This window comes from Staurois parvus, unplaced genomic scaffold (assembly GCF_062004578.1).
Source record: "Staurois parvus isolate SC_StPar_1 unplaced genomic scaffold, SC_StPar_1.0 ptg000149l, whole genome shotgun sequence".
NCBI lineage: Eukaryota > Metazoa > Chordata > Amphibia > Anura > Ranidae > Staurois > Staurois parvus.
Window position 1 is genome coordinate 2,214,661 of NW_028317945.1, and position 133,056 is coordinate 2,347,716.

At 43.6% G+C, this 133,056-nt stretch overlaps 1 protein-coding gene across 2 annotated transcripts; it reads left to right on the plus strand.

Annotated features, from left to right (window-relative positions):
• Positions 1–57,497: 57,497 nt before the first annotated feature.
• Positions 57,498–121,676, plus strand: GALR3 (galanin receptor 3). Of its 2 annotated transcripts, none has more exons than XM_089674231.1 (3): positions 57,498–57,626; positions 75,479–75,847; positions 117,661–121,676. In XM_089674231.1, exons 2-3 carry the CDS (start codon positions 75,501–75,503, stop codon positions 118,466–118,468), a joined length of 1,155 nt encoding a protein of 384 aa, XP_089530357.1. In that variant the 5' UTR covers positions 57,498–57,626; positions 75,479–75,500; the 3' UTR covers positions 118,469–121,676. The 2 variants fall into 2 exon arrangements, with proteins under 2 accessions (XP_089530357.1, XP_089530356.1); XM_089674230.1 differs by lacking the exon at positions 57,498–57,626 and adding an exon at positions 57,677–57,918.
• The last annotated feature ends 11,380 nt before the right edge of the window (positions 121,677–133,056 follow it).

Sequence of the window (133,056 nt, forward strand, 5' to 3'; positions counted from 1 at the left end):
GATGGTACAGGACCTCCGAGCAGTGAATGAAGCCACTGTCTTAGAGACACCTATCATTCCAAATCCTCACACTTTACTCACAGGGGTACCTCCAACAGCAAAGTATTTCACCGTGGTGGACCTGGCAAATGCATTCTCCAGCGTTCCCTTGTATCCTCCCTGCAGATACGTCTTCGTTTTTATCCATGAGGGGCAGCAATACACCTGGGCAGTTATGCCACAAGGGGGCGCAAAATTCCCTGAGCCAGTTTGCCAAAGCCATGACCACCATACTGGGCACGTGGCAAAAGGAACATTCGGCAGTGGTCCTTCTTCAATATGTGGATGACTTTCTCCTCTGTGCTGATGACCTGCCCATGGCTGAAGAAGCCTCAGAGAGTTTACTATGTTACTTGGCACACCAAGGCTGTAAGGCCTCTAAACCGAAGGTGCAATGGTGCTCTACAACAGTCGTGTTCTTGGGCCACTGCCTCTCACATGGAAAAAGGCATCTTACGGAGGAAAAGAGTTAAGGTCATCCAGAACTTGCCACTGCCGTTAGGCCAGAAGCCACTCCACGCCTTTCTTGGCCTCATATCCTACTGTAGGTCATGGATTCCTGATGTTTCTTGGTTTATGCAACTACTCTATGATGCTCTCAAGTCTGAGCCCTTCCATCTGTCCGAAGAGGCCAACTCCAACTTTTTTTGGCTCTAAAATGCTTACTTTCTTCAGCCCCAGCCCTAGGTCTACCAAACTACGAGAAATTTTTTCAAACTGTTTGTGTCTGAACGCCAAGGCCATGGCACAGGAGTATTGGCCCAGTCCCACGGAGACTGCCTACAACCCGTAGGCTACTACTCATGCCGTTTGGACCCAGTGGCTAGAGGAGCACCCTCGTGTCTGCGTGCAGTTTTCGCTTCTCCAGCTCTGCTGGATAAGACCTCTGATATCGTACTGGGACATGAACTTGTTCTTCTGGCACCGTATGCCATTGCTGCCATTTTAAACCAAGTCCAACCTAAACATTTGTCCACAGCGAGGCATCTTAGACTACAGTGTTCCCTCCAATTTCCTGATAACGTCACTCTCCTACGTTGCCAAACCCTGAATCCGGCCACTCTCCTCCCAATTGCTGAGGGGGGTAATGAAGGTAATGCAGAAAGTGGAGAGGATGATGGAGCCACTGAGCCTCATAATTGTCTTGAATTGATGAAAATGGAAACCTTTCATCTCCCCACAGTGAGTGAAACACCACTGCAGGACCCAGACTTCACCTTTTTTGTTGATGGTTCCAGATATGCAGACAATGGAGGCAAATATTATACAGGATTTGCGGTCACTACTGCAGACACAGTCCTACAGGCAAGAGCCCTATTGCCACCAATATCTGCACAGGGAGCTGAACTTCAAGCACTCACAACAGCATGCCAGATGGCGGAAGGAAAAAGGGCCAATATCTACATAGACTCCAGATATGCCTTTGGGATGGCCCATGACTTTGGACCCATATGGAAGGCAAGAGGCTTTATGACTGCGGCAGGTATGTCCATAAGACATGGATCAGCCATTGGACGACTGCTGGAAGCACTTCTTCTACCCATTCAAGTGGCTATTCTGAAGGTAAAAGCTCATGGGAAATTAAACTCCTCAGAAGCCAAAGGCAATAATCTGGCAGATTAGGCAGCAAAACGAGCGGCCATGGGACTACCAGAAATGGAAGGAGAGGTGACCGGAGAGTGGGAACCAATATTCACCTTACAGACCTTACCTGTGGACAGAAGCTACCTCAAGGAACTCCAAGAAGCAGCAAGTCCAGAAGAAAAAGAAAGCTGGAGACGGAGAGGAGCTATTCTCAAAGACGGTCTGTTTGAGTGCAACAAGAGGCTTTGTTTACCCAAGAATATGTTTCCAGCTGTAGTCCAGTGGGCACACGGAGCAGCCCATCTGTCAAAGAGCCTCATGAACTCTTTTATCAACAAGTACTATATAGCGCCTGGAATCACCACATTGACGAACAATTTTTGCAGAACATGTGCCATCTGTGCAAAATGCAATCCGGGACGCACAGAGAAGACACCACAGAAACACTTGGCCAAACCCCTATACCCTTTTCAAAGGATACAAATTTATCATATCCAGATGCCAAAGAGTGGGCGGGTTGAGTACGCCCTAGTGGTGTTGGACATGTTTTCCAGTTGGCCAGACGCCTTTGCTGTAACTAACATGACTGCTAAAACAACTGCGAAGAAACTCCCCACTGAGGTTGTATGCAGATATGGGCTTCCAGAGGTGATAGAGAGTGACCAGGGCCCCGCCTTCACAGCTTCAGTAACCAAAGGAATATGGGCGGCATTAGGAGTCACTCTGGCGTTCCATACCCCCAAAGTAGTGGAAAAGTAGAAAGAATGAATGGCACTCTGAAAGCCAGAATGCTAAAAATGGCCCAAGAGACTGGCATGAGTTGGCCAGACAGTCTGCTTATTGCCCTATTTAGTGTCAGATACACACCAAGGGGAGAACACTCCCTATCCCCTTATGATATTTTGTTTAGCTCAGCCCCCAGACTTGGTTGTTATTTTGCACAACAGTTGCAATTACAGTCTGATGTGTTAACTGATTATGTGACTGTATTATCACGTGAATTAACCCGTATCCATGTCCAAGTGTTTTCTCCATTCCAGATCCTGAGTCAGATACAGGAACTCACAGCCTATTACCCGGAGATTGGGTATTAGTAAAGAAATTTATGAGGAAACATTCCCTTGAGCCAAGATATGATGGTCCCTTCCAAGTTCTGCTGACCACAGCCCCTTCTGACAAGGTGGCCGGGAAGAACACTTGGATACACGCCTCCCACTGCAAGAAAGTCCTAAACCCTGAGGAAAAGGCATAATCTACACCATGACAACTATGCTGTATATCCTTTTTCTTATAAGTCTGACAGAGGCTCAACAGGTGGATATCACCGAAATAGGTGACACCACTATATTTTGGTACAACTCATCCAACACTCATGTAGCTATTTTCACCTTTGATTTCTGTAGTATAGATCCCATGTGGTGCTATGACCATAATCTATATGATCTTGACACAACGAGCATGTTCCGATAGTAGTGACCAGGTATACATATGTGTCATGGATGATTACTGGAGACCAAAAGATTAGAATCAGATTGGAAGGGATTTGGACTGGTGAGTGTGCCCTTGCAAAGGTCATTATGCCTCTCCACATCCTAGCAGAAAATACCCCTGACCCAACGCCTTGCCGTAGGAGGAAACGAAAAGCTCCTTCTGGCAGTTTTGACCCACATGTGTATATAGATGCTATTGGAGTCCCAAAGGGGGTGCCTAATAAATTTAAAGCCAGAGACCAAGTAAAGCAGGTTTTGAATCCCTGATTCCCATGATAACTGTTAATAAAAATGTAGATTAGATAAATTGCATATACTACAACCAACAGAGGTTTGTGAATTACACCAGGGATGCCCTTCAAGGAATCATTGACCAGCTAGCCCCTACATCCTACATGACATTCCAGAATAGAATGGCTCTGGACGTGATTTTAGCAGAAAAAGGAGGTGTCTGTAAAATGATAGAAGGAACCGGAACATGTTGTACATATATTCCTGACAATACTGGCCCGAATGGTAAGGTTACTCTGTCTATAAAGAAATTGGGAGACCTGTCAGTTGAGTTGAAAAAGAATTCAAGGATCACAGACTTGTGGGATCAATATTTCAGTTGGATGAGTGGGTGGCAAAAGATACTTGCCCAAATAGGGGTAACTGTATTAATAATTCTGATTCTCCTGGCCCTGGTTGTATGCTGTGTTATACCATGTGTGAGGAAATTGATGAGCAAAGCAGTAGACAACAGAACACCTACCTTCCTGAACCATGAGCAAGAGGGTCTCCATATGGCAGATGAAGAAAAACCTTATACCCCATTACGGTCCCTCTCCGCCAATAGTAATTTCACAATTTTGTAGGGATAGCATCTGACTTCCTTATGTACAAAGTCTGTGGCAAGGGGGGTGATGAAATAGTCATCATCTGTCTAACGTACAGCATAAAAGAGTTCCAAGGTACATAAGGACAGATGAGCTAGGTCAGTGGTGGGCAACCTTTTTTTTCAACTGAGCCAAATCTCGCCAAAACCACGATTGAAATTTATTTTAAGAGCCACATTTTTAAAACTGAAAATACATAGGATGGTACACTGTTTTTAGTTTCAATAAGTTTTTATAGTAATTCATCCCCCATATAGTAATTCATCCATCATAGTAATTCATCCCCCATATAGTAATTAATCCCCCATATAGTAATTCATCCCCCATAGTAATTCATCCCCCATAGTAATTCATCCCCCATATAGTAATTCATCCCCCCTATAGTAATTAATCCCCCATATAGTAATTCATCCCCCATAGTAATTCATCCCCCATATAGTAATTCATCCCCCATAGTAATTCATCCCCCCTATAGTAATTCATCCCCCATATAGTAATTCATCCCCCATATTAATTCATCCGTCATATAGTAGCAGTAAGTAAGTAGCAAGTAGTAAGCCAAGTCCCCCGTGTCAATTCACTTACCTTTGCTCCGCGCGTTCTTCTCGCCGTGTTCCCGCGCCGTTCCGGTCTTCAGGGTGGACTGTGAGAGGAGCCTAGCTCCTCTCACGTTCGTCACACTGCCCCGCCTACACACATCCTGACAGCCAATCACTGGCTATCAGGATGTGAGTGGCAGCGAGACTGGCCAATCATTGCATTTGAGCGCACTGCCCTGGCTGTTTTTTTTTTGGATCACGCTCCGCGGGCCGGATTAAAAGGTCCGCCGGGTCGTAGTTTGCCCATTGCTGGGCTAGCTGCAGAGTCCTGACTTTTGGGGCGGCCGCCCGAGAGGAGGGAGGGGAGCGGGCGCCCGGCACACAGAAGAGCCGCATTAAAGTGTGTAAAGAGCCACATGTGGCTCGCGAGCCGCGGCTTGCCGACCACTGAGCTAGGTCTTATAGGGACAGAGGAAAATAGTCATTTTAAGGGGGGACTGTGATGGATTTGGTAAAATGCCTATTTTGTTTCCTATTGAATATATATATATACGCTATTTCTATAAGTTTTATAAATATTTACTTTAATACATATGTTGTGTGAATATTTTCTGCCTGCTGGGCTTTGTGGTACTATAAGAAATCTTTGCTTAAGAAATGTCTGCTCACACACACTGCCCCCCTCCCACCGTGCCAACTTGAAACAAAGGAATGTTGTTTTCCTATAAGATAAGGCCTGGAAGAAGATCATACCTATACCATGACGGAGATTGTTTTCGTGTGGAAATGACCAATCAAAGACTAATATAATGCTTATGCTGTTCTCACATGACTCTTGCATCATTTTGCATATATAAGCTCACTTTCTCATTATAATAAACTAGAAGTATTCATAGACTGAACTTGTGTGTCAGCGTGAGTCTTTTCCAGTGTGCGCACATTCCAAAGCTAGCGTCATAAATTAGGACAGGAACAGATAAGCACTGGACGATTCAGTCCTTGACTAAATCAGCTGATGCCGAAATCCGGGACTCCGGGTCATTAACCTGCAGCCAGCCGACCTGAAAGGGCGTTAGGTGTCAGTCAAACTGGACGGGACGGAGATTGATCACCTCTGGAGCATGGTAATATATATTTTGCTATCTTACCATTGCTTATCCTGTCTTTGTTGTTGATTCATACCTGTGCCTAGTACGGCTGCTAAAGGTCACTAAAGGCAGGTAACTTTGCTTGCCCGGAGTTTATTTCAACCTTACCTACATGTGCTTATCTGTTGACTGGTTCTCTGTTGTGTGTTTGTTTTTATGTGTCAGTCTTGAGGTGGAAGAGGAGTGGACCTACTGAGGGTTTTGACACATAATTTCTCTGGGTGTGTGGTAACCTTGTGTGTTGACCACAAGAGAGGAGGTGTCGGGTACGCGTCACGGTAGTGTGGCAGCGGGGTGCCCTAGCCATGTTTGGGGCTAGGAAGAGTTACTCAGTGATCTGTACTCATAGCCCACCAAGATAGACTGCTATGTTATGTCCTAAATGTGTGTCTGTAAGTTAATGTTTGCCATTCGTAACAGAAGGTTGGGGTTTGTTAAGGGTTAAGGAAAGTTTGGACAGCAGCCTGTGAAGTGTCTTAGATTCCTGTTAGGAAGGACAGAGAAGGGGGGAGGAGATGGGTCAGACGCTGATAAGACCCCTAGAAAGGAATGTTAGCACGTGACCTGGTTGCACAGAGAGTAGAGGAAAAAAAAAAAAAGAGAAGAGAAGAAAAATGTCTTAGTTGACAAATATTTGCTGAAGACAGCAAGAAGCTTGGTATAATGTAGCCAAAGTTATCCACAAAGAGCAGTGGACAGAACAGGTATTGCTACAGGAAAAAAAAAACTGTTTATGTGTACCATTAATGTGTTAAATATTGAAAAGGATTACTGGCATGTCATATTGTGAAGAGGTGTGAAGGAAGTGAAGCAGTTAAAAAGTTATCTAAAGTAGCAAAAGTTTGTAGGCTGAAGGTCAGGACTGGCATAAATCATTGTAGGAACAGAGAGGAATTTTATGTGATAAAGGTTTGCTGAACGTGACAGAAGCTTGGTAAAAAAAAAAAAAAACTGCAAAAGCGTTGCATAAAGAAGGATGGTTGGAAGAAATTCAATAAAATGGCGATTGTATAATGTATGTGTATCATAAAATTGAAAATGGAAGTGTGCTAAAACCACCGCCCTATGATGATAGAATCCAGAACAAAGGAGGCCAGGAACAGTCCTGCCCAGCCCAGTGCACTTCTTGATGGCAGCCATCTTGCTGCATCTGCTTTGTCCCTTCCTGCCCAGCCCAGTACACTTCCTGATGGCAGCCATCTTGCTGCACCTGCTTTGTCCCTGCCTGCCCAGCCCAGTACACTTCCTGGAGGCGACCATATTGGTACACCAAATTAGACAACTGGAAGGCCAACGCCTCGAGTGAGCCGCCTCTACCCAGTGTGTCCGGTCTTACAAGTCAATGGTACATTCTACGTAGCACCGGATGTGCTGAGCAGAATCCCAAGTTGTCTACGGTCCACAGGACCCGAACATATTGGACGTTTAAAAGGTACCCCCAATTATGGTGGAACTGAAGCCTGGAGCTCCCCTACCCAGGAAACCACAGTACCCACTGAAACCAGCGCAATCCAAGGCCATTTCGAAGCAGGTCAAGTCCCTTGTGGCAAATGGTGCACTTATACCTTGTACCTCTCCATGTAATACACTTTTGTTCCCGATAAAAAAAGAAGACACCCAAAGGAGAACCAGAGAAGTACAGGATGGTACAGGACCTCCGAGCAGTGAATGAAGCCACTGTCTTAGAGACACCTATCATTCCAAATCCTCACACTTTACTCACAGGGGTACCTCCAACAGCAAAGTATTTCACCGTGGTGGACCTGGCAAATGCATTCTCCAGCGTTCCCTTGTATCCTCCCTGCAGATACTTCTTCGTTTTTATCCATGAGGGGCAGCAATACACCTGGGCAGTTATGCCACAAGGGGGCGCAAAATTCCCTGAGCCAGTTTGCCAAAGCCATGACCACCATACTGGGCACGTGGCAAAAGGAACATTCGGCAGTGGTCCTTCTTCAATATGTGGATGACTTTCTCCTCTGTGCTGATGACCTGCCCATGGCTGAAGAAGCCTCAGAGAGTTTACTATGTTACTTGGCACACCAAGGCTGTAAGGCCTCTAAACCGAAGGTGCAATGGTGCTCTACAACAGTCGTGTTCTTGGGCCACTGCCTCTCACATGGAAAAAGGCATCTTACGGAGGAAAAGAGTTAAGGTCATCCAGAACTTGCCACTGCCGTTAGGCCAGAAGCCACTCCACGCCTTTCTTGGCCTCATATCCTACTGTAGGTCATGGATTCCTGATGTTTCTTGGTTTATGCAACTACTCTATGATGCTCTCAAGTCTGAGCCCTTCCATCTGTCCGAAGAGGCCAACTCCAACTTTTTTTGGCTCTAAAATGCTTACTTTCTTCAGCCCCAGCCCTAGGTCTACCAAACTACGAGAAATTTTTTCAAACTGTTTGTGTCTGAACGCCAAGGCCATGGCACAGGAGTATTGGCCCAGTCCCACGGAGACTGCCTACAACCCGTAGGCTACTACTCATGCCGTTTGGACCCAGTGGCTAGAGGAGCACCCTCGTGTCTGCGTGCAGTTTTCGCTTCTCCAGCTCTGCTGGATAAGACCTCTGATATCGTACTGGGACATGAACTTGTTCTTCTGGCACCGTATGCCATTGCTGCCATTTTAAACCAAGTCCAACCTAAACATTTGTCCACAGCGAGGCATCTTAGACTACAGTGTTCCCTCCAATTTCCTGATAACGTCACTCTCCTACGTTGCCAAACCCTGAATCCGGCCACTCTCCTCCCAATTGCTGAGGGGGGTAATGAAGGTAATGCAGAAAGTGGAGAGGATGATGGAGCCACTGAGCCTCATAATTGTCTTGAATTGATGAAAATGGAAACCTTCCATCTCCCCACAGTGAGTGAAACACCACTGCAGGACCCAGACTTCACCTTTTTTGTTGATGGTTCCAGATATGCAGACAATGGAGGCAAATATTATACAGGATTTGCGGTCACTACTGCAGACACAGTCCTACAGGCAAGAGCCCTATTGCCACCAATATCTGCACAGGGAGCTGAACTTCAAGCACTCACAACAGCATGCCAGATGGCGGAAGGAAAAAGGGCCAATATCTACATAGACTCCAGATATGCCTTTGGGATGGCCCATGACTTTGGACCCATATGGAAGGCAAGAGGCTTTATGACTGCGGCAGGTATGTCCATAAGACATGGATCAGCCATTGGACGACTGCTGGAAGCACTTCTTCTACCCATTCAAGTGGCTATTCTGAAGGTAAAAGCTCATGGGAAATTAAACTCCTCAGAAGCCAAAGGCAATAATCTGGCAGATTAGGCAGCAAAACGAGCGGCCATGGGACTACCAGAAATGGAAGGAGAGGTGACCGGAGAGTGGGAACCAATATTCACCTTACAGACCTTACCTGTGGACAGAAGCTACCTCAAGGAACTCCAAGAAGCAGCAAGTCCAGAAGAAAAAGAAAGCTGGAGACGGAGAGGAGCTATTCTCAAAGACGGTCTGTTTGAGTGCAACAAGAGGCTTTGTTTACCCAAGAATATGTTTCCAGCTGTAGTCCAGTGGGCACACGGAGCAGCCCATCTGTCAAAGAGCCTCATGAACTCTTTTATCAACAAGTACTATATAGCGCCTGGAATCACCACATTGACGAACAATTTTTGCAGAACATGTGCCATCTGTGCAAAATGCAATCCGGGACGCACAGAGAAGACACCACAGAAACACTTGGCCAAACCCCTATACCCTTTTCAAAGGATACAAATTTATCATATCCAGATGCCAAAGAGTGGGCGGGTTGAGTACGCCCTAGTGGTGTTGGACATGTTTTCCAGTTGGCCAGACGCCTTTGCTGTAACTAACATGACTGCTAAAACAACTGCGAAGAAACTCCCCACTGAGGTTGTATGCAGATATGGGCTTCCAGAGGTGATAGAGAGTGACCAGGGCCCCGCCTTCACAGCTTCAGTAACCAAAGGAATATGGGCGGCATTAGGAGTCACTCTGGCGTTCCATACCCCCAAAGTAGTGGAAAAGTAGAAAGAATGAATGGCACTCTGAAAGCCAGAATGCTAAAAATGGCCCAAGAGACTGGCATGAGTTGGCCAGACAGTCTGCTTATTGCCCTATTTAGTGTCAGATACACACCAAGGGGAGAACACTCCCTATCCCCTTATGATATTTTGTTTAGCTCAGCCCCCAGACTTGGTTGTTATTTTGCACAACAGTTGCAATTACAGTCTGATGTGTTAACTGATTATGTGACTGTATTATCACGTGAATTAACCCGTATCCATGTCCAAGTGTTTTCTCCATTCCAGATCCTGAGTCAGATACAGGAACTCACAGCCTATTACCCGGAGATTGGGTATTAGTAAAGAAATTTATGAGGAAACATTCCCTTGAGCCAAGATATGATGGTCCCTTCCAAGTTCTGCTGACCACAGCCCCTTCTGACAAGGTGGCCGGGAAGAACACTTGGATACACGCCTCCCACTGCAAGAAAGTCCTAAACCCTGAGGAAAAGGCATAATCTACACCATGACAACTATGCTGTATATCCTTTTTCTTATAAGTCTGACAGAGGCTCAACAGGTGGATATCACCGAAATAGGTGACACCACTATATTTTGGTACAACTCATCCAACACTCATGTAGCTATTTTCACCTTTGATTTCTGTAGTATAGATCCCATGTGGTGCTATGACCATAATCTATATGATCTTGACACAACGAGCATGTTCCGATAGTAGTGACCAGGTATACATATGTGTCATGGATGATTACTGGAGACCAAAAGATTAGAATCAGATTGGAAGGGATTTGGACTGGTGAGTGTGCCCTTGCAAAGGTCATTATGCCTCTCCACATCCTAGCAGAAAATACCCCTGACCCAACGCCTTGCCGTAGGAGGAAACGAAAAGCTCCTTCTGGCAGTTTTGACCCACATGTGTATATAGATGCTATTGGAGTCCCAAAGGGGGTGCCTAATAAATTTAAAGCCAGAGACCAAGTAAAGCAGGTTTTGAATCCCTGATTCCCATGATAACTGTTAATAAAAATGTAGATTAGATAAATTGCATATACTACAACCAACAGAGGTTTGTGAATTACACCAGGGATGCCCTTCAAGGAATCGTTGACCAGCTAGCCCCTACATCCTACATGACATTCCAGAATAGAATGGCTCTGGACGTGATTTTAGCAGAAAAAGGAGGTGTCTGTAAAATGATAGAAGGAACCGGAACATGTTGTACATATATTCCTGACAATACTGGCCCGAATGGTAAGGTTACTCTGTCTATAAAGAAATTGGGAGACCTGTCAGTTGAGTTGAAAAAGAATTCAAGGATCACAGACTTGTGGGATCAATATTTCAGTTGGATGAGTGGGTGGCAAAAGATACTTGCCCAAATAGGGGTAACTGTATTAATAATTCTGATTCTCCTGGCCCTGGTTGTATGCTGTGTTATACCATGTGTGAGGAAATTGATGAGCAAAGCAGTAGACAACAGAACACCTACCTTCCTGAACCATGAGCAAGAGGGTCTCCATATGGTAGATGAAGAAAAACCTTATACCCCATTACGGTCCCTCTCCGCCAATAGTAATTTCACAATTTTGTAGGGATAGCATCTGACTTCCTTATGTACAAAGTCTGTGGCAAGGGGGGTGATGAAATAGTCATCATCTGTCTAACGTACAGCATAAAAGAGTTCCAAGGTACATAAGGACAGATGAGCTAGGTCAGTGGTGGGCAACCTTTTTTTTCAACTGAGCCAAATCTCGCCAAAACCACGATTGAAATTTATTTTAAGAGCCACATTTTTAAAACTGAAAATACATAGGATGGTACACTGTTTTTAGTTTCAATAAGTTTTTATAGTAATTCATCCCCCATAGTAATTCATCCCCCATATAGTAATTCATCCATCATAGTAATTCATCCCCCATATAGTAATTAATCCCCCATATAGTAATTCATCCCCCATAGTAATTCATCCCCCATAGTAATTCATCCCCCATATAGTAATTCATCCCCCCTATAGTAATTAATCCCCCATATAGTAATTCATCCCCCATAGTAATTCATCCCCCATATAGTAATTCATCCCCCATAGTAATTCATCCCCCCTATAGTAATTCATCCCCCATATAGTAATTCATCCCCCATATTAATTCATCCGTCATATAGTAGCAGTAAGTAAGTAGCAAGTAGTAAGCCAAGTCCCCCGTGTCAATTCACTTACCTTTGCTCCGCGCGTTCTTCTCGCCGTGTTCCCGCGCCGTTCCGGTCTTCAGGGTGGACTGTGAGAGGAGCCTAGCTCCTCTCACGTTCGTCACACTGCCCCGCCTACACACATCCTGACAGCCAATCACTGGCTATCAGGATGTGAGTGGCAGCGAGACTGGCCAATCATTGCATTTGAGCGCACTGCCCTGGCTGTTTTTTTTTTGGATCACGCTCCGCGGGCCGGATTAAAAGGTCCGCCGGGTCGTAGTTTGCCCATTGCTGGGCTAGCTGCAGAGTCCTGACTTTTGGGGCGGCCGCCCGAGAGGAGGGAGGGGAGCGGGCGCCCGGCACACAGAAGAGCCGCATTAAAGTGTGTAAAGAGCCACATGTGGCTCGCGAGCCGCGGCTTGCCGACCACTGAGCTAGGTCTTATAGGGACAGAGGAAAATAGTCATTTTAAGGGGGGACTGTGATGGATTTGGTAAAATGCCTATTTTGTTTCCTATTGAATATATATATATACGCTATTTCTATAAGTTTTATAAATATTTACTTTAATACATATGTTGTGTGAATATTTTCTGCCTGCTGGGCTTTGTGGTACTATAAGAAATCTTTGCTTAAGAAATGTCTGCTCACACACACTGCCCCCCTCCCACCGTGCCAACTTGAAACAAAGGAATGTTGTTTTCCTATAAGATAAGGCCTGGAAGAAGATCATACCTATACCATGACGGAGATTGTTTTCGTGTGGAAATGACCAATCAAAGACTAATATAATGCTTATGCTGTTCTCACATGACTCTTGCATCATTTTGCATATATAAGCTCACTTTCTCATTATAATAAACTAGAAGTATTCATAGACTGAACTTGTGTGTCAGCGTGAGTCTTTTCCAGTGTGCGCACATTCCAAATCTAGCGTCATAAATTAGGACAGGAACAGATAAGCACTGGACGATTCAGTCCTTGACTAAATCACTGCCAGCTGACCATAGAGCTGATTGGAGACCAGAATGGTGCAATCATCTCTATAGCCTAAGAATTCGGAAGCTACAAGCATTTCATCACTTCATTTTCGCAGGATATAAACAGCACCATTTGTAAATTGGGAAAGCATCTGATCACACCGATTTTGGTTTGATTAGATAATGTAAGGGCAGAGGAGATATCTAGAGCCTGATAGACCCCAGATTTCTCAAAAAAGAATATATGACAATGCCCATTGAAGTTATAAGGGATATTTGCATTCCCTGTTATAGCATTAAAAGTGATAAAAAAAAAACATGAAAGGTACAAATGTAAAAATAATAAAAAAGAATCAAAATAACTAAAAAAAAAAAAAAAAAATCGCCCCTCCCATGCGCGCACACCTGTGTGCACCAGCCTTGACCCTGTGCCGGTATGAAAACAGCGGTTGCACCATGCATGTGAAGTATTGCCGTGAACGTCAGATCAAGGGCAGTAATTCTAACACTAGTCCTCTTCTGTAAATCTAAAATGGTAGCTTTTAAAGGCTTTTAAAGCGTTGCCTATGGATATTAAAAATGTTTGCAGTTTGTTGCCATTGCACGAGGCATGTGCAGTTTTAAAGCATATCATGTTTGGTATCTATTTACTCGGCATACCATTGTCTTTTATATTTTTATGAAATAATTGGCCAATATATTGTGTTTTTGTGCATTAAAAGTAAAAAAAGTGTATTTTTTCAAAAAGATTTGCATTTACAAAATTGCTGCACGAGTACTATCTGCAATACAAAATTGTAGTACCCACCATTTTATTCACTAGGGTGTCTGCTTTAAAAAAATATATAATGTTTGGGGGTTTAAATTAATTTCCTAGCAAAAAATACTGATTTTTTTCATGTGAACAAAAAGTGTCAGAAAAGGCTTGATCTTCAGGTGGTTAGAAGAGTGAGTGATGTGTGGCATAAACTTCTAATGCTGGGCATAAAACACCCCCACCCCCCAAAATGACCCCTTTTTGGAAAGTAGATACCCCAAACTATTTGCTGAGAGGCATGTTGAATCAAGAGAAGAATTTATTTTTTTACCACAAGTTTTTGGAAAATGACAAAAAAAAATATTTTTTTTTACACAAAATTGTCACTTAAATGACTTACTGCTCACACATGGCATGGGTATATGTGGAATTACTCCCCAAAAATACATTCTGCTACTTCTCCCAAGTATGGGGGTACCACATGTGAGAGACGTTTTGACAGTCTAGCCAAGCACAGGACCCCAAAATCCAATAAGCACCTTCAGGCTTTTAAAGGGCTTTATTTCCTCATTACACTTCCTGACTACCTATCACAGTTTTGGAGGCCCTGAAATGCCAGGATAGCACCTAACCCCCCCAAATACTCCTTTTTGGAAAGTAGACACCCCAAGAAATTTGATAAAAAGCACGGTAAGTATTTTTGGAAAATGACAAAAAAAATATATTTTTTTTTTTACACAAAATTGTCACTTAAATGACTTACTGCTCACACATGGCATGGGTATATGTGGAATTACTCCCCAAAATACATTCTGCTACTTCTCCCAAGTATGGGGGTACCACATGTGAGAGACGTTTTGACAGTCTAGCCAAGCACAGGACCCCAAAATCAAATAAGCACCGTCAGGCTTTTAAAGGGCTTTATTTCCTCATTACACTTCCTGACTACCTATCACAGTTTTGGAGGCCCTGAAATGCCAGGATAGCACCTAACCCCTCCAAATACTCCTTTTTGGAAAGTAGACACCCCAAGAAATTTGATAAAAAGCACGGTAAGTATTTTGCAGATCTCATTTGTTGCCACAAGTTTTTGGAAAATGAAGAAAAAAAACAAAAACATATTTTTTCTATTTTTTTTTATATTTCAAAACCTTGTGAGAAAAAATGAGATCTGCAAAATACTCACCATGCCTCTTTTCAAATTCCTTGGGGTGTCTACTTTCCAGAAAGGGGTCATTTGGGGGGGTTTGGTGCTATCCTGGCATGTCAGGGCCTTCGAAACTGTGATAGGTAGTGTGGAAGTGTAATGAGGAAGTTACGCACCTTCAGGCTTTCAAAGTGGTCATTGGATTTCAGGCTCCTGTATGTGGCTAGGCTCCCAAAAAGTCTCACACACGTGGTATCCCCATACTCAGTAGAAGTAGCAGAATGTATTTTGGGCTGTAATTCCACATACTGTATACCCATGGCTTGTGCGAGAAATAAATCATTTAAATGACAACCTCATGTAAAAAAAAAAATGTTTTGTCATTTTCCAGAACCTTGTGGAAAAAAAATAAATCTTCCATGGACTCAATATACCTCTCAGCAGATAGCTTAGGGTGTCTACTTTCTGAAAAGGGATCATTTGAGGGTGTTTGTACTATCCTGGTATTTTAGCACCTCAAGAAATGTGATAAGCAGTCAGAAAGTAAAAGCTGTGTAAATTCCATTAACTATACCATATTTTGTAGACGCTATAACTTTCACACAAATCAATATAAACTTATTGGGAATTGTTTAACCAAAAACATGTAGCAGAATACATTTTGGCCTAAATTTATGCCGAAATTCTAGTTTTTTGGGATATTTTTTATGACCAAAATGAGAAAATATTGTTTTTTTCAAAAAATAATTTTTTCTTCAAAACTTTTTCTGGTTAAAGCGCCAAAAATAAAAAGTGCACAGGTGATCAAATACCACCAAAAGAAAGCACTATTTTTGTGAAAAAAGGCCATAAATTTCATTTATGTACCGTATTGCATGACCGCTCAATTGTCCGTTAAACTAGCACAGCGCTGTATAGCAAAAAAATGGCGTAAATTGCAGTATCTATACCAGAGTTTGTAGACGCTATAACTTTCACACAAAGCAATCAATATACACTTATTGGGATTTTTTTTACTAAAAACATGTAGCAGAATACATTTTGGCCTAAATGTATAACTAACTTTCAGTTTACTATATATTTTTTATAGCTGAAAGTAAAAAATATTGTTTTTCTTCAGAATTTTTGGTCTTTTTTTGTTTATAGCATGAAAAATAAAAAGCGCACAGCTGAACAAATGCCACCGAAAGAAAGCTCTATTTGTGTGAAAAAAGGACGTAAATTTCGTTTGGGTGCAGCATTGCATGACCGCGCAATTATCAGTTGAATTAGTGCAGCGCTGAGTATCAAAAAGAGGCCTGGTCAGGAAGGGGGGTAAATCCTCAGGAGGGCAAGTGGTTAACTGCCAAACATCTGTCAAAGCAATAGCTGCTGTTGCCTACTTAAAAACTGTAGATGCTACAGCACAATGCCACATAAGATTTGTCATGGGCAAAGCAAAACTGGCTCCACACCCTGAGCACACTATATTTAGAATAGAGCTTTGTGCTGAGGTATTAGCTGTTGAGCTAGCCGAACTTACTGCATCAGAAATGGACAGTGACCTTAAAGATGCTGATTTCTACACTGACAGCAGTTGATGAAGTGAGCAAGTGATTCCATGTTTATGTTAACAACAGGGTGCTAAGGATTAGGAGATCCACCTGTGCAACAAAATGGCACCATGCATCTACTGACCATAAACCTGAAGACCATGCAACAAGGTCTCTCACGGCATGTCACCTCAAGGACACATGTGGTTTACAGGACCTGCGTTCTTGCAAAGCAGGATTGATTGATACTGATAGTGGCACAACTAGAGATGAGAAGGCCTGGAAAACAAAAATTGGAGAAAAAAAAATAATTTTTTTTTCAGTTTTCTCCAAAGCCTTTTTTTCCCCAGAAAAACTGGAAAAATTTTTTTAAAAAGTGTGGAATATGTTCTTTTAACCTCCCATTTGGCCCATGTATATAAACGGCTGGACGGTGGCAGTGCAGGGTCAGGTAGCTGTTTATAAACGGCCTCCCCGCACCCTGCTTGCACACGCTTGCGCAGCACCACGGTCCGATGCCCACTGTGTCCTCTGGACACAGTGGAACACCGATCGTTGTACGAAGCCTCTGTGCGAGGTCCCGATCATGTGATCACTGATTGGCCAATCAGTGATCACATGCAGAGTAGTAAGCAAGATGTATGTCACTTGTGACATCATTGTTTACTACGTGTGAAATCTTTGAATGATCACAGAGGTCACATGATACAAGTCTATTCACAACAGCCTTGTACCATGTGATAAGCTGTGACCAATCACAGCTCACACAGTAGTTCCCAATGGCTGCAGGAATGCAGCTAGAGAGAAGGAGAAATGATTGCTTTTACAGGCTTTATGGGTGTAAAAGCAATCCGTGTAAAACAAAAAAAAAATCTTCATTACCCCCCACAAGTAGTACAGTGTCACCATTGTGACACTGTACTGCTAGGGTGACAGTATGTTTTTTTTTACTAAAAAGATAACAAAATAAATTTTGGACAAGATTTATGATGAAATACTATTTATTTGCAAAATTATATAAGAAAAACACTTTTTTTAAAAAATTTATGGACATTTTTGGACAAAAAATGAAAATCCCAGTGGTGAATAAATACCACCAAAATAAAGCTTTATCTGTCTCAAATAAATGCTAAAAAAATCATATGGGTACAGTGTTGCATGACTGCGCAATTGTCATTCAAAGTGTGATAGCACTAAAAGCTGAAAATTGGCCTGGACATGAAGGGGGTAAAAGTGTCCGGACTGGAAGTGGTTAAAATAATAAGTAATATACTGTATCTATGACATGGTATTCAAAGTATATAACTTGAAGATCTTAATGAAAGCTTTCTGAAAAAACCCTAATAATTCCTGGCCATCACCATCACCTCAAAGTTAATCACCAATGACCAAAGGGGCTTTACGAGCTGCTGACTTGTGGATAATTGGAGCTAAAAGATGTGTGAGAGGTGTAATCTTCAATTGTCTTGCGCAAGCTTTGTGGCATGCTACAAACTCAATAGACGGCTAATGTTCCAGCTGATAGACTCAGTCCAGACACTCCTTTTACCAATGTTGACCTTGATGTCTTTGTCTCCTGGTCTGTCACTGCACACCACACTAGAAGCAGTCATGCAAGCAGTAAGCACTGGGAGGTCATATTTACCTGTATGACCATTGGAGCCTTCCATATTGAAGTAATTGAGTTTATGGACACTTCCACCTTTATAAATGCTCTTAGACATTTCATTGCTATCTTATTCCCCGTGAAACACATCCGTTCAGACAGGGGCACTCATTTTGTTGGGACAGCCAAAGAACTGGAAATTTCTTCAAACAATGACACCAAAGAAGTGGAAAGGTATATTAGTGATTAGGGCTGTACATTGACCTTCAACCTACCTCACTTTTCGCACATGGGAGGAGCTTGGGAAAGAATGATTAGCATAGGTCGCAGAATACCTGATTCTATCTTTCTTCAAGTAGGGACCACAAGGCTCACTCATGAGAGTCTGACAACTTTCATGGCAGAGGTCTCAGCCATCATCAATGCCAGACCTCTAGCTCCAGTCCCAAATGACCTACATGTACCCTACTTACTCTAGCAACACTCCTAACCAAGAAAACTGGAGTAGTCAGTGCTCCTCCTGGAGACTTCAGCACTAAAGACTTTGCGCAAGTGGAGACAAGCGCAAAGCCTTGCTAACACTTTTTGGGACAGGTGGAAGAAACAGTACATCTCCGCTTTGCAACCATGAAAAGCATGCCCAATATAAAGGAAGGTGACATTGTTCTTGTGAAGGGTTGTCAACACAAAAAAAAAGAGTGGCCTCTAGGCCTTGTCCCCAAAACTCTTCTAGGTGAGTATGGGAGAGTAAGAAAGGTCAAAGTTAATGTTCACAGGAACAAAAAGCAAAGTTGTTCCCTAGACCAGTTTCTGATCTGGACTTGTTGTTTTCTTCTGAGGATCCAAATAGTGGTATATTTTGATACCAGGCTAGGAGTGTTCTGTTTCCAGCAGGGACATTCATTATGTCTGTCCTCCCTGCAATTTTAAATTTGGCCACTAGATGGAGCCCAGAATAAATTTACTGTTTTGCAGAAGCCAAATACTGTTTAGCTTTACAAAAACTCCCATCATGCCTCATTCTAAGAAAAAGAAACAGGTGCATCCTGGGACCTCAGACTCCATCTTAAAAACTGAGTAAGAGGAAACCATCTATTATCTTTGCAGCCTATGATATGTACTAAACCTACATTTCCTACAGGCAGCATGGCTGGTGAGCATGGACTTATTGCCATCTGCAGCCTAGTTATTTCTTTGTTTTATCTGTTTCATACATTGACTTTATTTATTTCACATCTGTTTCCCATAGTTTCACCCCACTCTGTTTTGTTAATAAAGCTTCAAGATTATATTCAGTCTGTAACCAATTTTCTATCCAGGTACATACACTATGGTTTAAGCCAGGGGTGGGCAAACTTTTTGACTTGAGGGCCGCAATGGGTTCATATATTGGACCCGGGGGCCGGACCAAGAGTAGATGAATGATGTGTATGTGTCATCCATAGTAAGTATAGTAATATTCCCCCATAGTAAGCATAGTAATTAATCCCCCATATAGTAATTCATCCCCCATAGTAATTCATCCCCCATATAGTAATTCATCCCCCATAGTAATTCATCCCCCATATAGTAATTCATCCCCCATATAGTAATTCGTCCCCCATAGTAATTAATCCCCCATATAGTAATTCATCCCCCATATAGTAATTCATCCCCCCTATAGTAATTAATCCCCCATATAGTAATTCATCCCCCATATAGTAATTCATCCCCCATATAGTAATTCATCCCCCATAGTAATTCATCCCCCATATAGTAATTCTTCCCCCATAGTAATTCATTCCCCATATAGTAATTCATCCCCCCTATAGTAATTCATTCCCCATATTAAGTTCCCAAGCCCCCCCGTGTCAATTCACTTACCTTTGCTCCGCGCGTTCCTCTCGCCGTTCCGGTGTAGCATGAAAATCTGTCTCCTATGAGGATCTGTCCCCCTCGACGTATCTGCGCATGTGCCAGTTTCAGGCATTAGCAGCCGATCGGCGATCTCCGGCACATGCGCAGATACGTCGAGGGGGACAGATCCTCATAGGAGACAGGTTTTCATGCTACACCGGTCTTCAGGGCGGACTGTGAGAGGAGCCTAGCTGGAGCCTAGATCCGCGGGCCGGATTAAAAGGTCCGCCGGGCCGTATACGGCTCGCGGGCCGTAGTTTGCCCATTGCTGGTTTAAGCCAACAGACCTCAATTTATGAATTAAGTGACTATGGGGAACTGTATTGAATGCTTTTGAAAAATCCTCCACATCCATAGACCTTTATCTAGATGGCAGCTCACATCCTCGAAAAATGTTAGCTGATTGGTCTGGCAAGAATGATCTTTCATAAATCCATGCTGATTATTACTAATGATCCTGGCTTTATGAGCAAATTCTTGGATATAGTCCACTATCATCCCCTCCAATAGTTTACAAACTATCAATGGTAGACTGACTGGCATGTAATTCCCAGGTATATATCTCTGCTCTTTTTTGAATATCCTTACCACACTGGCTTTTTGCTAATCAACTGGTACCATTTCAGTCCTTAAGCTGTCCATAAAAATTAGGAATAACAATCTGGCTATTACCGGGCTAAGTTCTTTAAAGTCTCCTCAGTGTAAGCCACCAGGTCAAGGTAATTTATTTGCATTCAGGTTTTCAAGTCTTTTTTGGACACTGGCTCCTGTTAGCCACAAGTGTACATTCTGAGATGTGTTACTAACAATACAGTCTTGATTACTATACCCCTCATTTTCCTTTTTAAAAAATGAGGAGAAGAATGCATTTAGTACAGTTGCCTTCTCCTTGTTATAATCAACTTCCTCTGATCAACTTTTATGGGGCCTATATGCTCGCTTTCTATTAATATATTTTTTAAAAATTTTTTATTATTTTTACTCTCCTCTGCTATGTGCCTCTTGTAGTTATTTTTAGTATTACAATGCCTTTTTAAAGGCCATTTTTTTATAAACCTTTTCACGTTAAATTTTAGCCACCGAGGTTTACCTAAGCTGTTTGCAATTTGTTGCCCATTGGAATTTCACTGGCTAAATCCTTTATTTAAGGGATAAGTTCACCTTTGGGAACATGTTACACGTTCTACCTGTTTTTATGGCGGAATGTGTAACATGTTCCCAATTCAGCGGCTGCTGCCCGCACCATCCCCTCCCCAGGCGACAGAAAAACTGGGAGAAGTTCCCCATATTAGCTGTCACTTTTTAAAACAACATGACTGTGCGACACAGCTGCGTCAGTCATTCACAGAGTTCTGTGAATGAATGAAGTACAAGTCATGACAGTCTTAGAAGCTGTCAGCTTGTAGTTCTCAATGAACTACCACGGTGCTGTGGAGTGCCATGGTAGTTAATTGAATCTTCCTGTCAGTATATTTGCTTTCCCATACGGGCAAGCAGATATAGTGACAGGTCTGCAAGAGACCTGCATGGCATCAGCGATCTGCTGATTTTTGGTGCAATGGTTTACAGGCTCCTGCAACCAAAAATAATAAATGCAGATTTTTTTATCTGCAAAAAAATGTGCATTTATTATTTTTGGTCAAAAGATGAACTTATCCTCTTAATATGTTGTTAAAGCACTTCCATTTTTTCTCAGTGCTCTAGAATTTGATCTCATTTGATATCTTGTAGTATGGAGTATAGTTTAGAGATGTTGGCTCTTTTGAAATTCAGTGTTCGTGCACTAACCCCATGCCTCTTTTTACTATGACTCACGTTGAATAAATTACCCTATGTTTGCTGTTTCCTAAATTGTCCTGTAATTCCCAGCTAAAATCAGATCCAGGTTATTCGTAATTAGTAGATTTAGTACAGCATTATTTCTAGTTGTGGAATCCACCAATTGACACATTAAGTTGGCCTGCAAGACATTTAAGAAATGTTCCTTCTGCCCAGATGATAATAATGGATAATTGGATAATTGAAGTGCCCCCTTATAATACTATTGCCCTGCCTTGCCTCCATTCCTAACTGACTCCTCCTCCTCCTTAAAGTTACAGATCTGTAGCATTAACACATTCATTTCCCATTTGTTTCTTCCCTTTGAAACCCCAGCCACAAGGATTCCACCTCCTTCCTTGCCTCATTAGCTATGTCATCCCTCATGTTCATTATCACTATCCTCACTATCACTATCATAAGCCAGTCATGTGAGTTGTCAAACCAAGTTTCTGATAGTCCCACAAAGTCATAATCCTCCTTGTGTATCAGTAGCTCCTGTTCTTCCATTTATTAGCTAGATTTCTAGCATTTGTGTACATTCCACAAACTGCTGATCTTCTAGAATTTTCACACACAACAATCTCTAGTGGTTACAGAGAAATGTCTGAAAAAGAGAAAATATCCAGTTAGCGGCAGTTGTGTGGACGAAAATGCCTTGTTGCTGTTAGAAATCAGAGGAGAATGGGCAGACTGGTTGATATTCAGATGGTAGGGTCAGAATTTGGTGTAAACAACATGAAAGCATGGATCCACTCTGCCATGTATCAATGGTTCAGGCTGGTGGTGGTGGTGTAATGGGGTGGATAATATTTTCTTGGCACTAGCAAGATGTACCTAATAAAGTGTTCGATGAGTGTATTTCTTTGTAGTTGTCCTGAGGCTGCAATTGTGCTCTACCAGCCTACTCACCTTTTGGTTTATGAATTCTAATTCTATTCAGGGCCAGTGTTTCCATTAGGCAAGCTAGGCAGCTGCATAGGGCACGCTGCCACCTAGGGGGCACCTGGGTGCAGCACAGGCCGGCACTCTCTCTGTGTGGGACGCTGCCACGTCATGAATGATCTTTCAGCTGAGGGGAGGGGCGGCAGAGGGGGAAGAAGAAAGGACAGAGGAAGATGCCGGGTGTCTGGGGCTAGTGTAGCAGCCACTCCTTCCAGTGTTCCTCTCAGACTCAGTGTCTTACTGCAAGCCAGCTGATGACAGTTGATCACTGCAGAGTTCCAGCCCTTCTCTTCCCATTCATCAGCGGAGGCAGAGCTGCACCTGTGGAGGAAGGTAATGTCTGACTCTGATGTTTCTTGTCTGTGTAAATGTGGCCCGACTGGCCATCCATCACATGTGCAATGTGTCAGTGAGTGACTACATCATCACAATCCCACAGCCTGCTCTTCTAGTGCCTGCTGGGCCTGCTGATCTGTGTCAATGTTGGTGGTGGTATGTTGTGTTGTGTCAGATCTGCCACTGTGTGGGATCGCTGAGTTCAGGTGTACTCTCTGTGTGTGTGGGCTGGGCTGCCTGCTGTCAAAGCATTTTATCTCCCCCCATAGCCTGGGGAATTCCAGCCTGGGATTTGTCAGAGCTATCTTATGGCACTTATTTTTGCAAATTAAAAGAAAATTTGCAGTTTCATGTTTTTGTTGACTTAATTTTTTTTTTTTGGGTGGGAGGGGTGCAAGTAGCTGGTCTTGCCTAGGGTGCTAAATAGTTTTGCACCGACACTGGTTATACTACCACTAATGCCCCCAATAGCAACCTCTGACCTTTGCTCACTGCTGGTTATCGCTTCTTCTGATTTCCCCCTCAACACCTGGTTTAAAAACCCCTCTAGCTTTTTGGCCATATTCTCTCTGTGGTGGTTTATGTAAGGATATATTTTATTTATAAAGGGCGTGTCCCTTTCCCTTAGATGAAATATTACAGTGCCTCCAGCCGTTAAAATACGGCAAATATTTAGTAAACCAATAATTTGGACACCTTGATAATTTGATCACCACTTATTATTATACCTTGAATTCTTTTAGCCAATATGATTTCGTACCATACACACAAAATTTGCCTTCTAATAGATAAATATAAAAATGTATTTATGTACAAAAATTATATATATATTAACACAAAACGCAAAAGACTGGTGATAAATGAATATTGGTACACACAATCAAAAATATATCCTACCAATGTAAGACACAATAATAAGGTTTCTAACTAATTACATCAATATCACAATTTTTAAATGATCTGATTATTTATGAAATTTATTAATAATTAATAATTTCGAGTATCTCAAAGGTTATATTCTCACAAGCCGTGGCCATAGGATTGCAAGAAGCTGGCCCTTGATATATTATACTCTGATTATTAATATTCAATAAATTATGAAATATGAAAAAAAATTATAATATGGCAACAAACAATTTTTAACAGTAAAACAGGATCTCTCTACATATATCTAACTACCCAAATTTGTTGTGATACACTAAGGTAATTTTATGATTCCACACAACAGAGAAAATAGGTAATACAAAATCAAATAAACAATCTCACCGCACCCGGCATTCAGACTAGGCAACTCTCCCGTGGATTTAGCTGGCAGTGGAACGCCTTTAGAAATGATATTATAGGGCAAGTGATAGATATTTAGTATGGGAGAATGTAGGAAGTTATAAGGATAGAGGTTTAGAAATTTAGTAAAGTTTTAGGAAGTTTGAAAGGATGGAAGAGTAGTTATTCAGCAGAGATCTTCTTCAGATGTCAGGGTCTTCTTTTGATGACGTCTTTTCTTGATGAGGTTTTTCTTGATGAGGTTCTTTTTGATGTTTTTTCTTAAAGGTACAAGGGCTTTTATATTCACTAATCCATTGTTCTAAGATACCTTCCCACCAGGCTTCTTGATTGGCTAGTTGAGAAATGTGTGTACATAAGCTATTTCTCACCTGCCCGCCAGGTGGCGGTCATGTATCATAGAACAATTTGAGTATTTGAGATGACTCACCTTGGGTGGAATCTTAAGGTAATTTCAGGAATTAAATATACGGCTTTTTCCAGATATAGAAGTGATCATACCTATAATATTCTAAATAGGGACCATGGAATATAGGTGTATATTCAGTTATTCCTTCTTGAAATACCATCCTGTTTGTTTCCTGATAAGACATGTAACTAATGCTAGTTTATAATACATCTTACTTTCCATCATCTCAATACTCAAGTTAGTGATATATAGTTCCCATTGCTGAATATTGAGTGGTGTGTAAAATCTATAACATCTTATTTATAATACGTTTTTGTAATATATCTTTGTAATTATATACAGTCAATTTTTAGACTTAAATGTCCTGAATTTCACTTCTTTGTTTTAGAACCAACATTTTCTATGTGTAGGAAAAAACTCTCTGTTTGCCTGGCTCTTGTATTGGAATCATGGTAAACAACTGTTAATGCTTTCACCCTTGGTGGACAATAGTATATTGTGATAGTTTGAGAGTTCTGTTGGTTTATCACACTCTGCAAGTTTTGGGTAAGCTTTCAACCAGTTGAGTTCCCGTCTCATTATTGTTAAAATGTTTGAAAGTCGAAGTCCTATCTGGCCATCTGTTTGACTTTCTGTATATGCATTCTTCTCAACCTCAATATACAAATAGTCCTTGTTGACAGTCCAAACAGTCTTATTGTCTTGGAAAAGACTCACTTCCCCCATTCTATCCATTTCTTAACTAGAATCCTTGAGGGTTCAACCAAGACAAAATTAACTCTTAGCATCCGGCTATACTGAGCTGTTTGTCATATAATATTATGTCTTGATAAAGTCATATTTTTGAGACATGATTCAAAAGGTCCACAACAAATCCCCCTTTGTTTGGGGTACAGGCACGTGTATAGGGGTGTCTGTGTCGCAAAACATGAGTGGGACTTTTGGCTAGAGTGATCGTTCGTCTTCTCCGGTAACAAGTCTTAGCACAGTAGGTATCTGTTGGTTAAGTCTTTGTGAGATTTTCATAACTCGTATGGTGAGGAAGGTTAACCATATTATTGCCAGTCCAATAAAACTGAAAACAATGATGTCCGTTGGGATAGGGTGGGATCGACTATCCAACAGGACATGGTCTTCTTCGGAGAAATCAAAGTTTTCAACCGATAGGTTGTCTTTCTTGATCGTCATCTGGATGGTGTGATTGGGCTTGTGTTCTAATAGGAATTTCAGGTCTGGGTTCATGGGTATTTCTTGATGTTGAAAGGCATCAACACTTTCAATCTCCCCTTCCCATACCTCATTTCCAATTGGGTAAAGTGTGGTTTTCCCGATGGTTATTCTCGAATTGGATGGTACTTTAATGATGGACACTGAAGCGGGTAACGCTATCACTCGGCTCATTATTTGTTTTTCGTAGAATATGCTCATATTTTTTAATGCCGTGCTAACAAACCATTCATCTTTCACGAGTATTGCTTGTACTTCTGATGAGCCTGTGCTGTACTGATGTGCATATGGTACCACTCCTTAATTTCTGGGGATTGGATGCTTTGTGGTTGGTAGCGTTTCTCCGTAGAAGTCTTTGGATCGACGCTAACGCAGACCTTCTGGGTAATGATGTGTTTATCAGTTAAGATGAATCCTGGTGCTTCCTGGATGAGTATTCCCGATGACGGCCCGGGTCTTGCGATGAGGCTGGCCTGGCTGGTCGTCCACATCCACATCAGGGTCCATAGGATCTTCCGCACGACGGGTCCTTGGGATGGTCTCATCGGCGGGTTTCTTCTTCTGAACTGGCCCTTGGTGGCCTGGAACGTCAGGTTGTCATTTCCGGATCGACTTTTGTCATCTAGTCTTTCCCACAGGATGTCATAGCTTCCTTCTAGGGTCCGGTCATCGACACCTCCGATCGCCGGTCTGGTCATTGTCTGGGCCTTCCTTTCTAAATTATTAAAATGAACAGTTTAAGTATTGGATATACATAAAATTATATTACTGGATCCTGTAAGGCAAAAGATGAATTATATGTTCAAAGGAAATTTAATAATGATCTCAATATCTCCAGATAGGAACTGGTGGGTTAGTCTTCCAACAACTGTAATTGAGACTTCGGATGGCAAGCACGTAATTGATTGATGTGCACCCATCTATCACTGATTTCACCATACCGGGTAACCTGCAATTTATATGCGACCGGAGAGATTTTATCAATGATAGAGAACGGACCTTTCCAAGATGGAAGGAATTTCCGTTCCTTGATCTGGTCTCTTGCAAAGTTGTATAGATAGACTTTGTCACCAATCTCATATTCCTTCTTGGAGGTTTTGAGATCATAGTATGTCTTAGCACTAGTTGCAGCTCTTTCCAAATTTCGCTGGGCAAAGGCAAAAGCATATTGCAGATGTTTACGTAAATCCTCTATGTACTGGTGTGTGGTGGTGGCATTGATCAAATTTTGATCTGTAGTGCGATACAATAAGTGCTGGGGCAGTACCATCCGTCTACCTGTCATCAGTTCAAAAGATGACATTTTTGTAACTGTATTCGGAGTAGCCCTCAACGCCATCAGGACCAGCGGGAGTTTGACATCCCAATCTTTGCCTGTTTCCTTAACAAATTTCTTAAGGACGTTAACGATGGTCTGATTGTATCGTTCTACACCACCACTAGAGGCTGGCCGATAGGCGATATGCAATTTCCTTTTAACCCCCAAAATTTTCCACAATTTGGCCATCACTTCGCTAGTGAAGTGCGATCCTCTATCAGACTCTATCCTCTGTGGTAGACCAAAACGTGAAAATACATGATTTATTAGCAATGCAGCACATGTCTCGGAGCTATTATTTGGTGCTGGTATACACTCGACATACTTGGTGAATAAACATGTAACTGTTAACATATACCGATTTCCTCGTGAAGATTTTGTTACGGGCACAATAAAATCCATTTGAAGGTCTGACCAAGGCATACATATCCCCCTCTTCTGGAGAGGTGCTCTGTGAGTTGGCTTGGTAGGTTGAAATTGGGGACATATTAGGCAACCTTGGCAGTACTCCTTCACATCACGTAACATATGAGGCCAGTAGGCATAATCCCGCAGGATCTCATACGTGATCTTTTCTCCACGATGACCGGAAGTGGGAGCATCATGGGCATGCTGTAGCATCAAACCTCTAAATTTAAGTGGGACGACCCATTGTTGTACGCCACCCTTTGAGGTTCGTATCAACAATCCCTGGTATAAAGAGAATTGGGATTTGGATTTCATTAAGATACGTAAATCCTCCTTCCCACTACATACTTCCTTATTTATGGGATTTTGGTTGGGATCTTCTATATGACTATAAAACAAGCCAATTATTGGGTCTTCTTTTTGGGCAGTAATTAAATCCTCACTAGGAGAATCGTGACTCCACTGTAATGCATTCGGATCACCAGCTGTTCTGGCCTGTTGCCTGGTGACAGCTTCAACCTGTACGGTACCTAAAAATTGATCAATGTCTAACAGTTCACCGGTGATTGCCCCTTCTTTGGCTAGAGAATCGGCCAGATCGTTCCCTTCTTTCTCGGCACCTAGAACCTTGGAGTGGCCTTTGGTCTTCTTGAAATGCAGGGTGATATCATTGGACCTTACCAGTTCATCGATGTGACAAAAGAGCTTACCATGTTTCACGGGTTTGTGATTACTCTTGTTCATGTTGTTTCGCTTCCACCTAGGGAAATACTCCACAAAACTATTCCTGACATAATTGGAATCGGTTATGATGGCACACTCTCTGATGTTGAACTCTATAGCCATCTCAACTGCTCTAAGGATTGCAGTAAGTTCAGCAACCTGACTGCTTTTTGGTCCAAGTTTGTATCCCACAGAAATTGGGGTAACACCTTGGGTCCAAACGATTCCAATACCTGCCACTAGTTGGAGCTGTTCCCCATCCTTGTGATGAAAAGCACAACCATCCACATATACACACGGCAGCTGTTTACAGTATTCTTCATCGTAAACCTTGTAGGGAGAGAACAGTTGTTCTTCCAGAAAGTCAGTGTCCGGGGCCTCCATAGCAGGTGTAGTTGCGGAACAATCATGGAGCTCGGCTAGGCCCTGGGCTACTGGACTTTCCTTGTTCTGTTTGTACCGAATTTCAAGAGGCCACCCTTGCAAAGACAAAGTCCAAGCAGTGATGCGGCTATTAGACACATTTCCTCCCTTGATACGTTCACTCTTTAAATACTGTAAAGGCTGGTGTGCCGTTTCAACAATGATTCTCTCTCCCTGAATGTAACTGCGGAAATTCTGTAATGCCCACACGGTGGACAATAGAGCTTTTTCACAGTCACTGAACTTTACTTCAACCGGGGACAAAGTTTTACTGGCATAGGCAATCACCTTACTGACATCATCACGTTTCTGGTAAAGAACAGAACTCATACTTACCTGCGTAAACCCTGTCTCTAGATAGAAATTTTTACCCCCTTCGGGATATCCGAGACACGGGGCTTGTGTGAGACGTTCCTTTAACTCCTTCATGGCGTCCTCCTGTTTCTTACCCCAGGACCATCCGACATCTTTCTTCAGTAGGTGAAGCAACGGCTTGCTTATCTCGGCGTAATTATCAATAAACTTACGCGAGTAGTTTACCATACCTAGGAATGATCTCAATTCTTTAAGGTTAGTAGGGACTTTACAGTTCAGAACCGCCTCAACCTTCTTCTTTTGTGGGTTCAAACCTTCAGCAGTAACTTCATGGCCTAGGAAGTTTACCTTCGTGCGACACCACTGGGCTTTTTGTAAGGACAGTTTAACTCCTGCTGCTTTTAATTGGCCCAGGACATGCCGAAGTTCTGTAATGTGTTTGGCCATATCAGTACTTTTGATCAGGATATCGTCCACATATGCCAACGTCCCCCTTTCGAAGGCGTCTGGCATGGCCTTGTGCATGAACACAGCAAATTCATGTCCGGAATTTATGAATCCGAAAGGCATTCGCACCCAACAATATTGTCGATTTCCAAAACTGAAGGCCAGTTTGTATTGGTCTTCCTCACTCACCTTTATGGTCCAATACCCCTGTGCACAATCCAAGGCTGTAAAAACCTGGGATCCTTGGAGCTGGGCTAGACACTGGTCTATGTATGGGACAGGCCATCCTGACATGTACACACGTTTGTTCAGCTGACGGAGGTCAGCGCACAAACGCCATTGTCCATTGGGTTTTAAAATACCCAGGTGGTAATAGGAGCTGTGGATGGGCCTAATTATACCCCTTTCATGTAACTTCCTAATAATCTCAGCTAGAGATTCATAGGAAGCTAATGGTAACCTATACTGTCTTACGAATACTGGTGGGGCATCTGGATCTGTTTGGATCCTAGCGATGTGTAGGTCAGTAGTCCCACAATCGTAAGAATCCTTGGCAAAGATCTCTTGGAATTCAAGGAGAGGCTCTCGGAGCAATTGTCGGTCGAGATCACTGGCACATGCATCGGCGAGGGCCACCATCTCTTCCACTAACTCCTTGAATCCAGGAAAGCTTTCCGGCTGACCTATCTCATATGCCTCCTCAAGTTTCGTGGTGAGGTCATTGGGTATGTGATGTGTGTGTGTGTTCTCCTGCCATCCAGGTTCTTTGGGGTACTCTTGTTCTTTGATTGGGTGATCAAAGACAATTGATGTTTCTTCGATTCGACAGGTGCCATCTTTAGAATCGAATGGATAAATGGACTCTATGGTGAAAATACCCTCTGGTAATGAATGGAATGTTTGTTCAATTAATTGTTCCTCCGACAAATATTCATCGGGGATGAGTCCAATCACCTGGTTAGTGACCCCAAAGGTATAATATTCAGTCTCTACCGCTAGACCAATAAGGGTCTCTTTGGGTAAGACGATGTCCTGATTGGACAGATTATGTATGTAAATGTACATCGGGGATTGATGTGTGTTGACTAGGGGCGTGTGTGTAATGTTCAGTCCCTCCCCCTGTATTTTATGGGAGAGGCATACTAATGCATCTGACCCCTTCAGTCTATGTCCCTTTTTAACTTGGATGGGGAGTATGAAATTATTTATGCCCTTAGGAATTGTAATCTTTTGGGCTACCTGGACTTCAACAGCATAAGGCATCTGTTGCTGGGATTTTAAAGCTAAGTCCAGATTTTGGTATTTTTCGGGGTCCCCCTTTAGTCGACTCCATAAACAGTCATTAATTAGGTCGACTTGCATTGCAAATCGATGTAACACATCGTTGCCAAAATAAATTTTAGTTTGGGGATTATCCAAGACTAGGAACACATGGGCGGCTGTTTTGTTTCCTACAGTGACGTTTAAGAGACACCTAGCCATTGAATTGTGATCATCAGAGTCATCAAGGGAGTCTGAAATCCAATGACGCTGAGGTGTGGAGAAACGGATCATTTCCATTTCAGTCAGGTGTTTTATCAACCCATGGCTTACAAAGCTGTGTTCCTGTCTCAAATCTAGTTTGGCATATTTTGACCTATTAAGACCATTTATCCGGATGGGGATGAACAAGTCGCTGTTAACCCTTTCAATACCTGTCAAGAATTGGGTGTGATCTCCCCCTTTTCTTGGTTTATCCTCCTGATGAAAAGATATCGTAAGGATGTCATCTTGGAGGGAAATATCTTTTATTTTATCTTGGGGAATTCTAAAAATGTGTTCCTCATCTCTTCTGATAGGGTTATGGTCATCAGGTTTGATAACCGTTACATCAGGAAGTTGGCTGTTCCTGAAATGGATTTCTAATGATCCAGGCCTTTCTTCCACCAGGTGGCAGTGTTGTCGGGAATGGGGAGTTTTAAGTTTCCCATATTTAATTGGGGTATTTACCTGTGACCACAGTACTTGGTTCACACAGTCAACTATCGTGTTCAGCCTTTTTAGGAAGTCCATCCCAATTATCATGTGGTGCTGGGATATGCTAGCAATGATGATGGGGTGTCTCAGTTCCTTATTACCCAGTTTCAGTTTAAGCCAGGCGGTACCCATGACTTGTAAAGGGTCTCCACCTACACCAATTAATGAGCTGTCAAAGCTTTTAAGTCTCGGCTTGGTGGGCATGACATTCGCCACTTTATCAAAATGTTCCTGTGACATGATGGTTGCTTGGGATCCAGTGTCTATTAGGCCGACAATAGAAAGATCATTGGCATCCTGCACCTGTACTGTGGCATAATATCTCCCATCAGATTCAGTCAGCTCACACATGAAATTGGTGTGGTTGAAGATCTGTGGGCCCTTCAATGACATATGACTAGCTCTTATCTCACCGCATGTGGTGGACACATCACCCTTATCCTCCCTGGTGGGATTCTTGGACTGTCTCAAGACAGAAGCACAACTAGAAGTTGGTGCTCCGTCTGGCTTGTCAATCCCGACGACTTCCGATGCCGCGACTATATTAGGGGCAATAGATGGACACTGAAAAACAGGAGAATCGTTAATAACCAACAAATGGTCCCCCTTTGCCTGAGAACTAGATTCTCTATTAGTAGGCGTGTCAGGGACGGGACACACATCTCCTGTCATTTGACTCGGTGTTCTCCCCTGTTGGTTTAAGGCTTGGTTGCCTGTTAATTCTGTGACCCTTGGTTGGTCACAGGAGCTGCTCCTAAAAAAGGATTGGATGAAAATTGAGTGACAAGCCTGTCCATTTGTTCAGCCATTTTGCTGACCTGTGCCTCTATTTGTCCAATACGCTCAGAGGAGTCATTCTGTTGATTCTCCCTCTTCCTATACTTACGCTTGTATTTTGGACGGGACTGGTAATGAGACTCAGAGTCAGAACTACTGCTCTGGTCCCGACGCCATTGTTCTCTCTGAGGTTTTGGGGTCTCCCTGTCATTAAGGGGAGCCTGGGGTACTGTATCCCCCCTTTGAGCTTGAGGGTGTTCTTGGCGTGGAGGAAATCTTTGGAAATCGGAGTTCTTATTAAAATTGGGATTCTTATTGTAATTATGGTTCCTGTTGAAATTGGGGTTCCCATAAAAATTCCCATGTTGGTTTTGGCGAGGATAATAGAACCTCTGAGGATACCATTGACTCCTTTGATTCTCATCACTGTACTGACCCTTACCATACTTTTTATTCTTCTCACTTCCACTACCGTAGTTCCCTGGCTTTTGTCTATCCTTTCTTACCCACTGGTTTTGGGGTGCAAAGTTATGGACCTCCTTCACTTGCTGGGTTTGAGGTACAAATCTAGGGGAACCATTGGTTTTACCCCCACGGACTACTTCCGCATATGATTTTTTCTCTGCCTGCAAATTTGGATTTGGAGGGGAAACGGTAGTGGCTGCTACTATCTTGGGGCTATTTTTAGGTTCTCTTTTTATCCCGCCCTCACTGGACTGTTGGATCGAGAATAAATAGTCACTCTCTCTCACCAACCAATCAAGAGAGCATCCCTTTCTGTAATCCTTTGCAAGTCCCAATTTTATGTAAGCAGGTAATGCTTCATAGAATAGTGTCTTGAATTCTGGCTGGTTAGGATTGGGATCCTTTTCAGCCAGGAAATAGGCATTTCTGAGGACAGCCAGAAATTCTGCAGGGCTTTGGTGAGGACCACACTTTAAATTGTAGGCCGCAGCCTTGGCAGAGGTTACAGTTTTATAAGGCCCAAATTCCATGTGGCACTTATGTTTAACCTCTCTCCAGGACTGATTGGAATAGGCCCTCAAGGTCTCAAAGAATTGCCGGTATTTCTCTTCAAACACCCATGGCAGCAATTCTATTTTGGTGTGGTCATCTCTAATGCCCAGAATCTCTAACGTCTGTTCATATGTTTTCATGTGTTCGGTGATCTCAAGGGACCCTTTCTTAGAAAACATAGGAACAGTGTCCTTCAGTAACTTAATGACCTTTGGGGTGTCATATCTCCTGAATGACCCCTGGGATTTCCCTTCCTGCCTATATGAAACCTCATACTTTTCTTCTGAGCGCTCTGGAGTGTATCTTAAAAGCTTAGGAGGTGACCTATATTCTGACCCTGCCTCACTATCAGATACTTCGCTGTGATGCGGGTATCTCCGCTCATCAGCCTCCGGCTTGCCTGGGTTGGTCCGGTTTTGGACCCCAGAATTTATTTGGGCCGTCAACCTCATAATCTGCTCCTCCAGAGTTTTCTGCTCAGATTTTATCAATGTAAGTTCTGACTGGTCATGCTTATCCCCTGGGTGAACTTTAATTTTGACAGGAGATAACCTCTCTGATCTGAAGTACTCCACCTCATCTTTTAAGTCCTGATACTTCTCTTGAAGTTGTTTTAATTCCTGAAAGTTTCTCTCATACAGGTCCTGAGCACTTCGAAAGTCTCTGACCAATCTATCATAATATTTCTGGGATTCGTCTAAACGAATACCGGCATGACCAAGCTTCCCTTTCAAAGACTCAATATCCTGATTTTTGCTTTCTAACAAGAGGCGGGCCTCTGACAACTCTTCCCTTAAAGTCATGGTTCGCTGGGCAGCTCCAGCGGTCATGAACCATAACATGGGCCAAGCTTCTAGGAGAAGTCTGTCACGGCTTCTATCACTTTCTACTCTAGCAAATGCCATTAAAAACTCAACAACCTGACCCTTTTGGTTGAACAGGTCCTCAAAGGTGCTCATAGCCTGCTTTTTCTCTTCATCCACGAATTCATTATTGCTATCCCCCAAACTTAATCTCTTGCGGATGTAATCTATTACTTCACATTCAACATACTTCTGCCAAGCACCGGCAGCTTTCCGGGCTGGCTTCAGAGCTTCCTGCTCAATGCCTTGAGCCGCCATATTTTCCTCGTTATGCTTGGAAGAGGTGGATCCGTGATTACTGGATGCCATTTTGATAGAAAATATATGTTTGACCAAGTGTACAAATATACAATCACCAGTGCGTTTTGTGTTATGGTACGATTTCTATGGATCTCAGCAGTGCCTCCAAATTTATCCTGTGGTGGTTTATGTAAGGATATATTTTATTTATAAAGGGCGTGTCCCTTTCCCTTAGATGAAATATTACAGTGCCTCCAGCCGTTAAAATACGGCAAATATTTAGTAAACCAATAATTTGGACACCTTGATAATTTGATCACCACTTATTATTATACCTTGAATTCTTTTAGCCAATATGATTTCGTACCATACACACAAAATTTGCCTTCTAATAGATAAATATAAAAATTTATTTATGTACAAAAATTATATATATATTAACACAAAACGCAAAAGACTGGTGATAAATGAATATTGGTACACACAATCAAAAATATATCCTACCAATGTAAGACACAATAATAAGGTTTCTAACTAATTACATCAATATCACAATTTTTAAATGATCTGATTATTTATGAAATTTATTAATAATTAATAATTTTGAGTATCTCAAAGGTTATATTCTCACAAGCCGTGGCCATAGGATTGCAAGAAGCTGGCCCTTGATATATTATACTCTGATTATTAATATTCAATAAATTATGAAATATGAAAAAAAATTATAATATGGCAACAAACAATTTTTAACAGTAAAACAGGATCTCTCTACATATATCTAACTACCCAAATTTGTTGTGATACACTAAGGTAATTTTATGATTCCACACAACAGAGAAAATAGGTAATACAAAATCAAATAAACAATCTCACCGCACCCGGCATTCAGACTAGGCAACTCTCCCGTGGATTTAGCTGGCAGTGGAACGCCTTTAGAAATGATATTATAGGGCAAGTGATAGATATTTAGTATGGGAGAATGTAGGAAGTTATAAGGATAGAGGTTTAGAAATTTAGTAAAGTTTTAGGAAGTTTGAAAGGATGGAAGAGTAGTTATTCAGCAGAGATCTTCTTCAGATGTCAGGGTCTTCTTTTGATGACGTCTTTTCTTGATGAGGTTTTTCTTGATGAGGTTCTTTTTGATGTTTTTTCTTAAAGGTACAAGGGCTTTTATATTCACTAATCCATTGTTCTAAGATACCTTCCCACCAGGCTTCTTGATTGGCTAGTTGAGAAATGTGTGTACATAAGCTATTTCTCACCTGCCCGCCAGGTGGCGGTCATGTATCATAGAACAATTTGAGTATTTGAGATGACTCACCTTGGGTGGAATCTTAAGGTAATTTCAGGAATTAAATATACGGCTTTTTCCAGATATAGAAGTGATCATACCTATAATATTCTAAATAGGGACCATGGAATATAGGTGTATATTCAGTTATTCCTTCTTGAAATACCATCCTGTTTGTTTCCTGATAAGACATGTAACTAATGCTAGTTTATAATACATCTTACTTTCCATCATCTCAATACTCAAGTTAGTGATATATAGTTCCCATTGCTGAATATTGAGTGGTGTGTAAAATCTATAACATCTTATTTATAATACGTTTTTGTAATATATCTTTGTAATTATATACAGTCAATTTTTAGACTTAAATGTCCTGAATTTCACTTCTTTGTTTTAGAACCAACATTTTCTATGTGTAGGAAAAAACTCTCTGTTTGCCTGGCTCTTGTATTGGAATCATGGTAAACAACTGTTAATGCTTTCACCCTTGGTGGACAATAGTATATTGTGATAGTTTGAGAGTTCTGTTGGTTTATCACACTCTGCAAGTTTTGGGTAAGCTTTCAACCAGTTGAGTTCCCGTCTCATTATTGTTAAAATGTTTGAAAGTCGAAGTCCTATCTGGCCATCTGTTTGACTTTCTGTATATGCATTCTTCTCAACCTCAATATACAAATAGTCCTTGTTGACAGTCCAAACAGTCTTATTGTCTTGGAAAAGACTCACTTCCCCCATTCTATCCATTTCTTAACTAGAATCCTTGAGGGTTCAACCAAGACAAAATTAACTCTTAGCATCCGGCTATACTGAGCTGTTTGTCATATAATATTATGTCTTGATAAAGTCATATTTTTGAGACATGATTCAAAAGGTCCACAACATCTCATAACAGAGCTGCACCCTCCCCATTTAGGTGCAGTCCATCCCTGCTATAAAGCAACTACTATTACTTTACTTAAGATCGAGGTTAACATACTATTGGAAGAAGCATGATTCTACTTTCCATTCACTTTTAACTGTACAGACCAACAAACAAGAGAAATAGATATGATTTGGTGTTTCTTGAACTGTGGTGAAGCTTCTGCCACTTTTCAAAACCTTGCACTTGCTTTCTGCCTGAAACTACCCTGATAAGTAACCACAAAATCTTTTATCTAAAACTATATACTATGTGTTTATATTGTAAAAGAGCTAGGCCCAGCCATGGTGTAAAAAGCAATAAAAAGCACACAGGGTTCTCACAAATGCAGAGTGATGGGCTCCCGGAAAATCTGCTCAGAGTGGAGAAAACTGGCCTGTTGGTTTTCTCCAGGTTTTGTTACTCCTAGATTGGGGCCTGGAGTTTGGAGACTTTGAAGAGCTTTGGGAGGAAAGAAGCCTGTATCCCTGTATCCAGGTCTTGCCAAAGACCAACGGGGCTGAGTGTGTAAGTGCACACACCTGTTATAATGAAGAGTTTAGCCATAGTTCAGGGCTTCACCCAGTTAGCAGGAGGTAACTTGTCCAAGTTAGGTCCCGTGCAACAGGTAGCTGAAAGTGCAAAAACAGAGAGCTAAGAGAGTCGCAGTTGTTGTACGTTAGCACAAGGGTGCTGTAAGTCCATCTGGGGGACCAAGACAAAAGACCCTAGGCTGGAGGCCTGAACAGAGACACTGAAAGGCCTGTAGATTTAGAGTATAACTAAAGTCATAACTTGTTTTTTAGTTTTGGATAGACTGGAGATGGATTAGAAAACCTGTTCAATTTTTATTTCCACCTCTTTTGCCTTAATTCTATTTTAAGGTTTTTTCTTTTCATGTTTGAAGTGATGGTGGATGTGGTGTTTTTACCCTTTTTTTTTTTTTAACCAGTTCCCAACCACGCTATAGCCGAAGGACAGCTACAGCGCAGTTGTAAGATTCTGGGATTTCAGAGCTTCGAAAGCTAAGATGGCCTCGGATGACCACTCGTGGGGATTACTGCCCCTCTTGGTCAGATCTGAGAGAGGCTTGGCCAGCGTGGAGAATTTCCTGATAAACTTCCGATAATAGTTGGCGAATCCCAAAAAGCGCTGAATGGACCAAAGACCACTGGGATGAGGCCACTGCAGAACCGCCAAAACCTTCTGAGGGTCCATGGAGAATCCCATAGCGGAAATGATGTAGCCCAAAAAGGCAACCTGGGATCGGTGAAATTCACACTTCTTGAGCTTACAGAAAAGCTCGTTCTCACATAACCGTTGCAGCACCCGCTTAACATCCTGGATATGAGACTCTATAGACGCAGAGTAAACCAGGATGTCGTCCAAGTAAACCACCACGCACTGCTGCAACAAGTCATGAAAGACATCATTAATGAACTCCTGAAAGACCGCGAGCACGTTACACAACCCGAAGGGTATAACCAGGGATTCATAGTGGCCGGTTCTGGTGTTGAACGTGGTCTTCCACTCATCGCCCTCCTTGATCCCTACGAGGTTGTACTCAGCCCTAAGGTCGAGTTTAGTAAAGACCGTTGCTCCTTGAGGCGGTCGAACAATTCGGTAATCAACGGAATTGGGTAAGGCTATGGCACAATCGTATGGACGATGAGGAGGCAGAGCACTGGCGCGCACCTTGTCAAACACGTCCAGATACTCCCCATAGTCAGTGGGCAACACAGAGTCCGAGGAGGCACACAACACCTTAACAGGTCCACGGATGCAACCGGCCCCACACCGTGGAGACCACGAGAGAATCGCCAATTAAAGGTCGGATTGTACTTCTGAAGCCAGGGATATCCCAAAACCATGGAGTAGTGCGGAGAAGAAATTACCTGGAAACAGGCCAACTCCCTGTGAACAGCCCCAATAGCTACTTCAACCGGCAGGGTCTCATGGGTAACCTGTGGCGGTTGCAGGGTCCTGCCATCTATCATCTGAACCCTGATGCATGGACATGAGCAGCTTGGCAGCAGAGGCGGAGCGAGCAGGCACATCGAATACCCTCCGGAAGGAGGCAACAAAACCGGCAAACTCGTGAATTACACGGTTATCGTTCTCCCATAAGGGATTTGCCCAGGCCAAGGCCTTGTCCGAGAGCAGCGAGATTAGGAAGCCCACCTTTGACCTCTCAGTAGGAAAAGCGTGGGGTATCAACTCAAAATATATGCCCACGTGTTTAAGGAAACCCCAACACTGACTTGGCTCACCCCCAAAGCGCTGTGGAAGGGGGGCTGAACCAGTCATACTTCTGGGCACCGCAGGTGCAGCAGCAGATGCAGAGGTAGGCGCAACAACCGGAGCAGCAGCGGGAGCGACCACAGGAGTGACAACCGGCCTAATTGCACCAGGAGCAAGGTGCGCTGTGTGTGCAAGCAGCGTCTGCAACGCCTGAGCGAACTGATCCAACAAGAGATCCTGCTGATCAAGTCTGGCAACCAACATAGGGAGCGAGGGCGTACCTGCACCTTCAGGATTCATGGCATTCGTGTAGTGTCAAGGAGCGAGGAGCCAGACACACAAGGAGGTGCAATTAAAGGTAGGTTTATTTACACAGAAACAAGGCAAGAGTCTATACAAGTCTGACAGCAACAGCGGATGACTTGGTAGGACAGAAGTTCTCCTGCCGAGGTCGTCTTCCAGCATAATCAAGTCGAGAACCAGCGGGAATCGTAGCCAAAGCCGGGGTCAGAAGCCAGGAAGAATGGTTGCCAGAGCCGGGGTCAGAAGCCAGGAAGAATGGTCGCCAGAGCTGGGGTCAGAAGCCAGGAGGAGTCTTAGCCAAAGCCGAGTCGGTATCCAGGAGAGCAAACAGTTAACTGAACAGGAGCTTGCAGCTGTGCAACAGACAAGACACGAATGCAATGGACAGCTGCAAACAGCAGACTTAAATGTGATAAGCCGCCACCTCCTGGGAGGAGCCGCAGAGGGCTGAAAGCATAAAGGATCCCACAATGCTTTGCAGACCTAAGATGGATGCCAGCACATGGAGCAGCACAAGCCCTGAGGAAAGGTAGGACCTTGATATTGGCGCTATATAAATCCTGTATAATAATAATAATAATAATATTTAACAAATAATATCATACATAAACCTCTATGAAAACCACAATACAGTTTAAAAGTAACATTAAATACAAAAATATCCAAACTAAATCCCACAAAATGTTCTGAAATTTTTAAAGTTGACTAAGCATCTTTTTATTTCACTATGTCCAAGTTTCTAGGAATGGGGCAGGCTCTTTAATTCCTATTATGAAAGCAAATTACCAACAAAGCAACCACATTAGCAGGTTAAAGAAACTGTACTAGTTATGTGCATGTCACCACCAACAATTGGGGCATCAGTTATAGGCAAAGACAGCAAGTGGGACATTTGTCAAGCAAATTAGTGACAGAACTAGATGCAAATATATTGAAAATCATGACAAACAAACATTTTCAAGCACACTTACCAGCTAACCTGCAAAAAAACCCCAAATTGATCCAATCTAATAATTCATGGTAAAAACAGAGGGTTTAGTTGCACACATTTGATGATATACAGTTGCAAGAAAAAGTATGTGAACCCCTTGGGATTACGTGGAGTTTTGCATGAATTGGGCATAAAATGTGCTCTGAACGTCATCTAAGGCACAACAATAGAAGAACACAGTCTGCTGAACATAATTGTACACAAACATTAGATGTTGCCAAGGTTTAATTGCACATAACATGTAAACTTTCACAGTGCAGGGAGGAAAAAGTATGTGAACCTTTGGACTTAATAACTGGTTGACCCTCCTTTGGCAACAATAACCTCAACCAAACGTTTCCTGTAGTTGCAGATCAGACCTGCACAACGATCTGGAGTCATTTTGGACCACTCCTCTTCACAAAACTGTTTCAGTGTAGCAATAATCTTGGGATGTCTGGTGTGAATCGCTCTCTTAAGGTCATGCCACAGCATTTCAATCGGGTTGAGGTCAGGACTCTGACTGGGCCACTCCAGAAGGCGTATTCTGTGCTGTTGCAGCCATTGTTTTGTTGAATTACTTGTATGCTTTGGGTCATTGTCCTGTTGCATCACCCATCCTCTGCGGAGCTTCAGTTGGCGGACAGATGGTCGTACGTTTTCCTGCAAAATGTCTTGATAAACTCTGGAATTCATTTTCCCATCAATGACAACAATCCGTCCAGGCCCTGAGGCAGCAAAGCAGCCCCAAACCATGATGCTCCCTCCGCCATGTTTCACAGTGGGGATGAGGTTTTGATGTTGGTGTGCTGTGCCTTTTTTTCTCCACACATAGTGTTGTGTGTTCTTCCCAAACAACTCAATCTTGGTTTCATCTGTCCACAGTATATTTTGCCAGTAGTGCTGTGGAACATCCAGGTGCTCTTTTGCAAACTTCAAACGTGCTGCAATCTTCTTTTTGGACAGCAATGGCTTCCTCCGTGGTGTCCTCCCATGTACTCCATTCTTGTTTAATGTTTTCCTTATTGTAGATGTGTCAACAAAAATGTTAGCATGTGCCAGAGATTTCTGTAGGTCTTTAGCTGACACTCTGGGATTCCTCTTTATCTCATGCAGCATTCTGCGCTGGGCTCTTGCAGTCATTTTTACAGGACGACCACGCCTAGAGAGAGTAGCAACAGTGCTAAACTTTCTCCATTTGTAGACAGTCTGTCTTACCGTGAACACAGGAACATCAAGGCTTTTGGAGATACTTTTGTAACCCTTTCCAGCTTCATGCAAGTCAACAATTCTTGATCGTAGGTCTTCTGAGAGCTCTTTTCTGCGAGGCATGGTTCACATCAGACAGCGCTTCTTGAAACCAGTAACCCAAAACAGGTGTGTGTTTTTTAAGGGCAGGACAGCTGTCAGCAACACATCCAATATCATCACACTGATTGGAGTCAAGGTTGGCTCACTCCTGGCTCCAATTAGCTCTGAGAGAAGTCATTAAGCTAGGGCCTCACATACTTTTTCCTCCCTGCACTGTGAATGTTTACATGTTATGTGCAATTAAACCATGGCAACATCTAATGTTTGTGTAGTATTATGTTCAGCAGACTGTGTTCTTCTATTGTTGTGACTTAGATGACGTTCAGAGCACATTTTATGCCCAATTCATGCAAAACTCCACGTAATCCCAAGGGGTTCACATACTTTTTCTTGCAACTGTATGTGTACACTGCAGTGCCTATATCAAGGCTCCTCTCTATACTGTGATCCTAATACTATAGTTTTGAGATTCTCCAAAGCAGTGGATAGATTAAGGACAGGTTTGCCTGGAGGGAGCCCACTCCTCCTTAAAGACACAGGGATGCATGGGACACCCCGCAAAAGCACAATGGCAGCTGAAGGAATCCAGTGTGTCCCCGGATCAAATGAACCCAACTTTACAAATACACTATATTGCCAAAAGTATTGGGACGCCTGCCTTTACACGCACATGAACTTTAATGGCATCCCAGTCGTAGTCCGTAGGGTTCAATATTGAGTTTGCCCACCCTTTGCAGCTATAACAGCTTCAACTCTTCTGGGAAGGCTGTCCACAAGGTTTAGGAGTGTGCCTATGGGAATGTTTGACCATTCTTCCAGAAGCACATTTGTGAGGTCAGGCACTGATGTTGGATGAGAAGGCATGGCTCGCAGTCTCCGTTTTTATTCATCCCAAAGGTGTTCCGTCGGGTTGGGGTGGGTCAGGACTCTATGCAAGCCAGTCAAGTTCCTTCACCCCAAACTCGCTCATCCATGTCTTTATGGACCTTGCTTTGTATAGTAGTGCGCAGTCATGTTGGAACAGGAAGGGCCATCCCCAAACTTCTCACAAAGTTGGGAGTATGAAATTGTCCAAAATGTCTTGGTATGCTGACGCCTTAAGAGTTCCCTTCACTGGAACTAAGGGGCCAAGCCCAACCCCCGAAAGACAACCCCACACCATAATCCCCTCTCCACCAAACTTTACACTTGGCACAATGCACTTAGGCAAGTACCATTCTCCTGGCAACCGCCAAACCCAGACACGTCCATCGGATTGCCAGACAGAGAAATGTGATTGGTCACTCCAGAGAACACATCTCCACTGCTCTAGAGTCCAGTGGCGGCATGTTTTACACCACTGCATCTGACGCTTTGCATTGCACTTGGTGTGCTAATGTGAAGGCCACAGGAAGTTTGGAGGTCTTTAGCTATTGACTCTGCACTGTGCGTATCAGCATGCACTGACCCCACTCTGTCATTTTACGTGGTTTACCACTTCGTGGCTGAGTTGCTGTTGTTCCCAGCTGCCTCCACTTTGTTATAATATCACTAACAGTTGACAAACAGTTGACCATGGAATATTTAGTGGCAAGGAAATTTCACTGATGGAATTATTGCACAGATGGCAATAACCCACACTTGAATTCAATGAGCTCATGAGAGCAACCAATTCTTTCACAAATGTTTGTAGATGCACTCTGCATGCCAAGGTGCTTGATTTTATACACCTGTACCCATGGAGGTGATTGGAACACCTGAATTTAATGATTTAGAGAGGTGTCCCAATACTTTTGGCAATACAGTGTAAGTGGCAACCACCCTAATCTATAACTAACCTTTGCAGTAAGGTGCACATGGAAGGACAACACAAATTACAAGCAAACATGATATTTCCCAACACACTTCTCAGCTAGCCTGCAAAAAAAAAACCCAAATTGTCCCTGTCTAACAATTCACGTTAAAAATGTTTTTAACATGAATTGTTAGACGGAGATATTTTTGGGTTTTTTTGCATGCTAGCTGGTAAGTGTGCTTTGTTTGTTTGTGATGTGCATTGTCCTTCCATGTGCACCTTACTGCAAAGGCTAATTAGATTGGGGTGGTTGACACTTCTTCGTATATTGGAAATCATGCTGCTTCTCATTTTGAAAAGTATATGCTACATTTTTTTTTGTATATGATTGATCCCAGTGCTTGAAATCTTGGCCAGCTTATTGAATTTTCAAATGTCACTGTAGATTAAAATGATTTTTATGCAAAATACACACAAGTAGAAAAAAGGGACATGTTTATATTGTTGTAGTGCTTCTTCAGAGAAATGGACATAGAAATGTATTAGTCAAGCTGCAATCTTATAGTAAATTTGTCTCCCAGGCTGTCTCGCTGCTCCTGTGTAACAGAATTGCAACCCCCAATGTGTCCTTCATGTCCTGTTGGGCAACTTAGTTGTAGCAAACTTGCTCATCAGAGATGGACGTGGAGTTCCCCTTTTTTATTAGAAGTATTCCTCAATCCTTTATTCCCTACCCTCTCCCTTCCTGAGAGGCACAGGGACAGATGTGTAAGTGTTAAAAGTTGCTGGCAGGCTGGAGCAGCAGGGGTCCCAGCGCTACAAAGCCCCCCCATAGAGACAGTAGGCTCTCTGTCCAAGGGACCTGTGTGTGTGGAAGGATGGCAGGATGGCAGAACCTTCTCAAGAGTTCAAGGCATTCCCCAGAAGCACAAACAAGATAACATTTTTAACAGTTCTGGTTTTCCCCTATGTTTCATATCATGGATTATGACAGATGTTGGTTCTAATTCAGAGTTCGCCCGCCTGACCCCTCCCTAAACAGCGTATTGGTCAGTTATTCAGAGCCATACCCTCTGCTGGGGGACTTTTAAAAACTCAGGCTAACAGGCCTAAAAAGTTAAGCTAAAGACATCTCCTAATTTTAACATCGTAACAGCAGGAGATCAAAGACCCTTTCCACTCTGCAACTTGGATCTGCTTACCTTAAGGCTGAACATGGCAAGTAACTTAACCTTCTAACTTCCCCCTGTTATCTCTTTGCTGTGCTGGGCTGTTTTCTATGTTTATATATAAATATATATCTTAGTTGCATTTTTTTTGTAAATATTTTATTGCACCTGTTTGACTCTTTTAGTAATAAATCTTTCTTTCTGAAAGTGTTAAACTGTTTCTAAAGCGCTTAATTGCAATTTACGAATTCCTGCCTTTTGAAGAGACGCTACTGTGTTTGTTTAATCCTCTGCCCAATCTGCCTGCGGTGATCGTATTGGACAGGGGACTTTTCAACCATTACAGTGTATATTGTATAAAGAGAGTTTCCCCTATCTCTGTACAAAAAGGGGTGGTGGCAGTGAAGAGTTAGTTGCGTAATTAACCCGACCCAGTAACAAGCGCATTCAGGCTGCCGGTGCGTCGATTGCGTTCCATTAGCTGGACAATCGTTGTGCAGGGCGCAGCTGAGGGTGGCATTGTTACACATGTCACATAGCGGTTTTAGATCGGCCGGTCCTTTGGTCACGAGTTTGGTGGGAAGGTCTGGGGTCTGACGCCGCGGGCGTGACGTATTGGTGGTCGCGGTCGTGCGATTGTTGCATGTTGAGGGTGGCGATCGTGCGTCTTTACATATTGTTGGCAGCGTACGTGGGATAATTGCATTAAGAGCTTCAGTGCAGTGTTAAAAATTGGCTCTGCACTGAAGGATTGTAACCTTTGTGGAAACAGTCCTTAGAAACAAGCGGTGCATATTTTCCATATATATATATATAGAGAGAGAGAGACATATAGCAACAGCTCCTTCCTTTTCCTCCTCTTCTCTTCTATCTTTGCTTGCAATTATGCCTGGTGCAGCAGATTACAAGAAAATAAGCAAAGGTGAATTGAGTGCGGAATGTACCTCACGAGGATTGGACGTTGGTCGCAAAAATCGTGAAGATTTGATTAGTGATCTAGTGGAGTTTGATATCAGGGATCAGAACTCGGGGGAACTTGAACATGAAGAAGTTCCCGCTACCCACATTTCCAGTGGCTCAGAGATGGCCTCACAGGATGGGCATACAGAGACTGACACTGGAAGATCACCAAATGTTATCGTCACACCACCACCTGAGCGCGCCAGCACTGTGGTGCCTGTAACCAGCAGAGACTCTCCTCAGATGCAGGAAGCCCTGAAACGCCTCATGGAGACAGATCTGGAGGCATACCTGCGGTTCCTTGAACGCCAGGCTGACAGAGAAACTGCGGAACGCCAAGCAGCGGCTGACAGAGAAACTGCGGAACGCCAAGCAGCGGCTGACAGAGAAACTGCGGAATGCCGAGCAGCAGCTGACAGAGAGGAATGCCAGGCCGAGAGAGAGGCGGTGCAGAGGGAAGCTGATCGTCGGCATGAGCTGGAGATGGCAAGACTCCAGCAGCAGCAGCGACCGGGTCAGAACCTCGGGTTCCTAGATCACAGGGACACCACTCTGGCCGTGGGCGCAGCCAAGTTTCCAGTGATGGAGAAAGACAGTGACATTGACACATACTTACCGTCCTTTGAAAAAACGTGCCGTCAGTACCATGTGCCCCCAGCTCAATGGGCTCGGTACCTGACACCAGGGCTACGAGGCAAGGCCCTGGACGCGTTTGTTGAATTTCCAGAGGAGCAAGATGATGATTACGAAATTTTAAAAGATGCCATCATCCGGAAGTACCAGATGACCCCGGAAGTGTACCGCAAGCGGTTCAGGTCCATGCAGAAGGGACCTGGGGACTCTTACACGGACGTGGCAAGTCGCTTACGCACCACATTCCGACAGTGGACTAAGGGACTGAAAGCTGATTCCTATGAATCTTTGGAAGATCTCATGATACGAGATCAACTCTTGCACATTTGCCCGGCAGACGTCAGACAGTTTTTCTTGGAGAGGGAGCCAGCCTCTGCTAAAGCTGCAGCCGATTTGGCAGATACCTTTGTCCATACGCGGGTGTCTGACCCTCGCAAGGCGCCTCCAAATGGATGGAAAGGAGGGAAATCGTCCCTAGCAACCTCTCCCACGTCGATGAGTCAAGCTTCTCCACCCACACCTGCAGCGCTTGGAGCCAAGCCATTCCTGCCTGATACCCGCCGATGTTTCACCTGTGGGAAAGCCGGACATCTCAGGACGCAGTGTCCTGAGCAGAAGCAGACGACATCATCTGGCCAGCCGGCCAGCAACTCTTCTTCTGTGCTGTTCGGGAAGATGCGGGAAACCCCCACCAACGTGCAGCACGTTACCGTGGGCAACTGGTTTCCGGGAAACCGGGGCAGAAGTCACCTTGATCCGGCCAGAGCTGATTGAGCCACAGAACCTCATCCCAGGAAAGTTCCTTACCCTCAAAGGAGTTGGGGGGACCCGTTCACGCATACCCTGTGCAAAGGTATTCCTAGACTGGGGTGCAGGGAGGAAAATGAGAGTGGTTGGGGTCTCGGATGATATTCCCACACCTGTTTTGTTGGGTGCTGATCTAGGCACCCTTGTTTCCTATTATGCCCCTGCCGAGAATACCTGGAAGGGCCCCCTGGAACTCTCTGTACCTGCCAAGGTACTGTGTGCAGATGTTGGGGTAATGTCTGGGCCGCCTGTGGATGGACAGAGGGAGGGCTGGGAATGGTGTGGGGCTACAGGATTCTCCATTAGCTGGAGAACAAGAAGAAATCCCCTTGCCTGGGGAGGTATTGAACTCATGTGTCATTGACTTTATGAACGTGACTGTTGATAATCGTTGTGATGACAATGGGGATGATATTACTAATGTCAGTAGCATTGATAGTAAAGTCAGGAATGTCATCAATAATGTCAGTAACATTGATAGCAAAGTCAGTAATGTCATTAATAATGTCAGTAACATTGATAGTAAGGTCAGTAATGTCATTAATAATGTCAGTAACATTGATAGTGAAGTCAGTAATGTAATTAATGTCAGTAACATTGACAGTAAGGTCAGGAATGTCGTTGATAATGTCAGTATTGTTGATGGTATGGTTGGTAATGCTAACAATGATTATGATATCCATGATGAGAGAAAGGATGCATTTTAAGTGTTGGGGGTCACCCACAGTGCTGTATCGGGGGCTGAGGTGCAGTCTCTGGGGGCTGAGCCAAGGGATGGTCTGGATGGGCCTGTCCCTTGCCCAGGCTCCAAAGATTGTGCCTTGATAAGTGCCCAGGCGTTGGCCTTGCATAGGGCTGGGCAGCTGGCTGGGACTTGTAGTTCCACGCCTCAGGCAGCACTGAAAAGGGATTCCCAACGGAGCTTCAGAAGTCCGCTAGCTGTTAGTTGCCCTGCTAAGAAGGGTACACAACAGCCGGCTTTGGCTTGTAGTTCCACGCTTCAGGCAGCACTGAAAAGCAATTCTCAAAGGAGCTTCAGAGGTGAGCTAGCTGGGACTTGTAGTCCCACGAGTAAGGCAGCTCTGGAAAGCCATTCATATGGAGATTTCAGTCCAGAGCTAGGTGTGAACTCCCCTGCTGGGAAGAGTCAACACAGGCCTGACAGGACTACTGGACTAGTCACTGGGGGCTGGGAGCCTGGGAGCCTGTTATGTGATCTCATGTGTCCTGGTGTGTCAACAGGCAGACAAACATGTGTCATGGGCAGTGACAGCATGCTTGGATTATGAGTGCAAGGGGGGTTGATGCTTGGATTACAGAGAGAGGGCTGCAGGGCCCAGATCTAATCACCCTTCCTTGCCACTCAGGTTCCAGAGCTGCTGGCCAGGCCTCTGATAGATGGTGTCTGGATCCAGAAGGTGCAGGCTGACTGGGCCACAGAGACCAAGGGAATGGCACAGTCGGGAATCCTGGGGTCAGCTAGAGTCTGGGCATCCCCGGTAGTCGCAGTCTTCAAGCAGGATCCGATGACCAGGCTTTTTGAGGACCTTGGAAATCTGAGCGCCAGCCCTGCGGTTGTGGCCTGCCCCATGCCCAGGGGCCATGAGGTAATGGAGCATCCAGAAGGTGCCTGCTGTTTCGCCATCATGGACCTGAGCAAGGAGCATGGGCCACCATCTCTAACCCAGCAAGCTCAAGACGAGCCATCCTTCGCTACCCCATGTGGCTTGCCTGAATCCACGGGAAAGCTAGTTGGGGTTGAGAACGCGCCGACCACCTCTCCAGCGGTCAGGAATGGCCCGCAATGCGTAGTGGAACCAGGTGCAGTTGCCCACTTTAGGGGCCTCGTGGTGTTCGGCCCTGTCTGGGAAGAGCCACTTGGGCCCCTGTCACTAGTCAGGAACCAACCGCCCATGCCCAGTCTGACAGTGGAGAAGGGTAGCTGTCAGAGGGGCATGTCAGTGGTTCAGTTTGGTAGCACCCCGGTAAGAAGAGACCCCCAGAGGTCTGGGCAAGGGGAGACTGAGGCAGTTGAGGCCTGGTCTGCTCCCCAGGCCAAAAAGCAGGTTAGGTCAGTCATGGGTGCAGCTGGCTACGGTAAGACGCCTAGATGCGACGATCATGGCTCAGCTGGACCTGTGACTGACCTAGCAGACAGGAAACTGGAGGAACTGGTGTCCTGGATGCTAGCAGGTAACGAGGACTGTCCATCTTGGATGAAGGTACCTGTGGACACCACTGGGAGGCGAGGTCCAGAATTTCAGTGCACACAGGCGCTACTACCTTCAGACCAAATGTAGTCCTAAGCCTGAGGAAGAAGATAGGAGAGGGAAATTTCCTTCTCTACCTCGACAAGAAGCTACATATTAATATGTTAGCAAATGACACCCCTGAGCCGAAGTGTTTTGTGCACAGGTGGGCCCCCCGGCAGTTGCCACTGGATTCGGATAGCCACAGCCGACTGGTGCCCACCCGTGACCACTCACTTGGTCGGTCCAGCAGTGTTGCTGGGGAGAACGGCTTCCTTTTCAGATGGAATTCGGTTCTCCCGCAGTGCAGCGGTACCAGGACGACCCAAGAGGAACCTCCGGACAGAGGTCGGTTGCGTCAGGAGGGGACTTGTAGTACCCTCCCTGGCAACTACCTGAGGGGGAGTTGTAGCAAACTTGCTCATCAGAGATGGACGCGGAGTTCCCCTTTTTTATTAGAAGTATTCCTCAATCCTTTATTCCCTACCCCCTCCCTTCCTGAGAGGCACAGGGACAGATGTGTAAGTGTTAAAAGTTGCTGGCAGGCTGGAGCAGCAGGGGGCCCAGCACTACAAAGCCCCCCCATAGAGACAGCAGACTCTCTGTCCAAGGGACCTGTGTGATTTCACACCTCGGGGAAGGATGGCAGAACCTTCTCAAGAGTTCAAGGCATTCCCCAGAAGCACAAACAAGGTAACATTTTTAACAGATCTGGTTTTCCCTTATGTTTCATATCATGGATTATGACAGATGTAGGTTCTAATTCAGAGTTTGCCCGACTGACCCCTCCCTAAACAGCGTATTGGTCAGTTACTCAGAGCCATTCCCCCTGCTGGGGACTTTTAAAAACTCAGGCTAACAAGCCTAAAAAGTTAAGCTAAAGACATCTCCTAATTTTAACATTGTAACAGCAGGAGATCAAAGACCCTTTCCACTCTGCAACTTGGATCTGCTTACCTTAAGACTGAATATGGCAAGTAACTTAACCTTCTAACTTCCCCCTGTTATCTCTTTGCTGTGCTGGGCTGTTTTCTATGTTTATATATAAATATACAGTGGGGCAAAAAAGTATTTAGTCAGCCACCAATTGTGCAAGTTCTCCCACTTAAACAGATGAGAGAGGCCTGTAATTGGCATCATAGGTAGACCTCAACTATGCGAGACAAAATGAGAAAAAAGATCCAGACAATCACATTAGCTAATTTGGAAAGAATTTATTTGCAAATTATGGTGGAAAATAAGTATTTGGTCAATATCAAAAGTTCATCTCAATACTTTGTTATATATCCTTTGTTGGCAATGACAGAGGTCAAACTTTCCTGTAAGTCTTCACAAGGTTGGCACACACTGTTGCTGGTATGTTGGCCCATTCCTCCATGCAGATCTCCTCTAGAGCAGTGATGTTTTGGGGCTGTCGCTGGGCAACACGGACTTTCAACTCCCTCCAAAGGTTTTCTATGGGGTTGAGATCTGGAGACTAGCTAGGCCACTCCAGGACCTTCTTACGAAGCCACTCCTTCATTGCCCGGGTGGTATGTTTGGGATCATTGTTATGTTGGTCGACCCAGCCACGTTTCATCTTCAATGCCCTTGCTGATGGAAGGAGGTTTGCACTCAAAATCTCACGATACATGGCCCCATTCATTCTGTTCTGTACATGGATCAGTCGTCCTGGTCCCTTTGTGGAGAAACAGCCCCAAAGCGTGATGTTGCCACCCCCATGCTTCACAGTAGGTATGGTGTTCTTTGGATGCAACTCAGCATTCTCTCTCCTCCAAACACGACGAGTTGTGTTTCTACCAAACAGTTCTATTTTGGTTTCATCTGACCATATGACATTCTCCCAATCCTCTTCTGGATCATCCAAATGCTCTCTAGCAAACTTCAGATGGGCCCGGACATGTACTGGCTTAAGCAGGGGGACACGTCTGGCACTGCAGGATCTGAGTCCCTGGCGGCGTAGTGTGTTACTGATGGTAGCCTTTGTTGCGTTGGTCCCAGCTCTCTGCAGGTCATTCACTAGGTCCCCCGTGTGGTCCTGGGATTTCTGCTCACCGTTCTTGTGATCATTTTGACCCCACGGGGTGAGATCTTGCGTGGAACCCCAGATCGAGGGAGATTATCAGTGGTCTTGTATGTCTTCCATTTTCTAATTATTGCCCCCACAGTTGATTTGTTCACACCAAGCTGCTTGCCTATTGCAGATTCAGTCTTCCCAGCCTGGTGCAGGTCTACAATTTTGTTTCTGGTGTCCTTCGACAGCTCTTTGGTCTTTACCAGTGGAGTTTGGAGTGTGACTGTTTGAGGTTGTGGACAGGTGTCTTTTATACTGATAACAAGTTCAAACAGGTGCCATTGATACAGGTAATGAGTGCAGGACAGAGGAGCCTCTTAAAGAAGAAGGTACAGGTCCGTGAGAGCCAGAAATCTTGCTTGTTTGTAGGTGACCAAATACTTATTTTGCACCATAATTTGCAAATAAATTCTTTCCAAATCAGCCAATGCGATTGTCTGGATTTTTTTTCTCATTTTGTCTCTCATAGTTGAGGTCTGCCTATGATGCCAATTACAGGCCTCTCTCATCTTTTTAAGTGGGAGAACTTGCACAATTGGTGGCTGACTAAATACTTTTTTGCCCCACTGTATATCTTAGTTGCATTTTTTTTTGTAAATATTTTATTGCACCTGTTTGACTCTTTTAGTAATAAATCTTTCTTTCTGAAAGTGTTAAACTGTTTCTAAAGCGCTTAATTGCAATTTACGAATTCCTGACTTTTGAAGAGACGCTACTGTGTTTGTTTAATCCTCTGCCCAATCGGCCTGCGGTGACCGTATTGGACAGGTGACTTTTCAACCATTACAGTGTATATTGTATAAAGAGAGTTTCCCCTTTCTCTGTACAAAAAGGGGTGGTGGCAGTGAAGGGTTAGCTGCATAATTAACCCGACCCAGTAACAAGTGCATTCAGGCTGCCGGTGCGTTCCATTAGCTGCACAATCGTTGTGCAGGGCGCAGCTGAGGGTGGCATTGTTACGCACGTCACATAGCGGTTTAGGTCGGCTGGTCCTTTGGTCATGAGTTTGGTGAGAAGGTCTGGGGTCCGACGCCGCGGGCGTGACGTATTGGTGGTCGCGGTTGTGCGATTGTCGCATGTTGAGGGTGGCGATCGTGCGTCTGTGACATTAGTAACTGGCTGTAATAACAGACCACATCAATGATGGCAGAAGTGTAATATGTAACACTGCAAATGATCAGGTAAAGCTCTAGGACCAGATGTACCTCCTTCTTCCTACTACATCCTCCTCAGGGAAATACTCCGAAATGTGCTGCTATGCTGTATTCTATTTTATGATCCTAAAGAAGGGAATCCACGCAATTGGCAAACAAATAGAACGTCTACATTAGCAAATGGCTTACTGGTTTTCCTTCCATCTTCTCCAACTAGACAGTATAGTTAGTTTGTGAATATGTTTAGTCTGAAAAAAAATAGTTCAGGTGACATATTTTAAGGCCTGTATAATAATCAGAAATTGTAACTAAAGTTTGTACACAGAGAGATCAGATGTATATGTTAGAAAGATTTTGTGATCACTTGAGAAAGGGGTTCCCCACTATAATCGTGTTTGGGGTGTGGAATGACTTAGTCCATAAGTAGGGATGAGCCAGACATACCTGGGTTCGGTTCAAGGTGGGTTCACAAAATATGAATAAAGTTTGGGTGCTAAATCCGAACCCTATTGAAGTCAGTGGGAGCCAAAACAGTATCTACTTTTTAGACTAATAGGCAAGGGATTGTCAAACAAAGGGCACAGGGGGCTGGGCACTTCCCTAGGGAACATATACCAAAGAAAAACATTTATTAAAATTTTAATCTGGTGGGGATCTGTGATTTTTTTTTTATGCTGTTAGAGCAACATTAGCAATTCAAAAGTTCTTTAAATAAAATGCCTGGAGGATACCATTACCCTGCCTGTAAAGTGGCACATCTGTATGATGTATACAACGTACTGCAGCAAAACTGACATTTACAAAGAAAACAATGCTGTTTAGATTGCTGGCAAATTACACCTTTGGATGCTTTGCTTTTGTATGTAAACAAAGCAGCCTGGGATTCCCTTCATCTATACCAGACCCTTTTCCTACAGTTCCAAGAAAAAGTATGTGAACCCCTTGAGATTATGTGGAGTTTTGCATGAATTGGGCATAAAATGTGCTCTGAAAGTCATAACAATAGAAGAACACAGTCTGCTGAACATAATACTACACAAACATTAGATGTTGCCATGGTTTAATTGCACATAACATGTAAATATTCACAGTGCAGGGAGGAAAAAGTATGTGAACCTTTGGACTTAATAACTGGTTGACCCTCCTTTGGCAGCAATAACCTCAACCAAACATTTCCTGTAGTTGCAGATCAGACCTGCACAATGATCTGGAGTCATTTTGGACCACTCCTCTTCACAAAACTGTTTCAGTGTAGCAATATTCTTGGGGTGTCTGGTGTGAATCGCTCTCTTAAGGTCATGCCACAGCATTTCAATCGGGTTGAGGTCAGGACTCTGACTGGGCCACTCCAGAAGGCGTATTCTGTGCTGTTGCAGCCATTGTTTTGTTGAATTACTTGTATGCTTTGGGTCATTGTCCTGTTGCATCACCCATCCTCTGCGGAGCTTCAGTTGGCGGACAGATGGTCGTACGTTTTCCTGCAAAATGTCTTGATAAACTCTGGAATTCATTTTCCCATCAATGACAACAATCCGTCCAGGCCCTGAGGCAGCAAAGCAGCCCCAAACCATGATGCTCCCTCCGCCATGTTTTACAGTAGGGATGAGGTTTTGATGTTGGTGTGCTGTGCCTTTTTTTCTCCACACATAGTGTTGTGTGTTCTTCCCAAACAACTCAATCTTGGTTTCATCTGTCCACGGTATATTTTGCCAGTAGTGCTGTGGAACATCCAGGTGCTCTTTTGCAAACTTCAAATGTGCTGCAATATTCTTTTTGGACAGCAATGGCTTCCTCCGTGGTGTCCTCCCATGTACTTCATTCTTGTTTAATGTTTTCCTTATTGTAGATGTGTCAACAAAAATGTTAGCATGTGCCAGAGATTTCTGTAGGTCTTTAGCTGACACTCTGGGATTCTTCTTTACCTCATGCAGCATTCTGCGCTATGCTCTTGCAGTCATTTTTACAGGACGACCACGCCTAGGGAGAGTAGCAACAGTGCTAAACTTTCTCCATTTGTAGACAGTCTGTCTTACCGTAGACACATGAACATCAAGGCTTTTGGAGATACTTTTGTAACTCTTTCCAGCTTCATGCAAGTCAACAATTCTTGATCGTAGGTCTTCTGAGAGCTCTTTTCTGCAAGGCATGGTTCACATCAGACAGCGCTTCTTGAAACCAGTAAACCCAAACAGGTGTGTGTTTTTTAGGGGCAGGACAGCTGTCAGCAACACATCCAATATCATCACACTGATTGGAGTCAAGGTTGGCTCACTCCTGGCTCCAATTAGCTCTGGGAGAAGTCATTAAGCTAGGGCCTCACATACTTTTTCCTCCCTGCACTGTGAATGTTTACATGTTATGTGCAATTAATCCATGGCAACATCTAATGTTTGTGTAGTATTATGTTCAGCAGACTGTGTTCTTCTATTGTTGTGACTTAGATGATGTTCAGAGCACATTTTATGCCCAATTCATGCAAAACTCCACGTAATCCCAAGGGGTTCACATACTTTTTCTTGCAACTGTAGATGGGGGTCTGATACAGATGTCTATTGGGGACCCCACACTAACAAAATGGCATGGGGTTCCCACTAATACATACCAGACCATAGGGTCTGGTATGAATGTTAAGAGGGAGCCCATACAAAAAAAAAAAGTGTCCCCCCCCCCCCCCCAATTTCATACTAGACCCTTATATGATCATGCAGCCTGGAAGGTCAGGAAAGACCCCCCCTGGCAAAGCCATGTTGATGTTGACAAGGGCCTCTTCCCCACAGCCCTGGCCCGATGGATGCGGGATCTGCAGGCAGGCAGACTATTGGAACCTGGAAGCCCCTTAGCCATTAGGGGTTCCCCAGATACAGCCTCTCCATGTGAATGAGTAAGGTGTGTATAGTACCTCCACTCATCCACAGAAAAAAAGGGAAAAGTTTACATAAAGACATAATTTTTGAAAAATCCAAATGGCAGATTCCCGAGGCCCTGCCACTAAAAATAAATAAAGGGGTGTTAAAGGGGGTCTCCTGGCCATGGCCATATTTAGACAATAATGTCAGAGCTATCCTTGCCACTTTGTATACATGGCTAAGAATTGCCTGCTAATAGGGCTGAGTGATGTCACAAGTTGCTGAGGACACAAAGGGTGCCAACACCGGACCCTTACTTAGCAATCATTAACAATATTAGGCTCCTACTATTGTCAAATGTCCATCTCTCAAAAAAACACCCGATCTTTGAGTCCCTGCCTGTCCATGAATTCACAAAGCAATTGTTTCCAAAGGTTCCAAAAGGGTATATTATGTCTTTCTCTAGATCAAAGAGAGAGGCTGAACTTGATATGCTTTAGCCTTTTTTAAAAATCTTATTAGCTATATGTAAAATCTAGCGTGTCAGGTGGCATCATCATTCCAAATGTGAAAAGTAACAATTTTGAAAATAAAAAGAATAATGGGTAAATTGCAAATTACAGGCATGTCATAATAGTAAGAATGTAGCAACAATCAGCCATGTCTAACTGGTACAAGTGTAGTCCACCAACAGAGAGTAGAACTATGGTTTCCCTTTTGAAAAATGTTCTGCAGCACTTAATTAGAAGTACAGCTGTACATCTGCACTCATTGTTTTTTCTTAATCCCTTTATAAAGTCTGACAAATATGAGCTGAGTTTGCCAGTGAAGTCCACCTAAAACGGTTTCCTATTTTGAGATGGGAACAATGCTGAACTGCTCCTGAATTCAGAGCAAAATTGTCACTCTCACATAGGCTGTGTCTGCTTGCACCACACTGGGATGAAAATGTGTTGCAGGGGTTCTGGCTATCAGCATTGTCACAGCTTGTAGCTTGTCAATCAGCACATTGCCACACCTAGTTCTTCCCACTGCTTTCTGGAATAACATACTCCCTCAGTTGCTTAAACCCTCCTACTGTAGGCTGCAGTGTCTTGGTGGGGGCATTTTAAAAACAAACATGGGATTTGGCTAACTCGGGGAAGGGAATTATTATTATTTTTTGTTTAATCTATAGGGCTTCTGTGTCACACAGTAACAGGGTTTGGTATTTTTTTAACTCTCATACGACAGCCTTTATTTGTACTTTAACCTCACAATACAGAACATGTGACAATCTGATTTAACAAGATTTGTACACTCTTCCTTAGATTAGCCAAAACATGTAATATGTGAACCTACCTAAACTCTACAACTGTTTCTATTCAAACAGACAGACCCTTGCTGTTTAGTTGTTGGAAATTGTATAGTCAGATTGTAATGTGTGTGATTAGCCACTCCAAAAAAAAAATCACAAAAAAAGATGATGCAAAAGATGTTTCAAATTCATTGGATCCCCTTCTGGTGCTACCCCAGCTTTAGCAATTATTGTTTAAAGTGTTACTAAACCCACAATTGTAATATCAGTCTGTATATGAAGTAAAGCATGCTTTCTATACTCACTGTGGAACCTAAGGGGTTAATGTTCCGCATTGTGTAGAAAGGTTGTTTGATCATTTCTTCTCTGCCCCTCCTCTTGTTGAAATGACCACCTGATACAGACTGAACCCATGGTCACATGCACATGCTCAGTTTGGTGTGTGTTGCTAGAGAGGTTTTTTTTTTTTTCTTGGGAGGGTGCATGTGACCAGCACAAGGTCATTCGGCACTGTACAGACAGAGGGTCAGAGGTTTCATATATTCCTAGAGCAGAAGGAAAACTCCTACCAGCTTTAACCAGTGCTCTGCGGAAGTCACAAGACTGCTCTTACTGCTGATGAGAAAAGGTATTTAGCAGTTTATATTTACTAAAATAATTGCATTTCCATGTTGTGTGTACTGTGGGAGACCAGGTATAGTGAATGCAGGGTGCTGGGTTTAGTAACACTTTAATGCCAGCTAATGCCCCAGGAACATTGACCCCCCCCCCTTTCCAAAATGAAAAAAAAAAAATCAAAAAAACAAATTATAATCTAACTGTTCAACTGTCCTTTTTCTTGTACAATGTATGGTATCTTCTTCTAGGCATAATTAATATTTACACATATATACGAAGTGTGCTATAGATGGATAAGTGATTGAAGGACAGAAACATTTATAATGACAAGATATAGAGTTGACAAGTACAGACACATAATAACACATATCTTTAGTCTTTAATTGCTGAAGTATTAACAGGTTTTTGTTAAGAAGAAAATAGAAAATAAAAAAATTGTCTTTTGGAATTAAGGTGTATAATGTAAATATAAATATTATAAGAGAGACAAGTAGATTGAGTAGGACAATCCGTGTGCATGAAGACAAGCCATATCAAAATCAAAAGGAAGGAAAGAGACTGCGAAAGCAGGAGGGATGGTATGAGTGTAACAGGAGGAGGGAGAATAGAGAGAGAGCTGCATAGAGAGAGAGATGAAACAAGTACAGCAGCTTAGACAGGAGGTAAGGAAGAAAACATTTTTTATACATACTGCACACAACAAAACACTGTACAGCAACAGCGTACATACAGAAAGCCACAGGAGACTCATAAATACTTCTACAGAAACTCATTTACATATACATGGTGTTTGCTGCCTATGCATAAATGTAACTGACCGCAAGAAATCCAGAGGCACATATCTGAGAAACCTACTGAAACACAAGCATGCAGTATTAACATAACATATTTGACAGATCTTGCAGCACACACTCTACCACAATGACATATGGTGGAAAACAGAGGATCGAACAGGTAATCTGGAATGTTGCATCATACATACACATACCATAGATCTTGATCAGTTAACCAGAATATTTGTCTACCTGGACATTTAAGCATTTGTTAGAAGTGACTTGAATAGAAAGACCGTGACCACTGGAAATGCAATTAGCTTTTGCAGATTAGCTGTACAGCTTCACGTGATAATGGAATGCTGTGGTGATCATTATGTGGGTTTATTGTTTGATTAAAATATTGTGTTTACAAATGTCTAATGTGCAAGGATGAAGGAAATCTGTAACTCAAAAGATTCCTCTGCATGTCTGATGCTTGATCGCAAAGGTACGTGTGAAAATTGACTTGTATGATTTGTAAAAAGCTTGAACTGTGTTCTAATCAGTGTATATTAAGGTGTTGTGTGCATATAGTTTTGTACAAAGAACAACAGTTATATATTATACTGATATGTAGATTGTTTTCTATATCATTCAATAATCCTATATATCACTATGTTTATATGTTTTTTTAGTTTTATCTTTAATAAATACATTTGTTTTTCCATTCACCTTCACTAATGATGACCAAACTTAGTTGTTTCCTTTAGATACGTAAATCATATGTTATCTATATTGTAATATTCAGTATTTATTATTATCATTTATGTTTTCAACTGTTCTGCAGATAGCATATCTAGATCTGTGTACTAAAAATATAATTTTAAATATATTTTGTGTTAGATTTGCATGACAGCTCTCATTTGACACAACACTGATTAGTGCTGAAAAGACATATTCCACATATTTTAGTTTTAGATCAAATCATGGTAGTCTGGTTTCTGCTTGAAAAAACAATATGCTTTGTGTGTTGTACACCTCTCTGGAACTCTTTGAAAGCATCAACTACCAATGTGGCAATGGGAATGATTTTCTGTGGTGTTGAGTTATTAAAGCATTAAATATCTCTTAAACTGAGAAAATTACCTAATATGTTAATATGTATGGGAAAAATGATTTTTTTTAAATAGATACTTTTTATTGGTTTTTCAAAAGTTGTTAGAGGTATAACAACAAATATAAACATAAGTCAGAAAGGCACATTATTTGACAATTACATTACAATGCACTGATGTATAATCCCTATACAGAAGCATTATGGTTCAAACACAGAAAATCAGTTTGTCCTAAGTGCTGTGTCATTACATCCTAGTAGTACTAGTCTATAAGTTACACATAGTAGACATAGTAGAACAGAGTATGCTTTAGAGAGGTTAGGGCATGGTTAGGCAACCTTGGCTCCCCAGCTGTCATGAAGTTACAAATCCTATTATGCCCTTTTCTCTGGGAATAGTATTTATGGCTATCAGAGTCTTGCAGTGCCGCATGGGAATTGTAGTTTTACCAGAACTGCACAGCAAAGGTTGCCTATCCCAGGTCCAGGGAGTCCAGCTTGATCCACTGGTTTACCCAACATGATTAGGTTTGGTCAAAATTTGGGCGGCAGCCTATGGGCTAACCACTTGCTTACTGCCCTATAACAGATATACTGCTACAGTGCGGCCGCTCTGCGCAAAATCACGTATATATACGTGATTTTGCAGGTCCGTCTAGGGGGCGCACGCTTGCTCCACCCTACTCGTGCTGCCCTTGGTTGCAGCGGATGTTAATCGCTGGGTCCCAGCTGGTGATTATCGGCTGCCATTTGGTTCAAACATAGATCTCTCTCCTGTCAGCATGGACATGCTGCTTTCTCTCTCTCTGTACAGCAGAGAGAGAGAAAGCAGCATGTCTCCCTAGTAAAACAGCACACAGTGTAAGCACAACACAGCACACAGTTAACCCCTTTGATCACCCCAGATGTTAATCCCTTCCTGCTCAGTGTCATTAGTACAGTGTCAGTGCTTTTTATTAGCACTGATCACTGTATTAGTGTCACTGGAGATGTCATTGGCTGTTAGTCAGTTCCCACGCAGTATTAGAATGCCCATTGCAGTCCCACTATAAGTCGCTGATCACCGCTATTACTAGTATTAAAAACAAAATTCCAATATATATACCGCCATTTGTAGACACTATAACTTTCACATAAACCAATTCATTTACATGGATTGGGATTTCTTTTAGCAAAGACATGTAGCATAATACTTTGGCCTAAATTTGTGAAGAAATTTTTATTTTTTTTTTCATTGGATATGTTGTATAGCAAAAAGTCAAAAATATTGTTTGTTTGTTTTTTCAATATTGACAGGTTTTTTTTTTGTTTATAGCGCACAAAAATAAAAAATACCACCAAAAGAAAGCTCTATTTGTGGGAAAAAAATGACATCGATTTAATTTATGTACAGTGTTGCATTACCGCACAATTGTCAGCTAAAGCAACGCAGTACCCTATTGCAAAAAATGGCCTGGTCAGGAATGGGGGTGAATCCTCTGGAGGGCAAGTGGTTAAAGGATTTTACTTTCTCAATGATAGCATCTAAAACAGGAGGGAGAGTTATGGTGCTCAGATGTTTGCTAAGGCTCACCATATTTTACAATCTGACCATCCAATCTCTGGGTCATCAACTTCATATCTTTCAAAATTATGTAATATGAGGACCTACCTAAACTATCCAGCCAACCTGTATATAATCAAGTAGACCCTTACACTACATAGTTGCTAGTAGATGTAGCAGAGTTTGTACAATCAGATGGTAACATCTGAGATTTCCCCATCCTGTATAGACGTTGTGGGGTATAGTATACTCCATGTAGAAACCTAATTTGAACTAACTTGTTCTTGGATGAAATTACAGTAGGGGTGGCAGTAGATAGCATGTTTTCCCACTCTATATTTATGGTACTAGGAATATCAGTAATCCACTTAAATGTAAGTTTGTTAATTCTAGTAGTGTTATATTCCATCAAAGTAAAATGGTATTTAGTGGCAGTTTTTTTTATTCAGGTAATGGCAAGTTGAAACCAAGCTGTGCAGTGGAATAACGTCCTTACAGGATGTCTCCAACTTACAAGCCAACCTCAATGCACTGTTTAATTGGGCAACTATGTGGCAAATGAGGTTTAATGTTGATAAATGTAAGGTTATGCACTTGGGGGCTAAGAATATGCATGCATCATACATACTAGAGGGAGGACAACTGGGGGAATTAATGGTGGAGAAGGATCTGGAAGTTCTTGTAGATCACAAGCTTAATAATGGCATGCAATGCCAAGCTGTGGTTTCTAAAGCAAGACAAATCCTCTCTTGTATTAAAAGAGGTATAGACTCCAGAGAGAGATATCATATTACCCCTGTACAAATCATTAGTAAAACCTCATCTGGAATATGCAGTTCAGTTTTGGGCACCAATTCACAAAAAGAACATTGGGGAACTGGAGAAAGTACAGAGAAGGGCAACCAAACTGATAAGAGGCACGGGGGAGCTCAGCTATGAGGAAAGGTTAAAGGAACTGAATTTATTCTCTCTTGAGAAGAGGAGATTAAGGGGGGATATGATCAACATGTATAAATACATCAGTGGTTCATATAGTGAACTCGGTGTAGAGTTATTCACCCTGAGGTCATTACAGAGGACAAGGGGGCACTCTTTGCATCTCGAGGAAAAGAAATTTAATCTCCAAACATGGAAAAGTTTCTTCACAGTGAGAGCTGCAAAAATGTGGAATAGACTCCCTCAAAAGTTGGTTCTGGTCAACTCAGTGGATTGCTTTAAAAAAGGCTTGGATTCTTTCTTAGATACACAGAATATAACTGGATACTAACATTTATAGGTAAAGTTGATCCAGGGAATATCTGATTGCCTCTTAGGGGATCAGGAAGGAATATTTGCCCATGCAGGAGCAAATTGGATCATGCTTTGCTGGGGAGGGGGGGGGGGTGCCTTCCTCTGGATCAACTGTGGGTATAGGATTATAACTTTTTTTTTTAAATGGTTGAATTGGATGGACTTTTGTCTTTGTTCTTTTGAGTGGATGAACTTGTAAAGTCACATGCATCAGACCAGTCAGCAGGTATTCTATTAAGGCCCAGCCTTTGAGGATTTGAGGATAATTCAGACTTGAAAATGGTATGCTCTTTCTGCTGCATTCTATTTTTAATAACTGTACTCCATAGGCGATAGAATGCATTTAGCCTCAGCCAAAGTATCAGAGTTATCTGCAACCTTAAGCACTTGCAGAATGAATTCCTTATGCAAACCTACAGAAACCATAATGACATCCCACATTACTATTTTAACTGATTCCCAGTTGGAGAATAGACTCTATCTTTAATAGAACTGTTAGTTGTCCAATACATCTAACACAATCATGCAATGATATTTTATTGTATCTATGTTCAGCCATAGAGAACCCATCTTCTAGGTCTGCAATCCTGGGAGCTGGCACATACAAATGGCATGATGAATGATCAGATATTGCTCTAGGAAAATATCTGATATCCTGGGTACCAACCAGAGTGTCATGGGAGACAAATGTGATATCAATTCTAAATAGGTTTAGAGATGGGATGTTTCCACTGCCAAACACCGGTCAATGTATAATTGTCAGCCAAGGAAAGTGGAAGGGTTGTTGTTGTAAAAGGACCATTTAGCTTGTCAGTTCAAGCTACATATTTGCATTAAAATCTCCTGCAATTATGATAGGGCCTTTGGCAAGTAAGAGTACTTTGGCATTATTGTATTCACAGCATTTACTTGAAATGGAGGAGGGATACATATGTTAAGAATGGTAAAGAGAGTATCTGCAAAGGTTACTGTAAGTATAATACATAAAAAGTGCCAAGAGGGTCAATTCTAACATCACCAACTGAAGCATGTTAGTTTTTTGTAATAAGGATGGATACATCCCAATCTTAAGATAAATTTACTGAGTGATACATTTGGGCAACTTGTGGAGAACACATTTCTGAATACAAGGGACCATTTGATCTTATTCTTTAGGCCGCATGTATAATATTGAAATATTATCTATTACTATCATATATACAATCTATGGACATGCACCATGTGAGGTAAGAAAACAATCCCAGTTCCAGGGGTCATCCCCAATAGCAGGAGTTTGACATACAGTGCAATAATGATATAGAAAACACATGTCAACATAGAATTCATCAAGTAACAACACTTGTAATAAAACTTAAAGTGGAACTGCTATAGCAGCAGAGAGGCTCCCACCATCCAGCAGGATAGATATACCAGCAGGTCACCCTGGCAGATGACATGGGCTCACCTGAGTTGGAGGCTCTAAGCACTAACCGATTTTCACCAGAGCTTCTGATGGCGGAGATGGGTTTTGCCAGGTTACCGGTCCTCAGGATCACCCCACCAGGGGGTGAGCAAGCCAGGGTCCAGTAGAGGATATAGCAGGTAGAGATCAAACAGAAGCGTAGTTAGCAAACAATCCAAAGATTGGTAACAAGTGAATGCAGGTTGGGATCAGGCAGAAGCACAGTCGAGGAACAAGCAAAAGGTTGGGAGCGGGTGGTAGTGAAGGTACGGATGGCAGCAGGAGAGACGAGAGTGAGATACTGGCTGGAGAAGGCACAAAAATCTGGCAAACAGTAAGTGCAGAGATATGGCTTAAAGCAGGAAGTTCTTTGGAGGAGAAAATAATTCAAGGTCAAGGCAGGATCATTAACCACTTTCCTACTGGGCACTTATACCCCATCCCGCCCAGGTCAATTTTCAGCTTTCAGCGCTGTCGCACTTTGAATGACAATTGCGCGGTCATGCAACACTGTACCCATATTACATTTTTATCATTTTTTGAGACAGATAGAGCTTTCTTTTGGTAGTATTTAATCACCTCTGGGTTTTTTTATTTTTTTGCTAAACAAACCAAAAACAACTGAAAGTTTCTGTTATAAAATTTTGTAAATAATAAATTTTTCTCCTTCACTGATGTGCGCTAATGAGGCTGCACTGATGGGCACTGATAGGCTGCACTGATGAGGAGGCACTGGTAGGTGGCACTGATGGGCATTAACAGGCATCACTGATGGGCACTGAAAGACAGCACTCATGTATGGCATTGATAGGCAGCACTGATAGGCGGCACTGATAGGCGGCACTGACTGGCACTGATAGGCGGCACTGACTGGCACTGATAGGCGGAGATGATTGGCGGCACTGACTGGCATTGATAGGTGGCACTGACTGGCACTGATAGGTGGCACTGAAAGACAGCTCAGATGGGTGGGCACTGATATGTGGCATTGATGTGCACTGGTAGGCACTGGCAGGTGGTATTGATGGACACTGACAGGTGGCACTGATGGGGTACACTGATCATCAGGGCACACTGATCATCAGTGCCCTGATGATCAGTGTACATGTCCGGCTCTCCTCATGCAACACTGTACCCATATTAAATTTTTATCATTTTTTTTTTAGACAGATAGAGCTTTCTTTTGGTGGTATTTAATCACCCCTGGGTTTTTTTTTTGTAAATAAGTGATTTTTCTCCTTCACTGATGTGCGCTAATGAGGCTGCAGTGATGGGCACTGATAGGCTGCACTGATGAGGAGGCACTGGTAGGTGGCACTGATGGGCATTGACAGGCATCACTGATGGGCACTGAAAGACAGCACTCATATATGGCATTGATAGGCGGCACTGATAGGCGGCACTGACTGGCACTGATAGGCGGCACTGATAGGCGGCACTGACTGGCATTGTTAGGTGGCACTAACTGGCACTGTTTGGCGACACTGATAGGCAGCACTGACTGGCATTGATAGGTGGCACTGAAAGACAGCTCAGATAGGCACTGATATGTGGAATTGATGTGTACTGGTAGGCACTGATATGTGGCACTGATGGGCACTGGCAGGTGGCATTGATGGGCACTGACAGGTGGCACTGATGGGGTATACTGATGATCAGGGCACACTGATCATCAGTGCCCTGATGATCAGTGTACATGTCCCCTCTGAGTAATGGCGATTACCGGCTCTCCTCACGAGCTGTCAGCTTGACAGCTCGTGAGGAGAGAAATGCTGATAACCGGCATTTCCTTATTTACATGAGATCAGCTGTGATTGTACACAGCTGACCACATGACAGAGCCGATGCCTTTGGCTCTCTCCGTTGATCGGTGATCCGCTGTGTCCCTGTGGTACAGTGCACCACTGATCGCTGCGCGCCCTCGGGGACACTCACCACGGTTGGAGTGAGAGGTCATCATATGACGTCCTCACAGAACGAGAGAACCATGCTGCGATCGTAATTTCCTTATATGGCGGGCAGAAGGCAGTTAAAGGAATAGTCCATGGACCTGTCCACCATTCCGGCTCAGCAAGAAGAGTAATTTCCACACACAGCAAAGGTTCTAGGTTTAAACTCAGGCCTTGACACTAGTTGTATTCAATAAGAGTTGGTATGGGCAGGCATGTTTGTCTGTCAATAGACTCCACTAGGTAGCCAGATGCTCTTCTTCCTGCTGTCTCCACAAGTTTGTAGGGAATGTTGGAACATTTAATGCCAAATATGTCAAAGAATGTTGAGCTGGCTAATGTTACTTTAATCAAGAATTACATAAAGCTTAAAGCAGAACTACACTGCATCTGATCATCACAAATAAAAAACACTGCTCAACCTCTTGCCGACTGCAGATAGCTGAATGACGGCTGCACTGCGGCCGGCCAGTTCTGGGTGAATGTCATATGACGTCCTCCAAGAACGCGCTCTCCTGCACGCCCCTGGGGGCACGCACCTGGCAATCTCCGTGATCGCTTTGTCCTACGGACACAGCTGATCACGTGAAATGGTAAAAGGCCAATCACAGAGGCCTTTTACCACGTGATCAGCTGTATCCAATGACACACTGATCACCGGGAAATGCAATTGCCGGTTGTCGGCTGCACTTTCCTCACGCTGTGAATGGCAGTTGTCAGAGGAGGGATCGGCACCGATCATCAGGGCACTGATGATCAGTGCCGTGATGATCGGTGCCCAGCAGTGCCACCCATCAGTGCCCAGCAGTGCCGCCAGTCAGTGCCCATCATCAGTGCCAGCTCAACAGTGCTGCCTATCAGTGCCACCTATCAGTGGCCATCAGTGCCGCCTATCCGTGCCACCTCATCAGTGCTGCCTATCAGTGCCCATCAGTGCCGCCTATCAGTGCCCATCAGTGTTGCCTATCAGTTCAGCCTCATCAACACACATCAGTGAAGGAGAAAAATTACCTGTTTGCAAAATTGTATAATAGAAACAAAGAAAATCTTTTTTTTTTCACTTTTTTTGCTATTTTTTGTTTATAGCGCAAAAAATTAAATATCCAGCAGGGAGTAAATACCACCAAAAGAAAGCTCTAATTGTGTGAAAAAAAATTATAAAAATTTCATATGGGTACAGTGTTTCATGATCACGCAATTGTCATTCAAAATGCGACAGTGCTGAAATCTGAAAATTGGCCTGGTAAGAAAGAGGGTATAAATGCCCGGTAGGCAAGTGGTTAATTCATATTTAATATTCAAAGCAAACTCCCTATCCATCCATGTCTCTGTGCTTTATTTTGCTGAGAAATCACTTTGAAAAACACACCCCAGCGTTTCTATAAATGACCATCTTGAGCAAGGGCAGATGATTCATGAGCATTCGTTTACTTCCTGGAATCCATTGTTTCTTACTGTGAGGACACCCTAGGAAATCCCACTCATGTGCAGTATAATATAATGGGTCATCTGTATACTCCTGCAAGGTCAGGCATGCAGGTAGGAGGCTGTGCTTAGCTGAGAAAGCTCCTCCCCCCACATCCAGATGAAAGAAAAAAACTGCAGATAATGAATCCTGGGATGTATGACATCATTTTGGCCCGGGCCAAGAAGAGTAAGCAACTGAAGAAAAGTAAATATAAAATACTGTACCTTCCCATCTATCTTAGCTTCCAGCATAAGGATTGAGAGAGTAAAGTTCCGCTTTAAGAACAAAAGAAAATAAGCAGTAATAATGTAGAGAAAGGTGCAACAAGAGTATTTGCAAATAATAATTCAACCTACCCTACCCACTGCCCCAACATAGTAAAGCCTACAGTGTTATTAAACTCTTAAATTTTAATATAATCTACAGCTCCTGACCTTAGTACTCACCTTATTTGCTGCTTCTTTTCCTTCATACGTCTGCCCCTCCTCTCTGTTGGGCAGGTTCAAAGTTCACTGCTTCGGGTTCTTGGCCCTCAGCTGGCTTCACTGTCTCGCAGTGGAGCCATCCTTTTGCAGGAAGTCCAGGGAGAAAGGCTGTGGTGGTGAACAGTACAAGTTAAAAGTGTTTCCAGTCTTCTTTTGAAGAAAAACATTTTTTTTGGTCAACCTGTGTATAAGGATGCTATTTCAATTAAAAAAATATGAGGCTTTAGTACTACTTTAAGTGTCATAACATAAACTGGAGTTGGGGGAAGGTGTATGCCTGTAAACTCAAAGGTAAAGAGTAGAGCCAGCCATAGGTTCAGCAGGGACCGGCTGAGATTCGATTTGACCATCAATGGCAGGCTGATTGTACCCAATTTGATTGTTGTACGATTTGGGTACAATCAGCTTGTTGGATATTTCATGTGAATATAACTAGCAGCTATAGCCACTAGTAGAGATGAGCGAATTATTCAAAAATTCGATTCGGCTGATTCGCCGAATTTGCGGAAGAAATTCGATTCGATGCGAATTTATTCGCTGCGAATTTAACTTGTTAAAAGGGTTTCTAGGCTTCAGAGAGCCTTTATATTAGTGCAGAACACTGTACCTTTAATTTAAATGCCCTTGGAGTCTGCTGGGGAAGAGAAATAATACTGTCAGTCAGTATGACATGCAGATGAGTGCCGTCGATCTTAGAATCACCGCACACTTCACTCATTTGGGCAGTCACGGGGCACGACGAAGAAGAAGAAGAAGAAGAAGAAGAAGAAGAAGAATGAAAAGAAGAAGAAGAAGAAGAAGAATGAAAAGAAGGAGAAGAAGAATGAAAAGAAGAATGAAAAGAAGAAGAAGAAGAATGAAAAGAAGAAGAAGAATGAAAAGAAGAATGAAAAGAAGAAGAAGAAGAATGAAAAGAAGAAGAAGAATGAAAAGAAGAATGAAAAGAAGAAGAAGAAGAATGAAAAGAAGAAGAAGAAAAATGAAAAGAAGAAGAAGAAGAATGAAAAGAAGAAGAAGAAGCATGAAAAGAAGAAGAAGAAGCATGAAAAGAAGAATGAGAAGAAGAATGAAAAGAAGAAGAAGAAGAATGAAAAGAAGAAGAAGAATGAAAAGAAGAATGAAAAGAAGAAGAAGAAGAATGAAAAGAAGAAGAAGAAGAATGAAAAGAAGAATGAGAAGAATGAAAAGAAGAATGAAAAGAAGAAGAAGAAGAATGAAAAGAAGAAGAATGAAAAGAAGAATGAAAAGAAGAAGAAGAAGAATGAAAAGAAGAAGAAGAATGAAAAGAAGAATGAAAAGAAGAAGAAGAAGAATGAAAAGAAGAAGAAGAAGAATGAAAAGAAGAATGAGAAGAAGAATGAGAAGAAGAATGAGAAGAATGAAAAGAAGAATGAAAAGAAGAAGAAGAATGAAAAGAAGAAGAAGAATGAAAAGAAGAAGAAGAATGAAAAGAATGAAAAGAAGAAGAAGAATGAAAAGAAGAATGAAAAGAAGAAGAAGAAGAAGAATGAAAAGAAGAATGAGAAGAAGAATGAAAAGAAGCATGAAAAGAAGAATGAGAAGAATGAAAAGAAGAATGAAAAGAAGAAAAAGAAGAATGAAAAGAAGAAGAATGAAAAGAAGAATGAAAAGAAGAAGAAGAAGAATGAAAAGAAGAAGAAGAAGAATGAAAAGAAGAAGAATGAAAAGAAGAAGAAGAAGAAGAAGAATGAAAAGAAGAAGAAGAATGAAAAGAAGAGGAATTCCAGTACAGCAAAAAGTGTATCTGCAGAGAGCTCCGCTATTTCTGACAGTTCTCTGACAGTTCCTTCACATTTACAGCGGTTGAAACATTGTATCTATTTGTTTCCGAATAAAAACATCTGTATCCTAAACAAAAAAAAACCAAATAGATACAATGTTTCAACCGCTGTAAATGTGAAGGAACTGTCAGAGAACTGTCAGAAATAGCGGAGCTCTCTGCAGGGACACTTTTTGCCGGCTGTAGAAGGGATGAAAATCGGCCGATCGGGAAAAATTCGATTCGTGCATCCGAAGTTTGCTAATTTTCGGATTCGGTGCGAATCGAATTTTTCCTAATATTCGAAACGAATTCCACTTCGCCAAGTTCGATTCGCTCATCTCTAGCCACTAGCAATAGAATCACAGTGTTCTCCCTGTGCCCCCCCCACCAGGAGAACACAATAGCTCCACAAGAGGGTTTCCCCCATCAACTCTGACTGGTTGTAGGAAAGAAAATCACATAGTTTATGGCCTGCAAAAGGGAAAAAAATTATTTTATTAATTATTCTCACCTATCACAAACAGGGCCGTGGATAAGGGGGTACCACCAGTCCTTCTGTATGGGACCCAGGCCAACAGGGGGGTCCAGGCAGCTGGGTGAATTGGATGTGGGCAGGGAGACTGATAAGAACAGTGGGGGGCAATTACTGGAACCGATGCCCTGTATGGCTCTTTCTGCAGCATCTGAAAGCTGGATTCTTCTCCTCTCCCTGCAGCTGGTTTTCAGCTGTTGCAGAGAAAGCGATACAGGGGATCAGTTCCAGTAATTGCCCCCCCCCTTCCCACAATGCCAATCCCACTTGCTGGGCACATCTAATTCACCCAGCTGCCTGGGCCCCCCACAGTGCCGGCTTCCCTCCTCTCCTTCCCACTGGCAGCTGCAAGCACACAATAGGATCCTTCAGGATGGAGATTAGGTGGAAGGGTCTGATAAATATGTCACATTAACCAGCCCCATCCTTTCCTGAATGAACACAATGAGTGATTGGTACTGATCACTCCTTGTGTCCATTCATAACTGAAGCATAGTAAACTGTGTTTTTGGGGGGGTTTTAAAGTGGGCCCCTGTCAGGTTGGCTGTATGGGGGCCCTGTGGTTTCTAACAGCAGCCCTGATCACAGATGTGAACAATAAGTGGCTGAAGTCAGATTTATACAGTCAGGTCCATAAATATTAGGACATCGACACAATTCTAACATTTTTGGCTCTATACACCACCACAATGGATTTGAAATGAAATGAACAAGATGTGCTTTAACTGCAGACTGACAGCTTTAATGTGAGGGTATTTACATCCAAATCAGGTGAGCAGTGTAGGAATTACAACAGTTTGGATATGTACTTCCCACTTGTTAAGGGACCAAAAGTAATGGGACAATTGGCTTCTCAGCTGTTCCATGGCCAAGTGTGTGTTATTCCCTCATTATCCCAATTACAATGAGCAGATAAAAGGTCCAAAGTTCATTTCAAGTGTGCTATTTGCATTTGGAATCTGTTGCTGTCAACTCTCAAGATGAGATCGAAAGAGCTGTCACTATCAGTGAAGCAAGCCATCATTAGGCTGAAAAAACAAAACAAACCCATCAGAGAGATAGCAAAAACATTAGGTGTGGCCAAAACAACTGTTTGGAACATTCTTAAAAAGAAGGAACGCACCAGTGAGCTCAGCAACACTAAAAGACCCAGAAGACCATGGAAAACAACTGTGGTGGATGACTGAAGAATTCTTTCCCTGGTGAAGAAAACACTCTTCACAACAGTTGCCCAGATCAAGAACACTCTCCAGGAGGTAGGTGTATGTGTGTCAAAGTCAACAATCAAGAGAAGACTTCACCAGAGTGAATACAGAGGGTTCACCACAAGATGGAAACCATTGGTGAGCCTCAAAAACAGGAAGGCCAGATTAGAGTTTGCCAAACGACACCTAAAAAAGCCTTCACAGTTCTGGAACAACATCCTATGGACAGATGAGACCAAGATCAACTTGTACCAGAGTGATGGGAAGAGAAGAGTATGGAGAAGGAAAGGAACTGCTCATGATCCTAAGCATACCACCTCATCAGTGAAGCATGGTGGTGGTAGTGTCATGGCGTGGGCATGTATGGCTGCCAATGGAACTGGTTCTCTTGTATTTACTGATGATGTGACTGCTGACAAAAGCAGCAGGATGAATTCTGAAGTGTTTCGGGCAATATTATCTGCTCATATTCAGCCAAATGCTTCACAACTCATTGGACGCCGCTTCACAGCGCAGATGGACAATGACCCAAAGCATACTGCAAAAGCAACCAAAGAGTTTTTTAAGGGAAAGAAGTGGAAAGTTATGCAATTGCCAAGTCAATCACCTGACTTGAATCCGATTGAGCATGCATTTCACTTGCTGAAGACAAACCTGAAGGGAAAATGCCCCAAGAACAAGCAGGAACTGAAGACAGTTGCAGTAGAGGCCTGGCAGAGCATCACCAGGGATGAAACCCAGCATCTGGTCATGTCTATGCATTCCAGACTTCAGGCTGTAATTGACTGCAAAGGATTTGCAACCAAGTATTAAAAAGTGAAAGTTTGATTTATGATTATTATTCTGTCCCATTACTTTTGGTCCCTTAAGCAGTGGGAGGCACATATGCAAACTGTTGTAATTCCTACACCGTTCACCTGATTTGGATGTAAATACCCTCAAATTAGAGCTGACAGTCTGCAGTTAAAGCAAATCTTGTTTGTTTCATTTCAAATCCATTGTGGTGGTGTATAGAGCCAAAAATGTTAGAATTGTGTCAATGTCCCAATATTTATGGACCTGACTGTATCAAATGGGCCTGATGAAACACCTTAGAGTGAACTAAGGAAATTTAAGGTCATAGCTTCCATAAAACAATGGAAGAGTGAACAATCACAATTGCCAGAGATAGAGGAGTTTCAAAGTTAAGAAAGTGAATATGTAAGCAACCCTCTGGTACACATATACCTTGAGGATTACATAAGAAAGAAAACTGCATGGTAAACAGATCAAATAGAGTACAGGTACAGTTTGTATTCACAGTTGTGAAGAAAGAATCTTACAGATAAAGAGGAACAAAAAAATGTAAGTAAAGATATTTCAGTAAAGTCAACCGCAATACCAAGGTTACAATCCTACCATTCTGTGGCTTCTATAGGAGATGTGGGTGTGTGTTGGGTGTTGCCGCCTGCCACAATTCTTAATTTTTCAGAATACACCATGCTGTTGTGTCAGATTTTCATCTCTTAGTCTGGCCTAAGCAATGTTTTTGAATGCTAGTAGAGAGATCATGAAAAATAGTATTACAATTCCTATTGTAGGTATTCTCTTGTAGTGTTACCCCCGCAGTATCTGCTTGGCAGACTGGGTTCTCTATTCTTCAGCCCAGGGGCAGACTGACCATTTGGAAACTCAGGCACTGCCTGAGGGCCTGGGGTCAGTAGGGGGCCTCATGAGATGCCCCTGGTACCTTTTTCATAGGCTTTTTTGAGTTGGGCAAGGACACAGGGGCCCCATGATCCCCTATTGCCCGGGGGCCCCATGAGTTGTCAGTCCGCCCCTGCTTCAGCCTTGACTCTGAGTAGAAGCCCAGCCTAAATAACATGCCAGGTTAAGAAAATTGATACTGCACTGCAACCAGGAGCACAAATATAGATACCCTGCACACAACTAAGGTTCAGTATAAAAAAGCAAACTACAAACTGGTTAGTGGTAAATGAATCCAAAACATTGTCATGATTTGCAGCAAATAGCAGTGTGAAAGTAAATGCACAAGTAAAGGATTAGGTCAATCACAGTTCACTAGACCATATGTTCACTAGGCTATAGCAGCATAGAATGGGGCTACAGTAAATTAGAGGACATTGTTAATACACAAAGTCTGGTAATCTACAAAGTCAGCAATAAGTAATGGCTATGAATCTGTGAATCATAACAATGACATACTGTATATATACCCTAAACATATATATTCCTAGATTGTAAGCTTGAAAGAGTAGGGCCCTCTTACCCCTCGTACGCTGTCTGTTTTTGTTGTACTGTGCCATGTATTGTCCCCCCCTATTGTACAGCGCTGAGCAAACCCTTTGGCGCTATATAAACTCGATGTAATAATAATAATAATAATAATAATAATAAAGAAGTACCTCTTACTATGGACAATAGGCAACATTTTTGTGAAGCAGCTATCTGAGTGAACAATCTTTAGCTCTAGTTCTTCAGCGTTCAGCTATTGTTGAGGCCCAGTGTTTACGGTGGTGCACATGAGTACAGTTCCAGTAAAGTCTGCATGCAGTAAATAATGCTTCTGCTAGATAGATGGCCAGTCTATATGTGCTCAGTCTCTGCTAGCAGCAAAAGGTTAATGGCAACAGTCCCGCTGTTCAAGCGTCTGCCCAATTCTGAATCTGCCTGGAGAAACTCGGTCTCCTGGCAGCAAAGAGGAAATCTCCTAGTACTCAGCCTTCGTCTCCCATTCAGTGCTGCCAACCATCAAGTCTCTTGAGCTCCTTCTGCTTTTCAGAACCCCGTGGTGGATGGAGGTGAGGTGGGATTAACCCATTCAGCTGAAGTCCACTGGGAGAGCACTGCAGCACAGTGTCCTAAATCACTTTCTGTCTCTAGCCAGGTACCTGCCTACAATCTTTTAGTTGTTTAGCCATGTGAAAGATAGATTTCCTATCCTTAAAATAGAGTAGTTTTACTATGAGTTGTCTAGGGGACAAGCCCAGTAATAAAGGTCAAATAGGTACCCAATGCACACTCTCATTAGCAAATACCGGTGACAAATTTTGAGCTCCCACTGCTCATTTAAGCCATGTTTATGGGTTTACATCCCTCTGATCTCTCAATAATCAGGAATCCTCCAGATTGCTTAATTCAGCAGTATGCTGTGAGTATTGTTTTGATGTGCCTGAAATCTATTAAAGGAACACCTCATCCTTAACTAATTCTCTGTTCTGTCCCCTGAACCCCCTCAGAAATTTTGTAAACATTATGTTTAAATACAGATAGATTCAATCTAAAGGTGTCTATTTGGGTAATCAAATATTACTTATGTATTTCATCAAGTGCATTTGTGCAAGTGTTGGCTCAGTGGATTCATCGTCAGCACTATCTGTTTAGACAGATGCATGTTGTGAAAGCTTAGGGTGACTTCAATCTTCAGAAACAAGGTGTTTGGGCCCTGAAGCCTTAGGCAATCCATAAGCAAGTGTGTATGTGTTTAAATGGCCTTGTTGGTCCAGATCACAAGGCGTTTAAAGCTTTGGCAGCATCTTGTTCTGCCTGACTGGCCAAACGTTCTCTGGGCAAATTTGAATTATTTTTGTCCTAATTTGATCATTTTCATAGAAGAGGTCAGGATTTAGGCAAGGAGTTTCAGAGCACCAAAGAATCGGTCAAATAGGATAGATGCAAGATCGTAGAGCAGTGCTCAGATGCTGTTCATCCACTTAAAGTTGGACGCATCCCCAGTTACAGTGAAAATTTACCTCAAGAAAAATAGTGTTTTGTTGAACCCCCCCCAAGAAAACCTTTGTGTACATTAAAACATATACATTGGCACATTTTAAGACTTGAGTACAATGTATCTGTTTACTTACTATTGAGGACCCGCTCACATCTAATGATTTGGGATTGCGGGTGGAATCGCTGGGATTCTGCCTGCAATTCCAAATCGTACTACAATCCTGCAGCATGCACGCTTGTGTGGCATTCACTTTTAATGACCCTAAAAAAGCAGTGTGGTTTTGCCACATTTGTTGTGCAATTTATTGAGTGACAATTGCGCAAAACCACATTGCACAAAGCTTGTTGCCCAAAATAAGTTCCTTCCCCTTTTTTGGTCAACAAGCTTCGCGAAATGCGGCTTGTCACGCAATAAATTGGGTGACAATCAGGACAAAACCGCACCGCGTTTTAGGTGCCATTAACAATGAAATGGCACACAAACACAAGCAATGTGTTTTGCCAGGATTGCAGTGTGATTTGGAATCACAGGAAGAAACGCTGCAATTCTGCCAGCAAATCAAAACCACTAGATGCAACTGAAGCCTTGCTGCCTCAGTCAGGCCTCATCTGGAATACGCAGTTCAATTTGGGCACTAGCTCACGTAAAAGAACTGGAGAAAGTGCAGAGAAGGGTAACTAAATTGATAAGAGGCATGGATGAGCCGAGTTATGAGGAAAGATTAGCTGAACTGAATTTATTCAGACAATTAAGAAGATCACCATGTATAAATACATAAGAGGCTCATATAGTGAAAGCAGAGGTGCAGAGTTATTCAATTTAAGGTAATTACAGCGGGCAAAGGAAAAGAGATTTAACCTCCACATATGGAAAGACTTCTTCACAATAAGAGCTGTGAAAATATGAAACTAGTTCGGGTCATTTCAGTAGATTGTTTAAGAGTTGGATGCATTCCTAAATGCACAAAATATAAAATAAAATATAACTATAAATTAACATTTATGGGTAATAACACCAGGAATTGTTGATCCAGGGAATATCTGATTGTCTTCAAGGGATAAGGAAGGATTTTTTGCCTCTCTCTGGGTCAACTGTGGGTATAGTATTCAATATATGGAGGTTTTCTACTTATTACTTTTATCTGCTGGTTGAACTAAAAGGACTTGTGTCTTTCTTCAACTCGACTAACTATGTATTCATTTCACTGTATTCTCTACAGGGCTGGTGACAACAGCAAAGCAATGTCTCAAGCCTGGAATGCCTCTGTTACATCAGAACTGCCCCCTGGGGGAATCATTGTGCCTGTGGTCTTCTCCCTGATATTTGCTCTGGGCACAGTGGGAAATGGATTAGTCTTGGTTGTGCTCTTGAGAAATGGCCAAACGAAGTACAACACAACCAACCTCTTTATTCTAAACCTGGGGGTTGCAGACTTATGTTTTATACTACTATGTGTCCCTTTCCAGGCCACCATATACACCCTGGATGGATGGTTATTTGGAGCTTTTCTCTGTAAAGCTGTTCACTTCTCCATCTACTTGTCAATGTATGCCAGCAGTTTCACCCTGGCTGCCGTTTCAGTTGACAGGTAAATCGATATTTATATTTTACCTTTAAATGTTTTATAATACTTCTTTATGTACTATTCCCTATCACTTTATTATTTCTATATCATCCTGACTTCCTCACCTGGGCAGAATCTGCCCAAACTAAAGTTTCCACTATCTTGCTACTTCACAGCTCCATTGATTACACCTGTATATGCTTTCTCATCCATCACTCACTTCCTTTACTATTTATAGCATTTTACTTTCATTTGTCATCATCTTCAATCACCATGCCGTCCTTAACATACTGAATACTTTGTAAGACTGTAGGACTATTGCACGTCTTAAATAGTCTATTAACCATGACAGCCTCTGTAGACCAAAGAAAGTATATCCCCACACACCACCCCCTGCATGCACACATGCAAACTCACAGGTGTCTTGTCATCTTCTGCTACTCAGATTCCATTCTCAATTCTTTAGTTGCCTTGTTTTACTTAAATTGTTAATTCTTTTCCTTTCATGCTTCCTCTGAATCCCTTCTCTCACTGAGGTGATGCATTTTTTTTCATGAACACATTTAGCAATCAAGCGCTTTTGTGCTCATTTGATTTCGAGGGGAAACCTTTCTGTAATAGATTTTATACTGACCTTTTACTCAAAGGTTACTTCTTAGCTTTTCTTATCTTTTTGGCTTTCATTGTTGTTCTATATTACTATATCAGTGTTATATATCAGTATATATTAGTACTATATTTTATTTATATATATATATATATATATATATACTACTGTTCTAATGAATTACATTACTGTGCTTGATTATTTCTGTGGTTATGAATTATGTACAGTACGCATCTCTAAATTTTTTTAGATATGAAATCCCGATATCCATTATCTAGAACAAGCAGAACATAAAAGTCACTAATTTCCCCTGATGTTGTTTCTAAGTAGCGTGTGTCTATGGGTCCCAGGGACTTACACTTTTCATGTTGCAAGAACGGTACGCAGCAGCCCTGGGAACTCTGATGCCAGGTCCATATCTCCAATGGGGTGAGCGACGTCTCCTTTGCTGATCTTGAATCCCGGTGGTGGTTTGGACATGTTCACAGCTTGGAAGCACAGTCCCACCGCTTGCCACCAATGTAACGGAACTGACCCCAGACTGCACTAGGGTATTTCCGTTAGACTCCCGCTTCCCTGTCCCTACACAGATCCACGGACACCACCGCTGGCCATACAAGATGAGACAGCACCAGACTTGAAGGAAACCAGGAGATAGACTGCTTTATTTTAACACAGATACAAGATATATACACAGGGTGGGGCAATACATTTAGTAACAAGAGACACACAGCAGACACCCCCCACCAAGCCAATACACAAACACATACATCCCATAATAGTTTTCTCCCAAGCAAGACAAACAATAGAACAATGGGACAACCACATGGCAGTAAACAATTAACAACCTCCACCTATACATGTCTACACAATATCAGGACATTCCACCCTGCACCCCTAACAGGCACAGGGTGACTTACACATAGGATGGATATAGGGAGCTGAGACAGGGGTCTCCCCACCTCTCTAAAGTGAGCTGTGTTCCATGGGCCCCCACCCAAAGTGAATCCCGTCACACCCCTCCAAACCAAGATAGTGGGAGAAGCCGTTTTGTTACCAAAATATTGGTATCAGACTCTCAGCTGCGTTAAGTAAGTGAGGGGGCATATCATGGAAAAAATAGAGGAGGGGTGTATTCCTACTTGGTTTAAGGGTTGTCTTCTGTATCAGGGGAGATTGAATCCCAGAAGCTCTTGATTTTAGGACATGACCACCATTGATGGGGAAAGGTTCCGTTTTGATTACTTTCTTTCCAGCACCTTGAATCTGTTCCTGAAAATTTTTGTGCAATCTATTATACTATCTGGCTAAGAACTTAAAACATGACTTTAGAACCTTGGTTCTTATATAAGAGGCATGTGTGAGTCTAATGATTTTTTTGAGCTGAGGTGGAGTGAACTCAGTGTTGAGTTCTTTCTTCCATTCTCTAATGAAACATGGAATTCATGTAGAGGAAGACCAAAGTAAAAGTTTATACAACTGGGAAAGATGATGTCTCGTGTCTTGAGTTGTTATGCACAGACACTCAAATGGTGAGCGATCTGAATGTGCTCATATTTTAGGCGTCACTTGAAGTCGAATAGTTGTTGGTATGTTCATAGATCCATAGAGAATGCAACAAAGGAACGCATCAAAGTTTGGTGTTCCCATCTTAGCCCCAAATCTGAAAAAAATATTTATAATGTAGGGTTACATCAGGGAGGCCTAGTCCATTGTCTGCCTTCAGTCTGCGAAATATTGTGTACACTAATCTGGGATTTTTCCCGTGCCAGACAAATGTTGAGAAAATTCTTCTCAGGCATCTGGTCTGAGGAAGAGTTATTGGAGTAGTGTGTATTAAGTAAATAAAGCATAGGAGAATGGTCATCTTAATTACATTTATCACCCCTAGCCAAGTGAGAGAGAGGCCTTGCCATGTCCGAACGCCGGCATTCACTATGTCAGGCAGAGTCCCATAGTTGAGGTCAAATAACTGCTTAACGTCCAGCAAAATGTGAGTCCCCAAGTATGGAGGGAATTCAGAGCACCATACAAAGGAGCAGGATTGGCGCAAAAGAGAGGATAGTGCCCCAGGGAAGTTAACAGGAAAGATTTCAAATTTGGTGTAAATGTTTTTAAAATTGGGCAGCTGCCCAAATTTTCAAGTTGAAAATTAGAACTAGGAGAGTGATGAGCGGCTGGGAAATATAAAATAGGACATTGTCTGCATAAGCGAATAATTTGTGTTCTCTCAAGCCTATTTGGATATCCATAATGTCCCCATTGCATATGAGCTTCTGTAGAAAGAGTTCTAGGAGCAGTGTGAAGTGCAAGAGGGATAGAAGGCACCCTTGTTGGGTTCCATTACCAATAGGAAAGGGTCAGGACAACGTACCATTCACTTTCACCCAAGCTTTGTATCTGTGTTAAGGGCTATGATCCAGTCCTGTATCCAATCCCCAAGGCCCAATGCTAATAGAACATTTCTTAGAACTTTGCTTCTAATTGGTTAATTCTCCTTTCTGTTGTGGAACCTCCAATAGGTAATTAATTTCCCTGCCACAGTAGGGTTTGATAAAGTTTTTTTTATGAATGACACAATTGATATATTATTCCTGCATGATATGCATATTTATAAATCCTAACAACCCAAACACATTGCAGAAAATCACATTTTCATGTCACATTTAGGCTGATGTAAACACATAATTGAAAAAGACTATTCACAGGTTACACATTGTAGCCTATGAACATATTTATCTTATGCATATGTGAATACAACAAACTTAGAGACAGCCAGGCAATTATTTTCAGAAACGATGAGCATTGGCAGCCCAACTAAAGGTTTCCTTGAATATATTTTGGGGGAAAATGGTCCTTTAAAGTGACCGTCATAATTTAGAAATACTGCAGTCAAAAGTCTGCTGCAAGAGAAGAACCAATCTATTCACCTCTCCTGTGGCCCACGACTCCTACTTTCTGTCTGTTGCAGCCTCCACCAGTGTCTTCAGAATTCAAATCTTCTGGGAGTCTCAGATGCCTGTGTCCCCTAATTAACAGTGGTTCCTTCCTCTGACCTCAAGTCACTACAAGGCTCAGCAGTGCTGTAGGGGTCAGAGGAAGTAACTATCACATGGCTGGGGACACAAACATCCAACATTTCCACAAGTGTTGAAAGTGATACTAAAGGCTTAATTTTTTTTTAAAAAGCAAACCTGTTATACTTACCTACTCTGTGCAAGGGTTTTGTGCATCCATCTCTTCTCGGGTCCCCCGCTGCTGCTCTGGGCTCCCCCTCCTCAATGCGACTTGCTATGGGGGCACTCATTCATGCTCACTCCCGAGCCTCGCTCTGTGTGTCCTTATAACTACAAATGATACTAACAAAAATAACAACATTACAGTATTATTTATGTATTTATTGTTATTGTAAAATAGTTAAAATTTAGATTGCATATGTGTTCAACAAATTAAATCAAATTACTTTAAATGCTTCCTAGAATTCAGTAATGAGGTCTTTCCATATGCAGGTATACAGTATGATAAATTAATACAGCTTGGCCCAGATATCTAGAATGTCTATAAATGCATATTAGAAGGTGTCATGCATGTGTGGAGCTGTGGTTTTAATAAATGGATTAGAACCTGTAAGGCTAGATTCCTCGGGAGGCTGGCAGCACAGTACACCCAGATCTTTCTCCCAGTACAGGATTGATCATAGCACTGCTAGGCATAAATACTTCAGGGGATTGAACAGATTGGTCTCAATCCCTTGGGGAATAGGATGCATAGTTATCCTTATTTTTTGTTTCATGAGAATATATAGAACAATTATTTAAGGGCTCCTTAAGTCCGCCTTTTACAGAAAAAATTAATAAATGCACATATACTGTATTTGCAGGAAATTCTGCATTTATTTATTTATTTTGCATAGGAGTAGGTACAATGTCAGGCTCCTGCAGACTCTTTCTCTACCACAATGAAGGGGATGGATTTATCAAAACTGGAGCACCCGCAATCTGGAGCAACTGTACATAGTAGCCAATCAGTTTCTGTTCTTCACTTTCAAAGCTTAGACAAGCTGAAGATATAATCTGATTGGTTGCCATACACAGCTGATGCAGATTTTGACTGCTCCAGTTTTGATAAATTCCCCCCAATGTCTGTACAGATTTCAAAAGTGACCACTGCTGTGGGGGAGAAAAAACCCCATACGCTTTCACCGGTGAGGCCATTTTTTGGGGGGGTAGATGATTTGCCATTTGCATGTTACACCCTAAATATGAGTGTAACATGCAACATGGGGGAGCTCTTGTGCATAATGAGCATGGTATTGACACAGCTCCAGATGATCCACATTGGCTCACAATTGCTATAATCCAAAAATATTTAGACAGAATAAAGGTGAATAAAGCACCTGGGCTGGATGGCATACACCCACGGGTCCTTAACTACCTGCCGACCGCAGATAGCCGAATGACGGCTGCACTGCGGCTGGCCAGTTCTGGGTGGACGTCATATGACGTGCTCCCAGAACGCGCTCTCCTGCGCGCCCCAGGGGGCGCACACCCGGCGATCTCCATGATCGCTGTTTCCTACGGATACAGCTGATCACGTGATGTGGTAAAAGGCCAATCACAGCGGCCTTTTACCACATGATCAGCGGTGTCCAATGACACGCTGATCAGAGGAAAATGCAAGTGCCGGTTCTCGGCTGCACTTTCCTCACGCTGTCAGATCAAGGAAAGTACTGCCGAGAACCGGCAGTTGTCAGAGCGGGGATCGGCACCGATCATCAGGGCACTGATGATCAGTGCCCTGATGATCGGTGCCCAGCAGTGCCACCCGCAAGCTCCGCCCACCTGTGCCCAGCAGTGCACCCACTAGCTCCGCCCACCTGTGCCCAGCAGATCACCCACCTGTGCCCAGCAGTGCACCCACCTGTGCCACTCTGCAGTGTCACACACCTGTGCCCAGAAGTGCCACCCACCTGTGCCCAGCAGTGCCACCCACCTGTGCCCACCCACCTGTGCCCACCTGTGCCCACCCACCTGTGCCCACCCACCAGTGCCACCCACCAGTGCCACCCACCAGTGCTGCCAGTCAGTGCCACCAGTCAGTGCCCAGGGGTTGTGCCAGTCAGTGCCCAGCAGTGATGCCAGTCAGTGCCGTCTATCAGTACCCATCATCAGTGTCACCTATCAGTGCCGCCTATCAGTGCTGCATATTAGTGCCGCCTATCCGTGACACCTCATTAGTGCTGTCTATCAGTGCCGCCTATCCGTGCCACCTCATTAGTACTGCCTATCAGTGCCCTTTAGTGCTGCCTATCAGTGCCCATCAGTGCCGCCTATCAGTGCCCATCAGTGCTGCCTCATCAACGCACATCAGTGAAGGAGAAAAATTACCTGTTTGAAAAATTTTATAATAGAAACAAAGAAACTTTTTTTTTTTTTCAATTTTTTTGCACTTTTTGTATTTATAGCGCAAAAAGTAAAGCGCCCAGTGGCGATTAAATACCACCAAAAGAAAAAAACGATCAAAATTTCATATGGGTACAATGTTGCATGACCGCACAATTGTCAATCAAAGTGCGGCAGTGCTGAAAGCTGAAAATTGGCCTGGTAAGGAAGGGGGTATAAGTGCCTGGTAGGCAAGTGGTTAAAGAATTGAGCTCTGTCGTTTCAAAGCCATTGTTTCTAATTTTTAGGGACTCTTTAATGATTAGCATAGTACCACTGGATTGGTGTAAGGCCAATGTGGTGCCAATATTTAAAAACGGGTCAAAATCTTTACCAAGTAATTATAGACTTGTCAGTTTAACTTCTATAGTTGGGAAGATACTGGAGAGTTTAATGAAAGACCACATAGATGAGTTCTTGCTGTAAAAAAATATTTTAAGCAACAGACAGCATGGATTCACGAAAGAAAGAAATTGTCAAACAAATCTGATTTCTTTTTATGAGAAGGTGAGCAAAACCCTGGACAGAGGCGTGGCAGTGGACGTGGTATACTTGGATTTTGCAAAAGTGTTTGACACAGTTCCCCACACACGGCTAATGTGTAAGGTAAAGTCTACAGGCTTGGAAAAATCTGTATGTAAATGGATAGAAAACTGGCTAAAAGATCGTATTCAGAGAGTAGTTGTTAATGATTCATACTCTGAATTGTCTAAGGTTGTTAGTGGTGTACCCCAAGGTTCAGTGTTGGGACCCTTACCTTTTTAATATATTTATAAACAATATAGGGTCTGGGATTATAAATACCATTTCAGTCTTTGCAGATGACACCAAGCTGTGCAGTGGAATAACGTCCTTACAGAATGTCTCCAATTTACAAGCTGACCTCAATGCACTATTTAATTGGGCAACTATGTGGCAAATGAGGTTTAATGTTGATAAATGTAAAGTTATGCACTTGGGGGCTACAGATATGCATGCATCATACATACTAGGGGGAGTACAACTGGGGGAATCAATGGTGGAGAAGGATCTGGGAGTTCTGGTAGATCACAAGCTTAATAATGATGTATAAATACATCAGTGGTTCATATAGTGAACTCGGTGTAGAGTTATTCACCCTGAGATCATCACAGAGGACAAGGGGGCACTCTTTACATCTGGAGGAAAATAAATTTAATCTCCAAAACACGGAAAGGTTTCTTCACAGTGAGAGCTGTGAAAATGTGGAATAGACTCCCTCAAGAGTTGGTTCTGGCCAGCTCATTGGATTGCTTTAAAAAAGGCTTGGATTCTTTCTTGGATACACAAAATATACAGTGGGGCAAAAAAGTATTTAGTCAGCCACCAATTGTGCAAGTTCTCCCACTTAAAAAGATGAGAGAGGCCTGTAATCGGCATCATAGGTAGACCTCAACTATGAGAGACAAAATGAGAAAAAAAATCCAATCACATTGGCTGATTTGGAAAGAATTTATTTGCAAATTATGGTGGAAAATAAGTATTTGGTCACCTACAAACAAGCAAGATTTCTGGCTCTCACAGACCTGTACCTTCTTCTTTAAGAGGCTCCTCTGTCCTGCACTCATTACCTGTATCAATGGCACCTGTTTGAACTTGTTATCAGTATAAAAGACACCTGTACACAACCTCAAACAGTCACACTCCAAACTCCACTATGGTGAAGACCAAAGAGCTGTTGAAGGACACCAGAAACAAAATTGTAGACCTGCACTAGGCTGGGAAGACTGAATCTTCAATAGGCAAGCAGCTTGGTGTGAACAAATCAACTGTGGGGGCAATAATTAGAAAATTGAAGACATACAAGACCACTGATAATCTCCCTCGATCTGGGGCTCCACGCAAGATCTCACCCCGTGGGGTCAAAATGATCAAAAGAAAGGTGAACAAAAATCCCAGAACCACACGGGGGGACCTAGTGAATGACCTGCAGAGAGCTGGGACCAACGTCACAAAGGCTACCATCAGTAACACACTATGCCACCAGGGACTCAGATCCTGCAGTGCCACACGTGTCCCCCTGCTTAAGCCAGTACATGCCCGGGCCCATCTGAAGTTTGCTAGAGAGCATTTTGATGATCCAGAATGGGACTGGGAGAATGTCATATGGTCAGATGAAACCAATATAGAACTGTTTGGTAGAAACACAACTCGTCGTGTTTGGAGGAGAGAGAAAGCTGAGTTGCATCCAAAGAACACCATACTGTGAAGCATGGGGGTGGCAACATCCTGCTTTGGGGCTGTTTCTCCGCAAAGGGACCAGGACGACTGATCCATGTACAGGACAGAATGAATGGGGCCATGTATCGTGAGATTTTGAGTGCAAACCTCCTTCCATCATCAAGGGCATTGAAGATGAAACGTGGCTGAGTCTTCCAACATGACAATGATCCAAAACATACTGCCAACAAAGGAGTGGCTTCGTAAGAAGCATTTCAAGGTCCTGGATTGGCCTAGCCAGTCTCCAGATCTCAACCCCATAGAAAACCTTTGGAGGGAGTTGATAGTCCGCATTGCCCAGCGAAAGCCCCAAAACATCACTGCTCTAGAGGAGATTTGCATGGAGGAATGGGCCAACATACCAGAAACAGTGTGTGCCAACCTTGTGAAGACTTACAGGAAACGTTTGACCTCTGTCATTGCCAACAAAGGATATATAACAAAGTATTGAGATGAACTTTTGATATTGACCAAATACTTATTTTCCACCATAATTTGCAAATAAATTCTTTCCAAATCAGCCAATGTGATTGTCTGGATTTTTTTTCTCATTTTGTCTCGCATAGTTGAGGTCTACCTATGATGCCAATTACAGGCCTCTCTCACCTTTTTAAGTGGGAGAACTTGCACAATTGGTGGCTGACTAAATACTTTTTTGCCCCACTGTAACTGGATACTAACATTTATAGGTAAAGTTGATCCAGGGAATATCCTATTGCCTCTCAGGGGATCAGGAAGGAATTTTTTCCCTTGCAGGAGCAAATTGATTCATGCTTTGCTGGGGGTTTTTTTGCCTTCCTCTGGATCAACTGAGGGTGTAGGATTATAACTTTTTTTTTTAATGGTTGAACTGGATGGACTTTTGTCTTTTTTCAGCCAGACTAACTATGTAACTATGGTGCAAAAGGTGGATTTAGCCTTTCAAGCTAGTTAAATCAGAGTTCCAGTCATTTTTGCATTTAATAAAAGTCAGCACCTACGAAAATTGTAGCTTCTGACTTTTAATAAACAGACACTCATTCTCATGGTTCATTCAAAGTTCAACTGCTTCTTCCTCCATCTTCAGAACAAGTGTGTTCCCTCTTGGTTTCAGAACAAGTCTCTACAACAGCTGTTGCTTCTTTGTCTTCCAAAACAACTCTTGCCTCTTCCAAAGTCCAGAACAACTCTTCCTCTCCAAAGTCCAGAACATCTCTTCTCCTTTGTCTCTCCAAACAACTGTCTTTGTCTAAGCCACATGACTGTTCAAAAGTCCTCTCCCCCTCCTAACTTCCTGGTAGATCATATCCCCTTTTGCCTGACTTCCTCTTCTCGGCTCATAAACCAGTCCGACTGGTTCATTTGCATATCAATAGGAGAGGTCTTAGCTTCTAAAACAACACATGGTCTTAAAATATATCTATAAATTTCACATATCCAAGCTATGAAAATCACCAAATATCCATAGCAACACATACCACCTCTTGATTTTTATAGCATGATATGTGAAAAACTTTAAACTCAGCATTTCCCAACAGCTTTATAACCTTTGTCCAGGAAAGGGTGAAATAACCCCCCCCCCCCCCCCCGTATTGTAAATGGTAGGAAAAAATTCAGTGTTGACCCCCATATGTTTTGGGCAATCAGACGTTTGCCCCTAGAAAGCTGCAACATTCCTTTGAGCAGGGTTAGCAATGTCCTCGGCAGTCTCTGTAAGTTGGAAAGAAATTCCCAGATAAAAGTCTCTTGTCCTCCTGGTCATAAGGAAATTCTCAGATGAAACTTCACTCCCAATTCAGCTGCCATCAGGAAATCATTTGCATCCTCCTCATGCTCTGATCTCCTCTTCTGGTCTGTCTCATCCAATCTGGCCTGATTATCTGCTCTGGCTGCTCCACCTCTTTGATGTTCATTTCCTTAAAAGAGTAGGAGACAAAGCAGATTATTTGTTCCTTCCAACTGTGCCAAAAACATAACTCAATGTTGACTTTCTCTATTTGTCCATTGCAAACTGCAAAACTATTGTAGGGTGCCCACTGCTGCCTTGTAATACTTTCATGGAAAGGCATAGATTTCCAGCAGAAAGAATAACCTGCATCTCTCTCCGTGCTGTCCTGAGAACACTGTTCTGATGTTGTCCAGTCTTCACAGCATGGCATTCTCTAGCAATGTGTTCCAGTCTGACAACAAGACACCTAATGTGACTGAATCTACCATTCCCAGCCACTTGCTTCCATCTCTTAAGCAAAGCTGGTGTATGAATCCCATCTATTTCCTCTCTAGGAACCCCACTTAAGTAAATCAGTAATAAAAAAGAATAAAAATAATATAGTTAATGTCTGTGTACACTAGTGTAAAGAAACTAAAATCAGATAACACATAACATAAATAAAGACCACAAAGTGCAGTGGATTTTAATAAAACAAAAAATACTACACTATATGCCACCGTTTCTGGGCTCTGGTCCTTGAGCTCGTTTGTTTAGGATTCGTTATATCCCGATTGATTGTCGATTCATGTACAGGAGCAGAGGTATCCATCCTATAGGAATCCCCATAGAGAGCCTAGTCACATTGGGAGTTTGGCTATTTATCCATTTCCTGCTGTGGAAAGGTTACATCCCTTGAAGGGACCTCTGTACAGAGCCTATTTGTTTCTAAGTTCTGTGAGTGCATAGTGGTGGAGGATTGTCACAGATGCACCCGTCACAGATGTCACCTCATTTTGCTGGTCACCACTGATTTTTGTAACACTGATGGACACTGCACTTTTTGGACTTTGTTTATGATATGTGTTATCTGATTTTAGTTTGTTTACATTAGTGTACACAGGCATTATTTATAATATTTTTATTCTTTTTTATTATTTATTTACACTCAAGCGCTGCACCTTTTGTATATGCCTTCATGTTTAGTGGAATAGGAGGGTTAACCACTTTGTGCTAGCTGCTTTTTTATACACTTTTTCTCTGCACTCACTAATTTTTTAGACACTTTTAAATAAATCAGTCCACATGTCTCCTGGAGATCACAGACCTTGCCTTCCTTTCAGCTAATTCAACTCAGCCATCTCTGTTTGAGCTGATCAGATTTCCAGCTTCCCACTTATGGGAAGTAATAGTGGCACAAGTCCTACTTTTGCTTGCAGGCTTAGGACCTGTGTCCTTTGTTAGGGCATCATCAGACTTGTTTATGAGGGCCGCACACCGCTCATTCAAATCTTCAGCTTTGCCTAAAGGGGTTTGAATACACTTCAAAGCCACTGCAGGTTTCACTTTGGGTGCCCTGCTTTCTAAATCCTTTGCCTTGCTTGCGGTGTCTTCCAAACACTTGGTCGCCACTGTAAACTGCTTTTTCAATAAGTATCTTTCTACCTCTGCCTTTTTCCTCTTTTCAGATTCAATATTTAGAGCATGCAGGAAGTTCAAAACAAACACAGCTACTGCCTGCATCTCTCCGTGTCAGGACGGGAGAGGTGGAATGGCCAGGCAGGCCTTATGGCAAGGTCACGCACCGATTGGCGACAGCTTCTGGTGACCCACAGACCGGAGTCCCTCAGGGCATGGAGTCTAAGCCCCAGGCTGCCCTTCACCAGGGCCCCTGAAGGTGGGGATGGACTTGACGCAGCCTGAGACCAGGTCGCGACCCCGAGTAACCCCAGCTGCGGTACGGCTGCCGCCAATGGCGTATAGCGGGTTGGGGCCAGATGGAAATACGTATAGCGTGGTCGGACAGGCCGGGTCGATAACAGCGGAACAGACAGTACAAGACGGTAGGCAGGTCACGGGCCGGGTTCAGCAACGGGAGGTCAGGTAATGGAATAAGGCAGAGAATGGTCAGAACGGGTCAAGGATCAGAGCAAGAGGAGTCTTTGTCAAAGCCGAGTCGGTTTCCAGGAGAGCAACGAGAGCTGGACAAGAGCTTGCTGCAATGCAACATACAGGACACGAATTAACAGAACGGCTGCAACCGACAGACTTAAATGTGATAAGCCGCACCCTCCTGGGAGGAGCTTCAGAGGACTGAGAGCATAAAGGATCCCACAATGCTTAGCAGACACCCAAGATGGATGCCAGCACATGGAGCAGCACAAACCCTGAGGAAAGGTAGGACCTTGACACTCCCTTACTGAACCCAAAACTTTTAATTCTAAAATATGAGGAAAAATCAGAGACTCCATCACCCAAGCTCTGTTCAAAAAAGAAGCATGCCTAGCAAGCTCCCTTGCAACAGACATCCACTGACTTTCTCTGGCCGAGGCAGGCAGGGTGCATGCCTTCTCATCCTGAACACCAGAAACCTTTGCAGCCTAACTCTTCCTAAACAGTGTATGCAGCATTTTTCCTAGCACAAGCAACAGAAAACACTACAGAAAACAAGTCCCTGATTCAGTTGAGCTTTAGCACAAATCCCGGATGAGCTCCCAATTGCTTTGCTTTGTCTTTAACCTCTTCATGCCTACGGGTAAAACAAATATTAACGCTTAAGCACAATTTTGCAACTTTGACATGTGTTAGCAAAACTGTACATATTACCACATCTACTTTGTGCATATAGGTGAATTACACCTTGTTTTTTTTCAGGACAAATTGGGCTTTCATTTGATGGTAAATGGAAATGGATATCTCCTAATTTTTTTACATTACAAAAGGAAAACTGGCCAAAAATAGTAAAAAAACCAAGCATTTTTTCAAATTTAGCAGTATATTTCTTGCTACTACCATAACCTACCACCAAAGAACAACCCAAAATATTTTCACCTGCTCCTGACAATCACAGTGATACCACATGTGTGTATGTTAGTTGTTGTTTGTACCTGTACTACAGCCCAGAAACAATAGTGCGCAACATGCTTTTTTTTTCATCCTGCCACTAACTGACACTAATACTAATTTGAAAATTAAAAAAAAAATCCTGACCTTCACCCAAACACTAACCCTGGCACAGACCTAGATCAAACCTTTATCTAGGTATTTTTGTTTTTTTAATTATTACTTTTATCTAATTGTTTATTTTTTTACACAGACTTTTATTCTTTTCTCTTGGAAAGGTCAGAGAGAGAAAACAAGGGAGGCAGGCTTCACAGTGACTGATCACTGTGAGAGCCAATAAGAGGCTACCACAGCAATCAGGTGACCTGGAATCGGGCATTTCGGGTCCCAACTCAGGGCTCTCAGTGACACCCCCAGCCTTTGTGCTGGGAGCGCGCCATGTGGCACGCTCCCACCAGAAAGACGGGTACGCAAATTAGCAGCCTCACGAAAAAAAGCTCAGTTCTGTGAGGCCGCTAATTTGCATGTGGTAGGCGTCAAGGGGTTAAGGTTATTTTGCAATAAAAGCCAAGGAAGCTTAGACCTCTGCAGTGTATTAATGCCTCTACCAAACAGAAAATCTGCACATACAGTACAGCTGCAGAAAACACAAATCATAGCATGGAAAGTATAACAAAATATGCCAACAAAATGCACAAGCTGACTATCTTCCTAGCAGATAGGCATGTATGCAATAAGTTTACTAAACAGCTATTCAACTTGGGCATTCTTGGTGATGGAATCTTCTCATGGTTCCTTCAAAGTCCAACTGCTTCCTCCTCCGTATTCAGAACAAGGGTGTTCCTTCTTGGTTTCAGAGCAAGTCTTTAGAACATCTGTTGCTTTTTCATCTTCCAAAACAACTCTTGCCTCTTCCAAAGTCCAGAACAACTCTTCCTCTCCAAAGTCCAGAACAACTCTTCTCCTTTGTCTCTCCAAACAACTCTGTCTTTGTCTAAGCTACATGCCTGTTTTGAAAAGTCCTCTCCTCCTCCTAACTTCCTGTTTCATCATATCCTCTCTAGCCTGACTTCCTCTGCTGGGCTCATAAACCAGTCCGACTGGTTCATTTGTATATCAATAGGAGAGACACTAGCTTCTAAAACAGCACATGGTCTTAAAACATCTGTACAATTTCACATATCCAAGCTATGGAAAACACCAAATACCCATGGCAACACAACTGTGCATGTGCAAGTCGCACTGCAGCTCCTGAATGGTCCCGCAGTCTTTTGGGACCTTCGAAGTATCCCAGAGGACTGCGGGGGGGAAGGAGGGGGGCAAAACTGCTGTCTCATTTCGGCTGTCATAACTATGTACCTGCTCCCCCCAAAAAAATTCCAAATGTGGCAGTGGAGGTGGGAGAAGGCAGACAAGTGGAGCTTCCCCTTTTGGGTGGAGCTCTGCTTTAACAAATATTATGACAATATATTTTGTAAATATGAAACATGTATATATATATATATTTCATTTAAGGTTCAAACTGTTGAAGTGAACAGTAGGGCCTGGTTCATATTAGTATGATGAGTTTTGAATATGATTTCAGGTGCAATTATGCAGTGCAGGAGCTGTGCAATTTTTGTGCAAGGGTTTTGTGATTGTCATGCGATTTTAGTGTGGTGCATTTTTGGATGTGATTTTATGTCTTGAGCAATTGCTATTACTATAACTCCTCATCAAAAATTAATATACATGCATTTCTGATGCATTTCCATTAAAGTCTATGAACCACAAAAGCACACTGCATCGCAACAAAGTAGCACAGGACCTTTCCCCAAAGTCGTATCACAGCAGCGTTGCATTGATGTGAACAGCCACCATCAAAAACAATGTTATGACCAGTGTCATGTGATCATGTTCGACTCAAGTTGCATCAGAAATCGCACTAGTGTGAACCAGGCTTAAGTGTCATAAATATAATAAACAGCATTACGAACACTTAAGGACAGAAATTGTTGACTTTCGGAAGGCACATGACAAATCACAAATCTCATTTATAACAGTATCTGTTTTGCAGTACTGATATTGATTAAAATGTGCAGTCCAATACATTTGTTATCTATTGTGAAAGTACTAAATTTGCATGGGGGTTCATACCAATCTACTTAATCTAACAAAACAACGCTGTCCGCTGATTTGTGGCCCACCTTTTCTTTGCAGGTAAAGATATCATCCACAGTGAAGCTAATCTAGTTTTCAGACCAGGAGTTAAAGGATTGGAATAACAATGAGAAATTTCTGAGCATAGGCTGTAAGAGTGGAGGGCTGTTTTGACCAACTATATAAACCGTAAGGCACTGCGCATTGCTATAGGTATGGGTATTCATAAAGCACTGATCATTTACACAGCTCTTTATGTATTGTATAATCTCATCAGTCCCTGCCCTCAAGGAGTTTACAATCTAAGCTCAAGGAGAACATTCAAACACCTCCATGCAGGTAGTATCCTGGCTGGGATTAATTTATTTTCAAGTTCAATTTCCCAGCCTTCCAGCTGCAAGAGGCACCACATATTTATACATATTTTAAACTGATGTTTTATATTTTTTTTAGTAGTGATACAAAAATATATGTTAGAAATAAATATATGTAATACAGATGACAACCAGGACAAATGGTTCTCATGTGATTTCCAAAGAGAGAACACAGTACATGCCCACAGCCTTTCCGTTTGCAACAGAAACTTTGGGCAGACCCAACTAAACGGGTATATAAAGGGAAATTAAGTGAATGATTCACTGCTCTGACTTAATCATGTGTGTGTTGATCACTAGCATCGGGGAACAGCATGCTATGATAAAATAGTTTAATCATTCTTTAAATGCTTTAGGATGGTACTATTTGATGTGTGAGTTACCTCCCCCCCACCTAATAGCTGGAGGCCAAACTGCTACATCGGGCCCCACACCAGAAGGATAACATCTTTTCAATGACACCTGCATGAAACACTTATTTTCCTCCACTTGTTCTTTATATGTTACACATTACACATTACATGCATCAACCCGAAGGCATAGGGAAACTGTTGAATACTGTGTGAGGCTTTGCACTCTCATGGTTCAGGCCCAGTCTATAGCAGAGTTCTGCTACGCAGCAGGCCTTACACTTGGCCCCTGCCGCTTAGATGGACAGACGTACAGCTATCAATCGACCACTATGAACAAAAAACCTCCATCACTGGCAACCACTCTCTCCTCTCCCGAACTGGTTGCTTCTTCTTTCACTTGTGTCTCGACATTATCCAGAAAATTAAAGTGTAACTAAAGGCAAAGCTTCTATTTCCCATTTTGGATAGAGTATAACCTTTGTCAGTTTTTTTTTTGCCATCTGAGTCCCATTGAAGAGTTTTCCTTTCACTTTTTGTCCCACAGCCAAAACAGGAGGAAATCCCTTTGTGGCACCAGGGTCACCAGAACTAGTGTTCTCATTGGAAGATGTCCTTTTGATTAGTGTTCTGATGTCAACCCAAAATTTGGGATTTTTTTTTGCTTTCACTTTTAATGATAACAGTAAATAGGACAAATAGGGAGGATAAATCTCCCTAACGGGGACACAGACAGCAATAACAACTAATAGGGGTTGTAGTCCCTCTCCATTCTGTAACTAAAAAAATGTTTTGCCTTTAGCTACAGTTTAACATTTAAGCACACACTTCGTTTCCTGTTACCATACACTGTAGAATTTCACAAATTTTATCTTCCCAAGAATGAGACAATAAGATTCAGTTAACGAGCAATTCAGGTTACCAAACAAAGTTGGCATAGGCATACAACCCCTCCTTAATAGTGTCCCAATTATTACATTGCAATGCAGCAAATCTCAATGTGATAGCATTTCTCTTTAACATTTGTAGTATTTCAGGATTTCCTGTGGTACCTTTAGTGTGTAATAGTTCCCAAATGAAGGTAAAATGGCTACAGGCAGGAAAGGACAGCTTGATCAGTTTTCTAGCTGTGCTAAGAACTTAGCCTGCTCTACTTTAATGATCAGAAATGCGCTGACATGCCTTCTCCCCTGCACAGCCATTCACTAGGAAGATCAGTGAGCTGCTGCTTCTCTTCCCCAGCGCTTTAAGATCCTGATGCAACTGAGAACAGAGGGTATGTGCTCACTTATAAAAGAGGAGGAAAAAGGTATCAATAATGTTTTGCATATGTATACACAAATGTTTTGCCTAACATTTCTATTTTAAATTGAAAAGGTTGTTTTATACAGTGAGGGTTCACATATACATTTACTTGCAGAGGGAGGGGGCTGGAATTTTTTTTTATTTCAGGACTTAACTACTGCTTTATTATGCTAACTTCCTTAGATTTTGTCAGTGGGGATGGGATGTGATAAGAAGTCAGGAAGCGAAAGTGAGATCATTTAGGGATTTGTTCTATGAAGAGAAGTGATTTTTCTGGATGAAGGCAATATGTGTGTTCATTTTCCATAAATCACTGAAACGTTAAGTTTACTTCTCAGGGATGTTGAGGGCCTTTACATTGTAGAAGGTTATGGTGACATGATGTGTATGGAGGGGAGAAAAGTTGGCTGGTTGATATCATAGAGGGAGAAGGGGATTGTTGGACTGTCATGGATCCGGGTATGACCAGAGATGTGTGGGCTGACACGGAAACGCAGGCTCAAGTATGGTGTAAACAATATAATTTATTAGAGGCTATACAAAAATATAAACGCACAATATAAACAAAACCAAACCTCCAACTGATAACGGAAAGTACAAGCACACAGACAAGAGTAGTCAGGGCTGGTGAGGTGGAGTGGTCAGACGGGCCAGGTCAGGAACAATCAGGCAGGCAAGGTACCAGAGGAGCAGGCAGGCCTGGTCCTGCCTAAATACACCTCCTGCAATCAGCCTCAGGTGATGGCTTGACTGCAGGAGTGAGATTCTGGCTGCTGAGAGCACCCGCTGGAAGGGACTGGTACTGCAGCCCACAAGGCAGGTGAGTCCCACCACCTGTGGTGAGTCCATTCCTGACGGGTGTGGTCGCATAGTGAAGAGCTCTGCAATACTTCCAGAAGGCCTGATTGTCCCAGCCAGCCCAGGGAAGATGTCTGCTCCTGGGCCTGGCCCTGCCGGAGGAAGGCCCCCTGAGGGACCTAGTACCGGTCCCTGCTTTCCACCTATAGAGGACCTGGGAACGGCCCCCAAGAAGGGGGAAGGTCATGTGGAGTACAGAGACCGTATGGTCACCCGGATTAAGACAGTGGAGAAGGAGGAGGCCGAATTGGCCAAATTAAGTCTGGAACTTAAAAAGCTGCATTCCAGTTATGACCGGGTGTGGAGCACCAAGAGACAGGCGATGAAGCCTAGCCTGGAGGCCTTAGAGCAGAGGGTCTCTTTGCAAACAAAGTACGTGGCAGCACTTAAAAAGAAAAGTGGAGCTCTGAAGGAGAAGTATGTTAATGACAGCCGCTTTAAAGCAGCAAGGAACAGGAGCGTTGCGGCAGCAAGAGGTCCCGTGGATATGGTCTCCTGTATGGAAGAGCCATCTGATGAGCCGGTGATGGGAGGTGAGCCAGTGATGGAAGGTGAACCAGTGACCGGGGGTGAGCCGGTGACTGGAGGTGAGCCGGTGCAGGGGCTGACTGAGCCCGCTACAGCTTCTTTGCAAATGGCGGCTGCTGATATCAGAGACGCCGTTGACACGAGTGCTTCAGAGTCCCTCCCCCCCGGGCAGCGTTGTGCGGATTGGGGATCGAGAGCGGAGGAGGCGGAGTCAGCAGGCGAATTCCACTTCGTTCCGGAAGTGGAGCTGAGCCTGAAGAGCAGGAACTTCCGGTTTACGTCAGAAGAATCCGGAAGTGAGGAGGAGGAGGATACTATGCGGAATCCGCCTAAGCCGGTCCTGAAGGAGCGGGCAGTGTTTGTCCAACTGAAGCAGATCCCGAGTTCCCAGGGGAGTTCCGTCCTAGTGAAGGATGGTGTACCAGTAGTTGGGGACGTGGTGCAGGACTCTGGAAGTGTGGACAGCTTGGGGGCTAAGGACTCTGTCGGTGGTAAGAAGTCTGTGAGTGATTCTGTGGTGAAAGCTTCCCCAGCAGGGCAGGGGGCGGGAGGTTCAGCCCCTTCAGTCCTGGTGGGCTCCGCCCCTCTGAAGGTGGGGGCTACCATGGAGGGAGATGCTGCTGTGTCTGGTTCTCCTGCTGAGACTTTAGCTACATCGTTGCAGGTGCCTGCAGGTCAGGGGGTGCAGTCAGTATCGCCAGGTCCTCATGTCCAGGTTCCTGCACAGTCGGGTTCTGGTGGGGATGGGCTGAATGCCCAGGTCCAGGTTTCTGTGGTACTGTGTCCTAAGGGTCTTGTACTGGCAGCCCTGTTTTGTCTGGCCCTGTTCTATCGGGTCCTGGTGCCTCAGGCCTGGCCCTTCCTGGTTCAGCTCCCCTTGGGGCGGGTGCCCCTGCTCCCGCTTTGCCCATCAGTTATTCGGCAGCACTAAGTAGTGGGTAGGGGTCCTTTCGACCAGCGGTGGCTCGGGCTGGTAACCTGCCAACTACCGTGGTTAGGAGGAACGTGGTACAGTTAAAATGGTCAGGGGAGGGACCCCCTCTGAGCAGGAAGGAGGTGATTGACCGCGTGCTGGAGATGGGTTTTAAACCTACTGACATCTTTGCCTTTATTGCCCCGGTAGGCACCGGGGAATATGATGTCTCCTTTGTAAGGCCAGAACAATTGGACCTGTTCTGGCAACGGTATGAATCCATATATGTCCGGAGTCCCAGGTGGGTGGGGTTGTCCCCCAAACTTATCTCACGACAAAATGTTATTAAGAGAGTCACGATCCTCGTGAGAAATGAGTCCATCCCGCCATTGTAGTATGGTTGGGGAGTTTTGGAGACGTTATGGGGGCCCTTAGCAAGGTGGTTGATGAGAGGGGGATCTCGACGGGAGGTTGGACAACTACTGTCCGCCTAAGAGTTAAAGGTAACGTGCTGCAGCACAATCCCTTGTCCGCTTTCTTGGGAAGGGACAGGATTGTGGTGTTTTATGCTGGCCAGCCTCGGGTCTGTCACAGGTGTGGCGCAAAGGGGCACTTTGCGGCCACGTGCCCAGTCATAAGATGCTCCCTCTGCCAGGAGATCGGGCACCAGGCGAGGGACTGCAATATTGTGCGGTACAACCTCTGTACTCCTGCCCTGGACCGAGCAATGCTGCTGGCGAGAAAGCAAACCATCCACTATTATGTAGAATGGAATGCTTTTTAGTTCATCTCGTGTAATATATTCAAACCAATGTGTGTTCACCTCCACCGGTTGTGCTCTCACCTTATGTATATGACCAAACAGCTAAGTAAGGTCATATATAGCATGTGTCCCTTAATTGGACTGTGGTGAGATGGTAATGCTGTCCAGTGGGTCTGGGTCTCCTTCACTGTCCTAGTAATCCTCCTCCATCAGATCAATGCCAAAAAGATAACCAAAACATAGTGCTTTACCCTTACAAAACATTTATTTTAAAATATGCAGTATTCCACTCACATGTAAAACGTGAATAAACGCTTTTTACAAAATAATTCCACAAGAGTGCCACTATTGATCTTGTTTAGCCTTCCTTCATACACAGCCAGCTGATATATCTCTCTACTGCTTACTGAGCATCGTGACGTCAAAGCCCCTCCCCTACGCGTTGCGCCACAGGGTCACATGACTTCATTAACCCTGACAAAGCCAATGTGACCCTGTGGCTCAACATGACGAAATTTGATTTTTAAATTTTTTTTACTGAACATGTTTAATAGCAAAAAGTAAAAAATATTGTCTTTTTTTTCAAAATTGACGATCGTTTTTTGTTTATAGTGCAAAAAATAAAAAATGCACAGGAGATCAAATACCACAGAAAAAAGCTCTATTAGTGGGAAATAAAGGACGTATATTTCATTTGGGTGCAGCAGTGCATGCCTGTGCAATTTTCATTCAAAGTAACACAGCGCCGTATCGCAAAAAATGTCCTGGTCAGGAAGGGGGGGGGAATCCTCTGGAGTGCAAGTGGTTAAATAAAGTTGCCAAATCTTCTGAACGCTTGGTGGGGGCCTGGTTGGTGCACATTAATGTCCAGATCCTCCCTCTGAGTGATGTTGAATTTGGGCATAGTCTCTTTAACACAAAGAATGAAGGCCAAAATTAACTAAGATTGTAGAAAGGGGCAGAAGCAGACTTCAGCAGAGGTTAACTCCCTTAAAGATGTTGAACTAGTCTGGTGAGGCAGGTTCCTTTTGAAGTTGAAAGAAACTTGAAATAAGCTACTAATGTAATCCTGTCTGCAGGGTGCATATACTGTAGCCAAAGCTCTGCGATTTCAGGATATTAATGGGGCTCTAAAGCAGTAGACCGCCATTCAGAATGGGCTGAACAGTCTGGGCCTCAGTGTGATAAGCTGTGGCGTAAGGTGTACTAAACTGAGAAAAACAATTCAATAACCAATAACCACCGAGGAATTAACATTGCTGAATAAAGGTTTAAAGTTTGTCCCCAAAAATTGAATACGTTTCAGACATATAGACATTCATAAATTTACGAGACGGTTGTCTCTAAAGACATTTTATGCAGAATGCTATTGCCAATAACGTTCAAGTTGAAGGTGGGATTAGATAATCTAATTTTAGGAATGCTTCTCTTTTTAACCCACCCGCTGCCAATAATCCTCATTTTATTATCTTTAAAGATATGGTCATTACAGATTTAGATTCTGTATGAGTTAAGAACTCTAAAAAGGAGTCGTGATTTGGGATAAGAATGATTGTATTGAGGAGGTAGATAGAATCCTTAGTGATCAAGACACCTATAAAGTTTACCTAAAGACCCCAATGATTAATTTTAGGGGTCAGCTCAAGAGGATTATCAAGCATGGTTATAAAGAAAGAATACTAAATAAAAAAGAAAAATGTTTTTTGTGCCTTTCAGCTCCACAGTTATCTATTATGTACTGCCTCCCCCAAGATACATAAGGACCAGATGCACCCCTCCCTGGAAGGCCAATAAGTGGTATTGGTTCCCTTTTTTCCAGGGTAGGGAAATATATAGATTTTTTCTCCAACCTTTGCTACTAGGCACACCTTTTTTTTTGAGGGATACTAAACAGGTCCTAAGAGATGTGAGCAATATTGCAGTAAACTCTTTTACTTTTTTAGTGACGGCAGACGTTGCCTCCTTATATAGTAATATTGAGCATAGTGATGGAGTAGAGGCTGCTGAATATTATTTAAAGGAAACAGATGACATCACGGAGGTGCAAAAATTGTTTAGTTTAGAACTACTTGACTTTACAATGACTCATAATTATTTCTGGTTTAACAAGATGTTTTACCTTCAAACCAGGGGTGTGGCCATGGAAGCGAAATTTGCTCCCAGTCTGGCAAATGTGTTTATGGCCAGATGGGAAGAGGATGTAATATACTCTAGAGAGTGACCTGATCTTATTTTCTACAAGCGATACATCAATGATGTTCTACTCTTGTTTCAGGGGAGTGAGGAGTCTCCTATTAATTTCTTTGAGACCCTGAATAATACCAATCTTAATTGTCACATACTTATAGTCTTAAAGAGATTAACTTTTTTGACCTACCATTGGTTAATAAATTATCACTAAATCTTTTTTTAAACCAGAAGACAAGAATAGTTACATCCCCACTGATAGCTGCCCATCACCCGCTATGGCTTAATAACATACCTAAAGGCCAATTTATTTTTTTTCCTTTACAAACTGTTTTTTTGGAAGGTTTGTATAAGAAAAATATACATTATAATATATAGACGATTACATAAGTTGTGCACAATGTGGCTTACAAAGAGCATAACAAAAAGTCATTGTAAAAAATACAAAGTATATTTTGTATCACAAATATATAGAATTCATGTAAAGGCATTTACATGGTATATGATGTTAAACTGTTTTGGTGAATTACTGAGTTATATAATAAGCTTTACTCAAAACTTGAAAAAAAAGAAAAAAGTGAAGAAATTAACAATTTGAGGTCCTAGGTATTAAGTAATTTTGTTTAGAGAGAGCCATGGGTCCCATTTTGCATTGAAAACGTGCATGGTTTCAGGGATCTTATGGAGAATTCTTTCAGTCAACATAATACAGTTTACTCTATCCGTGATGTGTGAAAGGGGAACAAAATGATTTTTCCATTTAAAGGCGATAGACCACTGTGTGGCCACACATATAGTATGAACTAATTGTGTTGCAAGGGGAGACAGGCCAGGAATTGGAGCATCTGGACCTGGGGCTGTAGAACGTTTTAAAGATTTAATAACTTTTGAGTATTTCAGCTTCTGTACAAGGTGAATTTAGCATATCTTTTTGGGTATTTGTGAAAGAAGGGAGAGGGATATTTTTAAACCCAGTCCAGTGTTGATTCTGATACTTTATCAGTTAGGGGGGGAGATAGTGGACCCTTATAAAACTTTTCAAAAATTTGTGAGACTTTAGGTAACGAAGAGATATTTCCAGATGTAGATTTAAGTTTGTATACATGTGGGGGGCCCATTGTTTGTTTCAATTTACGAGCAAACATGGTTGAAGCTGAATTACTATAAAGTAGAAATTTAGCTTTTGACCAGTTTACATTTTTTTCTGTTTTAGCAGTCAAAAGGGAGTCCAATTCTAATCTCTTGGTTGATATAGCTTGAGAAATGTCATTACAGGGAGTATGAGCTTGTGTGTTGTACAGAAGTTTGAGTTCCTTGGTAAGAGAATGAATTTTTCGCCAGTTAGCTTTATTGCGTGCTGCTGCAATACTAATTAAACGGCCACATAGAACAACTTTATGAGCAACCCATACAATGGGGATAGATGATTCAGGTGTATAATTTAAAATAAAATACTCCTTAAGAGCCAAAGAAATTTTGGATTTTATAGAAAGGTCAGAAAGTAAGGAATCATTCAGACGCCATGAGTATGGAGTATCAGGCAATCCGATATGTGTAATGGCTAACAGGATCATATGATATAGGATATACCCCTGTACAAATCATTAGAAACACCTCATCTGGAATATGCAGTTCAATTTTGGGCACCAATTCACAAAAAGAACACTGGGGAACTGGAGAAAGTACAGAGAAGGGCAACCAAACTGATAAGAGGCATGGAGGAGCTCAGCTATGAGGAAAGATTAGAGGAACTAAATGAATTCTCTCTTGAGAAGAGGGGCTTAAGCGGGGATATGATCAACATGTATAAATACATCAGTGGTTCATATAGTGAACTTGGTGTAGAGTTATTCACCTTGAGGTCATCACAGAGGACAAGGGGGCACTCTTTACATCTGGAGGAAAAGAAATTTAATCTCCAAACACAGAAAGGTTTCTTCACAGTGAGAGCTGTGAAAATATGGAATAGACTACCTCAAGAGTTGGTTTTGGTCAGCTCAGTGGATTGCTTTAACCACTTGCCTACCAGGCACTTATACCCCCTTCCTTACCAGGCCAATTTTCAGCTTTCAGCGCTGCCGCACTTTGATTGACAATTGCGCGGTCATGCAACATTGTACCCATATGAAATTTTGATCATTTTTTTCTCACAAATAGAGCTTTCTTTTGGTGGTATTTAATTGCCACTGGGCGCTTTACTTTTTGCGCTATAAATTAAAAAAAGTGCAAAAAATTTGAAAAAAAAAAAAAGTTTATTTGTTTCTTTTATAAAATTTTTCAAACAGGTATTTTTTCTCCTTCACTGATTTGCGTTGATGAGGCGGCACTGATGGGCACTGATAGGCGGCACTGATGGGCACTGATAGGCAGCACTAAAGGGCACTGATAGGCAGTACTAATGAGGTGGCACGGATAGGCGGCACTGATAGACAGCACTAATTAGGGGTCACGGATAGGCGGCACTGATATGCAGCACTGATAGGCGGCACTGATAGGTGACACTGATGATGGGTACTGATAGACAGCACTGACTGGCATCACTTCTGGGCACTGACTGGCGGCACTGACTGGCACAACCCCTGGGCACTGACTGGTGGCACTGACTGGCAGCACTGGTGGGTGGCACTGGTGGGTGGCACTGGTGGACAGCACTGGTGGGTGGGCACAGGTGGGTGGCACTGGTGGGCACAGGTGGGTGGCGCTGGTGGGCACAGGTGGGTGGGCACAGGTGGGTGGCACTGCTGGGCACATGTAGGTGGCACTGCTGGGCACAGGTAGGTGGCACTGCAGAGTGGCACAGGTGGGGGCACTGCTGGGCACAGGTGGGGGCACTGCTGGGCACAGGTGGGGGCACTGCTGGGAATGGGTGGGCGGGGCTAGTGGGCGCACAGCTGATCGGAACTTGCGGGGGTCACTGCTGGGCACCGATCATCAGGGCACTGATCATCAGTGCCCTGATGATCGGTGCCGATCCCCGCTCTGACAACTGCCGGTTCTCGGCAGTACTTTCCTCACGATCTGACAGCGTGAGGAAAGTGCAGCCGAGAACCGGCACTTGCATTTTCCTGTGATCAGCGTGTCATTGGACACCGCTGATCACGTGGTAAAAGGCCGGTGGGATCGGCCTTTCACCACATCTCGTGATCAGCTGTGTCCGTAGGACACAGCGATCACGGAGATCGCCGGGTGCGCGCCCCCTGGGGCGCGCAGGAGAGCGCGTTCTGGGAGGACGTCATATGACGTCCACTCAGAACTGGCCGGCCGCGGTGAAGCCGTCATTCGGCTATGCGCGGTCGGCAAGTGGTTAAAAAAGGCCTGGATTCTTTCTTTGATACACAGAATATAACTGGATACTAACATTTATAGGTAAAGTTGACCCAAGGAATATCCAATTGCCTCTCGGGGGATCAGGAAGGAATTTTTTCCCCTGCAGGAGCAAATTGTGTCATGCTTTGCATGTCGCCCTACACCAATATGGTGTAGGGCGAGGCGCATTCGTTGGTCTGGGTGAAGAATCAGCCTCAGGGAAGCCTCGTTTAACCACCTCCCTTCTGGCCGTTGTATATAAACAGCCGGACAGTGGCAGTGCAGGGTCGGGTGGCCGTTTATAAATGGCCTCCCCACCCCCTGCTTGTGCGCACTCCCTGGGAGCGTGCAGCACCGCGATCCGGTGCCCGCTGTGTCCCGAGGTGCGAGGTCCCGATCATGTGATCACTGATTGGCCAATCAGTGATCACATGCAGAGTAGTAAGCAAGAATGTAGCCAGAGAGGAGAAATAATTGCTTTTACAGCCTTTATGGGTGTAAAAGCAATCAGTGTAAAAAAAAAAAATCTTCATCACCCCCCACAAGTAGTACAGTGTCACCATGGTGACACTGTACTGCTAGGTTACAGTATGTTTAAAAAAACATAAATAATAATCTAAAAAAAAAAAATGTTTAAAAATTATAATTTTTGGTTAAAACTAATTTGGGTTATTTTTTTTTTTACTAAAAAGATAACGGAATGAATTTTGGCCAGGATTTATGAAATGTTATTTATTTGCAAAAGTTTATAAGAAAAACACTTTTTTTTTAATTTTTGGACTTTTTCATTTACATAGCAAAAAAAATTAAAATCCCAGTGGTGAATAAATACCACCATATAAAGCTTTATCCGTCTCAAAAAAATGCTAAAAAATTCATATGGGTACAGTGTTGCATGACCGCGCAATTGTCATTCAAAGTGTGATAGCACTGAAAGCTGAAAATTGGCCTGGACAGGTAGGGGGTAAAAGTGTCCGGAATTGAAGTGGTTAATTAGAATATCAAATTCTTCTTGCAGAGAGGTAGCTACATAAGGGAAAACCCCATCTATAACGAATTCTGGCTGAAACAAGCGTTGTTGTCACTAGCTGGCGAGATATCAGGAAAAATTTGAATTTTTGCTCCATCTAAGAAGATATTTTTGGTGTTTCTTGCCACTTTTAAGTATATCTTCTTTAATTAGAAAGTTCTTCATACAGAGAACCAGATTTCTAGGAGGTTTATCAGGTGGCGTTTTGGGGCGGAGAGCTCTGTGAATTCGATCACATATGAAGGCAGTAGGTTGCTGTTCAGGTGGTAATGATTTGAATAATTTAGTAGTGGCTGGCATTAAATCTGTAACTGTTTCCGGGATCCCGTGAATTCTTAGATTATTCTCCTGTTCCTATTATCAAGATCTTCAACTTGAGCTTGTACTAAAAGAAAGCCTATGAAAGGGATTCATGTTCTCTGCTGAGATCAGTATAAGCCAAGCTGAGTTCATCATGCTTCATCTCTAGCCTGTCAGTACGGCCCCCTAAAGCAGCCAACTCCTGTGATAGAGTGTTAGAGGTCTTATGCAGCTCTGATTGAAATTTAGCTGCAATTTTGTGGTACATATTCTCTAAACTCTTGTCAAGATCGTCTTTGATGAGAGAGTTAGAGTACTCACGATCCTGTAGAGCAGGGCTTGAAAAAGCCACTCGCCCGCTTGCCAAATGCAAGGAGAAATTCTCTAGCGGCAAGCATACAGTAGATGATGGAGTGGCTGCACTCCAAGCCTCATTGTGAAGCCGAGCTCCGGTTTCTGGCTTCTTCAGCACCGCCGCTGAGGGGAAAGGAGGAGAACCTGGGCAAGGTTGGGTGGGGCAACTGTTGGAGAGTAAGGTTTGTGCCTGGCTAGTAGGTCTAGACTCGAAATTTTAAGCCCTGCTGTAGAGTGTTTGTTATTTTAAGATCTGATGAATGATGCTGTTTTTTTTCCTTGAGGCAGGCTTGTACAGGATCTGAAGACTGAGGGGGTGATAGAAGAAGTGAAGTTATCAGTATGAAGCCCCTCTATTTTAGCAAGAATCCCAGCCGATGTGCAGAGCTAAGACAACTAGCTGCCGCTTTGTCCCATGCTGTTCATGCACCCCCCCAAAAGCAAATTTATGAGGATAAGGCAAAATTGTCATGATCTGAGAGACTATCATGCACAATCAGAGATCTTAAAAAGCAGATTTGTAGAAAAAGGATATAATGGGAGGATTTTGGATAATCTGATTCAACAGGTATCCACTATGGATAGAGAGAGTCTGATAACTTGATAGGTAGATAAGTCATATGACTCTATGTTTTGCCCCTTTATAACCAATTTCTCTATCCAGCACACACAGGTTAAGAACATTATTAAGAAACATTGGGGGATTCTGAAAGGGGATCCCATGTTTGCCAACTTACTACCTGAGAAACCAGAGGTGGCTTTTCGAAAGCCACCAACGCTAAGCGACAAGCTAGCTCCCAATGTAGTTAATCCTCCTAAGGAGATAACGTTGTTTGCTGAATTAAAAGGATTTGTTTTCCCTGCAATAAATGTATGATGTGCTGTTTTGAGGGCACCAGAAGGAATAGGATCTTTTCTTTTGAGTCCAATTTGACTGGTAAGAACTACTGTATGGATACTTTTTCACTTGCAATAGCATATATGTTGTTTATTTGCTGGAATAGCACTTTAAAAAGCAGTATATAGGGAGGACCACTAAAAGACTAAGGGACCGTTTACGAGAACATTTATACAATATAAAAAAAGAGCATTCCCTTTCAAAGCATTTTAGAGAGTGTCATAGTAAGGATCCTACTGGCATTAAGTTTGCAAGGATTGATATTCATTCCCATTGACGTGGATGTAATAAGCGTAGGTTGGAATCCATGTTAGAAACTCATTCCATACATGAGATGAGGTCCTTAACTCCACTAGGTCTCAATGTAGATATAGATATAAATTGTTTCATTGATACTAGTTGATTGACTTCCCTGTTAATAACAATTTTTTATTGTTTAAATTAACTTTTACGATGTATATCATATGTATTGTATTGGGTGCTTTTCTAAATAGCCTGCTTGTTGTTTGGTTTAATACATTTTAAAAGTTTTATATTTTGGGTTGATGACCTATAATTCTGGTTAATTAATTAGAAATGGTTTAAGTATAAGTTTATATTATTCTCTTTATTTGTTTCTTAGAGCTTGAACCTTTATTCGGTTGTTTATTTTTACAACGTCCTTTGCTTTAGGCTTTGGCTCAATGGTGTGATCCATTTGATCTACAGAAAATAGCATACGCTAGTTCCCGCAAGGCTCTTTAAGGAGGCAACGTACGACATCAGCAGTAGGCGTATCCCCTGAAGACGTGCTGGTGCACGAAACGCATTGGGAGGGGCCTTACGTGCTGATGTCATGCCACCGTATCCTGTGTTTGGAACGGCAGCCACCTGAGTAAGTTTGACTGCTGGCGGTTTGTATGTTTGTTCCACGTGGAGATTTTTTGGTTACTTATTGTTTTATTATTTTACACTTAATATAATCTGGGTATGGAACCCTCTCACCTGACCTTTAGCCTCTGTAGTGTAACAGGTAGTCTCTCAGTGGGCCTCCCCATTTTCTCTTGATCCCTCTGTTAAGGAGGGATGCCGATGACAGCACTAGGATCTGCCTGCCTGCAGGGTTGTCTAGCTTGCTTGTTAGCAATACCAGTGGTCTGCAGTTCCTCTTCACTTCTCCACTCTGAGGTCTGACCCAGCCCAAATCTCCAAAGTCTCACATAGCCTTCTCCACAAACACACGTCCTCCGCATCTCACCATTCAATTTCCTTCCGTAAAGTTCCAGGGCTTCTTGGTATATACAGTATGCTCCTACTCCTTTGCCAGCTCTTCTGGGAAATGTAGTCTGTTCACTCCTTGTCTGAGTGCAGAAGTCCTGCTACCAGCATACTGGTTCAACAAGGCTTTCCTTTAATAGAGTCTGCATAACTGAACCGCAGAACACTGTCATCTTGTGTTCACTTAACATCCTGCAACCAGTATTAGTGCAGGGTGTTAGAGTACCATGGTTTGTAGACGCTATAACTTTCACGCAAACCAATCAATATACACTTATTGGGATTTTATTAACAAAAACCTGTAGCAGAATACATTTTGGCCAAGCTTTATAAACAATGTTTATAAAGCTTGGCCAATGTATTTATTTACAGTATATCGCTAAAAATAAAAAAAAAACCCAGTGGTGATCAAACACCACCAAAAAAAAGCTCTATTTGTGTGAAAAAAATTATATAAATTTTGTTTGGATACAACATTGCATTACCAGTTAAAGTAGTGCAGTGCAAAAGTGGCTGCAGTCTTCATAGTACTCAGTCTTCCCGGGACTGAAATTGAGCTCTGCAGTCACTTTTGCAGCAGTTGCTTTATTACGCGTATGCTTATCAGACGACGTTTTCAGGGAAACTGTATATGCCATCATAACCTTTAATACTGTACCTCGTGACAACGCAAATGAGTTGGCAACTTCAGTCACAGAGGCACCAGCTAAGCAGGCACCAATAATTTGCCCTCTTTGAAGCTCAGTAAGCTCTGATATGACTCCGTATTACTAGCAGCACACACAGTCATTGATGAAAGTGAGGCTTCCCACCTGTTAGCTAGGTGTCTCATCACACAGCAGAAGAAACATGTTGTCACTTTCACACCTGCAAATCATGGGGTGTTTCCATTTTTTTGTCTAACCCCTGTATATACTGTATTTGCACATACAGTAGGATATCACAGGGGTTTTTAGAGTAAGTTCTGTGAGCCACTAAGTTTGTAGACGCTATAACTTTCACGCAAACCAATCAATATACACTTATTGGGATTTTATGAACAAAAACATGTAGCAGAATACATTTTGGCCGAACTTTATGATGAAATTTGATTTTTAAAACATTTTTTCTTATTGGATATGTTTTATAGCAGAAAATGAAATATATATATAGTTTTTTTTTTCAAAAAAATGTTGACAAGGAAAGGTAAATACATTTGTTTTTGTGTTCTTTATTTTACAGTTACTCTGTTTCCTTGTGGGTATCTGACCTTTGATCAGACTTCGCCCCTGCTAGTGTCAGGCACAGGGATCAGTGGGGGGATTATATATAGATTTTTGACACATTTGATTTACACACAAACAGCTTTGACTTTTATCTGCAGTAATGAATGTGTCAAGATCACAGAACTTGCTCAGTCTAAAAATATGTAAGAATGTGGCATACATCATCTTAGATTTAGCACAATACCTGGGGGTTACAAGGTTTCTTGCTAAACAAAAAATATATATATATTGCTGTTTATTTTGCAGTGTGCATTTCTTACTCATCCCTAGGTGCACAATAAATAATTCTAGGAATATTTACTTGTAGGGATTATTCCCAAATGCCTGTTTCAATCTGCACGTTATTCAGTTTTGCTGCAATGCACGGATTTCTCCAGTAGGGCGTGCTCAGAGGCTTGTTATTAGAGATGAGCGAATCGAAGTATCCGAAGTGGAATTCGAGTCGAATATCGGAAAAATTTCGATTCGTGCCGAATCCGAAAAATAGCCTAATTCGGACGCGCGAATCGAAATTTTTCAGAAAATGGCGGCTGACATGTGCGGCGACGGAGCGGGGATGTCTGGGAAGGCGCGCAGACAAGGCGCGCTGACCCATAATGCATTCCTCAACTACATGTGATCGCATCAGCCAATCAGCAGCCAGCCAGCCAGCACTGTGTAATGGTCGAGCTATAAATAGCGGCCATTTTGGAATTCTTCATTTGCCTGCAGTTATTGAACAGAGGCAGACCGCTCTGTACTAGGGACAGGGACAGAGTTAGGGCCACAGAAACGATAATTGGGGACAGAGAAAAGTTACTTAGGGACAGAGAACCATTACTCAGGGACACAGACTTGTTAATGAGGGCCACAGAATCGTTATTTAGGGACAAAGAAACGCTAGTTAGGGCCACAGAATTCATACTCAGGGACAGACAGAATTGTTACTCAGTGCCAGAGAATTGTTACTTAGGGCCACAGAAACGTTATTAGGGCCACAGAATTTTTACTCAGGGACAGACAGAATTGTGACTGAGTGCCAGAGAATTGTTACTCAGGGACAGACAGAATTGTTACTGAGTGCCAGAGAATTGTTACTTAGGGCCACAGAAACTTTAATTAGGGCCACAGAATTTTTACTCAGGGACAGACAGAATTGTTACTGAGTGCCAGAGAATTGTTACTCAGGGACAGACAGAATTGTTACTGAGTGCCAGAGAATTGTTACTTAGGGCCACAGAAACTTTACTTAGGGCCACAGAATTTTTACTCAGGGACAGACAGAATTGTTACTGAGTGCCAGAGAATTGTTACTCAGGGACAGACAGAATTGTTACTGAGTGCCAGAGAATTGTTACTCAGGGCCCCAGAAACTTTACTTAGGGCCACAGAATTTTTACTCAGGGACAGACAGAATTGTTACTGAGTGCCAGAGAATTGTTACTCAGGGACAGACAGAATTGTTACTGAGTGCCAGAGAATTGTTACTTAGGGCCACAGAAACTTTACTTAGGGCCACAGAATTGTTACTCGCACAGACACAGAATTGTTACTCGCACAGACACAGAATTGTTACTGAAGGCCACAGAACTGTTACTTAGGGCCACAGAATTGTTACTCGCACAGACACAGAATTGTTACTCGCACAGACACAGAACTGTTACTGAGGGCCACAGAACTGTTACTTAGGGCCACAGAATTGTTACTCGCACAGACACAGAATTGTTACTCAGGGCCACAGAACTGTTACTTAGGGACAAAGAAAAGCTAGTTAGGGCCACAGAATTCATACTCAGGGACAGACAGAATTGTTACGGAGTGCCAGAGAATTGTTACTCAGGGCCACAGAAACTTTACTTAGGGCCACAGAATTTTTACTCAGGGACAGACAGAATTGTTACTGAGTGCCAGAGAATTGTTACTCAGGGACAGACAGAATTGTTACGGAGTGCCAGAGAATTGTTACTCAGGGCCACAGAAACTTTACTTAGGGCCACAGAATTGTTACTCGCACAGACACAGAATTGTTACTCGCACAGACACAGAACTGTTACTGAGGGCCACAGAAACTTTACTTAGGGCCACAGAATTGTTACTCGCACAGACACAGAATTGTTACTCGCACAGACACAGAACTGTTACTGAGGGCCACAGAACTGTTACTTAGGGCCACAGAATTGTTACTCGCACAGACACAGAATTGTTACTCAGGGCCACAGAACTGTTACTTAGGGACAAAGAAACGCTAGTTAGGGCCACAGAATTCATACTCAGGGACAGACAGAATTGTTACGGAGTGCCAGAGAATTGTTACTCAGGGCCACAGAAACTTTACTTAGGGCCACAGAATTTTTACTCAGGGACAGACAGAATTGTTACTGAGTGCCAGAGAATTGTTACTCAGGGACAGACAGAATTGTTACTGAGTGCCAGAGAATTGTTACTCAGGGCCACAGAAACTTTACTTAGGGCCACAGAATTTTTACTCAGGGACAGACAGAATTGTTACTGAGTGCCAGAGAATTGTTACTCAGGGACAGACAGAATTGTTACGGAGTGCCAGAGAATTGTTACTCAGGGACAGACAGAATTGTTACTGAGTGCCAGAGAATTGTTACTTAGGGCCACAGAAACTTTAATTAGGGCCACAGAATTTTTACTCAGGGACAGACAGAATTGTTACTGAGTGCCAGAGAATTGTTACTCAGGGACAGACAGAATTGTTACTGAGTGCCAGAGAATTGTTACTTAGGGCCACAGAAACTTTACTTAGGGCCACAGAATTGTTACTCGCACAGACACAGAATTGTTACTCGCACAGACACAGAATTGTTACTGAAGGCCACAGAACTGTTACTTAGGGCCACAGAATTGTTACTCGCACAGACACAGAATTGTTACTCGCACAGACACAGAACTGTTACTGAGGGCCACAGAACTGTTACTTAGGGCCACAGAATTGTTACTCGCACAGACACAGAATTGTTACTCAGGGCCACAGAACTGTTACTTAGGGACAAAGAAACGCTAGTTAGGGCCACAGAATTCATACTCAGGGACAGACAGAATTGTTACGGAGTGCCAGAGAATTGTTACTCAGGGCCACAGAAACTTTACTTAGGGCCACAGAATTTTTACTCAGGGACAGACAGAATTGTTACTGAGTGCCAGAGAATTGTTACTCAGGGACAGACAGAATTGTTACGGAGTGCCAGAGAATTGTTACTCAGGGCCACAGAAACTTTACTTAGGGCCACAGAATTTTTACTCAGGGACAGACAGAATTGTTACTGAGTGCCAGAGAATTGTTACTCAGGGACAGACAGAATTGTTACTGAGTGCCAGAGAATTGTTACTTAGGGCCACAGAAACTTTACTTAGGGCCACAGAATTGTTACTCGCACAGACACAGAATTGTTACTCGCACAGACACAGAACTGTTACTGAGGGCCACAGAAACTTTACTTAGGGCCACAGAATTGTTACTCGCACAGACACAGAATTGTTACTCGCACAGACACAGAACTGTTACTGAGGGCCACAGAACTGTTACTTAGGGCCACAGAATTGTTACTCGCACAGACACAGAATTGTTACTCAGGGCCACAGAACTGTTACTTAGGGACAAAGAAACGCTAGTTAGGGCCACAGAATTCATACTCAGGGACAGACAGAATTGTTACGGAGTGCCAGAGAATTGTTACTCAGGGCCACAGAAACTTTACTTAGGGCCACAGAATTTTTACTCAGGGACAGACAGAATTGTTACTGAGTGCCAGAGAATTGTTACTCAGGGACAGACAGAATTGTTACTGAGTGCCAGAGAATTGTTACTCAGGGCCACAGAAACTTTACTTAGGGCCACAGAATTTTTACTCAGGGACAGACAGAATTGTTACTGAGTGCCAGAGAATTGTTACTCAGGGACAGACAGAATTGTTACTGAGTGCCAGAGAATTGTTACTCAGGGCCACAGAAACTTTACTTAGGGCCACAGAATTTTTACTCAGGGACAGACAGAATTGTTACTGAGTGCCAGAGAATTGTTACTCAGGGACAGACAGAATTGTTACGGAGTGCCAGAGAATTGTTACTCAGGGACAGACAGAATTGTTACTGAGTGCCAGAGAATTGTTACTTAGGGCCACAGAAACTTTAATTAGGGCCACAGAATTTTTACTCAGGGACAGACAGAACTGTTACTGAGTGCCAGAGAATTGTTACTCAGGGACAGACAGAATTGTTACTGAGTGCCAGAGAATTGTTACTTAGGGCCACAGAAACTTTACTTAGGGCCACAGAATTGTTACTCGCACAGACACAGAATTGTTACTCGCACAGACACAGAATTGTTACTGAAGGCCACAGAACTGTTACTTAGGGCCACAGAATTGTTACTCGCACAGACACAGAATTGTTACTCGCACAGACACAGAATTGTTACTCAGGGACACAGAACTGTTACTGAGGGCCACAGAACTGTTACTTAGGGCCACAGAATTGTTACTCGCACAGACACAGAATTCTTACTCGCACAGACACAGAATTGTTACTCAGGGAAACAGAACTGTTACTGAGGGCCACAGAACTGTTACTTAGGGCCACAGAATTGTTTCTCGCACAGACACAGAATTGTTACTCGCACAGACACAGAATTGTTACTGAGGGTCACAGAACTGTTACTTGGGGCCACAGAAACGTTAATCAGGGACACAGAATTGTTACTGAGGGCCACAGAACTGTTACTTAGGGCCACAGAATTGTTACTCGCACAGACACAGAATTGTTACTCAGGGACACAGAATTGTTACTCAGGGACACATAATCGTTTAATTAAAGAGTATGTCAGACAACATGCAGAGGAGTGGCAGAGGAGGCAATGTTTTAGGAGCGAGCAGACGTGGCAGCAGAGGAAGGGGTCGAGGCAGCACTATTCGCAGCCAGAGGCCAGTGCTCCCGGTGTCATCCAGCGGTCGTGTCTCCACCGACAACCCTGCCGTCATCGATTGGTTGGCTCGGTCGTCTTCCTCTTCCCAGGTCACCTCTGACACCTACAGCCAACGGTCGGTGGGTACGTCAGACACAACCGTTAGTTGGCATGGCCCGGGACCAAACCCACTGAAATCACGTGTCCTCTACCTGCCCCTGTCCTTTGGTGTTCCCTCACCAAGCGAAGTATCGCATGCTGTGGGCTCAGCCCCACTGTACAGTGAGGAAGAGCTAACAGAGGGCGGTCAGGAACGGGGGGAGACATCCGCCTTTTCAGCAGCTAGGCGAAGAAGTAGTGGCGAGGAGAGTGGCCCGGTAGCCGGTCTAGAGACAGGTCTGTCTCCTGACCCAGACGCAGCCGAGGGGGCTAGTAGTGAGGCGGAGACCCTACTTGATGATGAGGAGGTTGATCGCACTTGGCAGCCTCGTCGTCATCAGGCAATTTCTTCCGCATCATCAGGAGAAGAGGGTGGCAGCTTGGCAGTGAGCGAAACAGTCGGTGGGTTGCCCAGGAGACAGCAGCAGGGTCGCAGCAGTGTCAGTGGAAGCAGTGTCAGTGGAGCCAAACGGCCACGGAGTAGAGCACCAGCTCCACTGCAGCCTACCACCACGGCCAGTAGTGGTGCCGGTGTGCACGGAGGAAGCAGCAGTCAGCCAGTGAGGAGTATCGGGGGCAAAGTTTCCTACTCGGCGGTGTGGCAATTTTTCGTCAAGCCGACCGAGGAAGTAAACGTAGCCGTATGTCGACTATGTGGCCAGAAAGTCAAGCGTGGCCAGGGGGCCCATGTTGGGACTATTTGGGCCATGTTGGGACAATGGGAGACCTCCCATTGCTGCTGTCTCCATCGCCACACTCTGCCATGTGCCACTTTCAGGTCTCCTCACACACTGCTGGTGTGTTGAATTTTTTGACATAGGGTGCTGGCAGATTACGGGCCTCCCATAGCTGCTGCCAGGCCCCTAATCTGCCATAGGCCCCTATATACCGCCTCCTCATGCTGCTGCCAGGTCCAGAGTCTCTCATGGGTCCCTGTACGGCCTCCCATTGCTGCTGTCTCCATCGCCACACTCTGCCATGTGCCACTTTCAGGTCTCCTCACACACTGCTGGTGTGTTGAATTTTTTGACATAGGGTGCTGGCAGATTACGGGCCTCCCATAGCTGCTGCCAGGCCCCTAATCTGCCATGGGCCCCTATATACCGCCTCCTCATGCTGCTGCCAGGTCCAGAGTCTGTCATGGGTCCCTGTACGGCCTCCCATTGCTGCTGTCTCCATCGCCACACTCTGCCATGTGCCACTTTCAGGTCTCCTCACACTGCTGGTGTGTAGAATTTTTTGACATAGGGTGCTGGCAGATTACGGGCCTCCTATAGCTGCTGCCAGGCCCCTAATCTGCCATAGGCCCCTATATACCGCCTCCTCATGCTGCTGCCAGGTCCAGAGTCTCTCATGGGTCCCTGTACGGCCTCCCATTGCTGCTGTCTCCATCGCCACACTCTGCCATGTGCCACTTTCAGGTCTCCTCACACTGCTGGTGTGTAGAATTTTTTGACATAGGGTGCTGGCAGATTACGGGCCTCCCATAGCTGCTGCCAGGCCCCTAATCTGCCATAGGCCCCTATATACCGCCTCCTCATGCTGCTGCCAGGTCCAGAGTCTCTCATGGGTCCCTGTACGGCCTCCCATTGCTGCTGTCTCCATCGCCACACTCTGCCATGTGCCACTTTCAGGTCTCCTCACACTGCTGGTGTGTAGAATTTTTTGACATAGGGTGCTGGCAGATTACGGGCTTCCTATAGCTGCTGCCAGGCCCCTAATCTGCCATAGGCCCCTATATACCGCCTCCTCATGCTGCTGCCAGGTCCAGAGTCTCTCATGGGTCCCTGTACGGCCTCCCATTGCTGCTGTCTCCATCGCCACACTCTGCCATGTGCCACTTTCAGGTCTCCTCACACACTGCTGGTGTGTTGAATTTTTTGACATAGGGTGCTGGCAGATTACGGGCCTCCCATAGCTGCTGCCAGGCCCCTAATCTGCCATAGGCCCCTATATACCGCCTCCTCATGCTGCTGCCAGGTCCAGAGTCTCTCATGGGTCCCTGTACGGCCTCCCATTGCTGCTGTCTCCATCGCCACACTCTGCCATGTGCCACTTTCAGGTCTCCTCACACACTGCTGGTGTGTTGAATTTTTTGACATAGGGTGCTGGCAGATTACGGGCCTCCCATTGCTGCTGCCAGGCCCCTAATCTGCCATAGGCCCCTATATACCGCCTCCTCATGCTGCTGCCAGGTCCAGAGTCTGTCATGGGTCCCTGTACGGCCTCCCATTGCTGCTGTCTCCATCGCCACACTCTGCCATGTGCCACTTTCAGGTCTCCTCACACTGCTGGTGTGTAGAATTTTTTGACATAGGGTGCTGGCAGATTACGGGCCTCCTATAGCTGCTGCCAGGCCCCTAATCTGCCATAGGCCCCTATATACCGCCTCATCATGCTGCTGCCAGGTCCAGAGTCTCTCATGGGTCCCTGTACGGCCTCCCATTGCTGCTGTCTCCATCGCCACACTCTGCCATGTGCCACTTTCAGGTCTCCTCACACACTGCTGGTGTGTTGAATTTTTTGACATAGGGTGCTGGCAGATTACGGGCCTCCTATAGCTGCTGCCAGGCCTCTAATCTGCCATAGGCCCCTATATACCGCATCCTCATGCTGCTGCCAGGTCCAGAGTCTCTCATGGGTCCCTGTACGGCCTCCCATTGCTGCTGTCTCCATCGCCACACTCTGCCATGTGCCACTTTCAGGTCTCCTCACACTGCTGGTGTGTAGAATTTTTTGACATAGGGTGCTGGCAGATTACGGGCCTCCCATAGCTGCTGCCAGGCCCCTAATCTGCCATAGGCCCCTATATACCGCCTCCTCATGCTGCTGCCAGGTCCAGAGTCTGTCATGGGTCCCTGTACGGCCTCCCATTGCTGCTGTCTCCATCGCCACACTCTGCCATGTGCCACTTTCAGGTCTCCTCACACTGCTGGTGTGTAGAATTTTTTGACATAGGGTGCTGGCAGATTACGGGCCTCCTATAGCTGCTGCCAGGCCCCTAATCTGCCATAGGCCCCTATATACCGCCTCCTCATGCTGCTGCCAGGTCCAGAGTCTCTCATGGGTCCCTGTACGGCCTCCCATTGCTGCTGTCTCCATCGCCACACTCTGCCATGTGCCACTTTCAGGTCTCCTCACACTGCTGGTGTGTTCAATTTTTTGACATAGGGTGCTGGCAGATTACGGGCCTCCCATAGCTGCTGCCAGGCCCCTAATCTGCCATGGGCCCCTATACCGCCTCTTCATGCTGCTGCCAGGTCCACAGTCTCTCATGCCATGTGCCACTTTCAGGTCTCCTCACACTGCTGGTGTGTTGAATTTTTTGACATAGGGTGCTGGCAGATTACGGGCCTCCCATAGCTGCTGCCAGGCCCCTAATCTGCCATGGGCCCCTATACCGCCTCCTCATGCTGCTGCCAAGTCCAGAGTGTGTCATGGGTCCCTGTACGGCCTCCCATTGCTGCTGTCTCCATAGCCACACTCTGCCATGTGCCACTTTCAGGTCTCCTCACACTGCTGGTGTGTTGAATTTTTTGACATAGGGTGCTGGCAGATTACGGGCCTCCCATTGCTGCTGCCAGGCACGTAATCTGCCATGGGCCCCCGTACCGACTCCTCATGCTGTGACGTTGCAACAAGGTGGAATTCAACCCTACATATGTTAGACCGCCTTTACGAACAGCGAAAGGCCATCACCGATTTCCTGATGTTAAAAGCGGATAAAGGTACTCCCTGTGTAACTTAGATGTCAGCCATTGGCAGCTCATGCGTGACACCTGCGCTTGCTCAGGCCCTTTGAGGAGGCCACGCTATTCGTGAGTCGGCAGGACTATGGGATGAACGACGTCATTCCTCTGTTGCACGTCCTGGAACAAATGCTGTTAACAATGGCTGGTCAGGGTGCGGTAGACGTGGCGCACAGATCTCAACGCCACATGACCCCTGTGGGGGCAGGACAGGAAGAAGAGGAGTCCCAATATTTATGGACCTGACTGTATGAGGAAAGATTAGAGGAACTGAATTTATTCTCTCTTGAGAAGAGGAGAATAAGGGGGGATTTGATCAACATGCATAAATACATCAGTAGTTCATATTATGAACTTGGCGCACAATTATTCACCTTGAGGTCATCACAGAGGACAAGGGGCACTCTTTACGTCTGGAGGAAAAGAAATCTAATCTCCAAATATGGAAAGGTTTCTTCACAGTAAGAGCTGTGAAAAGGTGGAATAGTTGGTTCTGAGTTGGTTCTGGCCAGCTCAGTGAATTGCATTAAAAAAGGACTGAGCAATTGCCAGTTAAAGTAGCACAGTGCTAAATAGCAAAAAATGTCCTGATCAGGAAGGGGGTAAAACCTTCCGGAGACCTGCAAGGGGCTGGACGGGTTTTGGTCTCAGGTTTAGAAGACCAATAAGCTGCTTACTGATTTTGATCTGGGCTCGGACCCCGCCAGGTTCCTTCTGCATCACTCTGATCTCCCAAAATATAGATATAAAAATCTATGCTTATTCACTTGTTAAATGCAGCAATGGCCTGTATAGTGGTTATGGAAGCATTTCTGGCCATGGCTATCTTGAGTAGGGGCAGATGATTCATGTAGCATTTACTCCCTGGAATCCATCTGCCCTTGGCTCAGGCATGCAGGCAGAAGGGTGTGAGAACTCCTCCTCCCCATTTCCTCTCCTGAAGACTCCTGGGATGTATGACATTATTTGCCTAGGCCAGAAACCAGGAAGTAACTGAAAATGTGATGCATGTAAATATAATATACTTTCCTATCTGAAAATGTAAAGAAAAAGTTTGAAGCATGTAAATATAATATGCCTTCCTATATATGTATATATAATATACTTTCCTATCTATTTACTAATGCTAGTAGTATAAGGATTACAAATAATCAATGTTGATTGAAAGAGTGACGTTCCACTTTAAGATTGCTGCTTGTCTGCTGGCAATCTCTTTCCACAACTTCCTTGATTCCCTGCATGATTTGCAGCCTCCCCTCTCTTTACCTTGCTGCCTGTAGCAGTGATTCCTATACCGACTCTGCCTCCTGAAACTCCTTCTCTGTAACTCAGACGGCAGGCTCTGTGAAAAGTGTGACACAGCAATACCTATTTAAAGGGCATAGTGAATAGGTGTTGCATAATTCAAGAAAAAAAACAAATGGTGAGGAAGCAACATATAACCTCCTCACCAACTGTCAATGCCTCTGAAAGGTTATCTGAGAGTATATTGCTTTTTGGAGGAGTGCCAGTCCTTGCCACAAGTGTAAATGAGCCCATAAGATTTTTCTTCCCTTTATTTTCACCTGGTAGTTCAGCCAATATCTTATTTTTCAACTTCCTTTAAACAGACCAAGCTGTGCAGAGTTAGAGGGTTGAGACAAACCATTTAACGCTGACAATGATCAACTTATAATGTATTCATATAAAAAACTTTATTTAAAAAGGAAAAAAAAACTGCTGCTGTAACTGCATAAAAGTGTTAGCTGGAGTTCTGCTCAATGTGTTTGTCAAGTTCATCTAAATCCTCTTGTACATCCAACACCACTGTCTTCCCAGACTGACTGATGTCCAAATGTGGCTCTGTGGCTCCTCCAGTGGAAGATAGGAAGTGTGTTAATGGCAGGATCACTAGGTGACAATAAAGGAAAAAAAGCCTAAAGAAAGGAATTCTAATGCAACTACCACATTTAAGGATTGGTAAGCTGCAATATATACAATTTTTATTTTTGGTTTAATATAACTTTAACTGAGTTAACAGATCAACAAAGCAAGGACACATATTACTAGATTACATGAACAATTTCAGATTGTCTGGGATGATTTTGATTCTACAGGTAAATATATCAGATATTTACAGATTTAATCTAATTCTTGTTCACTCATCCTTTTTTTCTGCAGGTACCTAGCCATCCGCTACCCACTGAAATCCAGAGACCTCCGAACCTCTAGGAATGCCCTTGCAGCTATTGCGGTTATATGGACCCTTTCTATCCTATTTGCTGGCCCTTACTTGAGCTACTACCATATAATTCTCTATAATCAAGTACCTATCTGTATTCCTAACTGGGAGGATCGTAAGAGGAAGATAATGGATGTTTCTACTTTTGTTTTTGGCTACCTGCTCCCTGTGCTTATTCTTGGTCTCTCCTATGCTAGAACCATCTGCTTTCTGTGGACTTCAGTGGACCCTGTAAAGACGGTGTCTGAATCCAGAAAAGCCAAGCACAAAGTAACCAAAATGATTATCATAGTGGCTGTGCTGTTCTGTATTTGCTGGCTGCCCCATCACTTAGTCATTCTTTGCTTCTGGTTTGGACATTTTCCCTTCAATAGAGCCACATATGCTTTCCGCCTGGTATCTCATTGCATGTCCTATGCTAATTCTTGCCTCAATCCAATTGTGTATGCTCTTATCTCTAAGCACTTCCGTAAGAGATTTAAACAAGTTTTTACATGTATACTGACTCAGAAACGTGCACGCAACAAGGTTCATGCGGTGCAAACTGCCAATACTGTAGCTGGTTTCTATGCTGGACACACAGAGGTAACCCAGGTTCAAGAGGAGACAGCTCGTGGTGGAAGAGTAGCAAGAGATGAAGTTATTGAGGGTCTTAGTTCAGAAGAGTCAACAAACCACAGGGTAGTTGGTGGAAGCTGGGGAACACGGCTGCCCAAGGCTGTTGGCTTTAAAGCACAAACTACATAGACTTGAGAAGAAAAAAAGAATACCAAATGGAGTCTCACAAGCAGCATCACAGAAGGAGTAAACAAAGCTCTGCTGGTAGCTGATCCTAACTCATCTACAATTGTAGACTAAAGGATTATATAGCTTCTTTATGTACCTCTCTCAACACCGCTTATATTGTATCTGCTTTGGATAAGATCTGACATGAATGCATAGGGTGCTGGTCTACATAAAAGAATATTTGGGGAATGTTTGTCTCAGAAAAAGCCAAGATACTTTTTTCTGTGCATTACATTTTTTATTCTTTATTTTAAGTCTTTTTGTTGGGACCCCAATTAATGAGATGCAGATGTAACTATATTACTCATGGACTAAATAATGCTGCTATAATTATATCCAAACCATCAGGTTTCAGAAAGGCCTGTCTCCTCTTTCTTGTCTAAATGTGCTAAATGTAAACAAATACACGGTTTTCATGCCATAGACAAACCACAAACAAAGATTTCAGGTGAATTAGCAGTAGAGAGAAATATGATTTTATTAGTTAGACAAATAATATAAGTTACTGAAGGCCATTGGACACCAAGGGGTTTATTTACTAAAGCTGGAGAGTCCAAAATCAGACTCCCTTCTGCATAGAAACCAATCAGCTTCTAACCTCAGCTTGTTCAATGAAGCTTTGGCAATGAAACTTGGAAGCTGATTGGTTTCTATGCAGAAGGGAGTCTGATTTTGGACTCTCCAGCTTTAGTAAATAAACCCCCAATTGTCTAATACTTGGCAATTTTGACAATTCTGAGCTGTGATCACAACTAAATAAAAGGTGTAACTATAGGTGTAGCAAACAATGCTACTGTTGTAATCAGAAGGATGGATGTTTTAGCAATGTCTGTTTGGAGATTGCTGGTACATTGGAGAACCAGTGGTTTCTGACTTGGTGGGAATGCACAACATATCATTACACCTCTGACTGAAGCAAACATTTAAGAAACCATCAATGAGTGATAGAAATACTTGGTATAAAATATTAGGTGATTTCTACTGTCCAATTAGATTAGTGCAGAGTGAAATAGGGGATGGTGGGCAGAAACACTAAGGGCAGCAAGTAACACAGGGGATCAATTTACCCAGAAACATTGGTTTCTGTACAGACTTTGTAAACTTTTTTTCACACAGAAGTGTTTGTTGGTGCTGGCAGTGAGAAGGGTAAGCATTTCATTTAATTTCAATTCTTTGCAGGTAAAGCTTTTATTCTAGCATTTGTTTTTGCAACAAAGTTGTTTAAGGCAAGTCAAATATGAAGTTTAAAGTGTACAGTATGTGCAATGAAAATAAAGAAAATGGTTTATTGAAAAGAAAATGGAGAAAGTCTGCCCATACTACAATACATGTAAACTAGAGCACTATATGGTCTGCACATTGCCTAGAGTGATCTTACATTAAACGTTTCTATGTGTGGCCAATATAATGCAGATATTTTCTTTAATCTCAAGTGAGGTTATAAGCCCATCCGAATAAATGCTCAAATAAAATGATACTGTAAATAAAATATATTTTTAGAGCATTGTATAGCTGATACCGTTGGAAATATATTTTCTATGTATTATTGCATTGTGTAGCCAAGTCTAAACACAGTTCTCATCTAAGATGTTTCATATTTCTTATGTACAATACAAGAGAATACAAGGTGGTCAAATCTGATTATTCAAGAAGATGGAGATGAATATGTAATAGGAGGACCATGATGAAATTCTGGTTCTAAACCCAGAAGGTTTTTTTACCTTAGTGCATTACCTGCATTAAGGTAAAAAAAACCTTTTAGTTTCTCCCCCCACCCCCCTTCATAAATTCTTACCTGAGTCTTGTATCAATCCAGTGTTGTGCCCATCTGCAGCTCTGGTTATCTCTCTACTATCTCACAGGCTCAGAGTCAGCAGTGGGTGCTATTTGGCTTCTGCAGCTGTAAATCAAATGCTGTGAGAAAGTAGTGGGGACAGGGCCAATCCACACCAATGTGGACTTGTGGAAGCTGCTGCCTCTGGGGGAGCACCGAGAAGAGGAAGAGCAAACAGTGCCAGGGAAACCCCAGAAGAGGAAGTTTGGGATGCTATGTGCAATTCCATTGCACAAACCAGGTAAGTATAACATGTTTGTTATTTTGTTTTTTTAAATAATGCCTTTACAATCACTTTAATTACAGCATGAGCATATCCACTTTTCAATACATTTGAGGAAGGTTGTAACAATTCACATCCTTCCTCAAATGTTGTATTGAAAAGCGGATATTCTCATGCTGTAATTAAAGTCAATGGTAAGGGTTCTTCCCTTGGCAATTCACTCCATGGGTCAAATAATTTTGTGGATAACAGCCTCAAAATGTATTATTGGCATTCTGCTCAAGCTCTGGTTTTTATCTCTCATTTGCAGCTGGAGGGGAAACTACTTTACCCATGTTTGATACGATAGACAACAAGCTGCAATGTCATTACCAGGTTCCTCAAATTTTCCTTCTAAATGTAATTTCTACCTATCTCAATTTGCATTGTGATCTTTCTATAAAATATTCATCTACCATCTACCTTGTACCTTATAGTGAATCTGTTGCTGGGTGTTGAACCTTAAAATATGTAATTATTTTAAAGATGCTGTAAATGAGCCTTAAAACAAGCCCTCACTTGACCTATATATCTGCAGGTACTGTATAACAGTTGATCCTCAAAATTCATAACACAATATCACATTTCAAGGCTGGATAATATATTGTTCTTCCTATTTACTTATGTGTAAGCACTGTTTTTGTACTTTATATACTAACATACAATGCTCAGCAGTAATAATGAGATGTAATGCTGCTGAGTCTATCATGGTTATTATAGCAGCTGGGGGCTTCATGGGTAACATAGAATATATTGGATTACTGTGTGTACATTGGTAATCCTCCTTTCACTCCCCCTACTCATATAAGTCTTAGATCTTTCATTTATTTTCCAATGTATTGATTTATTGCTATTGAAACGAGAAAGCCTTCTGGATACAAACCCTCTTAACTGCAGTATAGAGCCTGCATGAAGATATTAAATTCTCTCTCTCTCTCTCTCTCTCTCTCTCTCTCTCTCTCTCTCGACTGTGTCAAACTCTTTTGCAAAATCCAAGTATATTATATTTACAGCCACAAATTCATCTACATTTTTGCTTACCTCCTCATAAAAAAAATCTATTTATTTGCTAACTTCTGTCTTTTATGAATCCATGTTGTCTGTTGCTTAAAACATTTTTTTCTAGCAAAAAGTCATCTATGTAGTCTATGAGCCCTGGTTCACTCTTGTCCGCACCTGTTCCCACTCCTGCAATCAGCCAGCAGCGGGATTATGGGTGCACGCACCTTTTTTTTTGGGTGAAACGCGGCCTGCGTTAGTGTGAACCTAGGCTGAAACTCTCTAGTATCTTCTCATCTATAGAAATTAAACTAATAGGTCTCTAGTTACTTGGTAAAGACTTTGATCCTGTTTTAAATATAGGTACCATGTTGCCCTTACGTCAATCCAGTGGTACTATGCCAGACATTAGAGTCCCAGAAAATTAAAAGCAATGGCTTTGAAATTACAAAGCTCAATTCTTTTATGGCATGTAGGTGTCTGCTATCTGGTCCAGGTACATTTAAGCAATGTTTAGCATATTGTAATTGCCAAATGTAAATGCAATAGTGGTTCAACTTGTAAAGGATCAATGGTAACATAAAAATAAGCACATAAAAAAAAAGCTGTAATATAATTTATATTTATCATAAAGTGATTAGTTTACACATTTATATTGCAAAGATGCAATGTTAGTACATCAACAGTATATTTACAGATGCAAAAATGTAGCAAAATTACGGACGTAACTGAAAATTCATATAAAATAGACAGATGTTTTAGCATGCCCGACAATAGCATGAGATGGAAAACCAGAAATTAGGATACACTCAAATAGCAGGGACATACAGGTACAGAATTTAATGGGAAAGATACCACACAAATGCATTGGGATACACTTTTTTCAGGTGTATCCTCCTTCATATAGAGTTTTGCATGTTCTATAGAGGCTCTTGTGACTTTTTAAGTGCAGCTCCTTCCCCTGCCTGGCTGCTCTAATGCAGGTCCTGGTGTCTGAGACTGTATCACTTTTATTCCATGACTCCCATCTCTGCCATCCCCAAAATGGAGTCATTTTGACTTATGCCAACCAGCTTGGGCAGACATTATGAGGTTGGAAGGTGGAATGACATTACTGAGACCGTATAATAAAAACATTTTAAAAATGCATCAAAACATAGAGGAACTCTTTTTTTCTTTCTTTTTGATTTCAGAGAACATAAGCTTGTCAGACAGTAGAAAGCCAAAAGGGGAAGGATAGAATAAATAAATAGACAAACACCACATAAATGTAAAATAAAAAATGCAAAATAGACAATACAATAAAGACCCCAGTGAAAACTTGGACTATAAAATCACGTGGATGTAGTGGATCAGAGCCAGCTGACAAGAGGGTGCCCTTGTGGTAAACAAAGAACAGGAATATTATTACATAACATTTATATTAATGCTGAACTCCAGACAAACAGATATACAGATGAAATACATATATGGAAGTTTTTTACCTTCCAAAGAATTTGTATTTCTGTCTATCCAGCACTGCTTTGTACTTGGGGGTACTCTTTATGTCTGGAGGAAAAGAGATTTAACCTCCACATATGAAAAGGCTTCTTCACAGTAAGAGCTGTGAAAATGCGGAATAGACTCCTTAAAGAGCTGGTTCTGGCCAGCTCCACAGATAGTTTCAAAAAGGCCTGGAAACATTCCTAAATGTACAAAGTATAACTGGATATTAATATTTAGAGCTAATAACACCAAGAGTAGTTGATTCAGGGAATATCCGATTGTCAAATTCAGTGTGACAGTGCTAGGCCCTGCCACTGGATAAATGGAGTTGGAAATGACACAGGATTCTCAAAGCTAAAGTTTGAGAAGCTCCAGAGTAATTGTTAGGAGTGGAGAAAACTGCTTTCTTTGTGTTTTGTAATCCCATATCAGGGACTGGAGCTTGAAGGCTTCAAAGTGTGTTGGGTGGGGACGAAGCCTTCAAAGCTGTGTCCGGGTGTTGCTGGAGACACGCAAGCTTGTTGAAATATAGAGGTGTGTTCCAGCCAAGAGAGGCAATCTACTTGGGAGACAAAACTCTATATTAGAGAGATTCCCTTAACTTCAGGACTGGAAAAAGTGAGACAGCTGAGCAAAGTCAGCATATCTGATAGAGCTGAGAGAACAAGCAAGTCTAGGGGACTGGGGATGGTGAGGAAGGGGGTGTGGTATGTCTCAGAAGAATGAGAAATCCTGGAGTGCAAAGAGAACCCTATCTAGAAGTCTGGAGTGCATCCGTCCAGCAATGTATTAAATCAAGGTTGAATGAGTCAGGAGAGCCAGAGATCTGGGTGTTACAGTCGGAAGGACTAGTAAAGAGAGCAGTGGTGCTGTTGAAATGAGAACCGAGTGGCTTAGCTTTTTTGCTGGTGAAAAGTCCCCTGCATGGGCAACCTGACGTATCAACTTGATCTTCTCCTTTTTCAATAAAAAAAAAAAAACATAGTTCAGACTAATATGGACTTCACTAATATGCATTTGCCACTGAAATAAAAAATGCCTTTCCACCCTTCTATTGAGATCTCTCAATATCACTACAATCAGCGCTCTCTCTCTTCTTCAGTGGAAGCTCAAGGTTAATAGTTTCAGATCTCAAACCATACACTCAATTGACCAGTAACCCAATCTGACAATATTTCACTCAGCATGCATATACTAAAAAACATAATAACAATCGTCTGTATAAAACATATAATACATTTAAAATATATAGCACCACTCATTGAGATCTGAAACGTTTAACCTTGAGCTTCCAGCTTGAGGGAGAGAGAGAGTGTTGATTGCAGTGATATTGAGGCATCTACCACTGAGCTAAACATCCTCCATATCAGGAACTGACACTTTTTAAAAAGTACATTTAATTTGTGTTCTTTATACCTGCCTGAAGTTCAGCTTAAAATTAGCGAACATTCTGACTATGACACAGCTGCTCTTTGCTCAGTAAGCGGTTTCACTTGTGTAGTGCTGATGATAATTTATAAAATTCACAATAACACGGTTCTAAAGGCTGAAGGTTTTTTAGTTTCATGCATTCTATGCATGCATAAACCTTCAGGGTGCAACTCCCTCCTCAGCCCCTCTAATACTTACCTGAGCCCATCTCGATCTAGCAATGTGCACTAGAGCAGCGGCTCTCCTGGGACCCCCTCTCCTCATTTGCTGTCAATCACAAGCAGTGAATAGGGAGCTGGGGCAGTACTGAGCCACACTATGTGTGTCCCAAAGACACAGAGATGGCTCTGGAGCGGGCACGCAGGAATGCCCCCTGAGCTAGCTGCTTGCTCCGCAAGGGGGAGGGGCCAGAAATGTCTACCCATCATCTATAGCTAAGATTTGTAAATGTTACTTTTAAATAGTTTTAATTGTGTTTATTTATTCACAAGCTTAATATAGAAAAGCCTAAAATGAGACATGTGCATGGAGGAAATTTTCATTTCATTTCAGATGCATTCATTAATTGAAAAATTTTTCTTCATCATATCATGTTATGTTGAACGGATTTGTTTTCCGAATTCGTTTCGCATCTTTGGCATTTGTTGTATATTTTCTTGGTCTGGTTGGATTTGAAAACAATATTGAAACTATTTAGAAGGATTCCATATTTTCAGCAGCAACGGAATAAAATTAACCACTTGCCCTCCAGAGTATTTACCTCCCTTAATGACCAGGCCCTCTTTTTGCTACTCGGCGCTGCACTAATTCAACTGATAACTGTGCGGTCATGCAATGCTGCACCTAAACAAAATTTATGTCCTTTTTTTTCACACCAATAGAGCTTTCTTTTGGTGGTAATTGATCATCTGTGCACTTTTTATTTTTGGTGCTATAAACAAAAAACATTTTGAAAATAAATTTTTTTTTTTTTAAAAATTATATGTTTTCATTTCTGTCATAAAAAATAACCAAAAAACTAAAATTCCATCATAAATTTAGGCCAAAATATAGCATCTACAAACTATGGTATAGATCAGTGATGGCGAACCTTTTTGAGCCCGAGTGCCCAAACTGCAACCCAAAACCAACTTATTTCTTTCAAAGTGCCAACACTGCAATGAAACCTGAATATCGAGCTTTTGGTTTAGAAAAAACAACTCGTACAGTAGTGCAAACTAATTAACAGTACAGGGATGACCAGAGACTGCGGACAGTACAGGGATGACCAGAGACTGCGGACACAGTACAGGGATGACCAGAGACTGCAGACACAGTACAGGGATGACCAGAGACTGCGGACACAGTACAGGAGATGACCAGAGACTGCAGACATAGTACAGGGATGACCAGAGACTGCGGACACAGTACAGGGATGACCAGAGACTGCGGACACAGTACAGGGATGACCAGAGACTGCAGATATAGTACAGGAGATGACCAGAGACTGCGGACACAGTACAGGGATGACCAGAGACTGCGGACACAGTACAGGGATGACCAGAGACTGCGGACACAGTACAGGGATGACCAGAGACTGCGGACACAGTACAGGGATGACCAGAGACTGCAGACACAGTACAGGGATGACCAGAGACTGCGGACACAGTACAGGGATGACCAGAGACTGCGGACACAGTACAGGAGATGACCAGAGACTGCGGACAGTACAGGAGATGACCAGAGACTGCGGACACAGTACAGGAGATGACCAGAGACTGCGGACACAGTACAGGAGATGACCAGAGACTGCGGACACAGTACAGGAGATGACCAGAGACTGCGGACACAGTACAGGGATGACCAGAGACTGCGGACACAGTACAGGGATGACCTGAGACTATGGACAGTACAGGAGATGACCAGAGACTGCGGACAGCACAGGGATGACCAGAGACTGCGGACACGGTACAGGGATGACCAGAGACTGCGGACACAGTACAGGAGATGACCAGAGACTGCGGACAGCACAGGGATGACCAGAGACTGCGGACAGTACAGATGACTGCTGACCTTTGGGGAGGTGGGGAGCGGGTACCTGAATTTGACAGGTACCCGCTCTTACTTCCGCAGAGTTTTTTTTTTATCTTACCTGTTCCTTTATCCAGCCGCGCGCTGTCTTCCCGGCTTCTGTAGTGTGGGCGCTCGTCGGACAGCCGGATGCCCAGTGCGCATGCGCGAGAAGCGCTGCGCTTTGTGATTGGTCCGGCGGCTTCTGGGATCTGTCATGTGTCCCAGGTACCGCCTTACCATTCACAAAGAGCACTGCTTCTTGCGCATGCGCACTTGGGACCCGGCTGTCACGCACACTACAGAAGCCGGGAAGACAGCGCGCCGCTGGATAGAGGGACAGGTACGGTCCCACTGCAGAGCTGAGCGGCCGGCCCGGTATTCTGACACGGCGGCGGTGGAAATACCGGACCGGCCGCTCTATATTCGCTCCATAAGACGCACTGACATTTCCCCCCCTTTTTTGGGGGAAAAAAAGTGCGTCTTATGGAGCGAAAAATACGGTATTCTCCTGGCGTACCCACAGATAAGGCTCGGCATGCCGGCTGTGGCACGAGTGCCACGGGTTCGCCATCACTGGTATAGATAATGGAATTTACACAGCTTTTACTTTCTGACTGCCCATCACATTTCTTGAGGTGATAAAATACCAGGATAGTACAAACACCCCCAAATGACCCCTTTTCGGAAAGTAGACACCCGAAGCTATCTGCTTAGAGGCATATTGAGTCCATGGAAGATTTTTTTTTTCCACACGTTTCTGGAAATGACAAAAACATTTTTTTTTTTTACACAAAGTTGTAATTTAAATGATATATTTCTCACTCTCACACAAGCCATGGGTACAGGTGAAATTCGAAAAATTAAAATATCATTCAAAAGTTCATTTATTTCAGTAATGCAACTTAAAAGGTGAAACTAATATATGAGATAGACTCATTACATGCAAAGCAAGATAGTTCAAGCCGTGATTTGTCATAATTGTGATGATTATGGCTTACAGCTCATGAAAACCCCAAATCCACAATCTCAGAAAATTAGAATATTACATGCAATCAATAAAACAAGGATTGTACATAGAACAATATCGGACCTCTGAAAAGTATAAGCATGCATATGTACTCAGTACTTGGTTTGGGACCCTTTTGCAGCAATTGCTGCCTCAATGCGGCGTGGCATGGAAGCTATCAGCCTGTGGCACTGCTGAGGTGTCATGGAAGACCAGGATGCTTCAATAGCATAGATTCTCTATGGGGTTCAGGTCAGGTGAGTTTTCTGGCCAATCAAGCACAGTAATCCCACGGTTGTTGAACCAGGTTTTGGTGCTTTTGGGAGTGTGGGCAGGTGCCAAGTCCTGCTGGAAAATGAAGTCAGCATCCCCATAAAGCTCACCAGCGGAAGGAAGCATGAAGTGCTCCAAAATCTCCTGGTAGATAGCTGCGTTGGCCTTGGACTTAATGAAGCACAGTGGACCAACACCAGCAGATGACATGGCTCCCCAAATCAACACAGACTGTGGAAACTTCACACTGGACTTCAAGCATCTTACAGTGTGTGCCTCTCCATTCTTCCTCCAGTCCTTGGTTTCCAAATGAGATGCAAAAGTTGCTCTCATCAGATAAGAGGACTTTGGAGAACCGAGCAACAGACCAGGTGTCAGGGCTCCAGGGTGTGACCAGAGGTATGTGAACTGACGCAGGGAAACGCAGGCTTCAGATATGTTATAACAATATAATTTATTAACACTAACAATACATAAACGCAGTGCAATACTAAAACATAACAGTGCAAACGAACCAAACCAAACCACCCACAGATAACAATACATACAATGCAAGCGTCGTCAGGCAGGCCGGGTCAATAACAATCGGGCAGGTAGGAACAGGAGGAGCAGGCAGAGAGTAGTCAGGTCACGAGACGGGTACAGCAACTAACGGGCAGGTAGGTACAGGGGGTCAGGCAGAGAATAGTCGGGGTCACAAGCCAGGGATCAAACAGGAGAAGTCAGCAGAGGTCCGGATCAGGCAGGGTCAGCAACGAATCAGTCAGACAGGGACAGGGACAGGAACAGGAACAGGGATGCAGGTAACAAGATACAGGGGCCCAGGAAAAACACACACCAAGGCCCAGACTGCAGGTCTGGCCATCCCTTAAATACACCTGCATAATCAGCTTCAGGTGTTTGGCTGGCTGCAGGGTTGAGTCTCTGATTGCTGAGAGCACCCGCTGGCCAGCCCTGGTACTGCAGCCCACAAGGCAGGTGAGTCCCACCATTACTGGCAAGTCCATTCCTGACAGTACCCCCCCTCAAGGAGCGGCCTCAGGACGCTCCAAACAGTCCTAGCTGGGCAAAATGTTCCACCTCCCGGGTCTGGTAACTGGCGGGATATCAAAGACTGGCACATCGAGCAGGACTCCGGGCAGCGGCACATCGGGCTGGACTCCGGGCAGCGGCACATCGGGCTGGACTCCGGGCAGCGGCACATCGGGCAGGACTCCGGGCAGCGGCACATCGGGCAGGACTCCGGGCAGCGGCACATCGGGCAGGACTCCGGGCAGCGGCACATCGGGCAGGACTCCGGGCAGAGGTACATCGGGCAGGACTCCGGGCAGCGGCACATCGGGCTGGACACCGGATCACCAGGCGGAGCAGCAGGCACCGGGCCACCAGGTGGAGCAGCAGGCACCGGGCCCCCAGGCGGAGCAGCAGGCACCGGGCCCCCAGGCGGAGCGGTTGGCGCCGGGCTCCCCGGCGGAGCAGCAGGCACCGGGCCACCAGGCGGAGCGACAGGCATCGGGCCCCAGGCGGGGCGGCGGGCGCCGGGCCCCCAGGCGGGGCGGCGGGCGCCAGGCCCTCAGGCGGGGCGGCGGGCACCGGGCCCCCAGGAGGGGCGGCAGGCACCGGGCCCCCGAGCGGAGCGACAGGCATCGGGCCCCCAGGCGGGGCAGCGGGCGCCGGGCCCCCAGGAGGGGCGACAGGCATCGGGCCCCCAGGCGGAGCGACAGGCATCGGGCCCCCAGGTGGAGCGGCGGGTGCTGGGCCCTCAGGCGGGGTGGCAGGCACCGGGCCCCCAGGAGGAGCGATGGGCGCCGGGCCCCCAGGAGGAGCAGCAGGTGCCGGGCCCCCAGGCGGAGCGGCGGGCGCCGGACCCCCAGGTGGGACGACAGGCACCGGGCCCCCAGGCGGAGCGGTGGGCACCGGGTCATCAGGCACGACAACGGGCATCGGGTCACCAGGCATCAGGTCATTTGGCTCGCCAGCGGGCACCGCGTCATCTGGCAAGGCAGTGGGCACCGAGTCACCAGGCACGACAGTGGGTTCCGAGTCAACTGGCATGACCACGGGCACTGGGTCAGACATTGGATCGTCTGGCTCGACAGCGGGCATCGGGTCACCAGGCATCAGGTCATTTGGCTCGACAGCGGGCACCGCGTCATCTGGCAAGGCAGTGGGCACCGAGTCACCAGGCACGACAGTGGGCTCTGAGTCAATTGACACGACAGCGGGCACCGGGTCATCAGGTACCAGATCGTCTGGATCGACAGCGGGCACCGGGTCATCTGGCGTTGGATCGTCTGGCTCGACAGAGGGCATCGGGTCACCAGGCATGACAGCGGGCACTGGGTCACCAGGCATCAGGTCATTTGGCTCGCCAGCGGGCACCGCGTCATCTGGCAAGGCAGTGGGCACCGAGTCACCAGGCACGACAGTGGGCTCCGAGTCAACTGGCATGACTGTGGGCACTGGGTCAGACGTTGGATTGTCTGGCCCGGCAGCGGGCATCGGGTCACCAGGCATGACAGCGGGCACTGGGTCATCAGGCGTTGGATCGTCTGGCTCGACAGCGGGCATCGGGTCACCAGGCATGACAGCGGCACTGGGTCATCAGGTACCGGATCGTCTGGATCAACAGCGGGCATCGAGTCAACTGGCCTAATAGGATCATCAGGCTGGATCAGTTCATCAGGCTGGGTAGAAACATCAGGCTGAATGGAGACATCAGGCTGAATGGAGGCATCAGGCTGAATGGAGGCATCAGGCTGAATGGAGGCATCAGGCTGAATGGAGGCATCAGGCTGGGTAGAGGCATCAGGCTGGGTAGAGGCATCAGGCTGGGTAGAGGCACCAGGCTGCACCACGGAAGGCAGGTTCTCAGATGGGAGGCTGACCGGTTTGGATATTGGCAGGATGGTATTGGTTGGAAAGAACTTTCGCCTTTTCCTGGTTTTAGTTACCGGAGCACTGTAAGTAAGCGCAGGTTTGTAAACGGATGGAGCAGCTGGAGACAGAGAAGAGCTGGAGGATGGAACAGGGGAGGGAACAGTTGCTACAGAGGGCTTCTTTACAGGGTTAAAGGCAGGATAGGTGCAGCGAGTGGGAACAGGGTACTGACATGCGGTAGATAGCAGGGTATACTGGGCTGTAACTGGAAGTGCTGTTGGGAATGCAGGAATAGAGCTTTGAAGAAATAGATTAGAAGCAGGACTGGGTTTTTGCAAGCTGACTGAGGCTGGGTGCAACAAGTCTGACCATGTCTGCAGTATGGGTTGAACAAAGCTCAGCTTACACAAAGCCTGTCTGACCAAAGACTGCACTGCGTTTATACAATCCCTTAATACCTGTGGTGAACATGCAGCATAATGTTCCAAGAAGCAATCCACATCATCCTCTAATAACCATACCAGGGACTCTACCTGGTCTGCACTAAATGGTGGCAAAAAGTCATTCCTGCTTTCAGGGGTACCAGATGAAGCCAACTCTACACAAACCTGAATCAAATGTTGCACCTCAGAGAACTCTGTGCTCTGATCTACTAGAACATGAGCGATCCGTATACATTCTAGCAGTTGATCCCGGGTATACTCCCTCAGAGCCTGATAAGCATATTCTCTGTCATTAAAAACCAGCAGCGACAAATACACAACCTCATCAAGATCCATCCTTCCCAGCAACAAGACAAGATGGCTTCCCTGTGCAGCCACTTCTGGTCAGGATTGGCCTTGGTGTAATGTCAGGGCTCCAGGGTGTGACCAGAGGTATGTGCACTGACGCAGGGAAACGCAGGCTTCAGATATGTTATAACAATATAATTTATTAACACTAACAATACATAAACGCAGTGCAATACTAAAACATAACAGTGCAAACGAACCAAACCAAACCACCCACAGACAACAATACATACAATGCAAGCGTCGTCAGGCAGGCCGGGTCAATAACAATCGGGCAGGTAGGAACAGGAGGAGCAGGCAGAGAGTAGTCAGGTCACGAGCCGGGTACAGCAACTAACGGGCAGGTAGGTACAGGGGGTCAGGCAGAGAATAGTCGGGGTCACAAGCCAGGGATCAAACAGGAGAAGTCAGCAGAGGTCCGGATCAGGCAGGGTCAGCAACGAATCAGTCAGACAGGGACAGGAACAGGAACAGGGATGCAGGTAACAAGATACAGGGGCCCAGGAAAAACACACACCAAGGCCCAGACTGCAGGTCTGGCCATCCCTTAAATACACCTGCATAATCAGCTTCAGGTGTTTGGCTGGCTGCAGGGTTGAGTCTCTGATTGCTGAGAGCACCCGCTGGCCAGCCCTGGTACTGCAGCCCACAAGGCAGGTGAGTCCCACCATTACTGGCAAGTCCATTCCTGACACCAGGTCTGTTTTTCTTTAGCCCAGGTAAGACGCTTCTGATGTGGTTTGTTGTTCATGAGCGGCTTGACAAGAGGAATACGACATTTGAAGCCCATGTCCAGGATCCGTCTGTGTGTGGTGGCTCTTGATGCACTGACTCCAGCCTCAGTCCACTCCTTGTGAAAGTCCCCAAAACTTTTGAATGACCTTTTCCTGACAATCCTCTCCAGGCTGCGGTCATCCCCGCTGCTTGTGCACCTTTTTCTTCCACACTTTTCCCTTCCACATATCTTTCTATTAATGTGCTTTCAAAGAGCACTTTGGGAACATCCAACTTCTTTTGCAATTAGCTTTTGAGGCTTTCCCTCCTTATGGAGGGTGTCAATGATGGTTTTCTGCAAAACTGTCAGGTCATCAGTCTTTCCCATGGTTGTGATTCCTACTGAACCAGACTGAGAGACCATTTAAAGGCTCAGGAACCCTTTGCAGGTGTTATGGCTTAATTAGCTGATTAGAGTGAGACACTTTGAGCCTAGAATATCGCACCTTTTCACAATATTCTAATTTTCTGAGATTATGGATTTGGGGTTTTCATGAGCTGTAAGCCATAATCATCACAATTATGACAAATCACGGCTTGAACTATCTTGCGTTGCATGTAATGAGTCTATCTCATATATTAGTTTCACCTTTTAAGTTGCATTACTGAAAAAAAAAGAACTTTTGCACAATATTCTAATTTTTTGAGTTTCACCTGTATATGTGGAATTATATCCCAAAATGAATTCTTCTACTTCTACCGAGTATGGAGATACCACATGTGTGAGACTTTTTGGGAGCCTAGCCACATACCGGAGCCTGA

Excerpts from the sequence above, each read along its gene's own strand:
- GALR3 (XM_089674230.1), top strand. The coding sequence starts at position 57,893 with ATGGTGGAAAACAGAGGATCGAACAG. Across the intron at positions 57,919-75,478 it reads GAAAACAGAGGATCGAACAG|GGCTGGTGACAACAGCAAAG; the intron begins GTAATCTGGAAT and ends TATTCTCTACAG. Across the intron at positions 75,848-117,660 it reads GCTGCCGTTTCAGTTGACAG|GTACCTAGCCATCCGCTACC; the intron begins GTAAATCGATAT and ends TTTTTTCTGCAG.